This window comes from Phacochoerus africanus, chromosome 7 (assembly GCF_016906955.1).
Source record: "Phacochoerus africanus isolate WHEZ1 chromosome 7, ROS_Pafr_v1, whole genome shotgun sequence".
NCBI classification, from domain to species: Eukaryota; Metazoa; Chordata; class Mammalia; order Artiodactyla; family Suidae; genus Phacochoerus; species Phacochoerus africanus.
Window position 1 is genome coordinate 21891021 of NC_062550.1, and position 138712 is coordinate 22029732.

Consider the following 138712-nt stretch of genomic DNA (forward strand, 5'->3'; position numbering starts at 1 on the left):
TCTAACATAACCAGGGAGACAGAAGATTTCACTGAAGAGTTCCCGTCATGGCTCAGCAGTTAGCGAACCCAACTAGCATCCATGACGATGCGGGTTCAATCCCTGGCCCCGAAGAGTGAGTTAAGGATCCAGCGTTGCCATGAGATGTGATGTGGTGTAGGTCACAGATGCGGCTCAGATCCAGATTTGCTGTGGTTGTGGTGTAGGCCAGCAGCTACAGCTCCAGTTGGACCCCCTAGCCTGGGAACTTCCATATGCCGCAAGTGTGGCCCTGAAAGACAAAAAGACCAAAAAGAAAAAGAAGGTTTCACTGAAATGCATATTGTGCTCTGCTGTGGGGCAGATTTTACCCAGACATGAGTGGGAATGCCCTGAAACTTGGCTGTCCAATCAGATTCTGTCATTCCAATCAAGGTCAGCTCACTCGGTCTTCTGAGACAGCTCTGGCACATCAGAACCCAGGCTGAAAGAGTCTTGTAGAAGTAGACATGAGGCGGAGAACAGAAAAGAAGGCCTGTGGGCCTTCCAGGATTTGGGGTGCTCCTAAGTTCCCAAAAGGTCAGGCTTAACCCTCGGGGGACCTCTCACCGCGGTCTAACCAGCTTCAGCAGCAATCCCAGCCCTATAAATAGGGGACCACCGGGGAAGGTAGGGATCCTCAAATCATCTATGGCCCCAGGCTCTGAAAAGGGGGGTGAGGGTGGTAGCTCTCTCCACACACAATTCAAGTTCATGTGTCCAGCCCAACAGAGCTGTAGGGGAAAGAAACGAACTCGGCAGAACTCGCCGCCACCAACAGGCAGCAAGCTCTGAGGAGTGCTCCGCTTCATCACCCTCCCTTGAGAAGGAAGACACAGGGGAAGGCTATTTCTGGAGAGCGCTTTATATACCGAAGCTCAAACAAGAGATTGGAGACCTGGGAAACTGCATCACGGAAGAGAGATTCCAGCCCTCCCCTCCCTTCCTCACCTCCAGGCAAGCCTCACTGAACACACCTTGGACCTTCCAAATGCCGGGTTGCCCATGGTTGCCCCCTCCTGGTCTGCAGAACTCAGCTCCTTCTGGGCCTCAGAGTTGCAGAGAACCTTTCTCAGACGAGAATGAAGGAAGCCTCCATCACCAGTCCCACCCCTCCGGCCAGCTCAGTCTGTGGCCTCCATCTTGGTCCCCCGAGGCACCAGGAAGATGGCCCCATCAGCAGCCTGTTGCAGCACATATTCTTCAGGGGAGTAGCTGTTGCCTGCTTCATCCCGCAGGTGCTGGAAAATGTCACGGTACAGCTCCGTCAGCTGTTGGCGCATGACCTCCAGGGTCCGGTCGGCCTCCCCTCGGGCCCGCAGAAGCCGCTCCCGCTCACTGCCCAGCCGCTCCAGTTCCCGCTCCAGCTGCACGATGGTCTCCAGCTTTCTCTTGCGACAGTTCTGGGCGGCCACCTTGTTCTTGCCCCGCCTTCGGATGTCCCGGACTAGTGCCAGCTGGGTCTCCGTCAGCGGGTACCTCGCCAACAGCTCGTTGAAGTCATCTACCGGCAAGTTGACGATCTTGTCCGTAGGAAAGGGGATCTTCATGGCCAGGGCCCGCCGCTCATCCCGACTCCCCGCCTCCCCCCGAGCAGTGGGCTTGGCCCGCACAGGGCCCGAGGAGGGCTCTAAGGCTAAGGAGGGCTCAGCAGGTGGCAAGGCATAGTTGGGGTGGGCCAAGGAGTTGGGCATGAGTGAGTAGGGGTACTCCACTGGGTACATTTCTACATACTCGCTGCGACGCCGACCAGCCTCTGTCCCCTCCAGCTCAAGAGACTCAGCGTCGCTATAGTTGAGGGATAATCCTGAGTCGGATTCTGGGTCTTCCTGGGGCTTGGATGGCCCTGCAGACAACCCAATGTCCAGGAGGGCCAAGGGGTCTGGGAGGGGGTCACTGAGCAGGCCTGAGAGGGTCAGTGGCTTGGAGGCTGGTACGGTCATGTTGCCATAGGAGTATGGGGGTTCCGGGACATGAGATGTGGGTGCTGGCAGCTCATAAGGTGGTGGAGGAAGGGGGAAGCCAGCATCCGGGTGGATTGAGCAGGGGCAGTAACTTGGAGGCGGCGGGGGCCCTGGGTACGGGACTGGGGCTGGGGGCTCGAACGATGGCTCACTTGGAGCATTTAGGCCCTGCAAGAAAAGATACCAACAGGGTTGGAGACAGGCTGAGGAAGATGAGACACCAGCTCTCTCTCAGAACCAAGCTGGGTCCTGCCGAAAGACCCAGTGAGCCAAGAGAACCGAAAGCTGCTAAGCATCACTGAAAGTTTCTTGCAAAGTTTCGATACAGCTATTTCATGAAGCAGCTTAACCAGGAAGGGAAGTCACTGAGGTCAGACTTCAGAAGAGACTACCTAAGGCTGCAGCAACTATGGGATCGCCTCCTCTTCAGGAGACGTTCTCCCTGGGTTGAAATGGCTCACTTCCCTTTAGTTCCTTCAGGAAGACAAGATGACCCTCAGAACCCTTTTCCTGCCACCATTATCTAGAGTCAAAGGGGCAAGTGCAGGCCCTTGGCCATGCCCTGGGTGCCCAGCAGAGGGAGCCGCTGTGTGAGAAGAGGGCTCAGGGCAGATCCTGAGGACCGGGGCTTGATGGCTGGGGAGAGAATGGGGTGGGCATAGAGCCAGGTCTGAGGCTAAGAGGTACCTCAGGGAGCCTGCACTAGTTCTGCCCTCTCCCCTTCGGTCTCTCTGTCCCTGCCCAGGTGCAGAGAGGAGGAGAGAACATGCTAGAAACAGGGCCCCCAACCCACATCGGGGAGCCACCTTGCTCCAGCCCGCCTGGGGACAAAGGCATCATTGTTAAACCAACAGACACCCCTTTGTCCAACTAGCAGAAGGAGAGGACCCCGGCATAGCCTGCCCTCCCCCCCCCCCCCCCCCGCTTCCCGAGGCCCCTGAACTACTACTGCTCTGCTACCTGAGGGAAAGGGGCCCAGCCGCTGAGGGGGGAATGAAGGAGGAAGATGGGCAGGATGGGAGGAGTCAGCATAGAAGGTGAGGAAGGAAAGGCGGGGCCTGAGGTGGGGTAGAGAGACGTGAGCAGAGTGGCTGCTGAGAGAGCTTACACCCCCAATCAGATCCTTCCTTCCCCACCACTCCTATCTCCTGCTCATCCACACCCCCTCCCCCTCAAGGCTCCGGTCTGCCATCCAGATCGCCCTCCAGCTCCAGCCCTTCCCTTTACAGTGCCTAAAGCATTGCCATCTTGAGCCCCTGGGCTCTGCTTGCTCCAGCCCCATGCCTCAGACCCAGCCAGACTCCCCGTTTCTCCCTTTTCCCCTCCCCCTACCGCCCCTCCCACCCCCAACTCTCCCACCCCCACTCACCTGCAGCTCAGTGATGGACATGATCTCTTGCCAAGTCAGTTCCATCTCACCCAGCTCCGGAGTGGGCAACTGTGTCACCCTGTTCCTGCTCTGCTGGGGAGGACACGGGGGCATCCTACTGGGCCAGGGCCTGGTCCAAGGTCCCGAAAGCCCAAATGGTCCCAGCAGTCTGTGTCAAAGGAGAAACAGGGGTTAGGAAGTCCCCTGCCATGGGTCGGCAATGTTGTCCTCCTCCATGGAGAGGCTCCTCCAGCCAGGGAAGGAGACACCTCACTGCCCCCCATTCGGGCTGGACTCATCAACCAACTCCCTAAGCTAGAAAGCCCTTTTCTGCCGTGTTATCCCTACCTCACCTGCTCTGGCTGTAGGCAGTTCCTTTGGGAGCACAGTAGGTGTTTGTCTTCTTTTCACAAGATGCCTTCTCCTTCCCCTATTTCTTAGTCCCCAAAACCGTATCACCGGCCAGGACAGAAGTCACATCATTTAAGGGTGTCTTTCCGCCTGTTTCCTGCTGCAACATCAGGGGATCACTTCTGCTCTCCTCCTCTGCCTTCAGTTTTAAGATCTCAGTCTTTTCTTTCCAAGATGAGAGCAAGCGCTTGGGGATGCCCAAGGAGCGCCTTGTGGGGAGAGCCAGCAGACAGCCCCGCCCCTTCTCTGAGATACAGCCCAGGCCTGGTGGCTGATAGCAGCCCTGCCCTCTCCTCCTATCCTGGCCCTGGGCTCCCCTGCCTGGGCCAGATAAGAGGTTTATCAGCTGCAGGCAGCAGAGGAGGAATGGTCTCTGGAGACACTGGACCTCTGCCCTGTGTCCTGCAGGGTCATCTTGGCTATTCCCCACCCCAGACAACCAGGGGTCTTTCCTCTCCGAAGGTCATGCAACAACCATAGCAGAGACTTATTCAGCATCTGTCAAGAACTGCGCTGGTGTTTCAGAAGCATTCGCTTATGAGATTGATTTTCACGTACATCCTACAAGATCCATTGAGAAATTGAGATTCAAGCTCATAAAGAGCAGGGTCAGGTCTGTCTGGAACCCACCCTCGCTCACTGTACGAGTCTACGCTGCCTTCCAGGCCCCTTCCCAATCCCGCTCCCCTGTCCACATGCCCAGACTCTCCTGGCGGTCGCCACTGGTCAGCCCTTTCTGTGGAATCTCAGTCTGTCTTCTCTTCCACAGAATCGCTTTTTAGAGGCTTGAATACACACTTCCCTCTGTCCCCTTGTCTTTGGATCTGGGTTCTAGCTGCAGCTCTGCCACAAAGCAATGGCGCGATGTTGGGCAAGTCATCACATTTCTCTGAGCCTCTGTTTCCTCATTTGTAAAACCAGGGAGTTAGACAAGTTGAACTTGGAGGTCCCTGTCTGCTCGGGCAGCTGAATGTTTTCAGCAACCCCTCACACCTGTCTTCATCTTCTCCCTTCTGCCAGCCTCTCTCCTCATCCAACCGCCCTAGTCCCTGAAAGCTGTCTCACTATGCATCTGTTCACCCCGCCTTCAGCAAGAGATTCCAAGTAAATTTGGCACGGGCCTCCTGATCTCTTAGGGCCTGACCCTGCACCCTACCTTGGCCGCAGAAGTAAAGGCAGGCAGGCAGGCAGGCAGGTTGCAGTGGGGACGGATTTAGAGAAAGATAGAGCCTAGGATGGGATGACCTCAGTCACCACAAGGATGGCCTGTCACAGCTATTCAGTATGGAATCCACTGTTTGATTCAGCCCGAAATTAGTGGGAAGTGCAAACGACCCTTGCGAAGGAGGATCTCCCCTGGCCCCTGCCTCCACCCCCTTCCTACCCTGCCATCCCCAGGACTGGGAGTTGGTGCAGGCACAGGCCTTGGCCAGTGGGCAGAGGGTGGGGTGTTTATGTCTGTCCAGGATGCCATTTCAACACCGGAACCCCACCTTCCTCCACCCAGGTTCTGGCGGAAATTGCCCAAAGGCAAAGTGAATGGAGAAGGGGTTTTAGGGGGCAGGGACAATGATTCTTGCCTCATAGTCCTTCACACACACACACACACACACACACACACACACACACATCCCATTTTGTCCCTCCTCAGAGTTTCCCAGATCTGACTCATGTGCAGTACAAAGATTCTGCCCTAGGAGGCAGGAGACCAGGTTCTCTGGCCTTCCAGATACATGGTCTTGGGCAAATGGCCTCCTATTCAGTCTCCCTCGTTAAACGGAGACAGACCTGGAGGACCCCCTTAGAGTAGATTGCATCTGGCTCGGGCAGTCACTAACGTTAATATGAGCTGTATTCACCTGGGATGCTTGTAAAAAGACAGAATTTGGAACCCCGCCCCCAGACCTATGGAATTGAATTCAAACGTGCAGGCACCCAGCGATCAGCATTTTAAACAGTGGCCTGGTGTTTCTGATGCCAGAGGCCCACCTTACTTCGAAAACTGCTAAACTAGTTCAACCATAGGGATTTACATCCAAAGCCAGAAAAGACGCCTGGCAAGTAATCTCAAGCTTTCTAGCTTCACACCCTTGATCCAGGCAAGGTTGGCTTCTAGGCTGCCCAGCTCCCTGAGACCAGCTAATTGGCCCCTTCTCATAAGGACCAGGAATTCAACCTTCCCCTCACCCTGGGATGAGGAGATGAGAATCCAGAGGGGTTGCTGGGGGACGCAGGAGGTTAGGGAAGAGGGAGTTAAAGAGAACCTCAGGATCGACTTCAACCAACTCTCAGGTACAGGGGCAAGTTCACATGAGGCCAAAAAGGATGCTTTTCCCTAGACACTCAGGGACGGGCAGTGGTCTCTATACCAGGCATAGGCTCCTCTGGGTCTTAGGACCCTACCTTCCTGAGGACGGGCCAGGGGACTGGCCACCAGTGGAATAGCTCAGGGAGGAAGGGATGGTCAGAATTGGATCAAATAGGACATCACAGAGGGCACAGAAGCTGGAGAGATCATGGGAGTGAGGAGAGGGCCTCCCTGTGTCCCTTTCCTTTTGCAACAATCAATCCCCACTTTCTAGTTGAGCCCACACTTTGAGATCCCCCAGCCATCTTACTCCCCAACACTGCATATCAGGTAGGATGGGTGCTGTCTCCTGGGACTCGAATCTACCCTCTTTATTCTCATCCTGCTGGGCCTTCCCTGAAGGATCTTGTCACAATCCCTAAGGACACACGGAATGACATGAAGCCTCATGTCTAAGGATACAGAATGATGGCCATTTAGGCAGGGATGCTGGGGCCAGGAAGGTATTGGCTTCATCTGCTGCCCCAGGGCTCTAGTGCCTTGACAAGGGGGAGATACAGAAATAGAGCATGCCTCTGGGACCCTGTTCTGTGGCTTACAGGACCCCACCTCTCCAGATGTCAACAGAGGCAGTGAAAGGATGGGGAGGGATCAGCAAAACCTGGAGTATGGAGTGGCAGGTGAGCAGTTTATTTAGAAAGATTAGAAGGAATCTCCAAAGAGAGGGAGGCACCCAGAGGCGAGAGAAAGAAACAGAATAGAAGCTTTAAAAAGGGGGTGGGGGGAAAGATGGGGGGAGGAGAGTGAGTGGGGTGGGGAAAAGATTTCTTCACAGTAAAATTCCAGTCTCTTGGGGGCATACACGACTCATACCGGTGCATGGGAACAAGGGAGAGAGAAACAAGTTTCTGCCATCCTGTCACTTGGTTACTAGACCCCAAACTCCAGTCCTTTCAGGGGCCAATGACTAGAGAATCTCAGCCCCAGCGGTTCTGGTACCCTACCTCTTCTCTTCCACTGCTTCCCAGCCCTTCGCTTCCCAAGCTGCCAAGATTTCCAGCCAGAGGGAACTATCCTGGGGTGTGTGGGATGCCTTCCTCTCCCTTCCAGTTCCAGCTGATCCCTACTGCCCTCTGCCCAGAGCAGAGAAGGGGCCAAGGGAGAAAGAGCTCACGCTCACCCCATCCTGCGGCAACACCTCTGCTCAATGATCCAGGCAGCCACAGTCCCCAATTCCTCACCTTCCCCTAAATTTTCCCAGATGGCTGGATGGGGCAGCGTGATGGAATGGAGTAGGCGAAAGGGTGGTACCTTATACCTGAGAGTCTGTCCGCTGCCACAGTGCAGCCAGCCTGCTGAAGGGTTACTCAGGGTCACTCCCCAGTCCCTCAGGCACGCATCTGGGGACCACTGTCTGGTCCCCATCCACAGCCTTTCACCCCAAGAATCCCAGGGTGCTCCAGAAGCCATCTAGGTCTTCTCCCAGAGACATTCCCAAAGATGTCAAATTCCTAAACCAAGGGCAGCCTGGGAAAATCTGAGATCGCCCAGGAATTCGAGGCAAGTTGGTTATTTTCTCCCTCTGGCTCCTCCACTGCCCCAGCCTGCCCCTGGATCCCACTGGAATCCCCCTCCCACCTTGCCCCTCAGGCACCTGTGGCGGGTCCAAGCAGGGTTGAGGAGAGAGATGAGGCTCCGGCTGCTGTCTCTGGGGAGGCTGGGCCTGGGCTGATACCTCCAGGGGGGTGAGGATCCCCGCTACCTCTGAGAACCGGGGAGGGCCATGCCCCGCCCCCGGGCCATCGCTGAGAACCCAGTGTGGAGGCTCGGCTGAGTGTGGGGAGCTCCGGGGCAGGCAGACAGGCGCACCAGCCTCCTCTCTGAAGCTCTCGGCCTGAGTTCTTCGGCCTGAGTTCTCCGTCCTTCCTCCAACCCTCCCCTTTCCCCGTGGCCCTCCTCTCCTCCTGCCCCTTCTGGCCAAGAGAGGAAACTTGAGCCCAGTGTGGTTTCTGCCCACACCCCGCCCCTACCTTGCTCCCGGCCAGGCCAGCGGGGGCACACATGGCTCCAAGCCTCTCCCAGCCCTGCTTTTGAGCCCAGGAGTCCAGCGAGCTCTGTGTTTCTCCCATGCATATGATGAATTCCAACCGGATGATCCGTGGCAAAGTGACCTCTAAACTTTATACAAGTTGTAACCTCCTTCTTTTTGCCCCCCCTGACTCTCTCAGGGACAGGGAAACTGAGTCACGGCAAGATGGAGGGCTGCCGAAGAAAAGAACCAAATGTCTAGCAACCCAGCTCTTAGGCAGGTGGGCATTCGGGGCACTGCTTTTATAGAAGGAAAGCCTGGGATCTGGGAAAGGGGTAGGGGAGCTTTTGGGGGGAGGAGGGCCGGCTGCTTTTGATGTGTCCTTTCACCTGTAGCCTTCTCCCCTCCCCCTGCAGCTTCAGATGTCCGAGGACAAAGGCCTCTTTCTTGGCCAGGTTTGTTGTCAGTGTGTGAGGGGAGTTGAAGGGGGAGGCGGCCAGTAGAAACATTATTCACCTCCCTTAAAGGGGACCCTGGGTGCCCTCTGTCCTTTCTTCCCAGGCAAAGCACTCTAGCCACATGGCAGCCACATGCTCTGGACAGACCAGGACCTGTGTGTAGGGGACCAGGTCCATACCCCAACACCCACAGTCGCTCTGGAGCAGGCCAACAAGTACCCCCAGAAGTTGCTTGTTCATCCCTTTGCCTTCAACACACAACCCAAGTCCCAGAGCAAATAGACCGCTCTCTCTCTCGAGACTAGGAGAAAAGTCTTGCTTCCTCCTAGATTTTAGTGGCTTTCAGCTCTAAGGAAAGTCCTTTCTATATCTAGCTTCAGTCCTTACAGCTGCAGCTTACACTTTTTTTTTCCTTCTATTGTTCTTCTTATGATGTTCAAGTAAAATTGGAAACAAAGACTGGAGAGGCGAGCAGTTGCCACCCTAAGGCAGGGCTGGCATTCAGCCAACCATCTCTGTTGGGGTTGTGTTTGCTACTAAAATAATGAAAATGTCCTCTCCCAGTTGGTAAAGAAGAGCTTCTGGGAGTCTTTCAAGTGTTCACCATTTCATCCTCCCCAGTCCTCTCTCAGGACAGCCTGCACACAGAACACAACCCAGGAACACAAGGGGCGCAAGGTGATACCTGCCTCTTTGCATCCTCCTTGCAGTCTGTGTGTGTGGGTTTGATCAAAACTCATGCCAAAGCCATGGTTCAATGTTTTCAATTCTTTTTTTTTTTTTTTTTAATTCTAGGGCCGCACCCACGGCATATGGAGGTTCCCAGGCTAGGGGTCCAATCAGACCTACAGCTGCCAGCCTACGCCACAGCCACAGCAACGCGGGATCCGAGCCAGGTCTTCGACCTACACCACAGCTCATGGCAGTGCTGTATCCTTAACCCACTGAGCGAGGCCAGGGATCGAACCCGAATCCTCATGGTTCCTAGTCAGATTCATTTCCGCTGCGCCACAGAGGGAACTCCCATGGTTCAATGTTTCGAATTCTGTCCCCATCCCAGGAAATCATGATTCTACAGGCACGATCTCCGTAGGACAGGCGATGACCCATGGCTTCACTGCCTGTTACATGTGGGTTCAGGGTCTCTTGATGACCTGGGTATGAATCTGGGTCACCTACATGAGCAGTCAATAGCTCTCCCACTTGCATACTTATTTGGGCCCCTTAGAGAGGATGAGGAATGGTGATAGTCATGCTATGGCAGATTAAATAATGATATCAGGTTACAGCTAGTCAACAAACATTTACTGAATGAAAGCTACCAGTGCAGGACACTATTTGTGGCATGGCAGTACAACTATGGATAACATGAGTTATCCAATGAATGAATGGATATTTACTGAGTGTCTACTCATCATTCATTCATTCATTCAACAAATATTTATTGAGTGTCTGCTATGTTTCCCATCCCAGGAACCCAGAGATGAAGAAGACATAGTCTGTGTCTGCATTAACAGTCTAAGCAGGGAATTACATTAATAAAGGTCTACATAAAGTGCTACAGAGCAGAATTGCTGCCTGGTGAAATTCAGATCTGGCTTCACAGAGGCGTAGACAATTAACCTGGGCTGTGGAGAATGACTCGGGGTTCTCCAGGCAGAGAAAGGGAGAAGGGCATTCCAAGTGAAGGTGTGATGGCGTAGAGGCATCAAACACGGAGCACTTTGGGTTTTCTAGGGTGGAGTGTGGGGTCAGAAGTAGTGAAAGATAAGCCAGAGGCGTTCGACTGGGGCTAGATTGGAAAGTCTTGAAAATCACATTGGAGAGGTTGTATTTAATCCTGCATGCGAGCATAGACACGTTTGGAGCAGTGTACTGCTTAAGGCGGCGGGGGCGGGGGGCGGGGGGCGGGCAGACGTGGTTGTGCAGGCTCAGCTAAGTGAACAGACACTCTTCCTTTGGGCGACTGGCCAGGTGGAGGTGCCGCTCCCACCTCACCCGCACTCCCCTCCTGTAGGAAGATGCTGTTACTGCAGTTACCAGCCTGTGTGTCCTGCCTCCAGAACACCCGTTACAGCCCTCAGGGGCGGGGATGTTTCCTTTATCCCCCTCCTCTCAGATTCCTAGAGTCAACCCGGTTCTATCTTAAATCTCCTTGCCTGGATGTATGATTAGCAGGGGATCAGGAGTGTGAATGGGTTGGTTGATACCTACGACTAGGCAAGGCAGAACACCTAAGATTTTCCTATGCTCAAGATTCTCCCGCTTCAGCAAAGGGGACAGAGACAGAACACGGAGAAAAACACGGCTCTCCTGTTATACGCTTCTCCATCCATGCTGCTCACGCACCCCCAAAAGGCTGACTTGTTGTCGCCCCAGGTCAATCCACCCCACCCTCACCCCAGCGCGTGTGCACACCGCCACCAGCATCAGGGCAAGCCACAAGCAATGTTGCCAAACACCCCACTGGGTTATGCAACCAGCTTCCCGAGTAGGGCGGGGTGGGTAGAGGTGGAACCAGGGGAGGGCCACAGGTCCCGGAGGGAGCTGGCTGCCTTGCCTGCTTGCCTGCTGGGCTGACCGCAGTGGCCCCAGGGGGCGGGGGCAGGGCTGGCCCTTTTATCAGTGCCCTGCAGGGTTGCACCCGCCACCCCCTGGCTTCCTCTCTCAACAGACGGAAAGGGGAGGCAGCCACAGGGTGCAAGGGAGGGCTGGGCGTTATCCTAGGCTGCAGAGCCTGGCGGTTGCCCCGGATGGCTGGGGGAGGTGCTGGAGGGGGTCTGGGACCAGGGAATAGTGAGGCCCCTCTTATTAAAGTAAGGCAGGGGAGATAGAAACTAAGGCCCAGATGGTGGAGTCAGATGTCCTAAACCATCCACTGGGTTTTCCTTGTGTTCCAGTTTGGGTGAGCCTAGGATAAAAAAGTCTTTGAGGAGGTTCCTTTCCGCAGATAAGAATTCTTAGAGGATTGACTCAGGAGTTGAGGAGACACTGAGGCCCACTCTCAGGTCGAAAGAGTTTGTGGCTTTCAAGGGCCCAGGGAATTGGGCAGGACTGAGGTTCCCAGAGACGGGCATCTGAGAGCAGTGCCAGCGGAGCCTGGCACTGAAACTGAAATGGATGAAGGCTGATAGTTGAGTCTGGAATAGTCCAGAAGAAATAACCCCTAGAGCTTAATTCTAAAACTAGAGAGAGGAGTAGGTTGCATGATATAGAGTAAAATGAGAGAGGACCAGATCTTGAATCTTAAGACCTGGACTTGAGTCCCTGCATTCACTGGCTCTGAGGCTTTGGACAACTAACCCTTTCTGAGCTTTGTTTCCTCCCTAGAAAAATGGAGTTAATGATGATAATATCTATTTCGTGGAGTTTGGGGGAAGATGAAAGGGAGATCAACCAGAAAGTGAGTCTGTCCGTCTTAGGGGATGGAAGCATAGAAACCTGGAGACGGAGTGCCTCAGTGCTTCAGGGACTGAGAACAGTCTATGTGGGACACACCTGAAGCCAGGAGGCAGACTGGATCCAGGAGAGAAACAGGACTAGGAGGCAGCCGTGTTTGGGGGCCGTGAGTGGTAGACTTCCAGGAACTAGCCCTTGGGCCATGGCTCTCCCACCCCAGCCCTACAGGGCGGGGCCAGTTTTAGCCACACAGTGGGCACAGTGCCAACCTTATGGGCTTCAGTCACCTTCCAGGAACCTCAGCATCCCAACCCCCACCCTACCCTGTTGCAATCCCCTGGAGGGGGCGGGGCTGTCTAGGAAGTCCCACCCTCTGCTCCTTAAGAGGATGGGAGGCTTGATGCCTGGCTATTTATTTCCTCCTTTCCACAGGCATCCTGTTCATTCCGGCCTCCTATTTTTGTTGCTGCTGTTCCCTTGCACCAGAATGCATTCCTTGGCCCTTTCTCCCAACTGGAGGCAGTATGGGGTGGAAGAGAGGTCTGGGTTTGGGTCTCGGCTCAACACTCAGCAGTGTGGACTTTGGGAAAACCGCCTAACCTCCTTGAGCCTTCAGTAAATGGGGACAACAGAGCTTCTTGTGAGGGATCAGATGAGACAATGTGCATACACCGCTTATACAAAAAGTACATTAACGTTGGACCCATTCCTCTGATTCACTTTCCCAGGTCCAGTTCAGTTCAAGTTCTATCTCCATGACACTTTTCTCTGGCTACCTCAACCCTTACGCATATTTCTCTTGTCTAACTCCTTTTGCAATTTTACGTACCAAAGAATAACTTCATTTAAAAAATTTCCTAGGAGTTCCTGTTGTGGCTCAGCGGTTAACAAATCCAACCAGGAACCATGAAGTTCCTGGCCTCGCTCAGTGGGTTAAGGATCCAGCGTTTCTGTGAGCTGTGGTGTAGGCCAGTGGCTGCAGCTCCAATTAGACCCCTGGCCTGGGAACCTCCATATGCCACTGGTGCGGCCCAAGAAAAAGATTAAAAAAAAAAAAAATTCCTGGGGGTTCCCGTCCTGGTGCAGAGGAAACAAATCCGACTAGGAAACATGAGGTTTTGGGTTCAATCCTCACTCAGTGGGTTAAGGATCCGGCATTGCTGTGGCTGTGGCTGTGGCCAGCAGCTGCAGCTCCGATTGGACCCCTAGCCTGGGAAACTCCATATGCCTCAGGTGCACCCCTAAAAAGCAAAAAAAAAAAAATCCGATTGAACCATCTGATTTTGCGTTTTGTTGTATCATCCTGTAATAGTGATGATATAAACGGTATTATACAAAAACTTGTCTCAAGTGTTGTAGTATAGTGGTTAAGAGCACGTTTTATTTTTTTAATTTTATTTATTTATTTATTTTTACAGCCGCACCTGAGGCATATTAAAGTTCCCAGGCTAGGGATCAAAAGGGAACTGCAGCTGCCAGCCTACACCACAGCCACAGCAACACTGGATCTGAGCTGGAACTATGACCCAAGCTGAAGCTTTTAGCAATGCCAGGTCCTTAACCCAAACCCACTGAGTGAGGCCAGGGATTGAACTTGCATCCTCGAGGACACTAAGTTAGGTTCTTAACCTGCTAAGCCACAACGGAAACTCCAAGAGCAAGAGTTTTAGAGTCAGAAATAAATGCCTGTATCCAAACCTTGACTCGCAAGCAAATTATTTCATTTCTGATCTAATTTTACCCATCTGTATGTGGGGATAATAACAATACTTATTTTACAAGTTATTGTGGGAAGTTAAAAACTGGGTCTGTATGTTTAATTTAGTAATTCAGCGCCAAAGATATATATACTAAGAAGTATTAAATGGCACATAAATGGTACATCTAATATTATTATCAAATAAATATTAAATAAATTAAATTATTGTTAACTAATAAACTTCTTCTTGAGGACTGAATCTTATGTTTTGTCTTTTTTTTTTAGGGCCACACCCATGGCATATGGAAGTTCCCAGGCTAGGGGTCGAATTAGACCTGCAGCTGCCAGCCTGCAACACAGCTCACAGCAATGCTGGATCCTTAAGCCACTGAGCAAGGTCAGGGATCGAAACCGAGTCCTCATGGGTACTCCATCATGTTTGTTACTGCTGAGCCACGAAAGGAACTTCTGGGTTTGTTTGTTTGTTTTGCTGCACCTGCAGCTCATGGAAGTTCCGGGCCAGGGATCAAATCCAAGCAGCAGCTGCAACCTACACCGCAGCTGTGGTAATGACAGATTCTTTAACTCACTGCATTAGGCTGGGATTGAACCCAAGCCTTCACAGCAACCCAAGCTCTTGCAATTAGATTCTTAACCCACTGTGCCACAGTGGGAACTCCTGGTTTGTCTTTTTTATATATATCTCAAAGTGTCTAGTTCTGGAGTACAATATACTGTGACTCATTCAATAAATATTTATCTAATATTTAACAGATTATCACATTTGGAGTATACCAAGATAACTAAGGAGCGAGCCTTGCCTTTGGGCAGACATGTATATAAACAGATAAATGGTGATGTGATGTGCAACTGGATAAGCTACATTTGGGGGAAAGACAGAAAAAGGAGCAAGGAGTTCCCTGATGGCTCATTGGGTTAGGGATCTGGTGTGGTCACTGCTGTGGCTTGGGTGTCAGGTGCAGGTTCAATCCCCAGCCTGGGAACTTCTGTGTGCTGTGGGCATGGCAGAAAGAAAGAAGGGAAGAAAAAAAGGAAGGAAGAAAGAAAAAGGAGCAACAAATTTTCTCAAGGAAGGCCTTAGAGAAAAGGTAAACTTTCAACTAATCTTGAAAAACTGAATTTTATAGGGAGAAAAATGGGGGACAGCATTCTGGGCAGGCAGAAGAAAGAATATGTGTGATACACAGTTGTAGGGGGAAAGTCATAGCAGTGTGATCAGTTACAGAGTCTGGGAGTCCTGGGATTGTGAAAGGAAGTTTGGGTGGAAGGGGCGTTTCCTGCAGTTTCCTGGGACAGCAGAGTATGTCATGGTGACCAGGCTCAGGGTCCACTCCCCCCATAGTCTAGCTACCTATCAAAGCTCAAAGATAGTCCTCTCCATCCAGGGACTCTGGGGCAGGTTGGGCTGACCGCCCTTGGGGAAACTCAGAGGGCTTTCCTGAGGGGCTTCTGGTCTCTCAGAGTGACCATTTTGGCCTAAAGTGACAAGAATGGGGCACCCTGGGTTCTCTTCACCGTGGTGAGCCTGGGTCCTTTTGAATCTCAAGTATGGCACTGGAAACCCAGGATGAGGGTTGTCCCATTTGCTCAGTGCCTCTGGGCCCCTTCCCACACTCTCTTGTGTTGAAAGCTCTTTCCATGAAGGTGCCTCCATATTCTCTGGTTCTCGTCTGTAATTGTTCCGCCCGGTTGCAGCTGAAATCACACTCACAGCCTGGTTGCTGCTGTCCCTGGCTTTGTTTTCCCCAAAGAGGTCACTTGCTAGAGACAGAGACACCCACAGGGGGGAAGGTCAAGGGCTCCTGGCCTCACCAGCCCCTCAGCTTCCCTTTTCCAGAATGGAGAGACTGAAAAAGAGAGACAGAGCCATCTGTGGACTGGTGGAGATCCAGGCTCTCAGTGGTCCAGACAGGAAATGAAAAGCGGACTTCATTGCTTCTCTCTCTCTGGTGGGAGGAGAGGTGGGAAGAAGAAATAAGGGAAAACTCAGGGTTGGAAAAGAAGAGAAATTGAGAACAATTCAATCCAGATAAAATCCTCGGAAACTGAAAGCATCTCAACCTCTGTTTACCATCTTCTGCTTTTCCCTCTGGTATCCTAACAGCCCTCCTGCACCCTAACACCCTCCTGTCTCAAGGACCTCTAGTACTATTTATTTTATTTATTTATTTATTTTGCTTTTTAGGGCTGCACCCGAGGTTCCCAGGCTAGAGGTTGAATAGCAGCTGTAGCCTCTGGTCCACACCACAGCTACAGCAATGCAGGATCCGAGCCGTGTCTGTGACCTACACCACAGCTCAGGGCAATGCAGGATCCTTAACTCACTGAGTGAGGCCAGAGATTGAACCCACAACCTCATGGTTCCTAGTCGGGCTCATTAAGCACTGAGCCATGAAGGGAACTCTCTATTTATTTTATTTTATCCTCAGGGATACTAGTCGGGTTCGTTAACCACTGAGCCACAAAGGGAACTCCTGGACATCTACCTATTGAGGGAGGAAATCTCAGAGTCCTGTTGACTAGTATACTTCAGATTTATGCTCCCTAAACTCAGCATTGTCAAATAGTTCTATATTTCCCTGGCAAAGTCTCTTTTCTACACGGCTCAATTATTTCGCATCTTCTCTCTTTGAAAAATCTCCAGCGGCCCTTCCACTTCTCTCTCAGCAGATGACTTTGCCTCAAAATTCATCGATAAGATAGATGCAATTAGATGAAACGGCCCTATTTTTTTTTCAATATCGAAGCTACCAGCTTATTTGCTTCTACATGCTTGATCTTCTACCTTATTTATTTATTTTTTAGGGCCATACCCAAGGCATATGGAAATTCCCAGGCTAGGGGTCGAATCAGAGCTACAGCTGCTGACCTACACCACAGCCACAGCGATGCAGGATCTGAGCCCTGTCTGCGACCTACTCCACAGCTCTCAGCAACGCCGGATCCTTAGCCCACTGAGTGAGACCAGGGATGGAACCTGCATCCTTATGGATACTAGTCAGGTTCATTACCGCTGAGCCACAATGGGAACTCCTTAACCTTCTACCTTACCTTACTAAAATGAAAGAAGCAGGAGTTCCCTGGTGGCTCAGTGGGTTAAATATCTGGCGTTGTCACTGCTGCAGCTTGAGTTACTGATGTGGCCACTGTTCCATTTCTGACCCAGGGAACTTCCGCATGCCGCAGGCACACCAAAAAGAAAATAAATTAAATAAAATCGAAGAAGTATCCCGGAGTTCCCGTTGTGGCTCAGTGGTTAGCGAATCTGACTAGGAACCATGAGATTGTGGGTTCGATCCCTGGCCTCGCTCACTGGGTTAAGGATCCGGTGTTGCCGTGAGCTGTGGTGTAGGTTGCATTCTCGGCTCCGATCCCGAGTTGTTGTGGCTGTGGTGTAGGCTGACAGCTACAGCTCCAATTAGACCCCTAGCCTGGGAACCTCCACATGCTGTGGGTGCGGCCCTGGAAAAGACAAAAAAAAAAAAAAAAAGAAGTATCCCTGTTCCTAAGTAAGGCCATCTCCTCTCAGCTCTGTGAAGCGATGAGAAAATTCGTTTCCCTGAGTGCATGGCTAACATTCAATTCTGCACCGAAGCAAGGTGCAGCTGACTGCATGGATTCAGTCATGAGGAAGAGTGAGAAAAATAATTCAGAGGTTCACAAGGTGGCATTCTTAAGAGTTCATCCAGGAGATCCGGTCACAGCTCAGTCGAAATGAATCTGACTAGAATCCATGAGGATGCAGGTTCAATCCCTGGCCTTGCTCAGTAGGTTAAGGCTCTGGCATTGCCATGAGCTGTAGTGTAGGTCACAGACATGCCTCGGATCCTGCACTGCTGTGGTGTGGTGTAGGTTCGCAGCTACAGCTCCAATTCTACCCCTAGCCTGGGAACCTCCATATGCTGAGGGTGGGGCCCTAAAAAGACCAAAAAAAAAAAAAAAAAGAGTTCATCCGGGTCGAATTCCCTACCTATTGCCTTGGATGGAAGCAGCAGCTATATAACCCCAGGAGGCTTCCTCTTTGTGGTCTTAAGTTTCACCATAGCCGTATGTTGGGGAGACACTTCCTATAACTCAGAGACAAAGCCAGACTGCTGTTAGTTCAGAAAGATGCTACCTTTTCTGTTGTCGCCTCAAGATCTGCTTCGCTGTCAGGGAGTGTCCCACTGAGACCTGAGGGAGGTGTCCTTCTCAGTCATCCTGCAGGTGCCCTCACCTCCAGATCAACAGCTGTGGCCGCCAACCCTGCTGTCTGTGACTACCGCTGTCTGTGCCGTTGTCCGCTCTGCAGTGGCTGGGGTAGAGGCAGTGTATGATTGCCTGAGGGAGAGGCAGAGCATGCCTTGGTCTAGGAGTTGAGAGGGCTCAGCTCTCTTAACTGCATCCATTGCTTTTGCAAATATATAAGACGTTCACTTGTCTTGGCCAAACAGAGAATCTTTTTTCCTAAATGTCACTGGAGAAATACTGACAACTTTTGTTGTTGTTGTTGTCGAAAAGGGGAAACTCTATGTACACTCTCTCCCCCTTCTATGAAGTCCTAGTACAGTTCAACTGGGTTTCAGCTTCAGCCAGTCTAGGTGAACTGTGTGTGGCCCTAGGCAATTCGAATCACTTTTTTGAGTCTCTGGTTCCACTCTAAAATGGAAAAGCAAAACAACAAAAAACTCCTCTCACTCTGTTCCCAAGTACATGAGATAAAGTTCCTTCCATACCTGGGTTGAAGTTCGAGTGACAAGAAATAAAAGCATTTGTTGGGAATTCCCGTTGTGGCTCAGCGGAAACGAATCCGACTAATATCCATGAGGATTCGGGTTTGATCCCTGGCCTCGCTCAGTGGATCACAGCGTTGCTGTGGCTGTGGTGTAGGCTGGCAGGTGTAGTTTGGATTTGACCCCTAGCCTGGGAACTTCCATATGCCATGAGTGCAGCCCTAAAAACAAAACAATAACATTGTTGATTTGTCTCTTTAAGAGGATTCTAGAAGATCCTGTTGTGGAGCAGCAAAAACAAATCCGACTAGTATCCATGAGGGTGAGGGTTTGATCTCCGCCCTCGCTCCCTGGGTCGGGGATCCAGCATTGCCAAGAGCTGTTGTTGGTGTAGGCTGACAGCTGTAGCTCCGATTCACCCCTTGGCCTGGGAACTTTCTTTCTTTTTTTTTTTTTTTGTCTTTTTGCCATTTCCTGGGCCGCTCCCGCGGCATATGGAGGTTCCCAGGCTAGGGGTTGAATCGGAGCTGTAGCCACTGGCCTACGCCACAGCCACAGCAACGGGGGATCCGAGCCGCGTCTGCAACCTACACCACAGCTCACGGCAACGCTGGATCGTTAACCCACTGAGCAAGGCCAGGGACCGAACCTGCAACCTCATGGTTCCTAGTCGGATTCGTTAACCACTGCGCCACGACAGGAACTCCTTTTTTTTTTTTTTTTTGTCTGGCCTGGGAACTTTCATATGCTATGGGGGTGGCCCTAAACAGCAAAAATAAATAAATAATCAAGTAATTAAATAAATAAATAAGCCTAAAAAAGAAAGAGGATTCTAACCTCAGGTCAAAAGCCCAGAAGTTGATTTTGGTCAATTGATTAATCTTGGGACAACTGACTTATGCTAACTAAACTTAAAAGAACGTTCCCTAGTAGCCTACCACGTTAAGGATCCGGCATTGTTACTGTTGTGGCTCAGGTTCAGTCTCTGGCCTGAGAATTTCTGCATGCCTTGAGCATAGGAAAAACAAAAACAAAAACATGATATATAAGCCATATGGTTGACTTACACAGCCTGGGCAATCTTAATGACTGATCAAAATAGTCAACAATTTTGGAAGCCAAATATTATAATTAGAAGGCTGTTTAGTGAACAATGATTTAAATTAGATAATTTTAATGGCTAATAGAACCTCATCCCTCTCCTTTGTAAAAAGATAAAATGATCACTTGCTTGGACAAATAGGGAAATGTTCTTCTGGAGAAATAGTGATTTTTTTTTTTTTTGGTTGGAGAGGGGTAATTCTATGCAGACTATCTCTCCCTTCTATGAAGACAAGGTACAATTCAGCTGACTGGGTTTCAGCTCTAGCAGAGTTAATATAATTGATTCTGTTTATGTTCACTTCAGCCATTTTATTATAATTGATTGGGTTAGAGCTTGATTGTGTTAGGGTTTCAGCCATTTTACTTTAAGTGATTAGGCTGCTAGAACTTTAGATATATTGATAGAATTATGCTTTCCTGGAGTTCCCATTGTGGCACAGAGGAAAAAAATCCAGCTAGGAACCATGAGGTTGCGGGTTCAATCCCTGGCCTTGCTCAGTGGGTTAAGGATCCGGCGTTGCTGTGAGCTGTGGTGTAGGTTGCAGATGCGGTTCGGATCTGATGTTGCTGTTGCTGTGGCTGTGGTGTAGATCAGCAGCTGTAGCGCCGATTACACCCCTAGCATGGGAACCTCCATGTGCTGTGGATGAGGACCTAAAAAAAAAAAGCAAAAAAAAAAAAAAAAGAATTACGCTTTCCTGAAACTACATCAGGTTATTTGCTACTTCTATATATGGCTGATCGCATCCATTGCACATTGACTTTTCCTAATTTCACTTGTGGGACAATCTTTTGGGGGCATTTTCCTATGGTTGTTCACTGCAACTTGAATAAATGCAATGGCTTTCTAGGGTCTTTCTGCCTCTCATCTCTCCTCCAATCATTCCTACACACACAATCGTCAAATTATAATCATCTTAAAATTTCATCCATATGACCTACAAAATAGGAGAAAATACTTGCCGTTCATATATCTGGTAGGGTGTAATATCTGGAATATATAAAGAATTCTTAGAGCTTACCAACAAAAAGACAAACAACCCATTTTAAAATATATATATAACTGGGAGTTCCCTGGTGGTCTAGTGGTTACGACTCAGAGCTTTCACTTCTGTGGCCCGGGTTCAATCCCTGGTCTGGGAAGTGAGATCCCACATCAAGTGACTGCATGCCACAGCCAAAAAATACATAAATACATTTTTAAAAAAATGTCTTGGGGAGTTCCGTGAGCTGTGGTGTAGGTTGCAGATGCGGCTCGGATCCCGCGTTGCTGTGGCTCTGGCGTAGGCCGGTGGCTGCAGCTCCAATTAGACCCCTAGCCTGGGAACCTCCACATGCCGCGGGAGTGGCCCAAGAAATAGCAACAACAACAACAACAACAAAGAATATCCAGCAGCCAAACAAGCATGTGAAAAGATGCTCAAATCATTAGTCATTAGGGAAATGCAAATCAAAACCACAATGAAACACCATTTTATACCAACTAGAATGGCCATTTAAAAAAAAAGTGAGGGCACTTCTCTGCAACCTGAATGGTATCACTTCAAATTGTGCTATGTGGTAGGATTGCCCCCTAGCCTCCTTTTCAGTTTTATTTTCTCCATAACACTATCACCACCTAACCTCTTATAGTTTACTTATTTCTTTCGTTACTCTGTGCTCCTGCTCCCCAACTAAAATGCAAGTTCCATGAGGGCAGGCATAATTGCTTGTTTTGTTCTCTGCTATGTACCCATTGCCTAGCACGAATGGCCGGCCCACTGAAGGCATTCGATAAATATTTGTTGAGGAGTTCCTGCTGTAGCTCAACAGGATCAGCGGTGTCTCTGCAGTGCCAGAACACAGGTTCAATCCCTGGCCCAGCACAGTGGGTTAAAGGATCTGGTGCTGGTGCAGCTGTGGTGTAGGTCCAAACTGTGGCTCAGATCTGATCCCTGGCCTGGGAACTCCATATGCCACAGGTGGACAAAAAATTAAAAAAAAAAGTTGTTGAATGAGTGAATGAATGAATAGAATAGAGTAGAAGCATTTACTAACATAGCTATTCATGATGAGGCTCTTACTATTTATTTTTGTTTTTAATTTTTTTTGTCCGCACCCACAGCATATGGAAATACCCAGGCTGGGGATCAAATCCCAGCCACACAGTTGTGGCAACAGCAGATCCTTAACCTGCTGTGTCACAGCAGGAACTCCAAATCTTACTTTTAAAAATTAATAAAATGGAATCACACCACATAAATTCCTCTGCAACTTAATTTTTTAAACTAATTTCAGTGGGTACCCTTATTTCATTATTTTTAAAATTTTACTTTATGGCCACACTACAGCATATGAAAGTTTCCAGGCCAAGGATTGAATCCAAGCCACAGCTTCAACCTATGTCACAGCTACAGCAGTGCTATATCCTTTAACCCACTACGCCATGACAGGAACTCCCTCTGCAACTTATTTTTGTCATTTAACATACCATTCCCATTTCTCCAAGTAAATGCATATAACTCTAACATACTTTTTTAAAAAACTGCATATTATTTCACAGTCTGGGTGTACAATTATTTATTTACTTTTTAGGGCTGCACCTGAGGCATATGGAGGCTCCCAGGTCCAATCAGAGTTACAGCTGCCAGCCTACACCACAGCCACAGCAATGGGGGATCTGAGCCTCATCTGCGACCTACACCACAGCTCACAACAACGCCAGATCCTTAACCCACTGAGCGAGGCCAGGGATCGAACCTGCATCCTCATGGATGCTAGGCAGATTCATTAACCACTGAGCCATGACAAGAATGCTGGGTGTACAAGCTATTCCCCTACTGATAAACACTAAATTTTTTTTTACCCTGGCAAACAATATTGCAATAAACATTCTTATGTATGTGTCATTATGCACCTGCCGTGTTTTTAATTCTCTAGGAGAAGAAGATGTGTCCACCTTTAACTTTACAGGATATTGCCATAATATTTCCCCAAAAAGTGTAACAGTACCAACTCCCACAATCATGTGGTCCCACTAAGGCAGCTACCTAGGTTTGCATTCAAGGTATTTCACAATCTGGCCACAACGTATCTTTCCAGTTTCGTTTCCATCGTCTTTGCAATTTCTTTATTTAAATCCTCTGTCCCATGAAATCACTCCCTCAAAGATTTACACAACCGTGAAGACATTACATTAAGTGAAATAAGCCAGACACAAAAGGACAAAATTATATGATTTCACTTATATAAAGTACTAGAATGGTCAAATTCACAGAGACAGAAAGTTGAATAGTGCTTACCAAAGGCTGGGGGAGGGGAGAATGGGGAGTCTTTGTTTAATGGGTACGGAGTTTCAGTTTTGATAAAGTACAGTTTGTGGAGATGAACAGTGATGATGGTTGTGTAACAGTATGAATATACTTAATGCCACTGAATTTTACGCTTTAAAAATGGGAGTTCCCCTTGTGACTCAGTGGGTTAAGAACCTGACATAGTGTCCATGAAGACGTGGCTTCAATCCCTGGCCTCGCTCCGTGGGTTGAGGATCCGCTGTTGCCGTGAGCTGTGGCATAGGTCGAAGATGCGACTCGGATCTGGCATTGCTGTGGCTGTGGTGTAGGCTGGCAGCTGTAGCTCCAATTCGACCCCTAGTCTGGGAACTTCCATATGCTACGAGTGCAGCCCTAAAAAGCAAAAAAAAGAAAAAAGAAAAAAAGTGAGGAGAGGAGTTCTGTGGCACAGTGGGTTAAGGACCTGGTGCTATTGCAGCAGTTTGGGTCACTGCTGTGGCCACAGGTTCAGATTCTGTCCTGGGAACTTCCACATGCTCTGTGCACTGCCAAAAAAAAAAAAAAAAAAGGCTCCCATACATTTTAGGACAGCTGAAAAATATGGGAACGTTGAAAAATGTCCTAGCATTTCAAAATAACTACTGGTTACACCTTCGCATATTTCCTTCCAATCTTTTTCTTCCACATATTTTTAATAAATTGTTTGTAACCTTTTCTACCTGATTTTATATCATGAGTATATAGAGAGAGACTGGGGGGGGGGGGCAACATGCATTATCCATTTGATTGGTTCCTAAAGGTTTTCCAGGTAAAAAGGAGACAAAAGCAAGAACAGCAATGACCATAGGACTTAAACACTAGGTAGGACCTAGAAAGCTCTGGTCTGAGGTTTCCCATTTTCAAAAATGTGGAAGCTCTAGTCCAGAGAGGGTACAAAATTTGCCACAACACTTCCACTGCTTTTTTGTTGTTTGTTTGTTTTTTATGGCTGCGCATGTGCCATGTGGAAGTTCCCAGGGGAGGGATGGAATCTGATCTGCAGCTGGGACTTTTGCCACAGCTGCGGCAACTCCAGACCCGATGTGTCACAGCAGGAACTCCTCTCCCTCTTATTAAGGAAAAGTCACAACAAGAACTAAAGTCTCCCATCCAGCCAGTTGTCTTCTCCCACAGCACAGTTACTTAATAGGCAGAAGAGCTTAAAACCAGCCATCTTCTGGAACAATGGCTGACTGTGAAAAATTTTCAATTACTTGGAGGTCCCATTGTGGCTCAACTGGTTAAGAACCTGACCAGTATTCATGAAGATGCAGGTTTGATTCCTGGCCTTGCCCAGTGGGTTAAAGGATCCAGCATTGCTGCCAGCTGCTGCACAGGTCACGGATGTGGCTTGGATCTGGCATTGCTGTTGCTGTGGCATAGGCCTGTGGCCACGGCTCTGATTTGACCTCTGGCCTGGGAATCTCCATATGCCATGGTTGTGGCTCTAAAAAGACGAAGAAAAAAAAATTGTCAGTTACTCCATAAAGAAAGAGGTGCCAACCCCCTCCCACAACCCAAGCACATCACATAGTCTTCCTCCTCAGGATCCCTACAGAACATCTAGAATTGTAAAGTGGACTTCAGGCAGGACTGGGATACAAGAGAAGCCACAAGTCAGAGTAGTGGATCATGGGTAAGAATGTGTTTTTATTTTTTTTTTAATTTATAATAATAATAATAATAATTATTTTCTTTTTAAGGCCACACCTGCAGGATATGGGAGTTCTTTGGCTAGGGGTTGAATCAAAGCTGCAGCAGCTGACCTACACCACAGCCATAGCGACACCAGATCTGAGCCAAATCCACAAACTACGCAGCAGCACAAGGCAATGCCAGGTCCTTAATCCACTGAGCAAGGCCAGAGATCAAACTTGCAGTCTCATGGATGGATATTAGTCAGATTCTTAAACTGCTGAGCCACAATGGGAACTCCAAGACTGTGTTTTTATTATTTATTTATTTATTTGTTTTGTCTTTTCAGGGCCACACTCAAGACATATGGAGGTTCCCAGGCCAGGGTTTGAATCGGAGCTGTAGCTGTGGCCTACACCACAGCCACAGCAATGTGGGATCCGAGCCATGTCTGCAACCTACACCACAGCTCATGGCAATGCTGGATCCTTAACCCACTGAGCGAGGCCAGGGATCGAACTTGTGTCCTCATGGATACTAGCAGGGTGTTAACCACTGAGCCACGACGGGAACTCCAAGAATGTGTTTTTAAAACCAGACCATCTATGCTCAAATGCATAGTTATCAATGAACAGTTGTATTGCCTTAAGTAAATTCTTTAACTGTTCTGGACTCCATTTCTGTCATCTTTAAAATGAGAGTAATGACCACTTACTTCATAACACTTTTAAAAATACATTAGGAAGTTCCTGTTTTCGTGCAGTGGAAATGAATCCTACTAGGAACCATGAGGATTCAGGTTCGATCCCTGGCCTCACTCAGTGGGTTGGGGATCCAGCATTGTCATGAGCTATGGGGTAGGTCACAGATTCAGCTTGGATCCTGAGTTGCTGCAGCTGTGGCATAGGCCAGCAGCTATAACTCCAATTTGATCCCTAGCCTGGGAACTTCCATATGCCTAAGGTGAGGCCCTAAAAAAAAGCAAAAAAAAAAAAAAATATATATATATAATAATGTGTTCAAAGATTTATCATGTGCCTGGCACATCATAAATGATCACTAAATGTTTCTTTTTTCTCTCTAGGGCTGCAGCTGCCAGCCTATGCCACAACCACGGTAACACCAGATCAAATCTGCATCTGTGACCTATGCTTGAGCTTGCTGCAACACCAGCTCCTTAAGCCACTGAGCAAGGGCAGGGATCAAACCTGCCATCTCAAGGATGCTAGTTGCATTCTTAACCCACGGAGCCATAAGGGGAACTCCCAAGTAAATTTTAGCATTATCATTAAACTGCCAAGCCAAGGACTACCTTGTGATGCCAGGCAGGATGCTAAATGTTTGAATAATTCCCCATAGGAACAGATAAAAGCTAAAGCCCTGTTTCTTCCAGATTTGATGCTTGTCCCCTGGGACTTTAACAGAAAATCATATGCCTTCCTTCATAGCATATGTACTAACATAGCTCTGTAGTTTGTTTTGTATTGTTCTATACTTTTTTCTTAGGACATCTTACTCTACTCTGAAATTATTGGAAAAACTCCTAGGTTTGGATGTTCTTCTTGGAGAGTTTCTAAAGACATAATTGTTAGAGATGAGTGTGTGTGTGTGTGTGTGTGGTGGTGGCGGGGGTAGGAACACCCACAAAAACCTCTGGAGAATTTTATAAGGCAGCAGAAGGTGTCCCTGACCTAAGCAGGGGTCAGGGACCAAGGAACTGGGGAGTAAGGGAAAGCTAAACTTCATCAAAATCCTTCCCTATTGTGAAATCCATGCATTCAGTAAACTTCTCTTTTCTCATTTTGCAATGGGCTTGTCCCTACTGGAAAACCGCAGACCCTGCTCGCTCTACCCAACCTCATCCAGGATCCTTTATTCCTTTGTCCCTCCTACTCTTTCCTTGCTGGTCTCCAAAGCTCTAACATCCTGTTTCATGTCCGGCTAAAGAAAATGTGCTCTTAGGAGTTCCCTTGGTGGCTCAGTGGTTAACAAACCCGACTAGTATCCATGAGGATGCATGTTCCATCCCTGACCTTGCTCAGTGGGTTAAGGATCTGGTGTTGCCGTCAGCTGTGGTGTAGGTCGCAGACGAGGCTCGGATCCTGCGTTGCTGTGGCTGTGGCGTAAGCCAGCAGCTACAGCTCGGATTTGACCCCTACCTTGGGAATCTCCATATGAAGGATTTAGGGTGCGGCCCTAAAAAACAAAACAAAACAAGAAAAAAAGAAAATCCTCTTTTAGAAACTTCCTGGCTTCTTGTCCTTCCCTGGGTCTAGCAAAGCCTGGGACTCCACCTTAGGCAGATCGTTACTGCTGGCAATCAACTTCCAGCGGCCTTGGTGTTTATCTAGTTAACACCCTGGGCATCTTGTGGCTTTACTCTATGGCTGTGCAGACTTTCTGTGAGTATGCTGAAGAGATCTGAGTCTAATGAACAGCTAGTACTAGTACGGTTTGCCAAAGCAACCGTGGACATCAAGGACCTAATGGAGGCTCTGGAATGGGAAGCAGGGTAGGATTCCAAGAGCTGCCAGTGTTAAGGGCTAAAGAGACACAGCGCCCCCTAAAGGAAGTGCGAATTAAAGCTCCTAAATCCGGCCAACGATATCACGTGCCCTCCGCCCAGCCAATTGGAAATTAACAATCGCTTCCTCTGTTCCCCATGGAAACAACCCTGCCCCACTGACCTTCCCGCCCCATTCAGTCGTGAGGTTTTGTCGTTTTATTGAGTGTTTAAACTGACAATCAAATATCTGCGCCTTCTGGCTGGGCACTTTGCTTCCGCTAAGCAAGCTAGTAAACTGATTGGTCAGTAAAGCAAGAGCTGACACCTGGAAGTCCAATAGCCCGCAGGGTGGGCGGGGTCTAATAAGGACATAAGGCCAATCAGCGGCGGCGTTGTCTTGGCGGCTCCACGTCGGCACCAGCTGCGGGGCAAGATGGAGGCGCTGATTTTGGTAGGAACCAGAGGGGCAGCCGAGAGGCTATGATGTCCCGAGGGGCCGGGAATCGGGATTCGACCTGAGTGGGAGGGGGTAGAAAGGGGAGTTCGGGTAATCCTCGGGGACCGAACGTTCTTGCCTGCCCCTGGAATAAATATGTGGCCTAGTGCAGTCGTTAAAGCCTCGGTTTAAAGTAGGAAGCTGTGCCGGGGAGAGGGCAGAGTCGGTGGAAAGTTGAAGGGAGCAAGCCCTTGGAGTCTTTAAGACTCATAGGATCATAAGCGTACTGGATTGGGGTCCTTCAGGTTCTCCCTGATTCTGAGCGTTGTAGATAATACCCTGATTTGAATTTCTCCAAATCTCCAGATTCGCCTGAAATTATAAGAATAAAGTGCAGGTGTTTGTCATCACACGCTCCTCTTGATAACTGATACAGTTTGACTCTCTCTTGATAATTCCCTGTCACATTCCTTCAGGAAAAACTATTTTCTTCTTCGGTTTCCTTTTAATTCCTATTATATGGATTTGTCATGATAAAGAATCAGTATTCCATTAAAGTTCTGGAATACCTAGTAAAGTCAGCATGGATTATGGAATATTTTCCCAAACTCCTTATTCTGTTTTTCTTTTCCCTCCTTATTTAAACTTTGGGGATTCTTATTGTAGGATCTGGGATGCCAGTTATTCCTCTGGTTATATGAAAATTTGATGGCTGAAGGGTTGTGTTAGTTCCCTTGTCCATGAGATCCTTTTTATTTGCTCAAAAACAAATGAAAAACTGGGAGTTCCCTTCGTGGCTTAGTGGTTAACCAACCTGACTAGCATCCATGAGGGCCTGGCCTTGCTCAGTGGGTTAAGGATCTGGCGTTGCTGTGGCTGTGGTGTAGGCTGGCAGCTGTGGCTCCAATTCGACCCCTAGCCTAGGAACTTCCATATGCCGAGGGTGCGGCCTTAAAAAGAAAAAAAAAAAAATACTGTTATCCCTTCTTTAGAACTAAATCAGAGCATTTCTCTCAAAATAATGCATGCCTCCCCCCTTAATTCTGCATTTTGAGAATGTTAACATATATGTGTGTGTAGGTATTTAGCTCCTAGCTCCTTCCTTAATTGAGTCAAACTCTAGGTCTCTTTTTTGCCTTTTTTGTTTGTTGTTTTCTCCTTCAGCTCTCTTTAATCCAGATCTTCTTCAGGTAAAAGAGAATAACAAGTTGCATTTTCCTGCTTTCAAAATGCAAAGATATGATAATTCCTTCCGATCATATGGGTTGGTTAAGTGTAGGTAGGAAGCTTTAAAATCTGATCAGTTTTTAGTAAGATATTTTCTTTACTAAGCCGTCAACCACTTAACAGACTGGGATAAATTCTAGGGAATTGGTGTCTTTGGAAGTTTTGAGAAATTTTTGGGAGTTCCCTGGTGGCCCAGCAGGACCTGGAGTTGTTACTGCTGTGGCATGGGTTTAGTCCTTGGCCTGGGAACTTATGCATACCGCAGGCACAGCCAAAAAAAAAGAAATGTTTCTTTTGGCCACCTTGTGGCGTAAGGAGTTCCAGGGCCAGTGCTCAGATCCGAGCTGCAGGTGCAAACTAAGCCACTGTTGTGGCAACGGTGGATCCTTAACCCACTGTGCTGGGCCAGGGATCGAACATGCATTCCAGGGCTCCCAAGAATCCTATTGCATCAAAAGAAAATTTTTAGATTGCAAAAAGAAATTTTTAGATTGCCCCCTAGATCTGTTTAGAAGTCTGCTTAGAGGTAAAGGAGTGAGGGAAATGATACTTGAGAAGCCCTTTTGACAAGGGATCTCTTAACAAGTGGTGAATTGAGGGCATTATATGTGAAAGTTTCTGTCAGGTTTTCTCTTACCTCAGTCCTTGTCTCTCCTTCCTCTTTGTTTCCATATTCTTTATATATTTTTTTAATTAAAAAAATTTTTTTTGGCCACCCCTGGGGGATGCAGAAGTTCCCAGGCCAGGGCTCAAACCCCCTTTATATCCATTTTAATCTATACCTAAGATGCCACCTTCATAGATCCTTGCTAACCTGGTCAGGTGCCCCTGAAGTTTGCTTTAGAAACCTTACTGATTCTTTGTCATGAGGAACGTGTGTAACGTGGGGTTAGGGGAAATGGAGGTTTAGGAAAAAAGGCTTCCTCAATGAAGCACAATGTCAAAACTAGGATTTTATTTTGATTCCCAATCCTCCCCGACCATGTCTCTCTGATGTTATCTCATCGTGGGCTTTCCCCCTCTTCAGTATGCCAAAGTGTACTTTCAACTATCAGTCATATAAAGCTTTGTCTGGGGACAAAGTACCACCAGGTATTAGTTCTTGTGCTGATCTCCATAGTTCTCAGGATATTAAACTAGTATTTTCCTTTCTCTGCGTCAGCAATTCTCAACATTGTTTTTTTCCTCTTTACTATTTCAGTATATTTTGGACCCCCAATTAAGAATTTATATACCTTTCTCACCATTCTAGCCCTTCTCAAGTGGAGTTCCAGGGGAGAATGAAGCCCTAATGTCCTAAGGCGTTATCGTATGTAATGAATCAGTTCCTCTGTATCCACAATGGTACTGGTTTGGTACTATCCTTGGGAGAAGTGAGAACAGTATTTAAAAAATCTTCAGTGTTCAGTGGTTCAGATGAGGAATCTGAGAATCAGGTGATATTTCCTAAATTTTAATTTTTCTTCTCTCCACACTCACATACTGGTCCACAGAATTTACCTCCATCTGGTTCAGAATCACCCTTCCTCCCTGTTCCTTTTAATCTCATCCCCTCCTCTGTCTACTCAGCAGCATCCCCTGATTCTTAGGTCACCATCTTCATGAAAAGTATGAAGAATTCACTGGAACTTAACCTTAGCGCCCTACTGAGCTAAAGAGTTTACTGTACCCAGACAGTATTTAACAAGCCACTCCCTAGAGAAGGCAGACAGCTTCTAGAGTTCCTTTAGGCTTCCTCCTCCCACATTTGTTTCCTGGTTCGCCTGGACCTTTGGGGAAATCTGTTCAAAGCAAATTCTTCTGTCCTCACCTCTGCAAGACATATAGCCATAGGATATTGAGAAGAAGGGAAGAGTGAGCTAGATGGGGTCAAGAAGAATCATCATTCAAAATTTGACCTGAATATGGGAATTTCTAACTACCAGTAGGCTCCCTTCATTTAGGTACTTTACAGTGAGTCACATTTCTTTCTGGAATTAAGTAATCCAATCCTAGTTTTCAAGCAGATTTGTCCAGTCTTTCTCAGGTCTCTAGGGAAAGACCCTTTCATCTTCCATTGCCAGTGCTTGGTAATCATGCTCCCAGCCTGCATCTTTGAACTCAGCTTCCTCTTTCCTGCTGTTTTCTGCTGGTTCTGTCTTAGTTGTGAATGGAGAGGAATCTGTGCAGGTCACCAGTCTCCATTAATAGCTGTGGAATCTTAAAAGATAATGACTTAGCCTCTTCTTCCCTTTCCCCTTTACCTTTTTTTCCCCTCCCCTAGAAGTCTGGATCCTTCAATCTTTCCTCATAGGTTTCATTTTTTCCTAATCCTCTCTGGATTCACTTTCTGAGTGCTTTTCCATGCTTTACAGACTAGACTTCTTAATTCTCTTCTTTCTCTCCCCTTAATTAATTTTTATCCTACAACAGTGACCAGATCCTGAATCCTAAGCCTCGTTCAAAAGTCAGGGCATCCAAAGTGCACAAGAGTACTTGTGTATATGGAAGAAGAAACTATGCAGAATACATCAGTGACTCTTAAAGGTTGATATTGCTCTGTGGCCTTCGCTTCCTGAATCATTTTAATGGGGCTTTTGTTAAATTCTTTTGGCACTAACTGTAGAGGTACTTGGCCTAAATGCCCCCTCCCCCTGCTCTGGGCAAAGGTATCAATTACATTAAGCCCCCAAAGCACTCCCATCTCATTCCTGGCAGTCCCCTGTGCCCCTCTCCCAGCTGCGTCCTTGCTGGTGCCTGGCCTGTCCATTTCGTTAGGAGAAGCAATCTCCTCATTCCTGCACTGTGGAGATATATTTCTCAGCTAGGGCGCGAGCGGTGCCAGCACTGCCCCCGGTGAGGTCCCTGGCAGCCATAAAAATTTTTATTGTGATTATGTTGGTGTCGGGGTGTCCATCTGGGTTATTGCACACCTAGTTTAATTGATTGAAGTTTAATTTATTGACACTTCAAATTAAATGATCAGAATAAACTGTGCTGTTACTCTGGCCGGCTTGTTTTAATGGTTGATTGCTGGAAGCAGACCTCAGCTTGAACTAAAACCCCCAAAGAGCAATTGACGCTGCTTCTAACTCTCCCCATGTCTTGCCCTCCAAGAAGACCTCGTTATAGATTTCCGACGTATTTATATATATTTTTTCCCTCTCCTTCACAGTGGTGGGAAAGAGTTGGTCCCCGGCAAGGTATAAATTACATCAGAGGTCTAGGGGAGCTGTCACACGATCAGAAGAGGAGGAGGGGGCCGCCATGTGAAGAAAGCCAGACCCTTGAGAAGCCAGGTCTTCCCTGGGAGGCAGAGGATGAATGCAATTATCCAGATATTTGAAGGAGCCTATTGGCAGATGTAGGGTCTTTTTCATCTAGGTATTTGCTACTGTTTTTACTTTACTTCATCAATATGACTTGGTTAGAGTCAAGATAATTGACAAGACTGGTTATGGAAAGGGGAACTAGAGAAGCAAAGAAAGGAAAGGATAGGAATAAAGAATCAGTGCCTACCTTACCCACTTATGCTAGAGTAATTAGGAAGATGGAAGGCAGAGTGCCCATGGGCAGCTGATGAAGATGGATTGGGAGGTCGAGTCCACGCACATCATGAGATACCCCTATTGGCAGGGGCCCTCTCACCCTCTACCTCTGCTGATTCTGCACAGAAGAGGCTTTCTCACAGATTAGTAGAGTTCTCCTGTCCTTGGATTCCCTAGCTGGTGTCACCTCTTCTGGTGTTTGACCATCTCACCTCTTAAGGAAGTTTTTTCAGTTGTTTAACCTAAGTCTTAGATGCTGCAGATGAAGCCTAGGTCTCCTTATTTGGCTTTTTTTTTTTTTTAATTTTTTTTTTATTAATGTCTGTACCTGTGACATATGGAAGTTCCCGGGCCAGGGATTGAACCTGAACTGCAGCTGCAACCTACACAATGGCAATGCCAGATCCTTTAACCCACTGCACTGGGCCGGGGATTGAGCCCATGCCTCCACAGTGACCTGAGCTGCTGCAGTTGGATTCTTAACCCACTGTCACCACAGGTGGGAACTCCCTTATTTGGCTTTTTAATTTTCCTGCCATTAAGACAGATATCCCCATCCCATAGCCAGTTGGCTTGGATAGCCCTGTCTGCTGATTTTCTCGAATTCCTTTTCTATTTATGTGGTTTTTAGGAGGGAGACTGAAAGTAGGGGTGAGGATGCAGATCTACCTCAGGGGTCAATTTGGGGGAGCAAACAGACTAAAAGATGAACTCAGAGACTTCGAGTCCACTCCTTCAGATTAGCTTTTTGTTTCCAGGAGCGGATGGAGGGTGGGGTGGGGAATAAATTATACAAATCATGGACAGGGTCTCATCAGAAGCAGATCTAGCCCTGCTTGACTTTCTTCCCCTTGCTGCATGATATTTAAATGAGGGCCCTTAGATTATCAAACTGGGCAGGAAGGAAGTTCTCATGTCGCTCTCAGGCCTTGGGTATGGCCTACTCTGATTTCTGCTTGTTCGACTCATCTCTTCCCTGCAGTGTTCCTTGCTTTGTCCCCCATTTTTATGATTCTTTCATTTCCAGAATAGTTGAAGAATTAGGGACTGTGTGACAAGATTTTCTAGCAGGTGGCTTTCTGAATTTTAAGTAAAGACCTGAGACTTTGCATTCCTGAAGAGCTTGGGGCTGGTTTATCTTTGTCCTGCATCTCTTAGAGCCACCAAATTTAGTCACTGAAAGCTGGAGGGGGTGTGGTGGTGACCTTAGCTCCCCCTGCTGGCTGTGCTAGTTTTCTCAATCATTTATTAATTTATGAAGGCCACACGCATATTTGTTGAAGTCACTCTTTGGTGCCTGGCAGAGGAGAGGGGGTGATTTACAGAAGTATCACTCATCCTCCCCTTTTTTCCTCCTCTCCCCACACCATCATTTTGTTTTCAGAGAGAATCTCATTTAATTCTGAACCTAGGTTTATGAAGTCCTTGAAATCATAAAAAGTTGTGAATTTTTCTGATAACAAGGACCTTAGATTTTGTCAGCTTATCACAGGGGTCTTCTGTAACTCAAAAAAAGTTGTTGACCTTACCTTAGCTAGCTCAGGCCTCTCATTTCTCCAGTGAGAAAGCTGAGTCCTAGAGAAAGGTAGAACTTGGGTTAGCAGCTGAGGCAGACTACAATAAAGGATTTTAGGAGTTTAGAGACATTTTTTTTTTTCCCTGTAGTGGCAGACTTCCAGTGCCTGTGCTTTCATGTTTTGTATCCATATCAGATAGGAAGCCTCTTCCATCAGCTAGGTGTCTCTTCCTGCTATCAGTTCTTCCTAAGACTTGTGTTCAGTGTCCTCTTAGTAACCAATATTTGGTCCCACATCAGCAGGGGAATGTTTGGTACCTGTGGCTCCCAGTCTTTCCTGAGCTGTGCTGCTTGAATCTAAGCAAACCCTCGGGTAGATGTGAAAACTGCGCTTCTCTGTCAGAGCCTTTAGCTAATTCGTCTTGTTTTATCTGAAGTCCCTCGGCTTGTGGCTGGCAAATTGGGGCCCGCAATCCCAGAGGAGCTCTTCATTTTAAAGAAAATCAGCACAGAGTCAGGGAGCAAAATACCTGGTTGGCCATGTGGAACTGGGAGCAGCATCTAGAAATTTCTCATAGTTTTTACTGTCTTGGTTTTACATAAAGACAGGTTGAGGGAGGAGCATCTTGTTTCTAGTTGATCAAGACTGATTGCCAGAGTTCCCATTGTGGCGCAGCAGAAATGAATCTGACTAGGAACCATGAGGTTGCAGGTTCAATCCCTGGCCTCATTCAGTGGGTTAAGGATCCGGTGTTGCCGTGAGCTGTGGTGCAGGTCACAGACATGGCTTGGATCTGGCATTGCTGTGGCTGTAACATAGGCCAGTGGCTGTAGCTCTGATTCGACCCCTAGCCTGGGAACCTCCATATGCCGTGGGTATGGCCCTAAAAAAAAAAAAAAAAACCTTATTGACAACCCAGAGTACTACTTTTTGGCATGGCCATAAAGATTTCTTTCTTTTTTTTTCTTTTTTGGCCGCCTCAAGGCATTTGGAGTTCCCAGGCCAGGGATCGGATCCGAGCTGCAGCTGCGGCAGTGGCAATAGTGGATCCTTTAACCCAGGCCATATCCAGCTGCTTGCCAGGCCAGGTATCAAACCTGCATTCTGGGAGTTCCCATCGTGGGACAGTGGTTAACAAATCCGACTAAGAACCATGAGGTTGCGGGTTCGATCCCTGGCCTTGTTCAGTGGATTAACGATCCGGCGTGGCCATGAGCTGTGGTGTAGGTCACAGACGGCGGCTCGGATCCCGAGTTGCTGTGGCTCTGGCGTAGGCCGGTGGCTCCAGCTCCAATTCAACCCCTAGCCTGGGAACCTCCATATGCCGTGGGAGTGGCCCAAGAAATAGCAAAAAGACAAAAAAAAAACCCAACAAAAAAACCTGCATCCTGGTATTGCAGATACTGTTGCACCTTGGAACTCCCAAGATTTCTTTACAAGTAGGGAATTAAGACATTTTTAGGAAACTCAACCATATTCTTACTTGTGTCCTTTCAGCTTTATGGATAGCATCCTCCAGCTCCTCTAAGGCTTCTTGGCTCCCTCCTTCCCACTCCTCCCTCTCCCTGGCATCCTCCTCCCTCAACAAAGAATCAAATAGTCATGGCCCCAGATATCTCCCTGCTCCAAACACTAGTCTAATTCTCTTCTGGTAGCATATCATGATCTTAACTCAGTGCTTTTGCAGAGCCCATATCTCCGAGTTTGACATCCAGGATACAAATAGGGAGCGCTTTTCTCCAGAGCTGTCTTTTTCTTTTTGCTAGTCTTGAGGAAGCTGCAGGTCATCCAGAAGCCCACAGGGGGCAGCACTAGGAATGACTCTTTCCCTCTAGTCCTCTGTGTGCTGGGGTAGGGGTACTGGGAGATGTTGATGTTTTTCATTAGGCTTCAGAAGCCTCTAATTGAGATCAGAGGCTCCTTTGCAGCAGGCTCGTTGCTTGTTCGGTGTTGTTCAGCTCTCCTGAGGAGTCTAGTTTGGTTTTCTTGATAATAAAAACAGACATGAAAATCTGAGCCACCCAACCGCCCACAAGCCAGTCTGCCCACACATCATTTCCAGGCACCATTAGCATTTGAGGTGAAGTTCTGTTATACACTCAGGCTGTGGCTCTCTGAAAGTCAGTGCATCACAGAACTTTGTCTCGAAAGCTTTCTAGCAGCTACCCATTTGGGAGTGGGAGGGAAGAATAGACCTTTTCAATCCTTTGAACATAGCCCTAAGCTTACAGGGTCTTTCTCAGTAATCGGCATTTAATGTGTTACAAGGTCAAGCCTAGTCCATTGCCCAGGAAACCCATTTCTCAGTAGCTGGGAGTTATTTATAAACTTGCCCTTTGCAAAAAACCTGAAAATGAAATTACATGATCAGTAATGGCTTCTAGGGCCTTTAAACTGGCTGGTTTTATGATATGAGAGGAACTCCAGGCCCTCCCCACTCCTGAGAGGTAAAGGCCCCAGGCCGAAGTGGAACCAGCTGCAGTCAGGAGGTGGCAGGAGAAGTAAAGGAGTAGCTGCCGGCTCTGGCCGTGGCAAGAGTAGAGAAGTAAAGCAGCATTTCAGCTGTTGCCCAAGTTCTCAGCTTTATTTAGTGTGGTTATTCCTTTGGACGTTTGAAATGACCAGCCTTTTCTCTGTGTCTTCTTACCCCTTTCAGACCTGTAGTGAGTCACAGCTGGTCTTCTCCTTGCCTTCCTTTGCCTGTCTTTTATGCTCCCCAGGAAGAACCCTGTTTTTACTTTGCGGGTTTCCTTGATAGTATCTTCCAGGAAGCCAGTGAGAAGAGCTGGGAGCAGAACCCAGCAGTCTTTGTCTCTCTTTGCCAGCTGTTTTAGACATTTTCTTACCCCATTGGCCACAGAAGACACTGTCTGACGCTCCTAGTTGGCTGGTGGCCATAAGGTTTTTTTGTTTTTTGTTTGGTTTTGCTTTGGGATCCCATTCTTTCTATGAATGCCAGACTCTGGCTGCAAGTGTCAGTTACCTGTGCCAGGTCAATGCCTGGTTTAAACCACTGAGAAGCTCTCTAAGGTTGCTGTGAATTAAGATAGAGGAACAGGTTCAAAGATTTCCAGGGGGAGGGTTGTGGGAAAAACTATTTCTTCTAAAGTTCCTTCCTTATGGACTTCCTTTCCTCTGTTAAAGAAACTCATTTCCCTAAGTGTCACTCCTTTTTGGTGAATTGAGGAACCAGGTTGCTATAGAATCGAGACTGCTTTATGGAAAGCTCTTTCTCTAGGGAATTAGGAGTTAAGAAATCTGCTCTATTTGTGACCTTTTAGATGAGACTCTAGAGGACTTCCTTCTTCTAGACACAGTCCCTTAGTTTGACAGAGTATTTCAGAGAGAAATGTGTATAGTGAGGGCATTTCTAAGGAGCGTCTATCAGAGGAGGATGACTTGGTGGTAATATCACCCCAAATGACCACACCAGAAAATCCACCTACATGTGAAGTCTGATTATAAGAGGGTCCCCTAGATGCTGACTGCATCAATAAATTTTACTTCACTCTCAAATTTCATTTATTCTCATAACCATTCACTACGCATTGAGAGTTTAATATGTCAGGTCTTGTTCCGGACACTTGTAATAAATCGGCGAGCAAAACAGATTTCTGTCCTGTGGGGCGGCAGATCCTTGGCAGTGATTCTTTCCTCCTCACTCTTGGGTCTTTGTTAACCATATGCTTGGTGAACATGTTTGGCCCCTGTGAGGACTTTGTGTTTCCTAAGTAAGGCCAGCAAAGGGAGTTAGCAAAGCAACAGCTTTGTCTCATAGCACAGGAGAAGGATGTCCATGGTAAGAAATGCTGATTAGAAAGTCAGGGAATGTGAGCCTGCAAACACCTCGTCCCTAGTACCACCACCTCCCCTCCCTTCCTCCTCTTCTTTTCCTGGTTAGCTGGTTCCCTAGAAGTTTCAGGAGTAGAGGCGCTTTTGCAGAGTCATATGCTTTGAGTTTGAATGTAACCGTGAAGGCTGGGGCTCTGATTCCTTTATGAGAGCCAGCCAGTTTCCTCAAGTTCTGATTCTTGGTCTTGAAAGAACACTCCTCTCCTGCTCGTTATCGCCAGGCTCCACAGTGTTTTTTTGTTTTTTTTGTTTTTTTTGTCTTTTTGCCATTTCTTGGGCCACTCTCACAGCATATGGAGGTTCCCAGGCTAGGGGTCTAATCGGAGCTGTAGCCACCAGCCTACACCAGAGCCACAGCAACGCGGGATCCGAGCCGCATCTGCGACCTACACCACAGTTCACGGCAACGCCGGATCTTTAACCCACTGAGCAAGGGCAGGGATCGAACCCGCAACCTCATGGTTCCTAGTCGGATTCGTTAACCACTGCGCCACCACGGGAACTCCTCCACAGTGTTTCTTAGATGGCTCTTCTCCTTACTGCTTCTTAACTCCCCGGAAATTCAGACTGGTTTTTGTCTTGGCAAGTTAAGTGGTAGTGGTCAGGGTATATAGTAGAAGAGTTGGGATCCCAGGGGAGGTCTTGGGAGATGGATGTCTCCCTGGGCTGCATCCAGGACTGGTGTGTCTGTGTGTGCACGCATGCGTGCTCCTTTCCCTCTGCTCAATGTGTGGGTGGTTTAGAGAAGCCGTGCTTTATGCCTCTGCATTGCTGCTGCATTGGGACTGCAGAAACTTCCAAGTACACTAGGGCATTTAGCCCCATTTGCAGATAGCCTCGTGCAGTGCCTACGAATTAATCTGGTCACATTCCATACCCACCTGTGCATGAGAGACTGGGGAGGGAGAGTAATTTGGAAAATAACTGTAGCATAATATTTGAAAACACAGCATGACCTACCTTGATTAAGCCCTCTGTGAGTCTGGCTCACATAAACGGTTTCTTTGGTGCTGCTTTGGAGTCCTTTGTGGAAATGCCCCTTTCTCCAGTTCAGGTCATTTACCCCTTGGTCATTCTCAGTGGGAAGTGTCCAGGTTGGGACAGGGGACATGCAGAGGCACCTCTCTATCCCCTTGCAGTCTCAGTGGGACCAAGGGAAGGGTTTTGGTTTGCTCGTGGTGGCCAGAGCCTTCAGGACTGAAGGTATGTTCATATCTCTTCAGGAACCCTCCCTGTATACTGTCAAAGCCATCCTGATTCTGGACAATGATGGAGATCGACTTTTTGCCAAGGTGAGATTCCCTTTCAGATTAGTTTAGGAGCAAGAGACTTATTTGAGCTTTGGATCTTGGGACCAGCCTTATTAACGCATCTTCATCGATACTATAATTTTGAGAATTCTTCCATCTACCTGTGACTACTCCAGATGAAACCTAACCTGCTTCTGTCTCTTAGCTGCCCTGCTTCCCTCCTTGCCATCCTCAGACTTTGTCATCAGCACAGAACAGGGAAAAGCTCTGAAACCTTGGTTTCTGAACAAAGCAGCTTCTAGATGTGAGAAGCAGCCTGCCCGTGTCCATCACTCCTGTCCCTTTTCCTTCTACCTTGTCACCTTGCCTGGCTTTTTCCAGGGGATTCTTTCGCAGGTCCAGGGTTCCAGCCCTAGGTCTGCAGTCACCAGCAAGCACATTAGCTCCTGACTTACCCAGCATGATGTTTCTAACTTTGGATCTATTGAAAGAGAGGAGAACGGACACCCCTCTCCTCTCCCTCCATATTCCCCCCCTCCTGGAGAAATTTTTTCTGTCCCTGGTGTATTAACTCCGGGCGAGCATGGCATAAATCAATCAGCAGGTAGAGATTAGTTTAGAATTCACCAGCTGTTCTTCCCTGTAATTGGATGTAACTATGCAGGACACCTTTTGAAACAGTTATCCAGTTACTAAATGCCAGACCTGTCATAGGTCTTCAGCTGACTGCGACGGATTAGCCCCTAAAGAGCAGAGCGATTTAGCAGCCTGCATCTCCACCCCCATGCCAGGGAGAGGTTGGGAGTGGGCTCTGCCATGGGCTAGCTGCCCTCCCACTCTTTTCAGTTTGCTGGAAAGAAAGCTACAGTCCAAGAGAGCAGAGGGCATCGGGCAGGGCTTGCCCTTCTTTCGCAGAGGTGTTTGCAGCCCTTCCCGTTCCTCAGCTTCACACAGTGGTTGAGGGTCTGGTGCCTTTTGTGTTCTCTCGCAGTGCCCCCTGACCTTGGGTGGCGCCTAGGAATGGCCTCAGGATTGCTGTCCCTGAATGCCCACAGGGCAGAGCTGCCTCACAGGGCTTGTAGGCCTCTTGCTTTACAGTCTTAGAAATGTGGGGATGGGTGGCTTACAGCAGGGTCCTTAAAAAATGTGTTTTGTGTCAGATTACACATTGCCCATTCCCTGCCTCTAGAGTTCTTCCTTCTTTGTGCCCATATTTCTCCCTCTCCCATGCCTCAAAGGAAAGAAATCCAAGATCCAGGGCAGTCACTAATCATTCGAGGCTCCCAGCTCTAATGACCCAACCCGTCTCCTTTCCCTCTGACCAGTACTATGACGACACCTACCCCAGTGTCAAGGAGCAAAAGGCCTTTGAGAAGAACATTTTCAACAAGACCCATCGGACTGACAGTAGGTCGTTTTCCCTTCACTATTCCCGGTGGCGGGGGAGCCACGGCGGGAAGGGGGTGGCGGCAGGACTGCGGGAGAAAGGATAAAATGACTCTGCCTCCTTTTTCTCTTTTTTCCTCCTCCCCTCATATAATAAACTCTTCAGAAATGTAATGGGGAGGTGAGTGTACCTCACGCGGGAATACCGTGCTAGAAGGTTGGCTGTTAGCTACCTGTCTAGTCCCTGGATTTATGAGCCTCACTTGACAAATTTAACTGCAGCTCTGCTTATTGTACCGCATCCATTAGGGCAGGTAAATGGAAGTCTGTAAAGGTGACCGCTCTGCATTTTCACCTCCGAAGGATCGACTAGTATCCTGTCTCATGTACAAGGAGGGAAATCAGGGTGGTGGGCAGGGGGTGGTACGGTTAGAGGAGACGATGCATTTAGACGCCCCCAAGTTCATACTTGCCACCTTCTGCTCCCACCCAAAAAGAAAAAGCGGGTTAACTTCGGTCTTTGGGGGTCATTAGGACCTCCCTCACCTCAGCCCCACACAGCTGGAAACCAGGAGTTGCTGGTAACTCCCTCTGTCCTACTTCCTCGTCCCCGCCTTCCTCAGGCCACCCGCTCTTTCCCCCCCAGGTGAGATCGCCCTCCTGGAAGGCCTGACGGTGGTATACAAAAGCAGTATCGATCTCTATTTCTATGTGATCGGCAGCTCCTATGAAAACGAGGTGAGAATCCCCACCCCTCTTTGCCAGCTCTGCTCCCACCTCCTGAACCATAGGCAGGATCTCATGACTGCCACATCCCTCCGGCTTCGGACGGGCTAATGAAGTTGTCGGAGATCCCTGTCAGCCTCACAGACATGGCTGAGCAGCTGAATCAACCTAGAGTGGAAGTGTTCCCAGGTTTCTCTCTTATCTCCATGTAGGGCACACCACCTATGTTTTCCTACATACTAACCTATAATATCAATGACTTTCCCTGAATAGTGTTTTGGGCCGCACCCACAACATGCGAAAGTTCCCAGGCCAGGGATTGAGCCTGCCACATAGCAGTGCCCCAAGCCGTTGCAGTGACAACTCCAGATCTTGAACGCACTGCACCGCAAGAGAACTCCTGAGTAGCGTTCTTTAAGATGGATTTCTGAGGTGTGGTCAAGCTTCAGGGGATGCTTCTCCTGTATGAAGGGTCCACACCTGACTGAGTTTGGGTCAGTTAGGCAACATTTTGGGACACATTGAAGCCGTACAACATGGCTCACTTGAGAAGACCGACGATATAGTCCTAACCTGCTTCCTGTATGCAGGAAACTTCTAGGAGAGTAGATAAGTAAAAATAGGCCCCCACACAGTTTGGGGCAAAATAAAAATGTGAGTGAACCGGAGTTCCCATCATGGCACAGTGGTTAACGAATCCAACTAGGAACCATGAGGTTGCGGGTTCGGTCCCTGCCCTTGTTCAGTGGGTTAACGATCCGGCGTGGCCGTGAGCTGTGGTGTAGGTTGCAGACGCGGCTTGGATCCCGCGTTGCTGTGGCTGTGGCGTAGGCCAGTGGCTACAGCTCTGATTAGACCCCTAGCCTGGGAACCTCCGTATGCCGCGGGAGCGGCCCAAGAAATAGCAAAAAAAAAAAAAAAAAGACAAAAGACATAGAGTGACAGACTGGACCAAAAAAAAAAAAAATTTGAGTGAACCAACTCTTACCGAGCTCTTATTGGTATAAGTGCTCTGTAGAATACATTGTTATTTAAACCTCCTAGCACTTCTATGAGTTTTGGGCATTAGTGCGCTTGTTTTATAGATGAGGAAACTAAAGCTTGCAAAACCATATGGAATTACTTGTATTTGACCACTGTTGAACTACAAAAGTGGCAGTTTCATGTGGTTCAGCCTGATAACTTTCCCAGGGTCACACATCTAGAAATGGCTCAGTTGGGATTTAAGCCCAGGTCTGTCTAATTCCACAGTCCCTGCTCATTCCACAGCTGTCTGACCTCAGCTATTGCTTGGTTAATGATTCTCTACATAAGACTTAGGGTAACACATATACAGTTGGTAAAGACACAAAGAGGACCATGACAGAAAGTTCTGTTTGAACAGTCTGGTCAGAGAACTCAGATTGTGGGATCATGTAGCAGAATTTATTTCTGTGAGAAACCACAGGTCCTCTTCCTATTTTGCTCTCACTTCCACCGTATGCTATTGGTCCTTTATGAAAGCCTGTGTCTTTTTTCTTTTTCTTTTTTTTTTTGTCTTTTCTAAGGCCTTACCCACAGCATATGGAGGTTCCCAGGCTAGAGATCTAATCGGAGCTGTAGCCGCCGGCCTACACCACAGCCACAGCAACGCCAGATCCAAGCCGCATCTGCGACCCACACCACAGCTCACGGCAACGCCAGGTCCTTAACCCACTGAACAAGGGCAGGGACTGAACCCTCAACCTCATGGTTCCTAGTTGGATTCATTAAGCACCGAGCCACAACAGGAACTCTGAAAGCCTGTGTCTTTTGATGCTTAATGAATTAGCGGGTTTTATTTTCAGGTAGCAGCAACCTTATCTTTCTGCTTCTCTGTCTCCAAACAGCTGATGCTCATGGCTGTTCTGAACTGCCTCTTCGACTCATTGAGCCAGATGCTGAGGTGAGCAGGCCATCCTTGACATCTGTTTGCGAGAGAAAGTCACTCTTCTTCAGGCCAGGGATTTGTGGAGGATCAGTAGAAGCTCTAGGGATTGACTTACCTTGAGAAGTTGAGCTTATTATTTCAGAGTAATTTGCGCTGATGGGGAAGACGGGATGGGAGAGTCTGTTACTCCTGTGGAATAATTCTCCTGAGAAAAGAGATTGGCAGGGAGCAGAGTCTTCACCTGTGTGTCTACTCTTTCTTGCATCCCCCAGTGGCTCTCTCACAGTTCCGAGCACCCTCACGGTGCTTTCCTGGGCCTCATTCTTTACTTTTGAGGTAGAGAAAGGGCAAGTGTAGGGAAATGTCCCAGACATCAGCACCTTGAGAATGGGGGCAGCAATTTTTCACATCCAGCCCTTAGTTTTTCCCTCCTTGGAACAGGAAGAATATGCCTTTTACCCTCTCCCCGCCTCCACCTCTGCAGCAGCCCTCTGTTCCCCACAAAGCTGGGCAGTGGAAGAGATATGATACTTTTCCTGGAGACATGCAGGGCTCCCAAGTGAACCCAGTACAGACAGCCGTCCGGACCAGACCAGCAGGCACTCTCAGCCGCACCAAATCAGCAGGGTGAATGGCTCAGATTTCTTCAGGAAGGGGATGATTTATTCCTTAGCCAGGTGAATGAATAGACCTCATTTCAGTGATCTAGTGAAAGAGTCAAACGGACGGATGTGACTGGCCATATATACCCACCACCGGATCTGGGGTGGATGCCGGCCAGTCCCAGGCCCCTAGTCAGGCTTCTTTTCAAGGCCTGAGCAGAGCTGTGGAGAGAGGGGGAGGGGGAGCAGAGAGAGCTTAGAAGGTTTGTCAGAGCTTGAGTGCAAAGAGAGTCTGTACTCAGCCCCTCCTCACCTCCCGCCACCTCCACATTGAGTTTTCTTCGCTCTGTATCTTTCCTTTTCCCACCCACTGACGTCAGTGTTCACGAGCAATGTTGCCGGCAGCATCATGGCAGGTAAGAAAGAAACAATAGCTCTGGAAATCAGCCCTCGAATAGTCAGAAATCGACTGTATGTGTATTTAAAATCTCTTTCCTGGCATTCCTGATCCTTAGTCAGCAAGTTCGAGTAGGCAGGGGGTTAGAGTGCGTTAGCCAGAAAGTTCTTATTTACTTTGCGTGGTTGGTGGAGACCTTTATTGGTCTAGTTTAGGCTCACCACCTCAGACAGTGTCCTAGCATGCCTTTCAAACCCAGGTCTTTCTTGTCCTTTCTCTTGGGGACTCAGGAAAAACGTAGAAAAGCGAGCTCTGCTGGAGAACATGGAGGGGCTCTTCTTGGCTGTGGATGAAATCGTAGATGGAGGGTGAGTTCTCTGACCTCCCTGGATCTGGGGTGAGGGGGTGGGGCCGCTGCCCCTTCCTAAGGCAAGCGGGCTGAACCACCAGAGGATCCCCACAGAAAACTGATCCTTCAGGACAGAGTCAACAGTAGCCTCTGCTTTGTCTTTTCAGGGTGATCCTGGAGAGCGATCCCCAGCAAGTGGTACACCGGGTAGCGTTAAGGGTAAGTGAGACTATGCCCTGCTGCCTCCCTCTCCTGCTCACCCTCCAGCACTCCGGGGCACCTGCTCAGGGCACCCATGGGTCGGGGCTTGTGGAATACCTGTAACCATCTCTTTCCCTTTCAAATTCTCATTGTTGCAAAGAAGGGAAGCAGAAGGACTGTATTTCTGCCCCTAACTTGGTACCTAGCATCTCATAATAGTCTTTGCACAGAGTGGACATTTAACACATCCTTCTCAAATCATAAATGAAATTAAGGGAACTTTCATATCGATGGTTGTAAAACAATAAACGGATTTGATGTTGGCTTATTCTGCCCATGGGGACGGATCCCAATCATCTGAGGCAGAGAAATGTCTTGCTCGTCTTTTCAAGTCTTATGTAACCGAGACCACCACCTCTCCCTCAAGACCTCCTTATTTGCTGGGACCTCTGTCCTCTTTGGCGCTAGTGATAGCAGAAGGAGGCCTCTGAATTGACCATAGAAAGCTCCAAGCCTGCTGGGTGCCCACCAGCAAATTGTAGGGGTGCCGAGCTGCCTGAGCAAAGCCACTCTCCCCGTTCACAGAATGTCCCAGCTCTGACCTCCACAGAGTGAGGGCTGGCGGTGCCGGGTAATGGGAAATCTTCTCCCTTAACTGCCGTGGGCTCCATTTGCATAGTTTAATCTTCTCCTCTAACATATGTCTCTATGTGGCAAGAGAGAAGGTCCCCCCCTCCTCACCAACTCCCTCCTTCCCCTTCTCAGGCTGCTGTTGCAGCAGTTTATTTCTTCAAATTAACATGCTGTCGTTACCCATCAGGCCTTGCGGGATCCATTAAACTACCCTGGCTCCCCCTCATCCTTTCCCTAGCGATATTGATATTCAGGGAAGGTCTTCTCTGACTAGGGAATCAGGTCTCCCACCCCCAAGTTGAGGATCAGATAACCTGATTACTTGGAATGGAATAAATCTTTTAGGAAGTGCTCCTGCCTTAAAACAAGATGGATGAAATGACCCTTTTTTTACTCACAGTCCCTTTGGCCAAGTAAAATTGCTGCTGTCCTAACTAATCCCTAGGAGGGACTGAGAAGTTCAGGGCCTCTGCCCTTTGCTTCAGTTTAAAGGACCACCTCTTCCTTCAGTGCTCAACCTCAGTCAGGTCCTCCTCCAGCTTTCTCCCATGCTGAGTGCTTCTCTCTCTGTGTGTAGGGAGAAGACGTTCCCCTGACGGAGCAGACCGTGTCTCAGGTATGCCTTTCTTCCTTCTCCCTCTCCAGATGGACTGGGTCACTAAAGAGGGCTAGCGTAGCATTGTACCAAGTCCCACCCAGCCTGAAGGAGGCTAGAGACTGAAGACACATCCGGAGAACTGGGACTCATAGAGCCCACTGCTCCCTACCCCACCCCAACTCCTGTCCCAGTTTCCTCTGAGCGGTGGCTGTCAGCCTTGCACTGTACCCTTCAAACCCTCCCTGCCTGATGCCTCACTCAGTGATTTATTCCCCAGCAGAGGCTTGCCTTAAGCAGATGGTCTGTGTGCCTGCACACACACATTCTCTCTCTTTCTCTTATTATTCAAATGAGGGCTAAGCTGGAAATGCATATTCTAGAATATGCAGGTTTTGCAGATCCATTCTGCTACTTTGCAAATAGCTTGTCTCTACCTGATGGTGGGGGGTGGGAGGGTGGGAGGTGGGGGCACACCAGGGAGGGATTCTGTTTTCTGCCCACTTGGAATTCTCACCAAGAGGTCCATCTGGATGTGGTAACCCCTCCCCGCTTAACATATGTCCAGTAACCCCCAGTTTTTTTCTTTTCTCCCAGGTATACCTCTTCTCTCTTCATCCCCCCAGTGGACTTGAATTTTTTTGGAATTTCCCAAACTGACAGTCCTCTAGGGCCTTAGAGAGCTTCTTCCCATCCCTCTACCCTTGGGGATTTTCTATTTGCCATTCTTCTAAGGACAGGGAAGGCAAGTGAGGGGAAGGAGAGCCCCAGTCCCCACCCCTGCCCTTCCCCCCAGCAAAGCCCCTCAATGCCGCCCTTGTCCCTGCAGGTGCTGCAGTCAGCCAAGGAACAGATCAAGTGGTCACTCCTCCGGTGAAGACCCCACTATGCCTGGCTCCTCACTCCCTCAAAAAATCCACATGTCTGCTGTGACTTCTCATCCAGTCCCCCAACTGACACTCTCAGGGTCATCTCGGGGATCACAGGGATCCTTAACTCTCCATCCTGTCTGTGGTTGCCCCCCAAACCCGTATACGCTTCTTGTTCCTTCTCGGTCTTTTCTGCGGTTCTGGGAGTAAAGCTCTCAGCAGGTTTGGACACAGGGCTGGGAAGGCACCCTCTTCCTTTCTCCGCTGGATTATGCTCCCATGCTCTCCTATCCCCCATATTTTCTCCTCAATTTCTGTACCCTTCAGATCAAAGCAGGAGAAAGAATGTGCTGAGCGTTTTCCTCCCTTTTCCTTTACGCGGCCTTCGTCTCAGCAGCCCATATGTCCAACGAGGGGAGGGAGAGAGAATTCTTTTCCATAGAATGAGTGGGGGTGGGGAGAGGCACATCGGGTCCCTCTTACTGCCCAGTCCTCCAGCCTTGGAAGAAAGATTGGGAACAGCTCACAGGCAAAAGACAGAGGGGAAGAAGCGGTGATTTAAGTTTTATTGGAGAGGGCTTATAAAATTGTTTTTCAGACACAGCTGCATTTTTTTACCCTGATCCTGGCTTATAGCTTCAAACTGCTGTGGTTTGTGAGTGCTCCTTGTGGGAGTGTCCATCTCTTGGTCCGAATAGCTTAACTCACTACCTTCACCACCCGTGGGATTTTTGCCTGGCTCGTTCTCTCTGTGCCCTGGAGCAAGGCCAGTCCCTGAATCAAAACTCCATTCTGGTCTTGGGAAGAAGAGTATCTGCTCAGAACTGGGGGACAGAGTGGAATTTATGACTTGGGCCTCTGGGTTCTCTCAGTCCCCTTCTCCCCCTCACAATGCAATTCCCTCCGTCTGTCTTGGGGCTGCGATCTCTGCCGCTTAACCCTGTCCTCTCTCTGCCTCAGTCTTACATCCAGGCAGTAGGTCTGGGCGCTTCCCCAGCCTTGGTCGCTGAGAGAGGTACCTTTCCTTAGAAAACCTTTGGGATTTGGATTTTCCCAGGAAGATGGAGGATGGAACACCACTGTTGGGTCTCAAAACTTCCCACAAAAATGTCTCAAAAAACCTTCCTGAGACTTAGCATTCTGCCCCACCCACTCACTGCCAGTTCTCCAAGACTGAAGTGGGGGCAGATAACTGGGCATCCTTGAGGGGGGCGTTTTTGTGTAAGAGATGTATGGAGTCAGGATGATGGCCACCTTCAGGTACTGCTCTGTGCAAAAAGGAATAAAACATTTTTTTTTTCCAAACTGCCTTTGTGTGATGTTTCTGTTCCTCTTCCTCTCTTTTTGGCAGCTGCTCTATTCCTCTAGCTCCCCCCCCCCATCTTATAATATTTCTTCCCTCCTACCTCAGAGACTCCCCAGCATCTCCCCCCGCCCCCCCGCCCCCCCATCCCTAATTTACAAGGCTGTTTGCCTCCTTGGCATCTCTCCGTCCACTCGCCTGGAAATTGGCGCCAGGGGTGGGGTGGGGATGGTATTTTCTCAGTGGGAGTCCCAGGGAACTGAGTTCTCCCCCACCACCCCCAAAGCCAGCTGCCTGCTCCCGCCTCAGCCATTAGTAACCCGGAGACGCGCACCTGCGTGGGGGCTCGCCTGCAGCCCCGGCTCCCTTCCTGCACCTCCCACTCCCGCTCTGAAACGGCGCTGAGCGGGTTATTTATCGGAGCCAGCGCTGCTCCAGAAGGTCAGGACGGTGGTGTAAATAACCTCTCCTCGCCATTTCCCCGTCCCTCCAGAGCCTGCTCCCCTCCCCCTCCTCCACCTTTATTCGCACAAATGAATGTGGCTGGGCTGGCGCAGAGCCTGGCCCTGCATCTTAATGGGGCGGTGAGCTCACAAGATGGATTTAGCTGGGGGTTTTTATGGTTGCCTCGGCGACAGGAGAATGCTTTGGTTTTCTTTCCCCCTTCCTCTGCAGGATTTTAAGGAGGGGGGCAGTGTGGGGAGCCCTTCTCTGCACTGCCGTTTGAAGGGTCTCCGCCGTCACCTCTACTGCCCAGGAGATGGGCCTGTAATTCCAGGGTTAGGCAAGAGAGACTGCATTAGCACCGGGGATAGGAAAGGACGAGGGAAGGAAGGTAACCGCAGGAGGAAGAATGTCTCTAGCATCAAGACTTGAAACCTAGAGTTGCCCAGTCTTGCCTGTTCTTTGAGCCTAGCAATTCAGCTCAGCAGCTCTGGGGCACCTGGGCCCAGGGTTCCCCTTAGCAGATAGTAAAAAAGAAAAATGCTTGGATATAGCACCCTGCAGTCCTGCACTGAAAGTTGGGGTACAGGGGGCTGGATGAGGGCTAGGTATTTTTGTGCTTGCCCAGCTGACCCAGGGGAAAAGCATTGTCCAGTCATTAAGATTACCGCCCTGGGAGTTCCCATCGTGGCTAAGTGGTTAACGAATCCAACTAGGAACCATGAGGTTGTGGGTTCGATCCCTGACCTTGCTCAGTGGGTTGAAGATCCGGGGTTGCTGTGAGCTGTGGTGTAGGTTGCAGATGCGGCTCGTATCTGGTGTTGCTGTGGCTGTGGCTGTGGCCGGCAGCAACAGCTCCAATTAGACCCCTAGCCTGGGAACCTCCATATGCTGTGGGTGCGGCCCTAGGAAAGACAAAAAGACAAAAAAAAAAAAAAAGATTACCATCCTAATCTTCCTACTCATCACCCAGCATGGACCCTGGTGTGTGTGTGTGGAGGGGATGGGGGTGAGTCCCTATCAGTGTGAGATTCGAGGGCTGCTTGCTTGATCAGTGATGATGTGGAGAACGGCCTTCCGTCCGGTTCTCAAACTTGGGATTCTCTGAGCTTGTTTCCTCAACCTGGCCTGGTTTGAACTTTTCCTGCCTCCTCTATTTCCCATTAGGTGCCCTGGCCTATCCAGGAAACCCATCCCCAGCACTGAGTGAAAAAGGAGGCTGGGGACCAGGGGCTGATTGTCTCCTTCCCCTGGTCTCTTTCTGTCTGATTCTGGGCCAGGCCTCTGTCTCTGTGAGCCTTTCCCTCTTCCCCCAGGGACCCTGGGAAGCCCCTCCTTCCCTCTCCCCCTTCTTCCCCTTTGGCTGGGAAAGTGACTACAGTCTGAATAGTGCCAGACACCTGCCTGCCAGATGTGGCGATTCCCCATTCTTCTCTCCCCCTCTCCAAATGTCTATCCTTTCCCCACCCCACTGAGCTCAGGCACAGGGAGCCCCCCCACAGGGTGATTTAGTGCTGCAGCCCCTCTTCCTCAGTGGCCCCCTCCAGTTCCTCTCCCTCCCCCTGGTGTCAATGCCCTTCCCGTTTTTTTTTTTTTTTTTTCCACCATGTCCTGCAGAGGCCTTCCTGGTACAGCCTCCTCCCACTCCCACCCCAGGGTGCTGGCTGGTGTGAGCCCCAGCTCCCGGACTGGAGGACTGGAGAATGAATGGGGCAGAGGTGACTGGCCTCTGTTTCACGAATGGGAGAGTACATCAGCAGGGCTGAGCACGGTGGCAGCCAGCGCTGATGTCATTCTCACTGGTGGGGTGGGGAGGGGGTGGGGAGGAGGAGGGGAGTGGGGAGGGAATTGTCTGCAGAGGAGAAAGAGGTCTCAGAGCTCTTCCCAGGTAGGCAAGAGAGCTCAGAATTGTGGCTGCCTGGTGGATGATCGCACCCTCGTTTCTCTGACTGGGACTCCAGATCTCGTCTCTGGATCTGTGTCTCAACTGCACTCAGTACATGCCCCTCGGATTTGCCTTCAGACTGACCCAAACCACACACCTAAAGGGAAGCCTAGGAAGTTCTCACTGTGGCTCAGTGGTAACAAACCCGACTAGTATCCATGAGGTTGTGGGTTCGATCTCTGGCCCAGCTCAGTGGGTTAAGAATCCAGGAGTTCCCGTCGTGGTGCAGTGGTTAACAAATCCGACTAGGAACCATGAGGTTGCAGGTTCGGTCCCTGCCCTTGCTCAGTGGGTTAACTATCCGGCGTTGCCGTGAGCTGTGGTGTAGGTTGCAGACGCGGCTCGGATCCCGCGTTGCTGTGGCTCTGGCATAGGCCAGTGGCTACAGCTCCGATTCAACCCCTAGCCTGGGAACCTCCATATGCCGCGGGAGTGGCCCAAGAAATAGCAACAACAACAAAAAAAGACAAAAGACAAAAAAAAAAAAGAATCCAGCATTGCCATGAGCTGAGGTGTAGGTCACAGACTTGGCGTGGATCCCTGCGTTGCTGTGGCTGTGGCTAGGTCAGCGGCTAAAGCTCTGATTCGACCCCTAACCTGGGAACTTCCATATGCCACAGGTGTGGCCCTAAAAAGAATGAATGAATAAAATAAAGGGAAGCCTAAGTCCTTATCCTTCTTTCTTTAGTGCTTTTGCCCTTTTGTGTCTTTTCTCTATCAATCTCTCTTCCCTCCCATGCACCCCTCCTCCCTTAGTTGAACATCCTGGTTACCTACTGCCCCCCTCCTTCCATCCTATATCATAACACAGTGAGTCCTCCCATCAAAGCAGAGACTCATTCATTGTCATTCATCTCTCCTTTCCACCCCTCTCTGCAATCTGACAGTCCCAGGCCAGACAGAGGGCTCTAGGGTGTCTGTGGAGTAGAGAGATGGCTGGTCCAAAGAGCAGCAGAGGCAGAACAGGACAGATGGAGAGTCCATGGAAGTAGGAGAGGTGGGAGGTGTGGGACAGGAAGATGGAAAGACAGAAAAAGTGACTGAGAGGCAAAAGAGGGCAGAGACAGAGTTAGCAGAAAGCCAGCCTAGCAAACTGGGGAAGCAAGAGACACCCACAGGAAGAGAGCAGCAAGGCTGGGAGCAGAGAGGAAGAATGGAACGATGGAGACAGGAAAGTCACAGCAAGAGAAGGCAGCTGGAGAGGGGCCAGGCCAGGAGCAGGCTGGCCCTCCTGGGCTGCCTCACACGGCTGGGCCTTAAATCTTGTGTGTATGAATGTGTATGTGTCTGTCCATCTATGCGCATGCATGCAGGGCACATGCATGGAGGAGTTTGTGGTGGGGACAGAGATGATCCCCCAATATTCTCATTCTCCCATTTCTTTCGGCAGCCTCCTTCCCTGAGGCACCCCGTACCAGCCCCACCCCCACCCCCAGTATCCCTGATGCTCCAGGGGCCATTCCCAAGGTAATTCCAGGATTTCAAGGAATCCTGGCTTTTTCACTTGGAATGCAGGCCTGCTGGAATGTGCAGTCAGGATCTGAGGCATCGAGAGGCCCCATCCCCTCACTGCCCACCCCCCATGCCTGCTCACCAGCTGCTCCTGTCCATCTTCTCCTCCCACTCTCCTTGTAGGACTCCCTCCTCTGCACTGACCCCTCCCCCAGCCTCTGACCCCCCAGCCGCCTGGGGCCTGGGTTGGAGGGGAGACAAAGACAGGATTTATCACCAGGATAGAGAAGCAGCCCCAAGACCAGGGCTGAGGGCAATGGCTGACCTCCCTGGATGGGAGGGAATGCTTGGCCAGATGCTGGGAGGCAGGAAGCCTGGGTTGCAAAGGCTCCTGCTCACAACCCCGCTCCTCCTCTTTTCCCACTCTAACTTCGCTCTCTCATTTGTCCCTGAAGACTGAGGAAACAGGATGGCCTCAAGGTGATTTTAGGCCTCTGAAGGAAAATCTGGGAGGAAGGAAGAGATGAGAGTCTTAGGGTCATTTTCTTACGAATACTGGGGAGGATTTGGAAACCAGGCAGCAATCAGGTGCCAATTGTTTCCAAGACTAGAAAAGAGTTCAGGTTTAGCACTGCAACAGCTGGGATGGAGAGGAACTTCCTCTGATCTAGAGGGACTTCTCCAGAACAGACCCTCGTTGCCCCCAATAAAGACGGAGATAAGGGTGATGATGAGCCCTGAAAGATGGGAGATACCAAAGATGGGAAATACTGTCTCACTTGGAAGCAAAAGAAGAAATGGAATGCCACAGGGGTTACTAGCCCCAGTCCCTCTGAGGAGGCCTTCCTCCCCGAGGTCCCCAGCTGTCTCCCAAGAGGTATGAGGAGCAGCAGGACCCTGGCTTGAGAGTAAATAGACTATTCGCCCGAAATTGTCTCTACTCAGCAGGCAGGGTGTGTGCTCACAGAGAGGGAACAGTATGATCCAGGAGTTTCCGAGAAACCAGACCATATATCTTTCAGTGGACAGCTCCCGCAGCTTCCCTAGCGGCCCTCAGAGGCCCACCAGCCCCTCCAGAATCTCCATGAGTCAGAGGCCTCCCCAACCTAACTCTGAAGCTGCACCCTTCCCAGCTCCTGGCACCCAACATCCTGCTTCCTGCCAAAGGACGAAGGAAAGAGAGACCGAGGCCACGGGGAGCTTCCCATCTACCAGTCTCTCACCATGATCCCACCAACCCATTCCCACCCAGGGGGCTGGTGAGGGAGACCTTCTTTGGTTTCTTTTTAAACTCCTCTGCAAGCTGAAACCCTTCCCTCAATTCCAGATGGAAAGCCAGAAATTAGAAATTTCAGAGGGAAGTATTCATGGGTTGTTGAGAGGAGACACTGGAGTGGACAAAAGAATTGGGGGGGGGGAGGTTTGCACAGAGTAAGGGAAAAAAAACAGGAAAAGGGAGTAGTGAGCATCTCGTTTTTCCTCACTCCCCCTTCCCCCAATTGAGAAGGCAGATTTACAGCCCTGGTTTGGGGAGGGGGCTGAGCATAAGGAAGACAGATCTGCAGTTCTGCCCTCTGAGTGTCTGGGTACTTAGCTTTAACTCCCCCATTAGCATCAATCCCCATCTTGCTGCCCATCCGTCTTCTGACATCAGCTCCTTCCCCTCTCTGTAGCCCAGGCTTTCTGACCCTAAGTGGCTCTTAAAGGGCCAGTCTAGACCTTTCTGTCCCTCCCTTCTCCCACTCCAGGCAGCACAATCACAATCGGGTGTGTGTGTACATGCGTGTTCACATGCAAACACGGTGGCCATCCTTGCTGAAGCCACAGTGGATGGGAGGCACAATGTGTGTATGGGGAAGGAGCGATGGCTTTTCCTCAACTCTCTCTGTTCTCTTTAGGTTCCCCTATATGGACCGCACACCCCTTTTTGTTCACTACCTCCCCAAGCTCAGAGCAAGCCCTCTGGCTGGGCTGGGTGTCACAGACTCAAGATCCTGGAGCTGAGGGCTGGAGAAGTCTTGTGGATCCACAGAACAGATCCTTTCTCCCTCCCTCATTTCCTGGAGGCCCAGGGCAAGGGATATCTTGAACTACTGGCTGCTTTTAATTCTCAGCTGGCAGTGGGGGTGGACAGGTTGGAGGCTGAGACTTCTAGGAGATGCCCTGAGCCCCACATTCCTAGCCTCCTTTCCCAGGGACCCAGCTGTGGTCCGTGGTGGTGGTTGTGAGGTTTCAAATCTTCCTCTGCCTGTGAGGGTGGTGACAAGTCAGAGAAACCTGTCTCTGAATTTCCTGGCTCCTCTCCCTTATTCCTCAGCAACCGAGTTTAGGGGGGCAGAGGGGAAACTGGCTTCTCCCCATGTCTCTCCATCTTCTGCAGAAATGCTGTGACGGCACTCCAGAGGCTATAAGAATGCCAGGATGACTGGAAAGTTCCTCCCCCATCTGCCTTTAATCCTTTCTGCTGCAAAGCTCTCTGCAGTCCTCTGAGGGGCTCTCCAGAATAGTCGAACCCCCTTCCTGATATCTGAAACCCATTTCCCACCTCCCTCAGTTCTCTCTTCTCTGGCTCAGGATGAGAGGGAACTGGTGGGTGGGGGCTTTGGGAAAGTGGCCACACTAAAACTAGGAGCCCCCAGCTGCACCCCCCTCAATGGCCCCTTATTTATCACCTTCCAAACCTCACTCTCAAAGAAGCATAAATATTCCTAATTCCTGAAGGCCAGCCCTGAACTCATAAATTTAACTGGGGAGGTGGGCAAGGGAGAGGAGTGAGGTGTTGGGAAGGGGAGCCTACTGCAGCCTCGAGGAAGTAGAACATCTCCTGGGGGTGGCGTCTGACTTGCCTCCAGGCAGACGCCTCTGGGTCTTCTTGGAGAGGAGGAGGAGTTGTGGGCTCTCAATAGTTCTTCTGGGGATTAGTCTTTTCTCACCAACCCCCTCCAATAAAAACCAACCCTAGTTTTGTCTTCTCCCTTAGTTCTCCATCCTTCTCCCTCCTTCCTTTCTTGCTATTACCTTCCCGTTCTTTCCTGCGCCCCTCTCCCCTCTCTGTTGCCCTTTTCTTTGCGTCTTTACTCCTCCAAGTCTCCCATTTCAGAGCCATTGTCTGAAGAGGAAATTTCTGTTTTTCATTCAGTCTGGATAATGAGGTCTGAAAAGTCTCTCTCAGGGCCCGGATCTCCCGGCTTCTGCCTACCTGCCCCCTCAAAAGCGCGCTTTCTTTTCAGTTTCTCCCCGTCTTCTCCTCAGACTTCCCTTTGTCTCCCTCAGCCTTCCTTTTCTCCTCAGCCTTCCTTTTTCTGTCACCCCCTTCGCGCCCGTTTCCCCTTCTCTCTTCAGTTCAGGACACTTCCCTTTCCAGTCTCTTTTTCTCTCCCTATCCCACCCCAGCTCTCAGATTTCTCCGCTCTTATTTACCCCTTCGGACCCCTTCGTCTGCTTCAGTTCCCACACTACCACACCCCTATTTTCCCCTCTCCTTGGAGGAAAAAGGAGAGGGCTTGAGGAACAGGTAGAGGGACTGCAGCTCCTTGAGGGGAGGGGGAGCAAGGGGAGAAAAAACAGGGGAGAGGGAGACGGAAGCGGTGCAGAGGGGAGGGGCATCCTCGCTCCCCAGCGGCGCCCTCCCCCTCCTCGCCGCCGCCGAGCCATAAATCAGGACCCAGGCGGTTTGGCCAATGGCAGAGTGACTCGTAAATCGGCCTGTCAAGTTCAGCCAATGAGAGGCGGCGTTAAATCAAGTCCTGTCAGCGCTTAACCAATGAAAGGCCCTGGGCTGACCATAAATCTGCCCGTAAGAGACAGCGTTGGAGAGAGAGTGTGCGGACGAGCTAGAGCTGCCTGGGCGGGGGACCAGGGAGGGGGCGCGGGGAGAGCGGGCCGGGGGCGGGCGGGAGAGAAGTAGCTCGGGAGAAAAAAGGCGATAACCGAGGTACAAGCGATGAAGACAGCCTACAGGAGAGACGGACAGATGGAGAGAGACAAAGAGAAGCCTTGAGAGATAGCGTCAGAAAGTCCGCGATAGAGCAGGAGCTCGTGCTGGAGACTGACAGAGATAAAGAGAAAAGAGAGACAGACACTGACACACTCAGGAAGGCCCCCGTGATATACTTCCCCAAGACAAATGCGTACACTTCCCCAAGACACGCGTGAGCTCCGCATCCTGAGGGACCTCGTGCGTGGACACACAGGCGCCATACACAGCTGCAGGAGAGAGAAAGACTGAGATAATCTTCCTCTTCTTTTCCCTCATTCAGCGCCTTCCGAGATCAGGGATGGGGATGGGTGTGTGAGCTGTGGAAGGGGGAGGAGGGGGTTGCTTTCCTGCTAAGATCTGTCCTCTCTGGTCTCAGACTCTAGGGTTTCCTCCTGTGTCCCCTGAGTCATTCTTTTTCCAGCGACTGATAATTGGGAAGTCCCTCCTGAGGTCTAACCTCAGTCCCTATTGCTGCTCCTTTCTACGTGCCAAAGCTTTTTCTTTTTCTTTCTTTCTCTCTCTCTCTTTTTTTCTTCATTTTTGGCTGCCTCTCCTCATATGGAGCTCGCATAGGGAACAGATCTGAACTGCAGTCTGCGCAATGGTGCATCCTTAACCCACTGTGCAGGGCCAGGGCCGGGGATTGAACTCGAGTCCCCGCGCTCCCAAGACTCCACCAATTCTCTTGTGCCACAGCGGAGCTCCTTGCCAAAGTTTTTGAATCACCTTCAAGGAATATGAAAAGTGAAACCTTTTACAACCCTTCAGAGAACTCTCAACTTTCAGAATCTTAGAAGGTCTGAGCAGGCAGGATTTTTAGGGATCATCTGGTGATTTGATTCTAGTTATAAAAAGGCTTCTGTCCTATAGTGGCTAGACATGGGGGCTGGTACTATAGTCAGACTCTCGACCCTCAAATCATGATCATACTACTGACACGCCCTTGGACTTAGGACAAATTGCTTACCCTATTTGTGCTTCACTCTTTTCATTTGTAAGCAAGAGATTATAATAGATACCTTATGGTAAATTTTGTGAGGATTACACAAAATATTTACAGGATTTAGGACAGCATGAGGCATCTGATAAAGGTGCACCCCACCCCCACCATTGCACAGATGATAAAACCTGAGGTCCAGAATAACGCAAGATCCTGCTCAAGTTCATAGAGCTAATTATCAGAGAGCCTTGATTGGAGCTCTGTGCTCCCAGGCTGATGTTATTTATCAGTTCTATTCACCCCACCTGCCTCGACCTCTGCCTCAGGTACCTGAACTTGACTCAGTATAGGCTTCTGTGATTTTTGTGGGAGGAAGACACTCGAAAGCATATGTTCTCCATTAGGAGGCAGGATTCCTGGACTCCGGAAATGTGTTGAATAAGAGGGTACCAATCTGGCACACCCCGACTTTGTTTCTGCCCTCGTCTTAATCTCTGTGGACTTCACTTTGTTCTCTCAAACCCTGGACTTGAGGGCAGGGAGGGGACAGCACGAAACCAGAGCAGCATCACCAACATGATTCTCACATTCAAGCCCTGGTACCCACCCTGTTTCTCCCACCCCAACCAAATAGACAATAAATATCTCTTGAATAGTGTCTAATTCTTCACTTTTCTTCCTAAGCTTTGGGGAAAAGTGAGGCGTGCAGATCCCTGGGTCTCCACCCCTGCTGGCCAGCATGGGGCGTTTATCTCTGGACTCCCAGTCTTACTGACACCTTCTGTCCTCAACAGGGAAGCCAGAAAGGAAACACAGAGAACCAGCGTCACCTGGTGGCCACAGGTGCTTTAAATTCGAGAGCGAGCGTGCACGCACACACACACACAGACACACAGACACACACACACACACACACACTGGTGACAGGAAGTCGGTCGCACTGGAGGAAGGAATGGTATGATCTCCCTCAGGCTGGCCCCTGAACCTTCTTAACTAGAGTCTCAGTTCTGCTTTCATAACCTAGGATGATGAGAGACCAGGACCCGGATGAATTAACTACAACCAGCGTGACCCCACTAAGGCAGCTAGCACACCCATCTGCCATGGACTGGGAAGCTCAGTTCCATTTCACAGAGCACAGAGTGCTCTCCCATGACCCCTTCTCTTTGTCTTTTATTTTTTTCAGGGCCGCACCCACAGCATATGGAGGTTCCCAGGCTAGGGGTCAAATCAGAGCTGTAGCCACTAGCCTACGTCACAGCCACAGCAACTCCAGATCTGAGCCTCGTCTGTGACCTACACCACAGCTCATGGCAACACTGGATCCTTAACCCACTGAGCGAGGCCAGAGATCAAACCTGCGTCCTCCTGGAGGCTAGTCAGATTCATTTCTGCTGAGCCACGACGGGAGCTCCATGACCCATTCTCTTTGGAGAGGGCAAGGGCCGGGGGATGAACTCATTGGAGTGGCTAGCAAAACCAGATTTCAGGAGTTCTCCTGTGGTGCAGTGTGTTAAGGATCCGGTGTTGTCACCACAGGGCTGAGGTCACTGCTGTGGTGCAGGTTCAGTCCCTGGCCCAGGAACTTCTGCTTGCCATGGCCTCAGCCAAAAACAAAACAAAATTGGATTTCAAAACTTTTTTGGAGTTGAAAAAAAACTTTATAGGAATGGAAGATCCTGGCAGTGGCAATTAGAGAAGAAACCATTTCTGGGAATTTAAAAAGGCAGGCTAATCTTTTTAAACCAACTTACATGTTTTATACCTGGAAAGCCCTCAGCTGAAAGCTATGTCCTTATCCCCTGCTCTGACCTAGGACCCCCAAAACTTCAACTTTTAGGTGCCAGTGGCAAATCAACCCTGGCCTATTTCTTTCTTCCCCATAGATCACACCTGAGAATGAAAAGGATGGAATTCATTTATTAATAATAATAATAATAATAATTTTTATTAATAATTATTGATGCACCTTGGGCATCCTAAGGCTGGAATGTTGAGCAAGGAATGGAGAGGCCTGGTTTAGGGGTTTGGGGGAGGTTTCTGTGAAAATGCCCACAGGGCTCACTTTCATCTACTCCCATAATGGCTGCCCACTTTAGTTCTGGAGGAGATACCAGATTCTGGTGACTGGGGGTACGGTTCTAATAGAACCTACGGAAACTCTGGGGCCCTTGTTTTAGGAGGGAGCTGTAGGCTTGGCGGAACTGGCGGTTCATGGCTGCATAGAGCACAGGGTTGATGCAACCATTGAGCCAGGTGAGGTTGGCAGCAAGCATGTGGACAACCCGGGGAGCCTGGACCTTGGCATCCAGGATGTTGAGCAGCAGGAAGGGGATGTAGCTCAGGGCAAAACAGAGGAACACAGCAAAACACATCCGAGTCACCTTCCCAAACTCTGATGGAGAATTCTGAGTTTTCAGGGCTACTTTAGTTGGCCTGGCATTGGCAGGCACTCCTGGAGGGCTTGTCTCTACCATCTGCTTAGCGGCCTTGCTGTTGCTCTGGTCCCCCACTTCTGATGAGTCCCCTTCCAGGGTGTGGGTGGTGGTAGTACTGACTGGCTCAGATGAAATCTTCTCGCTGGGCCCTCCCGATGCCAGCCCGCTGTCCAACTCCTGAAAACGACCAGGCATGGCTTCATCTGTCCCGGCCACATGGTTGGAGCGGATGCTTGCTTGGCGCAGCTTGTACTGATCCAGAGCCTGCGCTGCCTGCTTTACCTGGCGGTGGATGAGGCAGTAGAAGATGCCGACACTGCTGAGCCCAACCACAAAGTAGATGCCCATGAGGATGGTGGTGTAGGGTCGACCTCGAATGCGGTCAAAGCTGCAGGTGCAGACTACAGGCACCAAGATATAGATCTGCCAGAGGGGAGCAAAGCTGCCCACACCCACCACCCAGGTGCTCACCAGGGCCAGCACTATGCCCTTGGCACTGAAAACTTGGGGAAAGAGCTTTGGGTGGGCAATGAGGAGGTAGCGTCCCAGGGCGATGAGGCAGAGGGTGAGGATGGAGACAGAGTTGGACGCAAAAAGGAGGAGTCCAAAGACCCTGCAGAAGGTGGCACCCGTGCGCCAGTGCAGGTGGAGGTAGGTGTCTACAGAGAAGGGCTGGAGAAGGGTGCAGTAGAGCAGATCGGCCACTGTGAGGTTGGCGATGAGCAGGTTGAAGCGGGTACGGAGCTTGGGCTGGATGGCCAAGGCCAGCAGGGTGAGCACGTTGCCCACGGTGCCCGTCACAGCCACCACCACCCCCCAGATAACTGCTACATAACGATAGCCTATCACAGACTCATGGTAGCAGGAGAAGTTGGCATCAGAGGTGTTCCACATGATGGAGACTGAAAGGGGTGGGAAGGGGAAGAGGAAGAAGGAGTCAGAACCTGATTTTGAACTTAGATCTTTTGAACAGCTTTGGGCCCCAGACACCTGAACCACTCCAGGATCTCACAAGCCCCTGGAGCCATTCCCAGGCCTCTTTATCCCAAGACCCCCCAACCCCCTCCTTTCAAAGATTGTCCCAAATTTGTACTTCATTCTTAGTTTCTGTCCACTCCAAAATCTAGGCCTTTTAAGTATCCATCCAGATACTCTCAGTAACCCCAGCACCCTCCAACCTTTCTAATTCTTTCCCTGTCCCTCAAGACCACCCAGGAGTCCCCTTTCCTCTGTAGTCAGGATGCTACTCTCTGCCCTACACACAGACCAGCCTCAGTTTCTTCTGTTTTTACTGCCCGGGAAAAGAGTCCGAGAACGTAAAAATATACCCACTAGAAAACTACTCACCTGAGTCTCCCAGTCTTTAAATTTCTCTCAAGAAAGAGAGTTGAAAAAAGTCCAGCTCACTCAAAGAGCAGTTCTTACTTGTGAGCAGACAGGCTTCAAACCGGAGGTGCTCTGCTCTCATGTCTCCTATTATACCAGACTGAAAGAGTAAGAAACTCCCCAGTTACCCAACCTTAGCCACTTCCTCTCTTGCCTCCGGTCCCACTCACTTTGCTTTAGCTAGTGAAATCTGGACTTCTCTGTTGAAATTTCCCTGCTACTTACCCCAAAGCCATCTTACTCTTTCCTTTCTCCTTGAAACCCAAGTTCTGTTTCCTTCCTCTCTTTGCATGACAAGACACCTATAAGGTAACTGCCAAGAACTGACTCCGGGGATGGTACATGGACTTGCGTATAGTCTAGGAGACAGATACGTAAATATATAAATGCCTAATTGGGACTTCCTTGGTGGCTCAGTGAGTTAAGGATCCAGTGTTTTCACTGCTGTGGTTTGATTCCTAACCCAGGAAAACTGCATGCCATGGGCATGGCCGAAAAAAAGAGGGAGCTCCCATTGTGGCTCAGTGGAAATGAATCTGACTAGCATCCATGAGGACGCAGGTTTGATCCCTGGCCTTGCTCAGTGGGTTAAAGATCTGGAGTTGCTATGGCTGTGATGTAGGCCCGCGACTACAGTTCTGATTCCACCTCTAGGCTGGGAACCACCATATGCCATGGATGTGGCCCTAAAAAGACCAAAAAAAAAAAAAAAAGCCTAATTGATTTTCTAAAGCAAGGGGTTGGCAAATTTTGCCTCTGGACCAAATCTGGCACACTATATATTTTTGCAAGGGCCTTGAGCCAAGAATGTTTTTTTCCACTTTAAGGTGGTTTCTTAGGAGTTCCCATCATGGTGCAGCCGAAATGAATCTGAATAGGAGCCATGAGGTTGAGGGTTCGATCCCTGGCCTCGCTCAGTGGGATAAGGATCCGGTGTTGCCATGAGCTGTGGTGTAGGTCACAGACTCGACTCAGATCTGATGTGGCTGTGGCATAGGCTGGAAGCTATAGCTCCAATTCGACCACTAGCCTGGGAACCTCCATGTGCCCAGGTACGGCCTTAGAAAAGACAAAAAAAGACAAAAAAAATTAAAAAAATTTTAAAAAGAAGCAAAATTGAGGGTATTATGTATTTAAGGAAGTAACCATTTAGTTGGTGTTTTCCTTTTTTTTTTTTTTGCTTTTTAGGGTCATACCCACGGAATATGGAGGTTCCCAGGCTAGGGGTCGAATCAGATCTGTAGCCACTGGCCTATGCCACAGCCAACAGCAACGCAGGATCTGAGCTGAGTCTGTGACCTACACCACAGCTCGCCACAATGCCGGATCCTTAACCCACAGGGCGAGGCCGGGGATCGAACCTGCAAATTTGTGGTTCCTAGTCAGATTCGTTAACCACTGAGCCATGACGAGAACTCCGCCTCAATTTTGCTTCTTGTCCGGTACAACCTAAAATGTTTACTATCTGGTCCTTTAAGAAAACATTTGCTGATCCTTGCTGTAAAGTATATCAGGGGCTTAGAGAAAAGGAGCAAGCTGCCAAAGAAGGGGTTAGGAAAGTGTTTAAAGAGAGATACCTGGGCTGGATTTTGAACGATGAACAGGAGTTTTTGGGGGAGGATCAGTAGAAAGACATTCAGGATAAAGGGAACAGGACACAGAGAGTCACAGAGGTTTAGGTAGAGGTGAACAAAGCCTGTGAGGGAGGAAACAATAGAGAAGATCCCAGAGAGGTGAGTGGAGCTGGGGTTTTACCCTGAAGGCTACAGGGAGATTTACACTCAGAGATCTGTGAGTAAGGAGTGAAAGTGCGCAGGCCAGAAGGGAAAGAGACCAGTAAAAAGACACCAATTCAGACAGTGGGTGGGCAGGGCCTGCGTTAGGGCCAGGGCCAGCTTTGTTGGCATGATTCCTGTGTGCGTACTCACACAGGACCTTGTACTGAAAAGGGTTAGGGATTTGGTTTATGGCTCTACAGTCAGCCTGAGGATCTTTTTTTTTTTTTTTTTTTTTTTTTAATGGCTATACCTATGGCATGTGGAAGTTCACAGGCTAGGGGTCGAATCAGAGCTGCAGATGTGGTCTACATCGCAGCCTCGGCAACCCTGGCTCCAAGCCACATCTGTGACCTATGCCACAGGTTACAGCAATGCCACAGCTTTAACCCACTGAGCAAGGCCAGGGATTGAACCCACATCCTTACAGAAACAATGTAAGGTCCTTAACCCACTGAGTCACAATGAGAACTCCATGGAGATCCTTTTTTTTTTTTTTTTGTCTTTTTAGGCCCAAACCCGTGGCATATGGAAGATCCCAGGCTAGGGCTCGAATCAGAGCTGCAGCTACTCACCTACACCACAGCCACAGCAACTCGGGCCCAAGCCAAGTCTGTGACTTACACAGCAGCTCACCACAATGCTGGATCCTTAACCCACTGAGCGAAGCCAGGGATCGAACCTACATCCTCATGGATATTAGTTGGGTTCATTACTGCTGAGCCACGACGGGAATGCCTGTAGAGATCATTTTTGAACAAAGGGGTTCTTCTTTTTCATTTTGCACTGGGCCCCCCAAGTGATGTAGCCAGTCCTGGTTAGGGCAGTGGTTTGGGGAATGGAGAACAAGGATCATGAAGTTCCCTGTTGGCTCAGGATTGGGCCTGTTGGTTAAGGATCGGATATTGTCACTACTGTGGTGTGGGTTTGATCCCTAGCTGGGAAATTTTGTATGCAGCAAGTGCAGTCAAAAAAAAAAAAGAGTCCTCGTCGTGGTGCAGTGGTTAACGAATCTGACTAGGAACCATGAGGTTGCAGGTCCAATCTCTGGCCTTGCTCATTGGGTTAAGGATCCAGCGTTGCTGTGAGCTGTGGTGTAGGAGGCGGATGTGACTCGGATCCTGCGTTGCTGTGGCCCTGGCATAGGCCGGGGGCTATAGCTCCGATTCGATCCCTAGCCTGGGAACCTCCATATGCTGCGGGAGCAGGCCTAGAAAAGGCAAAAAAAGATTAAAAAAAAAAAGAGAGGGAGAGGAAGAGAACAGTAATCAGGATCATAGGTCATTAAGATGTCAAATACGACTCATTTAATAACTCATTGGATGAAGTAGGAGGAGGGAATCTGACTAGAATTAGGACTCCCAGTTTTCCACGTGGATGGTGGTTCTCTTAATCAATGAGATAGGGGATATGGGGAGCAGAGCAAGCTTAGGGAAAGGTAAGTTAATCGTGAATTTAGTTTCTTTCTTTCTTTCTTTTTTTTTCCCCTTCTCTTTTTAGGGCTGTATCTGTGGCATGTGGAAGTTCCCAGGAGAGAGGTCGAGTCAGAGCTGCAGCTGCCGGCCTACACCACAGTCACAGCAACACAGGATCCGAGCCACATCTACAATCTAGGCTGCCGCTTGCAGCAGGGCCGGGTCCTTAACCCATGGAGCAAGGCCAGGGATTGAACCCGCATCCTCATGGATACTAGTCGGTTTCTTAACCCACTGAGCCACGATGGAAACTCTATGAGCTTAGTTTTACATCAGATTTGATGTACCTGGGGGACATGCTAATATCTCAGCCCCTCTAATTCCAATTTCATCCAGCCCCTCTCTCTCCTGCTAAGTTGTGGTCCAGTTTGTGCTTTTCTCCACACATCTCCTTCCTATTTGGCTACTCTTGCCCCTCAGACTTCTAGATCTCCAGTCTGTTTTTTTTTTGTCTTTTTGCCTTTTCTAGGGCCACTCCTGCGGCATATGGAGGTTCCCAGGCTAGGGATCGAATCAGAGCTGTAGCCACCGGCCTACTCCAGAGCCACAGCAACGCGGGATCCGAGCTGTGTCTGCAACCTACATCACGCTCACAGCAATGCCGGATCCTTAACCCACCGAGCAAGGCCAGGGATCGAACCCACAACCTCATGGTTCCTAGTCAGATTCGTTAACCACTGCTCCACGACGGGAACTCCCAGTCTGTTTTTTTTGACCTAGATCGACCTGAAACAAAACAAACAAAAACCACAGACAATCCCTCACCCCCAAACTCTTTGTTGGGTTCCACTTCTGAACCTAAACAAACTCCCACCCCCATCTTCATAACTGATTAACCCAGGCCAGGCGACTCCTATTTCCCGCTCCTTCTTCTTTTAACAGTTATCATCCTACCTTCACTCCCGCCCCCCTTTCTTCTGTAAGACGGGGAAGTGGGTAGAGGAGTGGAAGTGAGTAAAGAAGATGCAACTCAGGAAGACTTCACACATGTCATCAAGGCTGGATTCTCGTCTGGACTTTTTTGGGGGGGTGGGCGGGACTGCGCCTATGGCCTTTGGAAGTTCCCAGGCGGGGGGTCAAACTCACACCATGGCAGTGACCCAAGCCACAGCAGTGACAACACTGGCTCCTTAACCACTGTGCCACCAGGGAAATCCTAGTCTGGCCTTTTTTGTTTGATTACCCATTAGGGCTAGAGGAAAGGGGGTCACATTAATCATTGCCTGCTCTTAGGAGTGTGTGGTCAAACTGAATTCTGGAGATAAAGAGGGGACCCCTTCCCCCCACATCATGTGAGAGGCAGCAAGCAGAGTGGGCTCTCCTGTCCCACACAATAAGGCATTCTAGCATATTTATAAATGGTACAAACCCAGCTCTTTAGCCGTGGATCCATGAAGCCTCAACGAACTGTTATTTTTTTTTTTGTCTTTTAGGGCCGAACCGGCAGCATATGGAGGTTCCCAGGCTAGGGGTCGAATCGGAGCTGTAGCCACCGGCCTATGCCAGAGCCACAGCAACGCAGGATCCCAGCGGCATCTGCAACCTACGCCACAGCTCAAGGTAAGGCCAGAGTCTTAACTCTAAACGAAGCCAGGGATCAAACCCTCGTCCTCATGGATGCTAGTCGGGTTCGCTAACCACTGAGCCACGACAGGAGCTCCTCAGTGAGCTTTTAAGATACCCGAACCTACGCATTTTGCAGATGGGGAAGCTAAGGTCCCCAGCAGGGACTAACCCAAGGTCACTATTTATACAAAGCAGGGCAGAGTTTAAAGCTCAGGTTCCCAAGCCCCTGCCCACACTTCTTCCCATGCCTGAGTGTCACCGGCATGGTTTTCCCACCAGAGGCACAAAAGTATGGATTCTTTCCTTTGTCTGAGATCCGGTCAAGACCTAACTCCCTAGAATCTCAAGACACGCACTGGCACGTCTTAGCCAAGAGGGACATCTTCTTTTCCATGTCGTTGGCGCCGCCTGGTGGAGTTGCGGCGAATTCTCAACAGCCGTGGCTGTAGTCCTAAGACCTGGACGCTAACAGATTCCCTAGCGCCAAGTTGACACACTCGAGCTAGGCCAGAGTCGGGGTGAATAGGGTGGGGAGCTCTGCTCGCTCCATGCAAGCCCCAGATATTGCCTCCTCCCACCCGTGTTTTCCCGTCTCCTTCCTTCTTCTGGCCCTTTTAGCTCTGTGCTGGCCCCCCACCATACAGATAGAGATGGCCTTGATGGAATTGCTCCCCAAACAGCGGGCAAAGATTGAGTCTGAGTCTGGGGGACGGAGGGCAACGAATCCAGACTTTATTGTCAGGGCGAGGGAAAGGGGAAAGGCGTGGATGGGGGGCCGGGGTTGCTACATCGTCAAGCAGAAAGAGTTGATGGGGAGGGGAAGGCCAGTAGGGGCCATCCCCGTCCCAGGTCGGTACTGGAAGGGCTGACGATACGAAACCACAGGGGGGTGGGGGGAGGTCACGACCCCGCCCGATTTGTGCAGTGGAGGTGTCTGGGGGGAGGGGACAGCCATGAGGTCTAGGAGCTGGGATGGGGGAGGCTACAGACTCTGCGAATCCTGCGGAAAGGGGCGGGGCGGGGGCGAGGCTTCTATTGCTTTTTGCTCACAGTTTTGCGGAAGGCGAGGCGGGGGTGGACTTGGACTGGACACCCCTTGCCCCCCCTTGGTACCCCTTGGGCGATGGGTGCTGGTGAAAAGAATGGAATCCGGACCGGGGAGGAAGAAGGTGAGGAAAAGGTCTCTAGGGGCATCTACTTGGTCCCACCCAAGTGCCAGAGATGCCCCCAAGTGCTGCCCATGGGCCCGGCTAGACCTGGGCTGGGGCATGATGCGGGGCGGGCACAGTGAGGTTGCAGGCGGTAAAACCAAAGTGCTTATGAGGGACCCAGGATCCCGCCTGCTCCCCTCCCCCTGCGGAGGACGGGGGTGTTCACGGAAGCGCTTCAGTTTGGGGGTAGGGGGCCGGAGTCCCAGAGTCCGCTTATTGCCAAGAAAATCCATTTCTGCCCCCTGGACCCCGACCATGGCTTGTGAACCCCGTTTTGTGCTAGGTTTGGGGGGGAAGGGCTGGATGGACATGGCTTTTGGGGGGGTGTCTCCAAGGGGGCTCGGGGGTGAGACGGCCCCCCTTTTCGAGGGAGAGGGAAGGGCAGGGGGCGGGGTTCCCTGAGATCTGGGGTGTTCCCCCCCTTCTGAAGCCCCCCTCCCCCGCTACCCCTCCCCTTTCCTGGAACCCCGTATCTCGGGGTGGGGGGGAAGGAGATAGATCATTCAGGGAGTGCCAGGAGGAGGGGCGGGCTGGGAGCCCGGAGGCCTGGGTCCCGGCTGGAGGTGGGGGGGGGGGGTTGAATGGGAGGGGATTCAGGGTTCGGGTCAGTAGGGGGAGAAAAGGATGGGTCCGTGCGCAGTTCGGATGGGCCCGGGGGCCGGGTGGAGCAGGGGGTGGGTGATCGGCGGTCCCTGGAGAAGAGGTGCGGCTGGAGCCGGGCGCAGAGACAGCGGGGAGCCTGCTGCCGCTGCCATCACCGCAGCCACCGCCAGGGGGCTGGGGAGCAGGCCGCCGGCCAGGGACTTGGGCAGCTCCTTGGAGAAAGTCAGAGTGCCCTGCGGGCAGGGAGAGAGAGAAGTCATTCTGCGGTCCTGCAAACTCCACCTCTCCCAGGGCCGGCCCGCGCCCCCTCTCCCCCGCGGTCCGGTCCCCCCCACCCCCTACCCCATGGCCAAATTCTCCAGCGCCCAGGTCTCACCGCCAGCTCCCCGGCGCCCCTAGGCTTCTTGTGACGGCTCAGTAGCGGGTTGGGCTTCCCGGCCACGCCATCTCGGTGCCGCCGGCTGGAAATGTGCTGCAGGGACCGGTGGGTAGGGGACTGTGAGCCACGGGGAAAGGGGCAACGGCCAGGAGGCAGCGTAATCGCAGCCCAGCATCTGGCCCCGCCCCTTCTGTGGCACGAATGGCCGACCCTGAAGAAGGGCCCTCTGTTCTTCCTCCCCCCTTTGCGAGTGGACTCCCCAGAATTTCTGGGAAGGGCCTTGGACCCACCTGTTTCAGTTGGACCTCCGAGTTGACCTTGACATTGCAGATCTCACAGTGGAAGGTTCGGTCCTGGGCAGGAGCCTCTGGTTCCCCGGGAGTGGGAGGCCCCAGCCGAGGGTAAGCTTTGATGGGGCCCAGCCCACTTCGGGCCTCCAGAATTGTCTTGTGCTTAGTACCTGGAGCCCACAGAGGGCAGGAGGTAAGGGGTGGAGAAAAGTTCTCCAGGCCTACTAGGCCTCAAAGACCCACATTTCCAATTACAATAGGGGGCCAGTGTGTCAAGTGTGGGTTGTTTTTTTTTTTCAAGCCCCTTGGGACCCTTCCAAACACAGGTGGATGAGGTCATGGAGAGTCACAGTTACAAAAAATTAAGTGGTGGGGGGTGGGGAGGGGACTGAGGAGATAAGGGGCTAAGGAATGAGGGAGATGATTAGGGAGGGAGATAGGCTGGTAGGTCTTAGAGAGTCCAGGATATCGGAAGTCAGAGGAGTTAGGATGTAGGGAGCAGGAGTGGGCTGCAGCCGGGAGAGTGAGGGTGGGGGAGGGGAGGCCATACCTTTGTTATGGGCCTCAAGCTGGGACAGGGAGTTCACTGCCACCTTGCACAGAGCACAGTAGAGCAGCCGCTTGGCCTTCTCTTCCTCTTCCTTGCTACCTCCAGGCAAGGAGGCTGGGGCTGGAGTAGTCCCCACTTCACCCTTGGTCGCACCCTGACCAGTCTCCGGAACGCTGGGAGGAGATGGGGAGCCAGGCTGTTTCTCTGGGGATCCTGGGGCTGGACCCAATCCATTCTCCATGGAAACTGTTGTTGGGGGAGAAACATAGGGGTCACCCCAGATGGCTTTTGGAGAAGATTCTTTATGTGGAGGAGACCTACCCCCATTTCCTGGAGGGCGAGGGCCCAGGAGTCCCCACCCTGTGACAACATGCATGCTCTCATGCTCTGGGCCAGAGCCAGATGTGGTCCAGCTGCCGCAGGCTGGGTGTGAGACTCCCATGCCTGGCTCATTCTCCTTAAGTTGGGAATGGCTGAGAGGTCCAGCCCCACCAGCTTCCCCTTCAGCCAGGGTGAAGCTGGCAGCCAGCCTATGGGGGGAGAGAGGCACGGAACAAGGATTCACCCCTCGAAGGCCTGCCAGCCAGCCTGGGCTTCCTGCCTGGCCAGCCCCCTCCCAGGGGCCTGCCCAGTCCCCAGGGAGGCATGCCAAAGAACTCTAGGAAGGGGCAGAAGTGAGGTGAGGAGAGGTTTGGAGAGACAGACACAGACATGGGCGAAGGGAAACAGAAACAGCAGAACCGGAGAGGGAAGAAACAGGGATGTGGGCTGCTCTATAATTCATGGCTCGATTAAAGATGCACAGGCCCCAGGCCTCAGCGCTGGGTTCTGGCCTCTGCACAGGGGAAACTCTAGCGCTCCCATTCTCGCTCCAGCAGCCGATCCAGTTTCCGGGTCGGGGGGAGGGGGGCTGGGGGTGGGTGGGAGCTGGTGGGAGGGGACTTCCTGACCCCTGTACATGTCCATTTGCTTGCCCACCCTGTGATCTCTCCCTTTTTTTTCTCCTCCTCATTTCTGACACCTTTACCTTCACCCCCAATCCAAATAGCACACTCACATCTCAGTCTGGACAGGAACTCATGGCTTGCAAAAGCAGGGTTACCTCCTTAGATACTATAGGAATGAAGTGAGATAATATGCATCACGCACCTAGAACAGTGCTAGACAAGAAATGTTAGCTACACCACCACCGTCATCATGCCCACTTTACAGAGACCCTACCAAGTTCACCCAAGATGTTCAGGCTAAGAAGCAGCCAGAGCACAATTAGAACTTAGCTCGGAGTTCCCATTGTGGCTCAGCGGGTTAAGAACCCGACTAGTATCCATAAGGACGCCTTTTCGATCACCGGCCTCACTCAGGGGGTTAGGGATCCAGTATTGCCGCAAGCCATGGTGTGGCTCCGATCTGCTGTTGCTGCGGCTGTGGTGTAGGCCAGCAGCTGCAGCTCTGATTTGACCCCTAGCCTGGAAACTTCCATTTGCCATGGGTACAGTCGTAAAAAGAAAGAAAGGGGGAAAACAAACAAACAAACAAACAAAAAACCTCAGCTCACCTACCCGTCCTATTTGTGCATCCCTGAGGATCAGTGTGTGTGGGCGTGGGTGCATGGGTGTGCCTGTGTATCTGTGTATGTGTGTGGTGAGAGTGGGGGCCTGCTTCCCAAGCTGGTGGTACAGTTGTTTGTTTCTCATTCTACCTAGGGTGGGGCAGGAAGGACAGGCAAGGACAAGGAGGATGTGGAGATGTTGGGTCTCTGGAGCTGGCCGTGACCAACATCTGATGGTGGTAATCCCAGGATGCAGGTGGCTCAGATCCTTCTGTCTTGATAGTCCTTCTTTCCAGTTTCTTGGCTGGAGTGTGGTTGAGGATGGCCACCAGCCATGAGGGAGAAAGGATCTCAGAACTGCTTTTTGTAAACCCAGAAAAGACCTCAAAGATCTTCAAGTCTCACTCTCTTATCTCCTGGGGGGAAAAACTCTGGCCTGGAGAGGTCAGAAGGTTCACCCGAGATCACCCCGGGAGTTGCCCGGGTTTCTGGGACAGGCCCTCAGATAGGCTGACATTCTCTTCTGCCTCTCTCCTCAAGATAAAGGGGCCTCTCACTGGATTTGATGGGTCCTTTTTTCTTAAAGTTTGCCAGGTTGGCCTCACCCTAGCCCCTCTCTGAGTCACTGGGCGGTGGGGAGGACAGACAGTGGGGACTCTGTTGAGAGGAGCTGGGGCGGGAGTGGGGGTGACAGGATGGAAATTTTGCATCACTGCATTTGGCTCCAGGACTCACCTTGGGTGGGGGCTGAGGAAGAGAGAGATGAAGGCAGAGGAGAGCTGCGGGAAGCGGGGACAGAATGCAGGAGATGAGATCAGCTGAAGAATGTGGGGGGAATCAGACCTACCTGGACGGGGGGCTACACCATCTCCATTTGGGGGGGTGCTGCCTGGAGGAGCTGGGTCTCCAGATTCCCGGACGCCAGGCTCCCTGCCACGGGTCTTGGCAGCCTCGATGCCTTTGACTCTTCGGGCATGGCGGTTACCCTTGTAGTGTGCCTCCGCCTGGCTCTTTAGGGATGGAGGGAGAAAATGGAATCTGAGATCACCTTTCATCTGACCATCTTGCCCATGGAGCTCCTTTGGGTTCTGAGGTGGCCTCAGCGGGCTCTGGTTCATCTCTCGCTACACCAGGGTGATGTAAAGCCCCACGCTGAGGAGCCTTGGTTATTCCTGTGTCTCAGTTGCTGGGAACCTGGATCCCCACCTAGCCCAGGCTCCACCCCACCAGCCCACCTGGGGCCTGGCTGCTGACCCAGGCTTCCTGCCTAGTCCTGAGCGGAGGGAAGGGGACCTCACAGCTCAAGTTGAATCTGCCACAACTAGGGGCCTAGCAATCTGGCTAGTCTGCACCCTCTTCAACCCCGGGCCTTTATGTGCCTTGGCCCCATGATCCAGCCTTTGCTGCTTCCATGCTCAAGCTGGGAGTCCCAGGAGCTCTGGGCCCTCGGCTCTACCCTGACCACTCCCCCCTGGGTCTCATTTTCCCTGAAGCCTCTGTGGACACCCTGGAGGACCCTGGCCTCAAGCCCAGCTCTGGAGACAGAGACAGCAGCAGAGACAGCTGTGAAAACAGAGCCACTTGGTGGGGGAGGGAAGGGGAGGGCCAAAAGAGGGGAGGGCTGCCTACCATTGGCCCCCTGCCCTCCAGTCTTCCACCCTCCACCAGTGAGTGGAGACAGGGTTGGGAGAGGGGATGCTTGGGGTCGAGGTTAAAGGGGAGGCTAAATCTGGGTTGGTTCTGGCTCCGCCCTGGCACCATGTGCACCCTCTGCTAAGAACGTGCAATCCTGGAACCACAAGGTCACCCAGCCAGGGGAAAGTAGAAATAAAAAGTGTGGATAGGCAGGAAAGGATTGAGAGCCCAGAGGCAGAGCAGCAGTGTGCAGAGCCTGGCAGCACGTGGCATGCGGACCAGGTAGAGAAACAGAACGTGCTTTCTTTCCCCTACTCAGCAGAATGAGGCTCTGCTGTTTTTCTCCCAAAGCTCTCCGAATCGGCACCCCACAAGGCCCCCTCTAGACCCATACAGAAGTCCCAAGGGAGCCTCAGAGAGAGAACATCTGGGAGGCCAGACACCCAGGTTCTGAGTTTGGGGTGGCTGCTCCCATGGAAGAGAGACTTTCCCACGGGAGAGCAGTGGGGACCAGGACTTGTGTGTGATTTGGAGGGAGGATGGTAGCCGGGGGAAGGCAAGAGGTTGGAGGGAAGAGGGTGGGCCAGGGGTGGAGTTTAGCAGAGGCCAAAGAGGGCACAGGCTCCTCCACTCTAGGGAAAGACCATCGACCAAGCCAAGCTTCTGGTCCTGCAGGGGAGCCGATGACTCAATAACTCAGCCCTGCACCCAAGACCAGTGGGCCAGAGGCCACACTCCCACCAGACACTGATGGCCACCTATGTTCCAAGAAGTTCTGAGCCAGGGATGTCTCAGTCCCCAAGGGACTGTCAAAGAGACAGCCATCTCTTGTCCCTCCCAAGGGCCCCTCCTGCAGTAGCCCCATTCCCTGCTCTTCCCCCAGACCCCCTTAATCCCTGGCCCTCATCCAGCGCTCCCAGCCTCTGCCTTCCCCACCCCAGATCCCCTGGCTGCCCCTGCCCCCCTCAGGTGGGTGAGCAGCTGGGTTTCTTACCTGAGAATTGAAACGGATCTGACAGACATTACAGGAAATGATGGGCCGCTTGGTCTTGAGCAAGGGTCCCCCAAAAGTGTGGGAGAGTACAGCCTTCTGCACAGGGTCCATCTGTGGAGGCAGGCTGGGGTGAGCCAGGAACCCCAGCACAAGCTCATGTCCATCACAACCCCACCGGCAGCAGCTGGGTTGAACCAAAATCCCCAGAGCCCCCAGGGTGCCAGAGGGCTCTGTGCCTTGGCGCCCTGATCCCTTCCCAGCCCAACCTTCATAGCACTGGGAAGGACCTGAGGGATCCACTGGCCCAGTGCTCCCATTTGACAGAAGGTAGAAGTGGTCTGCCCAAGGTCACGGCATGAGTTAAGAGCAGAGCTGAGACTTGAACCTGGACTCCTGTCTCCCTCTGTCATACCATGAAGATCCAACATGAAGATCCAACTCTGCTACCTTGACCTTTCTCCTGGGCTGGTCCACCAGAGGGGCCCACTGACAGGAAGTCTCAAAGCACACCAGATCCAGGGCCTTCAGCTGAAGCCTTTTTTGGCCTCCACTCTAGGGAAAGACCATCGACCAAGCCAAGCTTCTGGTCCTGGGAGACAGATGTTCCTAGCTTCCCATCTCTGGGCCCCAGGTCGCCCTACCACACTCACTCCCTGGACCCTTAAAGGAGCAGCTTCCAGAGGGAGTAAAAGGACTCAGGAGAGAGTAGGTGGCTCCAGTGAAAGGCTGTTAAGCGGGGGAATCTAAGAAGATGGGCTGGCCTGAGGCAGCCCTGGGATCTTTCTCTCTCTGATCACAGGGCTTCTGGGGCAGGGCTGTGGGGCTGGGCGGGGTCAGGAACAGCCTCTGCCCCCACCCTGGGTCAGCAGATGTCTTTGCAGTCTTCTGCCAAGAGTTCATATGAGGAGGGAAGGGGATGGGAGTTTCTCTCTGAGGCCTCTGCTATCAGGGGATGAAGCCAGGGGCCTAGAGGCATAAAAATTGTCTCCCTGCTCTGTCCTCCTCCTCTCTGGCCCCCAGGCGGCCAGGGAGAGGCGAGCCTGGAATGCAGCTGAGGCTGAGCAGGACTGGGTGATGCCTGCGATCTCTCATAAGCCTGCAACCAAATTAGAGCCGAAACCTTATCTTCGAGGTGGAAGGATCAAGTAAAAAATAGTTGCTGGAGACTTGGGGGTCCTTGGCTCCTCAGCTGAGGCTCTCCCTGTGTCCAGGTCGTCACGATTGCCAGGGAGGCACTGGTGAGAGATAGGCACACGGAGCCGGGGAAAGAAGGTGATCTGGAAAGTCCACACATCCTGGCTGCTCTCTGCTTCCTGGAGTTGTCTCACTGGCTGGTTGGGGTTAATGCCCGGCTTTGGCATCCCATCTGGCAGTGGCAGAGGCAGGGGCCACGACCACGTTCAGATAACCAGTCTGAGGGACAAGTGTCATCCTCCTGGTCATCCCTTGGCCAAAAGCAGCCCTTCTCAGTGGCTTGCTCTTCACCTCCTGGAAGCCCGGGTCCTTTTCAGGGAAAAGCCAAACAGGGGAAGATTGGGTGTGTCTGTGTGTGTCTAGGCAGGCTGCGATCAGTCTGTGCAGGGGTGGAGTGTGAAGGCGTGTCATGCGCTGTGTGTGTACATCATTTATGGATCAACATTTCTGTGTCAGGGGCTCTGCCGAAGCCATGAATGGTCGGGTTGTGCAATCTTCAGCTGCGTGTTTATCGGTGTGAATGTATGATGTGTTTGGCAGAAAGACAGACAGACCAAGTTGGAGACAGGCTTTAATCAGAAAGGGGAGACAGATGACTGCTCTCAGCTCCCAGTCTCCAGGAGACAGCCCTCCCTAATCAGGGACCCCCCAGATTTGCCCCAGGGCTCTCCCTCAGCCCCTAGACATCCTCCCTTGTGGGGAATGGAGTTCGGCCCAAACAGAAACCCAATCTGGGCCGGGAAACCTAAGTCGATGAAAACAGTAGGGAGAGATGAGTGGGATGGAGAGGGGAGACCAGAGGCCCCTGGTTCTGTCTCTGCCCCAGCCCAGGACCCCAGCTTGCTCCCCAGAGTGGCTGAGGACCTAGTTCCCTGAGGAGGACCTGTGAGCTGACCTGTCCCAACATCCATCTCCTGCGAATGGTCCCTGCTCCACTTGGGTCCTTCCTCCAGGGTGAGAGAGAGCCTTTTCTTTTGTACAACCCCCTCCTCGGGTTTAAGTCCACAGACACCAACTAGGGGTGGGAGTGGGCAGGGAGAAGGGCCAGTCAGGTGGGTGCTTTTCACCCTCTCCTCTGGGAACGGAGGAGACACCGGGCTGAAGGTGAGGGCTCCTGGGCCCAATCCCTGCGCAGGTGGAATGTGAGCCACTGAAGTGCTGCTCCAGGCCAAGGTCAAGAGGCCCTGGTGACCTAGATGAGGGCTCTCTGGGGAGGGATGGAGGTTAGCATCTCCCAGAGCCCATCCCATTCCAGAGCCCCTTCTCTAGGATTTTGGCCTAGACATCGTCTGGAAAGGTCTACAAAACAGTCCCCTCCCACCTGCCCTCCAACAGCAGACATGAAAGGGAATCGCTCCCGAAGCTGGGGCAAAATGAATCAGGAAGGGCAAGGGGGAGGGAAGGGGGAAACCAGATCAGGAACAGGAAGGGGGGGGGGCTATGATTATATTTCCTTCCATTGCCCTTTATCTGATGGCACTGCTGCCCCTGTTTGACGACCCCACTTCCCCATCCCCCCCCCCATTATGGCAAAAAGGGAAGGGGATGGAATCTCAGGGATGGGAAGACCTGAGGGACAGGAGGATTGAAATAGGAAAGAGGGGGAGCTAGAGGGTGTCTCAGGAGCAGGTGGAAACTGGTGGGGGAGGGATGCTAGGAAGGGGACTAGGGCTGAGATGGGGTCAGGGCTGGATAAGGGATCTGAGCCGGTGTGGCAATCTGAGGGTAGGTGTAGGACCTGATGGGAAGTCTGAAGATTTGGGGGACTCCAAGGAGCTGAGAAACAGAGGCCGGGGTATCCAGTATGGTGGCAGCAGTCTGGGGGCGCCAGATGGGATCCAGAGATTGGTTGGAGCCGCGCCGCTCGTGGGGGATGGGTCGATTATCCCGACGACGGGGCGAAGGGAGCGGTGGGGGAGTCGGGCAGGGGAGGGCGGGGATGGGGTGGGGGGGCGCTGCGGCAGCGGCGGGAGCCAGGGAGAGAGGAGGGGCCGGGTGGCTTACCCTGCGGGACCCCGGGGGACGCGGCTCCATGGCCCGGGATGGCGGACCCGGGCGGGGGGGGGCCGAGCCTGGCCGGGCCGGGCAGGCCGGGGACGCGGCGCTCGTTGCCCGGGTGGCTCGGGGCTGTGCGGCCGGGCCGGCCGGGAGAAGGGGAGGTGGCGCCGGCCGGGACAGGAGCCCGCCCCAGAGGCGGGGCCGAAGGAGGGCCGAGGACGGGGGGCGGGGAAAGGGAGCTCCGGAGGGAGGAAGGGGCGCTAGAGCGACGAGAGGAGAGAGGGGGTGTCTATGTCCAGACACTCGTTCCAGGAACACTTGGTCCTTGCGACAGGTCCCTTGGCCCGGCGACAGGGCATTGACCAGAGGACCTCAGTTTCCTCCACTGGGGACCCTTGCTGGGTCTAGCATCCCCACCAAGCCTATGGCCCACCCTGTTTTTTCTAGCTCGGATCGTTCTCCTCCCACCCTCGCTCCTCTGCTGACATCTTCTCTTTTGAGTCCCCAGACGACCCTTCCCCTGCTCCCTCTGCACGTGACCCCTGGTCCCCTTTTACATGTCACTTCCCCTATCAGGGATGGGAAACCGAGCCCAGGTACCCAGGTGGTAGGCACTGCTCTCTCAGTGACTCCTCTGAATGGGGGAGCTGGGGGCGCCCAGGGCAGAAGGACCTCAGATTGGGGACCTCATCCCAACCTCTTCCCCCCTCCTCCCCCTCGCCCGCCACCTGCTGGAGAACCAGGTTCCCGAAGAGCTTGTGCTCCGTGCATTTGCTGCCCTCTGGCGGTGAAGTGGGCACAATACTGGGGGACGAGACAGGAGGGCAGAAGAGCCCACTCCCGCAAACACCACCTTATCCTCTCCGGATAGGTTCTAGAATTCCCGCGCTCTTTCTCATCTCCGGATCTCACCCCCTCGATACCACCTAGGACCAAGGGATGAGTGAAGCAGGGACCAGGATGTAGAGAGAGAGAGGCTGTCTTTGGGAGTCGGTGAGGGACATCCAAGGGCAGAGGGACACATAATGCTGGGAAGGGTCTGAGGGGTAGGATCTGCCCGAGGAGGAGAGAGATCTGGGAAGTATTAGCGCAGGGAAAGAGAGACTTTTTCATGGATAATATTGCCATCACCACCACCACCTAATGTCTATTGAGCCCTAGGAATGTGCCAGCCTCTGTACTGAGCTCTTTGCATGGATTATCTAATTTAATCTTCACAACCACTATTCGAAGTAAGTGCTATTATTATCTTCATTTTATAGATGAGGGAACTGAGGTTTAGAGAGGCTAAATAATTTGCCCAAGGTCATAAGCTAGTAAGTGGCTGAACTGGGATTTGAATTTAAACCTGGGCAGCCTGACTCCAAAGCCCTGTACTTAACTGCTGCACAGCACTGCCAAGGCCTGTCTGCAGCTTTTCTGCGGTGCTCGCTACCCTGCAGAATTTGACACTATTGATGCAGACTGCCACACTCTCTCCCTTGGCTTCTCCAACTCTACAAGAACTGGTTCTGTCCCCACCCCCTCCAGTGGCTCCTCCATTTCCTTTGCTGGAGCCTCCTCCTGTTCCCACTGCCTAATTCTGCAAATTCCCCAAGGATCGGGCCTTGGTTAAACTACCTTTCTCTCTCTGATCCTCTCTTAAATTTAAAAAAAAAAAAGTAGCATAATCATCATAGCAACCAAAACTGATTGAAAATTTACTTTGTGTCAGCCATTACAGTTATGTAATACAATTCTCACACCAGGCTTGCAAGTTGGTACTATTACTGTCTTATTTTGCAGCTAATAAAATAGAGGTTCAGAGTGGTTGAGTAATTTGCCTTAAATCACACAGCCAATACTTTTGGAACGTCAATTCAAATCCTGCCAGTCGCCAGTCGGATGCCAAAGTTGGTGCCACTCAACACCCAGATGCACTCTCCAAGCTTATCCAGGCTCCTGGCTTTAAATAGCTCACCCCTACTAGAGGCAGTGGAGCCATGAACCCTGGAGGAGTAGAAACTCCGGATTATCCACATGAATTCACTAAGTAGCTTTGTGACCTTGGACAAGTCGCTTAACCTCTCTGGGTCTGTATTTCCTCATCCATAAAATAGGGACAGTTCTGGGGAAGCAGAGGCTAATATAAACCAGATATATAGATGGGGGGATTATTCCCAGCACCCTCTGCTCCAGTCACAGCCAGTCAATTACACTTTCTCAAATGCTCTTTTCTAGCCCTCGTTTCAGTCTAGAATGTTCTCTGAGGCTCCTTTTAAAATCCTACTAATAATTCTTCAAAGCCTAAATCATAACGTCGCCTGCTCCGGCTTCAATCCCTTTTTCCTTCATTCTTTTCTCCCTGTGCTCAGCTCCGGTGCTCAGCTCTGGTTCGTCTGTTGTCACATCCAGCAAGTCTTTCCTGACACTCCCTTGGGCTCGCCTACCAGCTCCATGCCTCTGACATAGCTCTTCTCACACTCTAGGGTAACTGCTCCCTTGTTATCTTTCCTCCTAAGCCGGGAGCTCTCCAGGCAAGGAGTCCTGTGTCCCTGACTCCAGGCACAGTGCCCGGCACATTGTGGGTGCTCAAAAATGTTTCTGTTCAGTTGAATTTTTGTGTGTCTCGGTCACAATATTTATAACCCTTCTCCTGTTTCGGATTGTAGATCGCTGCTTATGTGCTTCCACTCCTTGCCTGAATATAAGCACCTTCCGGACTGAAGCGCAAGACATTTTCCCTCATGTCTCCATCGTATCTAGGACAGATCCTTGCTTATAGTCAGTACTCAGTCTGTAAAATGAGGATAAACGAGAGCTACCCCGCAGGGTTGCTATAAAGATTGAAAGATGAGAAACGCTTTGTAAACTTCAAAGGGCAATGCAGGAGTTCCCGTCATGGTGCAGCGGAAATGAATCCGACTAAGAACCATGAGGTTATAGGTTCAATCCCTGGCCTCACTCAGTGGGTTAAGGATCTAGCATTGCCGTGAGCTGTGGTGTAGGCTGGCAGCTGTAGCTCCAATTAGCCCCCTAGCCTGGGAACCTCCATATGTCTCGGGTGTGGCCCTAAAAAGCAAAACAAAAAAACCCTGCAATTCGAATGTTGGCTTGCATTCTCTGGGAGGAGTTTGCAGGAAGCATCTGTGGTGATAAAGAGAATGCTATTTGGCGCCAGATGCTCTAGGTTCAAATCATTCCTTAGGCATGTACTGTGTCAATTTAAGTCAATTCCAAAACCTTTCTGGGCCTTGGTTTCTGTCTTCCCATATGTCAGTCTGGAATAATAATGTCTACCTTGGAGTTCCCATTGTTGCTCAGCAGGTTAAGAACCTGACTGGTATGCATGAGGATGCGGGTGCTATCTCTGGCATTGCTCAGTGGGTTAAGAATTTGGCATTGGTGCGAGCAGGGGTGAAGGTCACAGTTGTGGCTTGGATCTGGCATTGCTGTGACTGTGGCTGGCAGCTGCAGCTCTGATTCAATGTCTAGCCTGAGAACTTCCATATGCCTCAGGTGTGGTCCTAAAAAGACCAAAAAAAAAAAAAAAAAAAAACACAAAACTACCTTGTTGTGGCAAGGAGTTTTTTTTTTTTTATGGTCAACACCAGCAGCATATAGAAGTTCCTGGGCCAGGGATTGAATCTGAGCTGCAGGTACCACCTATACCTGGGCTATGACAACGCTGGATCCTTTAATCCACTGCACAGGGCCAGGGATTGAACCCACACCTCTGTAGTGACTTGAGTTGCTGCGGTCAGGTTCTTAACCCACCTGGCCGCAGCGGGAACTCCTATGGTGAAGATGAAAAGAGATCACGTATAGAAACATCTATTGCAGTGCCTGGTGCATAGTCTTTGCTCAATATGTGTTTGTGGCTGAATAATTTGATGGTGGGTTACTTGCATTGAATAAAGCTGACCTCCCCAAAACCTCTAGCTCCAGCCCACTCTCCTGGCCCCAAATTCCAGCTGTCTGTTGGACAGTTTTGACTCAATGCCCCACTGGTACACCAACTCACCCTGACCTAAAGTGAGCTTGGTAGCCTCCCCGAAGGCCAACCCCCTCCGCTGGGAGAAAGGTGACTTCTTTCTCCCAGTCATGGAGGCCTGAACCCTGGAGTCATCCTTGACTCATCCTCTCTCTCTTCTTACCCACCCCCAAACCCCAGTTGGTCACCATGGCCTGTCAATATTTCCTTGGAAACACCTCGCCCATCCCCCTTCCTTCACTTACTCTGTCACTGCCACATTGCCTCGGGCCCAGTCTGGCTCTCCAGCCTCCCTTGAAGGCCCATAACGCTGGCACAGCCTCCTAACTGGCTGCCCTCCTTCAGCCTCTGCTCCCTTCCATCCTGCTGCCCCAGTCACCTGCCTCAACCCTAACCCTAAACCTAACCCTAACCTCAACCCTGCTCCTTCCAAACTATTCTCCTGCCCGAGAATGGATAATGGTTCTTGTATCACACTGTGTTACACCTGGACAGCCTTTTTTTTTTGGTCTTTTTGCCTTTTCTCGGGCCGCTTCCGCATGGCTTATGGAGGTTCCCAGGCTGGGGGTCGAATCGGACCTGCAGCCGCCAGCCTATGCCAGAGCCACAGCAACGTGGGATCCGAGCCGCATCTGCAACCTACACCACAGCTCATGGCAACGCCAGATCCTTAACCCACTGAGCAAGGGCAGGAATCAAACCCTCAACCTCATGGTTCCTAGTCGGACTCGTTAACCACTGAGCCACGGTGGGAACTCCACACCTAGACAGCTTTTAAAATTTTTTTACTTTTTTTTTTTGTCTTGTTGTTGTTGCTATTTCTTGGGCCGCTCCCGCGGCATATGGAGGTTCCCAGGCTAGGGGTTGAATCGGAGCTGTAGCCACCGGCCTATGCCAGAGCCACAGCAACGCGGGATCCGAGCTGCATCTGCAACCTACGCCACAGCTCACGGCAACGCCGGATCGTTAACCCACTGAGCAAGGGCAGGGACCGAACCCGCAACCTCATGGTTCCTAGTCGGATTCGTTAACCACTGCGCCACGACGGGAACTCCTAAAATTTTTTTTGTTTAAGTTTGATTAATTAATTTTTTGTTTTTTTGCCTTTTTTTTTTGGTCTTTTTGCCATTTCTTGGGCCACTCCCTCGGCATATGGAGGTTCCCAGGCTAGGGGTCTAATTGGAGCTGTAGCTGCCAGCCTATGCCAGAGCCACAGCAACGCGGGATCCAAGCCGCATCTGCAACCTACGCCACAGCTCACGGCAACGCCGGATGGTTAACCCACTGAGAAAGGGCAGGGATCGAACCTGCAACCTCATGGTTCCTAGTTGGATTCGTTAACCACTGCGCCATGATGGCAACTCCTCTTTTTGCCTTTTTAAATTTTTTTTTTTAAATTTTTTGCTTTTTAGGGCCGCTCCAGAGGCATATGGAGGTTCCCTGGCTAGGGGTGGAATCAGAGCTGGAGCCGCCGGCCTATGCCAGAGCCACAGCAAGGTGGGATCTGAGCCACGTCTTTGACTTACAGCACAGCTCAGGGCAACAATGGCTCCTTAACCCACTGAGTAAGGCCAGGGATCGAATCCGCATCCCCATGGATCCTAGTCGGGTTTGTGAACCGCTGAGCCACAAAGGGAACTCTCTACATCTAGACAATTTTGCCAGCCCGCCAAGCCCTACTGCACTGATCCTACCCACCCAACGGTGGGCTCCAGAGAGCTGGAAATTACCAGCAGGCTGCCTATGCCTTGCATAGTCCCTCTTCCACCTCCCTGTCGTCACAGCCACCAATCTAGGTCTCATGACTTTTCTCGATGGTGGACTGATTGAGATGATTCATATAAAACCGCCAGCACAGTGTCTGGCCCACAGCCGGACCTCAGCAAATGTTAGCTATTATTGTTATTGTCGTTAATAGAATACCAGATAGTCAACGGCGCTTGTAACTGACTAGGAGTAAGGGGGATGGAGCCCTAGGAAGAGATAAGGAATTAGATTCTCGAGGAGAAGAGGACAGGAATGGGGCAGAGGGAGAGAAGCCAGGGTCTCGGGGGGGTAGGAAAGGTACTCCGGCCTGCTACTCACAGTGCTGTAGTTGCTGAAGAGGCCCAGGGTGGGTGCCGGCTCCAGTGGGAAGGGCAGGATCTGCTTGAGGTCCAGTGGGGGCTGCATGATGGGGGGCTGCCGTAGCAGAGGGAGGGGCCCTGCCCGGCTCAAGCTGCCTAAAGGGCAGAGAAAACATTATGTGGGGCAGGAAGATTGCAGGTTGGGAGCCCCACCCAAGCCTGGAAGTCCCACTCCCCAGATGGGGCCCCCCACACTCAGAAGCGTAACCCCCACCACGCACACTTCCCCCACCAGCAGGCTCCGGAGCAATGGAGCACGGTGCCCTGTGGGCCTGGGGGAGGGTTCAGACCCGTGGTTCTTCCCTTCTGGGTGATTTTCACTTCCCCCTTCTCCAGCCTCCCTCCCCCAAGAGCTTCAGGCATTTTACAGACCCAGGAAGAGCAGAGGCCTTCTCTGCAGGCTGCCTGCTGGACCCGCAGGACTCCCATGCCCCTGGCCGCTCCCTTCTTCTGGTTTTGCTCTCCCTCAGGGAATCCTAAAGGCTAAATCTCACCCCAGGGAGAAGTCAGGTGCATGATTCATCCCACTGTTCAAATAGGGGAATATTGAGCCTAAATTTGGAGGAGGGCTGCTAAATCTTCGGGTTTCCCAAAGAGTTATGATGTTGTCCCAGTCATCACTCTTAATTAGCTGTCCACACTTCAGTAAGTGGCATTCACTCTGGGAGGTGGGACTGCCTGGGGCCATTCTCAGAGCCCCTTCTCCCGACCTTCCTGTGTTGCTCAGGCCCCTCTGTCAGCCTTGGGAATGTTCGACTCCGGCTTTGCAGGAGGAACTGCGACCTGGCCTCTGGGAGGGGAATGCCTGGGTCTGAACCCAAAGGGAAATGAAAGTCCAGGCCAGCCACTCCACTCACTACTCTCTCCGAAACCTTCTCCTCCTCCCCCAGGGCCATGGGAGGAGCCCTGCCAGGCTCCACAGGGGCAGCTTGGAGGCCCTCAGGACCCCTCTGGGCTTCTGCTGGCCCAGCTCCCTTCTGCGACCTTGCTATCAACCAGTCAGGGAACTCTGGCTGCCCTTCACTGCTCTAGCAACCCCCTGCCAGCAATGGGGGTTCCCATGAACAAAGGCGAACCCAGGAGGCTGCAAGCTTAGCCCCGTCCTCCCTCGACCTTCCTGGGGCAGAAGGTCCCCCGGGATCCTTTCCGGCCCCCTTCAGAGCTGGCCCCTTTTCATACCTTCAGTGTCTGGTGCCCGCTGCCCCCAGGCAGTGGCCCGGCCCTGGCCCCCCAGGGGCCTGGGCCTGACAGCGTCCCCTTCCCTTGGTTCTGCCCCCCTGCCCCCTCCCTTGTCAGCCCCCCCCCAGTCCAGTCAGTAGAATCAGCCAATCAGAGTCCTGGAAAAGTGGGGCAGAGGGGAGGGCGGGGGAGCAGGGATTAGGGGAATTGGAGGCGGGAGGGAGGGGGGTGGAGAGGGCTCAGGCACAGCTGGGGGCAGGGAGCTGGTCCAGGAAGGTCTGGAGGGGTCTGTCCTTTCCACCCTCTGCTAGCACTGAGCAGCCTGAGACAGAGAGGGGTCAAGGCTGCTGGGAGCTTGGGCTGCAGACATCTAAGGGTTGAAGGAGAAGGGCAGGATGCTTGGCTTTGGCCCTTGGGCAGCTGGGGGTCTGTATGCCATATCTGTTCTGTCCTCTGCCCCCTCCGGGTTGGGATGGGATAGGGCCAGAGGAGAGAGAGACACAGATAGACAGACAGACAAAAGTGAGTAAGAGAGAAAGGGAAAGACTGACAGACGCCGGAACAGGCGACTGAGAAAGCGGATTTAGACAATGAGAGAGAAGAGGGTATAGGCCAATGGAGAGATGAAGAGAGTGAAATGAGAGAGCAACGGAGACACCCTGAGAAGCTGGACACAGCAAGAGACGAGGGCAGAAAGACCAGAGGACAGAGAGAAGCGGACAGGGAGCAAGGAGAGAGAGGGGCTGATGGACTGATGGAGCGGGGCCACCATCTCCCCTTCCGGCCTGTCCCCCCATGGCCTCTCCCCTCTGTGCCTGCCCCCTCCTGCCTGGCACACGAGGCCAGGGCAGCCTTAACGAGCCCCGGGCAGCATCAGGAATGGTGAGAGAAACCTGAGCACTCCCAGAGTCCCCGGCACCCAGCACCCACCCGGAGCAGCTGGTTCAGGGCTGGCACTTGCTCGGGGCCCCAGAGAGCTCCAGTCCCAGAGAGGGTGGCACCTCCACTCCTTGACCCTTCCCCCAGCCTTAGATTCTCCAGGCCTCACCCCTCAATAGGCACCTCAGAGGGGAGAGGTGAGATTCCCCAAAAGGCAACAGAAAAAAAAAATGTAGTCAGAAGCCACTTTGTGCCAGGTAATGAGTTCTGAGTATTAGCACGTTTAATCTGTGGTAACTATGCTATGAGTTAGCTGATACTAGGTTTTCCATTTGACATATGAAGAAACTGAGGCTCAGAGAAGTTAAAAATATATATATATTCAGCTGATATTACAAAATCTGTAAGTATCAGAGCTGGGATTTAAATCCAGATCTGTCACCCTCTGCAGCAAATTCTTTCTCAGCTACATAACCTCAAAGGGCTCCAGTCTAACGCTGAGGCAGAGATCTGAGCAAAGCTTCCATCTTAACCAAGGAGAGGAAGTGGGGGACAAGTTCCAGGCACTTCCTGGGGCTGGAGGAAAACAGGTAGCAGCCACCCAGGTCCCTCTGGCCAGCAGCTCATTTTTTCCACTGACATGCACCCTGGGGTGGGGAGAGGGAAGGGGAAGCGGGAGGAAGGAGGGAAGGATGGAGCGAGGCAAGGAAGCCAAGTGGGCACCTGGAGATTCATTTGTCTCTTTCCCAGATTCCTGGGTCCACTCCTCTGAGATCTGAGGCAGGGACGGGGCAGATGGCAGTTTATGGGGTCAGGCAGCCCAAGCCCCAGTCCCCTCCCCTCTTTCCTGAGAATAATAGCAATTGCCACTGTTTTCTCTCTTCTGTGGTCTTTTTAGGGCCGCACCCACTGCATATGGAGGTTCCCAGGCTAGGGTCAAATTGGAGTTGCAGCTGCCTGCCTGTGCCACAGCCACAGCAATGCCAGATGTGAGCAGTGTCTGTGACCTACACCACAGCTCACAGCAATGCTGGATCCTTAACCCACTGAGCGAGGCCAGGGATGGAACCCGCATCCTCATGGATACTAGCTGGGTTCGGGTTCCTTACTACTGCTGAGCCCTAACAGGAACTCCCAATTGCCACTCTTTTTTTGTTGTTGTTGTTTTGTCTTTTTAGGGCCACACCCAAGGCATATGGAGGGTCCCTGGCTAGGGACTGAATTGGAGCTCCAGCTGCTGGCCTATGCCATGGCCACAGCAATGCCAGATTTGAGCCACATTTTTGGCCTTCCCCACAGCTCCTGGCAATGCTGGATCCTTAACCCACTGAGCAAGGCCAGGGATCAAACCTGCATCCTCATGGATGCCAGTCGGGTTCGTTACTGCTGAGCCACAAGAGGAACTCCCCAACTGCCACTTTTTGAGGGCTGACTGTGTGCCAGGCACTTTACATATACCCCCTGAGGATGACTCCGCTGCTCACTAGCTGAGGGACTAGCACCTTTCTCAGACTCTAATCCATTTCTCCTTTGTCGGGGGAGTTCCCATCGTGGCTCAGTTGTTAGCGAACCGGACTGGCATCCATGAAGACTCAGGCTCGATCCCCGGCCTTGCTCAGTAGGTTAAGGATCCGGCGTTGCCATGAGCTGTGGTGTAGGTCGCAGACGTGGCTCGGATCCCGTGTTGCTGTGGCTCTGGCGTAGGCCTGCAGCTGTAGCTCCTATTCGACCCCTAGCCTGGGACCCTCCAAGTGCAGTAGGCGAGGCCCTAAAAAGAAAGAAAGAAACCATTTCTCCTTTGTCAAATGAGAGTTATGGTACCTGCCTCATGGAGCTGTTGAGAGGACTGAACAAATCCACATAAGGTGCTGGCCTGCCACAAAGATAGTTCAACAAATGTTTGCTAAATAAATGAATCCTCCTCTTACAGATGACGACAATCAGCTCAGAGAAGGGGAGTTACTTGACCAAGGTCACACAGCTAGTGAGGCATTTGAATCTGTTCGTCTGGATCCAGTCAGGGCTTTCACACTATTCTAGGGATGGAGGCAGAAATCGGCAGGAATAAAATTCAGGCTGAGAAGCCGGAAATGAGGTAGGAAATCCAGGGCTTCTGATGGCTGGTGAGGTGAGGGCTTCAGGTGTGTTTGGAGGAGGGGTGTATGAGCAAGGGGTGTGTGCATGCATGTGTGTGCGTGTACGCGCATGTGTGAGGGTGTGTACACGCATGTCAGGCAGCACGGGGAGGGTTGGGGCCTGGCTGGGACAGGCCACTCCGGAGAGAAGCTCATTAGAGTAATTACCTCCAGCAAGTAGAGCCCCACCCAACTCTGTGGGGAGCTGCCAAACACTTTATTAAAGACAGTTCCCAAAGCACTTTAGCGGGGTGAACTCTCAGTCCCTTGGATGAATGTCCATCTGTCCATTTCTGCACCCTACCTAGCCCGAGGCATTTTGATCCTGCTCATGTTTCCCCCTCCAACACCAAGCCATAACCAGGCCACATCCAACTTCTTCCATCCCACCGGGGGCTGGTCTTTTCCTTCCTCTCTTCCCCAGAAATTCTGGTCCGGATGGGAGTCCTGGCCCCTCTGCTATGGCTGTCACAGGTTGGGCCTGGGGCCTGAAGCCCCTGTGGCAAAGAATGGGAGTGTCTCCCGTGAGCTGGCACAGGGAGTGGCAGCGTCTGGGTAGGAACAGGAACCACGAAGGGTGTTAGGGTAGGGCTGTGGGTTAGTGTTGGTCTGGAGATTGGGCTGGGATGAGACACAGATCAGACAGAGGTACTGGGGTTAGGGTGGCATGTGGTGTTAGGGCCCAAGGTGGTGAGAAGTACAGGGTCAGCACTGGGTTAAAATGGGAATTATGCTCTTGGGGCCGAAGGAGGAATGGGATTGGCATCTGGACTGGAATCTCATCTCTAATCCATCTCTTTTTCTCTTCAGGCCGTTTGGCCTCGTCTAAGCCCAGAAATGCCTAAAATTAGGGGATTGAGCGCAGAGCTTTGAACCCCCCCGGTTCTTGGCTTCCTGACCAGGTCCCAGGTATCTGTCCCTTTCTGCTTCGATTTCCCCCATCTTGGCAGGAGGCAGGCTGAGTGCTAGAAAGGCTTTGAAGTCAGAGATGAAAGCAACTAGGGGATGATTATGAACAACTACTCAAAACATCATCCCTAATAGCCCTGGGGTGGATGTGGGCGGGGGCAGGGCCTAAAGGGAGGAGATGGCCAGAAGCAGGAAGACCCCTGGGAAATTCTCCCCTGCCTGATGGGAAAGGTCTCCTTCAATACTCTCCCCCCCCCCACCCCCCCTCGCCCCCTTGCAATACCACGCCGGGGGGCCCAGGTGGAGACGGGGGTAAGAAAGTTTCCAGAAAGGTAGAACCTGAGCCCAGGGCCACCACCCTAAACCTGGGCCCACAGTCTAGCACTAGAGGAGGCAGACTGGGCCTCACCTGCTGGGCAGGGCACCTCAGAACCTGAAAACTTTAGACTGGGCCTCGAGGGTGGGGCCTGAGCCCTCTCTCCTTCCTTGGTCAAAGAGGGCTAAGGGGTGCAGCCCGCCAGGCTTTCCGCCCCTCTGTGGGCTGGGCCCAGGAGGGGGTTAATTACAGTGTCCTCAGGGAGATGCGGTGGGGGTCCAGTTGGTGGCCCCTGGCATTCTTCCTGTGATGAGGCCTTGGTCAGATTCCGTCCTTTCCAAGGCCTACTGATCAGGGGAGTCACAGCTCAAACTGGCCTGTCCTGGGCAAGCATGATGCTACCTCTGGGGCCCGTGCCCAGGGTGGGGCCAGGGTGCAGGGTTGCACAGGTTGGAGGAATGTAGAGCCTGTGCTCTGGGCACCCGAGTCCAAGGGTGTTGTGGGGTCATGCTAGGGTAGGGACAGTCTTCACAGACGGGTGGGGTCTCTTCCCCACCAGAGATACTCTTGGGAAGGGGGCAGGCAACCAGTCATTCGTGCCTCCGTTAGCTCATTCATCTAATAGATTTGACGGAGTGCCAGGTGGAGGGGGGCAGACGGAAAGCGGTGAGAGAGTGAGGAGATACAGGAGAGGAGACAGAAGGAGATGGAGGAAGGAGGGCAGAAGGGGAGAGAGACCCCTAGTGGGAGTCCATAGGGGTCAAGGGAAAGAAGAGAAGCAAAAGAGCTAAGGAGGCACCAGCAGAGGGCTGAGGCCAAGCCAGGCTACCTCTGGGGCACCAGCCTGGAGCCAGGTGTCGCCAGTGGGGGGCGGGGAGACCACAGGTGTCTGGGCCTGGTGGGGGGTCTCCCACCACAAACAGGGCCCAGGAACCTGCCCAGCCAGGGCAGAGGTCAGAGGTCAGGGGACGGAGCAGGCGGGTAGACGATTGTGGAGGCAGGGGCCCGGGAGCCGGGCTGATGAGGAGTCCTGTGTGCAGCCGAGTCCCTCTCCTCCCCCACCCGGGGCTCCCTTCCGATGTAGGTCATGAGGCTGGGGTGGCTGTGGCTGAAGGATGTCGGAGCCCCACGGGAGTCTCCCTGCTGCATCCTTGCTTTCTGTTGCCCCTTCCTCTCCTGGCGCCCCCAGCCCCAGACGGGGGTGGAGGTGGGGTGAGGGAGGAAGGAAGGAGAAGGAAGCCGGGAAGGAAGGGCCCAGGCAGCCAGAGCAGGGAGAGAGAGGGGCAGGTCCCGGCGTGTTGGGGCAGGATGGCTGCGGAGACAGGATCCGAGCCGCAGGGGCCCCGGGATGGACAGTTTCCCACCCCTTCTTCTCCCCAAGCCCCTTATCTTCAACCCTCAGGTTCCCACCGCCCACCGCACACACACCTCGAGGCTACACCCACCATCTTCTCTCCCCCCCCCCGCCCCCCACTTCCTCCTTTCCCTCTTATCCTGGGCCCAGAAGGATGTCGGAGTGTTTGAGCTAAGGGTGGGGGAAGGCGCTGGGGGTGACGGGGGGACGAGTCAGAACCTTGCCCTCAACTCCCCCAGGCTAGGACCAGCCCCCTCCCCCAGCCTCTCGTGGACTATCATATAATATTCATGAGCCTCATGAATACGCAATGTTCTCCTTATGGGGCGGGGGTCTCACTCGGCTCTGCCTCCCCCTTTACCACTCTCTGGGTTTCCGGGAGAAGAGGCGGCAGTTTGGGGACGCGGGGAAGAGGGGGCCCCAGATGTGGAGCCAGATGAAGGGGGAGGGGGAATGGGTCGCTGACGGGCGGCCGCAGTCACCGCGGTGCCGGGAGGTTGGGGCGGCGGGGGGTGGGGGGGGGTGACCTACTGAGAGGGACCCAGGAGCCTGGAGCCTAGAGCCGCAGAACCCACTCACCGAGGATCATGCTGGGGACACAAGCGCCCGGGGTTCCGCGTCGCTCTGTCCCGGGGGCCGTTCTGGCCGGGCTGGGGGTACGAGGGGTGGAGTCAGGGGAGGAGCAGAGGCCGACTGAGGCGGAGCGGGGGCGGAGCCCGCAGCAGGTGAAGACGGGAGGAGGGGGGACCCGGGCACCCAGGGGTCCAGGAGGGGGCGTCCTGGCGGCTCCTCGCCCCCCTCCCCCGCCCCTCCCGCTTTCTCTTCTACTTGCTGCCCTTGAGCCTCTTGGCTTTACCGTGTCACCGCAGCCAGGGCTGGGGACCAAGACATCTAGAAGACGGTGTGTGCTGATAGAGGAAGCTGGAAACAGATGCCTGGGCTCCTGGGAGGGGCTGAGTCTGAGGGCGAGAAGTCTGGTCCTGGGCAGATATTGGTGGAGGATGCCTAAGTACTCTGGGGAGGGATAGGGGCTGGGTTGGATGGGACACCTGAGTCCTCTCCAGTGATGGGCTGGGCGGGGTGGGGGTGGGGTCGAGAATGTTTGGGTCCTAGTTTGCTTCTCTGGCTTTGGAAGAGGATGTCTGGGAGCTGGGTCTCAGAGGCGAAATGTGAGGTTGAAGATGGACCCCAGGTTGACCTCTGGCTAAGGTCAAGAATACCTAAGTCCTTAGGGGAAGACCTGAGGGAAGAAATTGCAGTCAATGGACCCAAAGAAGTGAAAGAGAAGCTTGCAACTGAGAATAGGGCAACCAGAAGATGACAGAAGATCCAGAACTGAGGCCCTGCTTTGTAGAGATGACCTGGATTGGTGTGCGGATAGGAGCATCTATCCAGGGCACTCCCCACTAAGGTGAGCTTGGACTGAAGAGGCCTGGAGGGGGGTCTTTGATGAGGTGGAGGGGAGGATGGAGGATAGGACAGAATGTAGGGGCTGGGGAGAACACGGGGGGTGGGGAGGCCGAGTTCGGGATACGGGATGTATTCTAAGGACCAACAGGCGGTATTCCAAGGCCAGCCACTGGGAACGCAGCACAAGGCTGGAGTCTGGGAGTCTGCGAGGTGTCTGGGGAAGATGCAGCTGCTGCAGCCTGGACCTGTCTGTACCTGCCCCAAGAGGGAGGGCAGCGGAAGGATTTCCCAGAATGCCAAGCAGCCTGCTTCAGGCCAGCCCCAGCCAGAGGGAAAGGAGGTGTGACTAGAAACTAGAAGCCTTGGGATTAGGGAGGGTGGAGGCAGGGAACAAGAGGTTCGGTGGAAGGGTGATGGGACTGGAATCTCTCGACAGTCTAGGAGAGAGGAAGGGGATTGGCAGTCCTGGGTTCTGCAGGGAATTTAGGACTCAGTGGCTAATTAAGGTACAGGAGGTTCAAGTTCCTGTTCCTGGGCCTCAGCAGTCACTTGTCCTCACTCCACTGATCTCGTTTGAAGAAAGGATCTGTTTCTGTATGCCAAGATGTTCTAGCTCAAGGGCAAGAGAATCATGGGGGTGCCAATGCCTTGGTTTTGTTCCGACCCAGAGGATCAGAGATCGCAGGGGGCTTTGGGGGTGGGGGGGGGGGTAGGTTGTGCCTCCAAGCTCATCGGAAGTGATCCTCTTGCTCCAGATCCAGCCACCACCATGCTGTTCGGCCCTGGTATCACAAAGCTTGCTTCTCCTAGACCCTGTTATTCACCCCACACACATACACTCCTCCTTGCCTCTCCCTGTTCTTCCTCCTCCTGGGTGGACTCTGAGAACAAACCAGAGTCAGCATCAGGCCTAGTGGAGCGGTGATAGAGACCCCTTGGCCCTCAGCCTCGTCTACCCTCCCACTCTGCCCCAGGGGACTCCGAGTTAGGGAGGTCTCAGAAGAGGGGTTGCTTAGCTCACCAAGGGGAGGCAGCTGGCTGGAGGGCGGGGTGACCTTGCAGGCAGCTGGAGGGGGGCAGTGTGCAGGGTGAATTCATTATTGATGAGCCCTGCACCCCGGGCTACTAATGAGCCCAGGCCGGCTGCTCTAATTGATGTCAAGAAACTTGAGACCCCCAGATCAGCTTCCCGCCTGCCAGCTGCCTCTCCTGAGCCCCCTCCCCCTCCTGTGCCCCCAGCTGCTCCGTCCCCTTCCTGGGGCCTCCTTTCCATCTCCACTGACAGACAGGGCCTTACCCCTACCCTCAAGCCCCCTACCCTCCTGTCCCCATGCATCCTTCAAATCTCAGAATGGGAGGCAGACATGCTCTGGAGGGGTTGGGAGGTTTGGAAGGGGAAACAGACCAGAGCCTGAGAATTACAGTTCAGGGACAGAGGCTGGTGCTAGATTACATCTGCAGCATTTCTGAGCCCAAGGAATTCCCACTTTGTGCATCCTTGAGAGAGACCTTGTCACCCTTAGACTCAAAGGTACAGGCACCACCCAGACATGCCTATGATACCAGCCCAGTACTCAAAGCCCACTTCCCCTCATTTCTTCCCCAGGAGGGTAAGGAATCTCAGTCTTGGCCCCTGGAGTTTGGCTGATGCCATTCCCACCCATCCCCCAAGAGGGCGAGTGTGGGATTTCCTTCCTGGAGAATTCCCAGTGCCCTGCTATGCCACAGCTGTCATCCTTGGAGATACTAGGTGGCTCTTTGCCTCACTGGGTCTCTCCATCCCCATCAGTCCCTCTTCATTTATGGGTCCTGGGAAGATATTCCTGAGGTACAGGATTATCAAGAAGTCACAGATGGCAGTGTGCAGCAGGCTTGGCCTCCCAGGAGAGATCTTTTGAGACCATGTGGGCACTGCTAGGCAGGAGCTGAACTTAATAAGAATAGCTCTGGCCATGGGGGAAGAGTATGGAGGACCTCACAGCCTCCCGGCCCCAAATTCCCATAAATTTGTGGCTATGCTGCCCTCTGGTGGCTGAACTCTGGTCTAGCAGGACATGGACATCTTTGCGTCTAACAATCCTATTAGAATTTCTGCACCCCTCCCTCTCTGTCCTTTTTTTTTTTTTTTTTTTTTTGGTCTATTTAGGGCTGCACCCGGGGCACATGGAGGTTCCCAGGCTAGGGGTCCGATCGGAGCTGTTGCTTCCGGCCTACGTCAGAGCCACAGCAACGCAGGATCCGAGCCACGTCTGTGACCTACACCACAGTCCACCACAACACGGGATCCCCAACCCACTGAGCAAGGCCAGGGATCGAACCCTCAACCTTATGGTTCCTAGTCGGATTCGTTAACCACTGCACCACGACGGGAACTCCCCTCTCTGTCCTCTTGCTGGACATTAGGACAGGCCTTGAAGTGACAGAGGAGCCTGAAGCATCCCCTTACTTTGATTCTCTTCAAAAACCTGATCCTGGAGTTGCCGTTGTGGCGTAGTGGTTAACGAATCCAAGTAGGAACTAGGAGGTTGCGGGTTCGGTCCCCGGCCTTGCTCAGTGGGTTAGGGATCCGGCGTTGCCGTGAGCTGTAGTGTAGGTCTCAGACACGGCTCGGATCCTGCATTGCTGTGGCTCTGGCGTAGACCGGTGGCTACAGCTCCGATTAGACCCCTAGCCTGGGAACCTCCATGTGCCGAGGGAGCCGCCCTAGAAAAGGCAAAAAGACAAACACAACAACAACAACACAACAAAAAACCTGACCCTAAGCCATGTTGGTTAAGATGAGGGCTGACACAAGCAAGGCAATGAATTTGACTGTGTGACCTTGGGCAAGTTACATAACTTCTCTGGACCTCAATTTCCCCTTGTGTAAAGGGGAATCAATCACAGGATTATTGACAGAAATTGAGATCATGTACATAAACTATTTAACACTCCCTCGACCCACCAGTATAAAATGGGCAATGAAAACAAAACAAAAACCTAATTGGCTTTCTTCTCATTTAGTTCTGTGGCTTTTTCTTACAGCCTATTTCATTATTCTGATTGAGGGAAGCCTGGGTGAGTCTTCCAGACCATCTTCCCCCACCTTCAACTTGGATCTCCCCCCTTGCGTTCTTCCCTAATCCTCAAACCCAAAGAGTAGGGATTCCTTTTCCCTTCTTGGAGGTGTTGGGACCAGATCCGGTGGGGCTGGGGTGATGGGCAGAGGAGTCAAGCCCTTCTTCCACCCCTTCCATCATCTCTTTCATTTAAGGGAGCCCCCCCAGACTAATTCCACAGTTGCTGGGGATCAGACTCCTAGCTCCCAGTGGAAAGATGCTGCAAGAAACCCAGGCACTTCCCACCCACCAAGCGGTCTGGTTCCAGGAAGCGTCTGGAAAAGAGTGGGGCTAGGAGAAATTCCAGCCGTGGTCAGTGGGGGCACCGGGCCGGGTTTATTGCACTTGCAACAGAGTTTAAATAAGTCCCCGGTGTCCGGAGCCGAGGTGAGGGGAGGGTTGGGCAGGGAGAGGAGGGGCAGCGTCAGTGCAGCTGGCGGGCAGAACCCAAATCCTGCAGGCCTGGGACGGCGGGCTCCCCCTTTCTCCGGGAGACTGGGAGGGCCTGCCTCTGGCCAGGGTTAAGGTTCCAGATCTGTTGCCATCACAGCCCCTTCAGGGTCCTGGGCAATTGCTGACTTCTCCTGAGTCAGAAGTGGATTGGGCCTCCAGGCCCAGGTGTGGAGCAGGCTCAGATGTAGTCCTGGTTCTGCCTACTTAGGTTACCAATGTCTGAGTCTGGGGCCCAGATCAACCCCAGGTTCGATCTGGCCCTTTTAGAGTCCCCCTTGGAGTGGTTCTGGGCCAGCGTCGAATCTGCTGTGGGATCTGTCCTGAGCTGGGCCTGGGGCACCATCCACGGTTAGTGTTCCTTGTTGGCCCACCAGGGTGGGGGCTGTCCAGAGCTGCCATGTCTCGCTCCCCAGGTCCCAGGTTCTTAGCTGGGGGCATCCTGCGGACCTCTGGCAAGACTGAGGACAGATCTTTGCAGGCTGGAGCTGGACGGGAAGTCCTGGTGGCACATGTGGGCCAGAGAACTGGGGTTGGATCTCCCAGTTCTGGTTCCAAGTTGTTTTCTGGAAACTCTCCAAAATGCAAAGGCTGCAGGGAGGCTGGGGCCTCTGTCCCTGGATCTGAGTCCCCCATCCATGAGGAGGGCATGTGTAAACGAGGGTCCTTCACAGTGCATGGGGAGAGGGGATCCCCAGCTCCTCACCTCCCGGCTCTGGCCCTTCAAGTATGTCTCCGGGCTGGGGAGAGGAGCTTCTCCCTGGCCCTCAGCACCTTCAGGAAGCGCCCAGCCCCCTCCCTGTCAGTAGACTGAGGGTGGGGGGACTGGGCCTTCAGGATCGGGAGTCTGGGATCGGGAGGACTCAGGCATCAGAGGTGGCTGGAGGCTTGAGCTGAGCTTTTTCCATGGCGGTGCCGTATGGGAGGGAGCGTTTGAAGAATCCAAGCTAAGGAGGGGAAAAGGAGGGGGAGTTGAGATACTCTGCTTCCCACTTCTCCCCAGATTTTATCCCAAGAGGGGATGGAGATGACTTCAGTGCTGCCAAGCTCTCCATCTTATAAAAGGGGCCCAAATTCAGCCTGCTAAAACTGCCTCTCCAACAGGTGGAATAGGCCAGGAGGGCTAAAGTTGGGGGTGCTTTGGTGCCGTAAAAATGCCCCAGCTAAGCCAGGGATGGCAAACAGGCTTGCAGTCAAGTTTTAAGTCTCACTGCCTATTGGTGAAAAGGATTCTGAGGCTACTTCTAGGGCATGATCATGGGGTTCTGGAAGAAGTGACAGCACAAATGCCATAGGCTGGCCACCTGTGAGTAACACTGAGTTTGAAAGTATAGGCAAACTTAGCAGCTTGAGTCAAGAGAACTCTTTCTAAGCCAGGGGCCGTAGAATGAAGGAAAACCCTAAAGGCAGTGTCAGGATGGGATGTGCATGGCCAGGGACAGGTGGGGGCATGTGGCTGGAGAACCGATCTGGAGGCAGATGTTTGGGACTGGGCTGGGCTGGGTCAGGAGCAGAACCTGGTGAGAGAGGGGCCAAGTCGGGTGGGATGTAGCTGACCTTGTAGAGGATATAGATGAGCAGACCCAGGAGCAGGAGGCCCACGAGGATGGCTAGGATAATGATCCACAGCGGGACGCCGTGGCTGCCTTCTGCCTTGATCCACTGCACGGCTGTGGCCACCTGGGGAGCAAGCCAGGAGAGGTCACTGAAAAGCCATTAGTTCTTCCTGCCCTACTTGCCAGTGGACCTAGACCCACCTCTCCCCTGCCATCTTGGGCGAACAGAATTCTGAACTTCAAAATTCAAATTCCTAAAATGTCCCTTACTTTGGGGCCTCCACCCCTGCTAATCCCCTCTCCCCAGAGAACCTTCCTTTCCTGACTGGTTAGCCTGGTAGATCCTATTTATTCTTCAGGTCTCGTTTCAACATCTCTTCCTCCAGGAAGCCTTTCCCGACTCTACACACTTGTGTTCAAGCGTCCCTATGATGTATTCCCATAAACACGTGGGCACTGGTCACACTAGGTTCTCCCTGCCCTGTCTATCTTGCTGATCATTGTACCCCAGGACCTAGCATGTGCCTGGCACATAGTAGAAGCTCAATAAATATTCATGACCATAATTAGGCCGGTCCCTGTCACATCCCAGGCCTAGCACTCAACCTCCCTGGGCCCAGACTTCTGGCCCCAGACTCACCTGAAGTTCCTTTTGGGGAAGCTGCCGAGGCAGGATTCTGTAGGGCATCTTCAGGGCTTGGTACACAGCTTCACACTGCAGGCTAAATGGCTGGTGCTCCCGCTGTGGGTGGGAGAAAGTGTTATGGGCAGCCCCTCTTGCCATCCAGAGGATATAGGGCTCCCCATGGTCTGGCCCAGGTTATGATTTTTCCCTATTCTGGACTCATTCGCTCCTGAATCTCTCTCTATGCTTCTTATATGAGATGATAAATGTGTGACCGAATAGTTATAACTGAATAATTTATAATAACAGTATGCTCAATAAAAAAAAATTTTTTTTTGAATCATTCATGTGGGTTAAGCACTCAGGACAATGCCTGGCCCAAAGGGTGCCCTTAATAAATGACTGCTCTTTACTGTTCCTACATCTGCTTGCCTCTCCACGACGGATTCATCTTCCCCCTCGGTTTTTCTATCATTCTCTGCCCCCTGGTGTTGGTCTTCAACCCTCCCTACTCTGAATGGGCCAGGAAAGGGAAGCGGTCGGTCCCAGTATGGCCACTAGGTGGCGCCGAGAACACACAGTTCGGTCCAAACAAGGGTGAGGGAGGGGAAGGGGACCGCCTGGGTCCCGGGTCAATAAAGGGAGTGTCCAGGGCGGTGGGGAAAGGGAAGGTCATTCCAGACAAGCCCGAAGGTCGGGGGTCAGGACTGAGGTGAGGCTCCCTCACCTGCAGGAAAGTCTTGGCCCAGACGCGGAAATGCAGTTGCAGGCTTCGGCTCTCTTGCCGATGGAGAGGCCCCAGCTCACAGCGCAGCCTGAAACATTCTGCCTCCGGGCATTTCTGGAAGAAAGCGCAGGCCTGAACCCGATGCTCTGCCCTTCTGTGAGGATCCACACAGGTACTGAACTCTCGGGCCCAGGCCACATGCCCAGGACGACTTACCAGGATCTGAGGGCCCGAGGAGGCAGGGCTCCTGCTAGCAGCATCCCGTCTCTGCAGCCGGTGGTGCTGGGGACTCTCGGGATCCAGCTGGAAGAGGAAAGAGATGTTAGCAGCCTCTCCCACCTCATTACAGCATCTAAGTCAGGCTGCAGCTGGGGGCCAGAGCAGTTTTGACCTGATCTTCCATCCGTGCAACTGACCACCTGCCATGGTGAGGCACCAAACTCAGCATTCAAACTGTGGAAACAAGTAGGACTGAGTCCCTGGAGCTTACAAGGAGGTGTCAAATAATTAGCGGCCCATCCCTGCCTTGGGGCCTTTGCCCTGGCTGTTCCCTCTGTCTGGAATGCTCTTCACAAACTGGTTCATCCTGGTCTTTCATGCTTCAATTCACCTGTTCCCTCAAGAGATTTTCCCTGAAGACTCAACTTAGGCTCCTGGCTCCACCCCACCCCGGCAGGTTAGCCCTGTGCTTCTCAAAATTTGTTCCTCTCTCTTTTTAATTTTTTTTTTCATCTTTTAAGGTCCACACCTGCGGCATATGGAGGTTCCCAGGCTAGGGGTCAGATTGGAGCTGCAGCTGCTGGCTTACGCCACAGCCACAGAAATGCCAGGTCCAAACCGCACCTGCAACCTACACCACAGCTCACGGCAATGCCGGATCCTTAACCCACTGAGCGAGGCCAGGATTCGAACCTGGGACTTCATGGATACCAGTCAGACTCATTTCCATTGAGCCGCAAATGGGAACTCCTCGCTCTCTTTTTAACTTTTATTGTCTAAGACCCTACACTAAAACATCAACTCTATGACAGTGGAGACCTTGTGAGTTTTGCTTGGTGCAATATTTCCTATGCCTACAACACTCATTTAATTTAAACGTCGTTGATGAGTAAATGAACATTACAACGGGCCCTGGGGCCCTGGGGCCCTGGGGGGGGCGGGATCTGAAGGCTTTCTAGAGGAGGTGCCACTGAGCTGGGCCCTAGGAGTGTGCCAGGGCAAGAAGTAAGGGAAGGATACTTCGGGCAGAAAGACAGGGGTGCAGTGCATAAGTCTTTTTCCTTCCCAGGGCCTTAAGATACCGCGGGCCTTCTGAACCCTTTCCAGGGGCCCAAGTCCTAGCTCCAGGCACATCCTTATTGGCTCTTCCAGACCCGGAGCAACCTTCCCCAACCAACCCCCTCAGCCTTGGTCCCCTGACCCCCAGGCAGGTCTCCAGGCCCCTCACCTCCAGGCCCTGTGGGTTGAGGGGGTGACTCGTGGTGCAGTTGCTGAGTCCTGTGACCCTGGTCACGTAGAGGAGCTGTTGACCTTCCAGAGCCTGGGGACAGCTGAGCTCCAGCACGCCCCGGCTAATGGAGCTGGGGCCCAGGTTGATGAGCTGAGGAGAGGCGGGCACAGTCATCGCGGGAAAGGAGGGCGTGATTCTGCCCTGCTGAGCCCCGGGTCCCATGGCCCACCCTTCCCGGCCTCGTGTTGCCATCTCAGGAGTGAGGGAGGAACTCACCGTGCAGGGATCCTCTCCAGCCAGCGCTCCGGGAGGCGGCTCCATCCTTCCCTTCTAAGCCCCTCGACTGGCCCGTCCCTCACACTGACCCTGCCCGGGCCTTTACCTCTCATTTCCCGCTGCTTCCCCTCTCTCCCTCGCGGTCGGAGGCCATCTGTCCCTCATACTAGCTCCTCCCTCCCGTCACTCATTCTGGCCCCGCCCCCCACTCCCGTTGGCGCCCTGGCCCTGGCGCTTCCCGCCTCTGTCCTTCCTCACCTCGTAGACGTGGTGGACAGCAGGACCCACATCCTCCTCCTCCTGCGGCGGGTCTCGCGGATGCCAGTCGCTCACGGGGAATATCACTGCTTCGGGCTTGGAGACCCTGAAGAGGAAGAGGGTTTAGAGGACAGAGCATCCCATAGGCACCCTTTTCTAGAAATCTGCCTCCCCGCCCAGAGACGCCCCATTTTGCCTGGGCACTGACCCGTTTAGGGACACCTGGGCCTGAGCCTCCACCGAGAGCCGGAAGGAAACCACTTCGCTCTGCGAGTTGTTGAGATTCTTGCTGTGGGATGGAGGGGAGACTGAAGGGCCTTTGGGGCCCAGCCAGGAAGGAACCCGCTTGCACCAGACTCCTCCCCCACCCCACCCCTGCCACGCAGCCGCAGCCTGGCCCCACCACGCACTCCCTACCTGAGGATTTGGAAGTCAAACTGGATGGTTTTCTTCGTGTCCCTAAGGTGAGGGACTGTGAACCGAAGGCCACTCCAGAGCTGTGGGACAGGGAGGGAGGACAAGGGGGCCGTTAGTCTGGGCATATACCACCTCCCAATTGCAACCCTCCTTCCCGATGCCACAGCTCTGCTCTGGATGAGGCCGTCACTGTCCCGTCAGGTCCCCCCTCCTGTCCCAGACTTACACTGGCCCCCGCCTTCATGGGGTTGCCCAGGTCACACACCAGCAGGCGGCTCTGGTTCACAGCAAAGTAGTCACAGCTCAGGCTGGAGAAATTCTGGAGGTGAGGTGGTGCAGGTAAGGCTTTGGTGTCCCGCTGGCAGGGTCTCCTCCCAAGCCCCGCCTGAGAGTCCCCTCTCACCCCTGGGTGTCTGACGAGTCCGGAGTACTCAGCCTCTGGAGGGGCCGTGACCCGAAGCTCTGCCTCGTAGGCGCCACCCTCACCCACATTCTGGGCATGGAAAGTGAGGTTCAGGGAGTTCTTGTCGCCCAGGTACACGTGGTTCTGATCCCTGGAGGGGACACACAAGGTCAGGGTCCTTGCGGGAATGAATCCCTTAACCAGGACGATGGGCCATGAGCATCATAATATAGTAACACTAGATACCATTCACTGAGTCCCGACTCTATGGCAGGCACTGTGCTTGATGCTTTTTTTCACTTTTTAAGGCTACACCCACGGCATATGGAGGCTCCCAGGGTAGGGGTCGAATCAGAACTGCAACCGCCAGCCTACACCATAGCCACAACCATACCAGATCCTTAACCCCCTGAGTGAGGCCAGGGATCGAACCCGCATCCTTGCGGATCCTAGTCAGGTTCATATCCCGCTGAGCCACAAGGAAAACTCCTTGATGCTTTATATAGATCATTTCATTTCATCTTCCAAAAAGCCAGAGGCATAGATGCTGTCCTTCCCACTATCTGGATGAAGAAGCTGACGCTCAGCGAAGCTGAGTCATTTCCCAAGGTCAGGAGGTGAGCGAATACGTCCCTATTCTACTTTTTCATGTGCCAGGTGCCTCCAAGCTCCACGTGTCCTGTTACGAGACTTTGGCATCTGGAATCCTGCAGCTGGACGTCAGCCTTCACTTACCCAAACACTTCCAGCTGCAGGTCTGGCACACAGATATTGTCTTCTCCGCAGTCCAGCAGGATCTGAGCCTGGGGAGCAGGGCAGCCTTGAGAGGGGGGTTGTGACCCCCTCCTGAGCTGTCGCCTCCCCCCTCCAGGGCCCCGCCCCCAGGAGCCCAGGGCCCTCTCCCCTGAGCCGGCGTCCCCACCCTATCCTCACCTTGTCCTCTATGCGGCTCTTGCTCTGGTAATGTAGGACAGGCCGGAGGCCGTGGCTGTCCACAGGGGCTTGGGGGTCCAGGGAGAAGTTGAGAGCGATGTGAATTGGAGACAGTTTGTCTCGGAACTCTGACTCGTTCTGGGGCCAGGAGAGAGGGTTCAGAGTCAAGGGACACTGGGGATGTGGTGGCTCTGTTCCTCACCCTCTCACATCTCCCTTCGTCCCCCCAGGGCCCTCCAGAATTCAGGTAGCCAAACTCCACCTGAATGCTCCTTGCTTCAGAGGCAGCCTGGTTCCCAGGGCCTCTGATGGAAAGGTCCCCTTCCCCTGCCAAGTCCCAAGCCCTTCACTGGAATCTCCCAGTCTCTTTCCCTTCAGGAGGGACCCCTGGTTCTATGCGGCCACCCTGCCCTCGGGGCCATACCCTGAGGTAGATCTTCATCTCTCTGCAGTCCTCCCGAGCCCCGTTCTGGATGAGCAGGGTCTGGGTCAGGGTGGCCTGTCGGGAGGCCAGGAACAGCACCCGCCGCACTCCTCCCTTCTGCTTCTGCCAGTCCAGCTGGAGCTCCACCGTGAAGCCTGCAGCCAGGTGCACATGTTAAGGAGGAGCTGCCTCTCCCTCCCAATCTACCCAGAGAGAAAAGAGGTCCCCGGGCGCCCCGCCCTGCCATCGCCTGTCCCAAGGCCCCGAGAGGGTCACGCAATCTCCCTCACCGATGGAGTCAGGAACGTGTTTTCCAGAAGCGTTGAGGCAGAAGCTGAGGTTGATGCTGGAGGAAGACCCAAAGGAAAGCTGGTGGGTCCAGCTGGAACAGGTACCCTGGCCTCCACCTGCCTCCCGGATAGACTCAGACTAGGACAGCCCCACTTGTCCCCTTCCATGGACCCGGTCTCCCTGCCCACTCCGGGCACAGATGAGGTACCCCAGATACCATCCCGCCATCGCCTGCCCTGCTCACCAAGCCACAGGGTTCCCCTCCAGGTTGCAGCTGCGCTCCTCTGGGTTGAACATGGCGGGAAAAATGCTGAGGGAGGCACTGGCAGACACGATGGGGCGACCTCTGCCAAGAGCGGACATGGGGTCAAAGAACTAAGACTCCCTGGAAACCTGAGCACAGGAAGCTGATGCCCAAGCCCCTGGATCCCGGTTTGTACACATCCCCAAACTCGGCCCTCTTGAGAAATCCTCCAGTTCCCACTTCTCCCGGGCGGCCCCCTGCCCTTCATACCTGTACACCACAGCCTTGTCCACACCAAAGGACCCCACAATCAGATCTGCAAGAAGTCAAGAAACTACCCCTTACAGCAAGTCCCAAATCAGGATCCTCCCCTCCCAACCCCTTCTAGTTTCATTGTTCAAGGAAGCTGGCGTGAGAGGACCGCGCCACCTGGTGGCAACACCCTAGAAGTGCACCCAGGAGCTTAAGAACGTGCATTAGAGGGGAAAGGGGTCCGTGACCAGGGAATTCTAAGGTGAAAGGGGGCTCTGGCACAACTCACCAGGGTATCCGTTGCCATCCAGGTCTCGGCCTCCTCGAAGGGCCGAGCCAAAGAAGTCTGGCGTGTGGCCAGCTGCCCACAAGGGCTGCAGAACCTGGGAAGGCTTAGAGGCCAAGCCCTCTGGGCCCCCAGGAAATATAAACACTGCTCCCTGCCGGTTCTCCCCACCAAAGGTAGCCCCGATGGCTACATCTGCAAGACACATGGCACACACCAGTCAGTGGACGAGGAACCCGGGAGTCCAGATCTCTACCACCAGACCCCAGGACCTGGGATCCTATTTTCCCCATCTGTCATTCCCAGGATTCTCATCTCTTTATTAAAGTCCCCAAATCTAGACACTGGAATTAACATTGACACACCTGGAGAAATCACTGGGAGTCTTGGGTATCTGTCTTTATTATTTTTTTTCTTTTTAGAGTTGCAGCTATGGCATAGGGAGGTTCCCAGGCTAGGGGTCAAATTGGAGCAGTAACTGCTGCCCTACACTACAGTCATAGCAAAGCGGGATCTTGAGCCACATCTGCAACCTACACAGCTCACCACAATGCTGGATCCCCAACCCACTGAGCAAGGCCAGGGATGGAACTCGCATCCTCATGGTTACTAGTCGGATTCGTTTCCTCTGCGCCACAATGGGAACTCCCGTGGGTTTCTATCTTATCTGTCACGGCTCTCCCATCCCTTCTGACTCAGGCCCCAACTCCCCCTCGTCACCTTGTGCCCCTGGTGCTTACCATTGTAGCCATCCTGGTCCAGGTCCCCCAGGGGTGTCAGGGAGCTGCCGAATCGGCCAAACTCATCGTGGCCAGTGAGGGTCCGGGCAGGTGCAGGCTCCATGCCCGCCGGGCTCTGCAGGTAGATGTAGACCCTGCCCACCTCCTGCGGCCGCCCATCGGCTGTCCGCTCCATGAGCAGGGGCGCCCCCACCAGCAAGTCATCCAGCCTGGGGGTACAGGAAACCCAGGCATCCTGAGACATTGCTTGCCGCCTACCCAGAGCCACTCAATCCCAGATCCAGGAGACCCCAGGCTTCCTGGATCCCGGGCTCCCTGCCACCCAAGGGAGAGAGCTGAGGTTTCTGGTCTTTGGCTCTCAGCGCTCTCCTTGCCCCGAGCAGAGGGAATTCAGGCAGGGGAATCCAGAGAAAAATTCTCCTGCATTTTCTCTGTCTCTCCTACCCCTTGGATCTGGGGAGGGCACCGGGCTGTGCCCCTTTTCCATTACTCACCCGTCTCCATTGATGTCTGTGGCAGCCACTGCATAGCCAAAATAGGAGGCCATCTGGGGGGAAGAAGGGGTGCCAGTAGGTCAGAACTAGGGGGTCCATGGATGGGGTCATGTGGGGGGTGGGGTCAGGGACTCCAGGGAGCCCAGCTTATTGGCTCTGGGCCAGGGCTTGGTTGGCAGAGGACCAAGCTGGGTTGTTGTGGGGGTAGGGGTGGGTGGCCTCACCTGTTCCCCTGAGAAGTTGTAGAGGGACCGGATGTCTGAGCCATTAAGGATGGTGACCTGGAGACGAGGAGATACACCTATTGGTCCCGGCTTCCCAGACCATCCCATAGGTGGAGGACAAATGGGTACAGGATACCCAGGGACAGGCGTTCCTTGGAGACACAGACAACTTGTCCCCTAATTCCCTCCTTTGCTTTGCCTCATATTCCCATGTCTACCCTGGGGAGTGCCATCCCAGGGCTGCTACAGAATTTTCCTCCATGTGGCCCATCGACTACCCTGACAGATTTCATACTCATCTGCCTGCTGTCCATGTCTGCCCCCTAGAACGTCAGATCAGTGAGGGCAGGAGCTTGGGTTTACTCTTTGCTTTCTCCCTAGAGCCTAAAGTAGTGCTTCGTGAGCAGAAGACAATAATTATTAGTGGAATGACTGAGGCCTCACTCCCCAGCCCTCTCAAACCACAGACAGGCCTGTCTCCCCCACGTCCCTCTTTAGTGATGAACCACCAGTCCCCCTGAAAAAATTTTTTTTTGGTCTTTTTGTCTTTTTTAGGGCCGCACCCACGGCATATAGAGGTATCCAGTTAGGGGTCCAATCGGAGCTATAGCTGCCAGCCTACACCACAGCCACAGCAATGCCAGATCCTTAACTCACTGAGCAGGGCCAGGGATCGAACCCCTGTCCTCATGGATGCTAGTCGGGTTCCTTAACCACTGAGCCACAAGGGGAACTCTCCCTGCCCCGAGAGAATCTTGATTCCTTGCTCTCCTCTCCACCCTGGCTGATGTCCCTTTGATGTGAGCCACACCCCCAGGACTGCTGGAGAGTCCCCTGGCTTCCCCCTGCTTTGGCCTCTCCCTTCCCCGACTGCAGCGGGACCCACTACCCTAAAGCCAGTCTGTGAGGGCATCTCTGGCTTGGAAACACCATAGTGGTTCCCTGCAGCCATTGCCCTGTCTCAGCTTCTTGGCTGGTCCTCTGAAGCCCTGGAGAATCTGGCCCCAACCTGTCTGTTTTTGCCCAACCTATCCTTATTCTCATCATCCATCAGCCCATAAGTTGGCTAAACTGGCCTGAATTATTTTCCTTTCCCTCCGTGCCTTTTTTCTTTCTTTTTTTTTGTCTTTTTGTCTTTTCTAGGGCCGCTCCCTCGGCATATGGAGGTTCTCAGGCTAGGGGTCTAATCAGAGCCGTAGCCACCGGCCTATGCCAGCATCACAGCAATGCAGGATCTGAGCCTGTCTGTGACCTACACCACAGCTCATGGCAACACCGGATCCTTAACCCACTGAGCAAGGCCAGGGATCGAACCCACAACCTCATGGTTCCTAGTCGGATTCGTTAACCAGTGAGCCACGATGAGAACTCCCCATGCCTTTTTTCATGCTCCCGCCTAGGATGGTGCCTCTCTTCATCTCTACTGATCCTTCATAGAACATTTTCTGATCCATCCATACCCTAGAAAGGGAGTTATTCCTTCTTCTAAACTACTATATCATCGTAGCCACTTTTCTGACATTTATCCTAGTGGAGAAAGGATGCCGACTTTGGAATAGGACAGACCTGGGGGTTTTTTTGGTCTTGCCCCCAGCATGTGGAAGTCTCCAGGCCAGGGACCGAACCTGTGCCACAGTAGTGACCTGAGCTGCCACTGCAGTGACAACGCTGAATCCTTAACCCACTGAGTGAGGCCAGGGATCGAACTTACATCCTCATGGAAAATGGTTGGGTTGTTGGGTTCATAACCCGCTAAGCCACAACAGGAACTTCTATTTTGTTTTGTTTTTTCGCAATTAAAAGAAATTTTTTTTTCAAATGGCCGCAGGGGGAGTTCCTGTTGTGGCTCAGTGGTTAACAAATCCGACTAGGATCCATGAGGTTGCAGATTTGATCGCTGGCCTTGCTCAGTGGGTTAAGGATCCAGCATTGCTGTGAGCTGTGGTGTAGCTCACAGATGCAGCTTGGATCCCACGTTGCTGTGGCTCTGGCATAGGCTGGCAGCTGCAGCTCCAATTAGACCCCTACCCTGGGAACCTCCATATGCCCCCAGGTGCAGCCCTAGAAAAGACAAAAAACAAAAACAAAAGCAAAAACAAATGGCCGCAGGGGCAGCATGCAGAAGTTCCCAAGACAGGGGTCAAACCCACAGCCCCAGACAATGCCGGATCCTTAACCTGCTAAGCCGCCAGGGAACTCCCAGGTCTGGTTTTAAATCTCTATCCAGCCACTTACTAACTGGGTGATCTTAATTTACTTGGTCTCTTAGAGCCATAGCTTTGTCATGTGTAAAATGTGAACGGTAATATCTATCGATAAGCTTGTTGTGAGGAACAGAAATCATGAGTGGACAGGACCCGATGTGCTGAGGGGCTCGTGAATAGGGGCTGCATGTTAGATTACAATCGCATGGATGTCTTATCTTCCACGCTTGATTAGAAGCACCTTATGAGACAGGGTATGATGTCTTATTCATTTTCTTATCTCTTACCTTGCCTTAATAAATGTTGGTAATTGAATGACATTCTTATCTATGTCCTTTTGAAAGCACTTGTCATGGTCTAATTATAACAGCTACAGTTGTACACTGCCTAACAGTTCATGAAGTACCTTCACGTGCTTTATCTCACTTCATCCTTACAAGAGCCTTGTGAGGTCAGAACTATTATTATCCCATTATATAGAGACGGATGAGGCTCAGAGAGGTTATGCAGACTCCAGGTTCTTATGGGATGTAGGGGGGTAGGAATGAATAACAGACTGATTCATCCAGAGTAAATGTCAGAACTTGAACACTGGTCTGACCCAAGAGCCGGTGTTCTGACCCACTTGTGTTTTGTTTGTTTGTTTGTTTGTTTGTTTGCTTTGTAAGGCTGCCCCCTCGCCATATGGAGGTTCCCAGGGTAGGGATTGAATTGGAGCTACAGCTGCCGGCCTACGCCACAGCCACAGCTACGCCAGATCCGAGCTGTGTCTGTGACCTGCACCACAGCTCACAGCAATGCCAGATCCTTAACCCACTAAGCGAGGCCAGAGATCGAACCCACAGCCTCATGGTTCCTAGTCAGATTTGTTTCCGCTGCGCTGCGATGGGAACTCCTATGAGCCACTTTTTTTTTTGCCACACCTGAGCCACAGTAGTGACAAAGCTGAGGCCACCAAGGAACTCCCTGATCTTGTACACCCCCTGCAACTGTCATGCATGGTTTCGTGTGATCAGCCTGGGGAAAGGAACGGAGGGGAGGCGGAAGGGTTGGGCTGGGCCTTACATAACCGTAGGTGAGGTTCCCTTTGGGCACGCCAGCAACGAAGTCTGCAAAGGGAAGAGAAAGTTATAGACTAAGGGCAGGGAAGGGGAGCTTGCTAAACACAGTTTCAGTTCCCATGGCCCTCGGTCCCAGGTCTCCAACCAGCCTTGGCCCCAGCCTGAGGACACACTCACCTTCTGTGTCATCGCCACTGAATTCACCCACAGCCACAGAGTATCCTAGGGGACAGGGTGGGCAGATATTAGTATTCCTGTTTTGGGGACCCGTCTTCCCTGGACCATCCTCAATCCCTTCCCCACCCCTACTGGGCCTTCATTGGCATAGAGGGCAGGGGGCGGTAGGAGAAGGGAAGCGAGTGGCGAGCGATGACAGGGGCCCCAGAAGTTCTCCCCCTATAGCTCCCAAGCCCAGGTAGCTCACCCAGGTAGCTGTCATCGTAAATGGAACTAGCCTGGCGAGTCTGCAGCTGCCCCTGAACCGGGTTGATCAGGTACTCGGGGTAATAGGATTCTGAAATCTGCTCCTGGGTGGCCGACAGGATCTGGCCTGGGGAAGGGGATGAGGAGGGGATGGCCGGAGGAAGAGGTAGCAGGAAGGGGGACCCTGGGGGCTGACTGGGTAGGACTTCAGAAGTCTGGTTCAAGGAAGGAAGCTCGTGGAGGATGGTGGGAGAGGATGGGTTAGTCTCAGGAAAGGGACAGAAGAGCTGGGGCGGGGCCGGAGGAGGGAGGGACGGTGACCTCTAGCTGGGAGAGGGATGAGAGGCCGGGCAAGGAGGACAAAAGGATAGTGATGGGCAGTCTCACCTTGCCAGAAATAGCTCCCCGGTCCACCCAGGACCACACGCCCGGTCTGTGGGGGGGAAGGTGAGTCCACATCTGGCCCTGATTCCCCACGTGTCCACCACCCACAGCCCCTTTCCTCCCAGATCACCCTCTCACCTTGGTGAACTCGGCACTGAAGCCCCCTTGGCAGTAGCCCTGTCCTGCTGCCGAGCTGAAATCTGCGAGGGGAGAAGGTGGTGGAAGGAGCTCAGATGGGTCAGGCAGCAAAGGACAGGGAGCTTGGGGAGGAGGTGGGAGAGGGGACCAAAAAAGGACCTCCCTGGACCAGACAGTGAGCATCAAGGCTAATGGGGGCAGAGCTGTGGGGACTCACAGAGGAGACAGGCGAGGGGCACCGGCCCCCTCTTGTCCTACCTGAGCGGCAGGGTGCATACTCCAGAATCCGGGTGAAGTTGTCTGTGGAGAGGTAGCAGGTGCCCACGGGATCATTCAGCGGCTCCTTCTCGGTGCGCCAACTGTAGAGGGGAGCACAGGCCTGGGAGGGCACAGGAGGAGGGGGCTCCAGGTTTAGTTCAACTGGGCCTCTCCTCCCCCCGCCCCATGCTCCCCTATCATCAACCACTGTCCCTCTGAGCCCACTACGCCCCTGAGCCCGCCGGGCCCTCACCAAGATGGAGGAGCCGTGGGCTCGAACCGTTGCTCCAAACCACTGCAAGGACTTGTATTCCACGGGCTCATCTCCCTCTAGGCTGGATGGCGAGGACTCCAGGATCCGAGAGCCTTGGGGGGAGTGAGAATGGGAGTCACGCCAGCCATGGGCAGCGGAGCCCTGGAGAAGCCCCTGCCCTCAGCCCAGGATGCCCAAGAACTTGCAAGCCCTGAACCCATGACTCATGGGAGGGAAGGGTCTTTAAGTGCTGGCTTGGTGTAGCCTGACTCACCCTCGCCTGCACACATGCATACATGCCCATGTGCCTATATGCACATGCACACATGCACGCAGAACCTGGGGTTTCTAGAGTTGCTTTCCCCTGGTATGCCTCCCTCCTCACCTGGCTGGCACAAGGATGGGCACAAAGATGCTGGTGGTGAGGTGGGGAAGAATGGCTATTTCCCCAGAGGGCAACCCTCCGGCTGTACTTCCCTGTTTGTACCTGGGCCTGTCTCTTTAGCAGCACCTGTTCTATATCCTTGACCCTTCTCCTGTCTCTGGATCTCTGCCTCCCATGTCTCTCTCTCTCTGTGCATCTGTCTGTCTGGCTGTCTTTCTCCTCCCAAGCCCTCTCTAGGACAGCCTTTTCTATTCCTCTGCTTCTCATCTGCCTTTCAGGTTTTTTAAAAAATTCAGTCCCTGGAACAAGCTGACACTGCCCCCCCCACACCCTCCATGGTCTCCATCTTTTGAGGCTCACTTTTTTTGGTGCTCTCACCCTAGTTTATCTCTGGAGCCAGTCTGCTCAAGTTCATGTCCTCGTTCCACCATTTACTAGGTGTGAGATCTTAGACACACTACTTAACCTCTGTTTCTTCACCTATACAATGGGGATAATAATAGCTCATGCCTCTGTTGAAAGGATGAAGTGCCTTAATGTATGCAAAGTGCTTACAGCGTTACCCAGGACATAGCAAGTGCTCTTGAAGTGTTAGCTATTATTACTGTTTATTTCTCGCCCATCTTCCTCCCATCCATCTCTGCATCTACTCCAGACCTTAAGCTCCTTGAGGGCGGTGGCTTCATCATGTTTCAATCCCCTGCAGCACCAGCACAGCCTGGCATGCATTATCACTTAGTCAGGGCTTCGTTAAATGAATAGAAGAGTCTCTGAGACTCTCCTTGTCTTTGTGTTGCTGCCCTGGCTTCCCTGCGTTGTGGGTGATTCAGGGAAAATGAGAGCCACATGTTTCTGAATCATGCCCGCCCTCCTTGGGCTGGGCTGGACTGGGAAGCGGGTGTGAGTGCCACGGGGAGCCGCTGCACCGCTGCTCCTGCTCGCTCGGAGCTAGAGTCCCAGAGTCCCGGAGCGCGAGGCCCTGGAACCGCTTGGGCTCCGCCTCTCGCTCCAAACCCTGCCCGGGCCCCGCCCTCCGCCGCAGTCCCACCCCTTCGTCCCGCCCTGAACCTCCCCGATGTGCGGAGGGGGTTACCTTTGCTGTCGAACTCAATGGGGGTGCATGGTGCTGGGCTGGTGGCCCAGGGACAGAGGTAGACCGCACCGCCCTGCAGCACTCCCGGCTGGCTAGTGTTAGCCTTGGGCGCTCCCACCAGCACGCTGACCCTGCGGAGGGGAACGGAGAGGCGGTTCACTGGGGGGGGGCTCCTAGCTTTCCTCATTTTCCCAGGCAGGAAGGACCCAGGCCCCTGGGCCAGGGGCTGGCTGGGGGGTGGGGTAGATGCCCCCCGGGTTGTATTTATATCTCAGAAGATGCCACACATGCCAGAGGCACAGGCTGGAGTCAGGCGGTCCCCATGTGCCGCTGTCACTAACATAGCCCCTCCCCTCTTCCCCTACTCTCGCCTCTCCCACCTTCCCTGTTATGAGAAGGAGGAACCAGAATCAGTTCTGGGAAAAGGTGGGGACCAGAGGGCCTAGACCCCAGCCTCTCCATTTCCCTTAGGGACCTGCCAAGAGTGGAGGCACAGCTTCTAGAAACCCAGGGTCCTCTTACCTAGTCTGGACCCTCTCCTCCCAAGCCAAAGCCCTTCGCTGGGCAAGACTCTGGCGTCCAGCTGCCCAGCTGCCCAGCCCTGGGGTGTGTAGGAGGAAAATGTGAGTCTTGGAAATCAAGCAGGAGAAGTGGAGACAGAAGCTGGAGGATGGTGAAAACAGATTGTTCCTCTGGGCCTGGGCCTGCCCTCATCCGGGGCTCTGGTGGGACCTCCCCATCCTGGCTGGGTCTCTGTCTCAGCCTCTGAACGCCTTTCCCATCCACCATCCCAAGGAGTCTGAACTGGGGTCTTAGTTCTGGACACTGTGCCTTTGTTCCTCCTGAGATAATCAGGAGAAGGTTGCCTTTGCTGGGGTGGGGTGGGGGCGATGTAATGGGGTGGTCCGAGCTAAGGTCCTGGGCGATTTCCCTGCCTTTGGCTCTGCTTCCATCACTCTTGGGTCCCCAGCTCTCTGCGCAGCTGTCAACCCTCCGACTTTCTCCTCCAGAGTCTCCCATGAGGACTGCATCTGGCAGCCAGGCAACTGGACCAGTGTCCCTGCCAGCCTTGGCCTCCGCTCTCCTCCATGTCTACCTCTGGCACTGCTTCTCCCTCTGTCCCTCTGCTCCTATGACTGCTTGCTCTCTTGGTTTTGGTTTCAAGGGCCTCTCTGTTGAGCTTAGATCTTGGGCATCTCTATCTCTGTTGGCTTCTGGCCCTTTTCAGATTTCAGTGCTCCTGGCACTTACCCCTTCCCCGATCCGTGGGTCCCTTCATCAGCCAACCAGGAGTGCCCAAGTTGGGGTGACGGTAGAGGTCACAAAAGCGAGTGTGCGTGTGACAGGGGGACAGGACAGGAGACAGGATGGGTGACAACAACAGATGCACTGGGTAGGAGAGGGGTGAGAGGCGTGAGAGGGGTGGTGCTTGAGAGCCCTGGGAATGGGAGCACCAGAGGAAGCATCTCCAAGGGACTGAAGCCGGGAGTGAGGGCGGTCTAGCAGGGCCAGAGGATGAGGATGGAGAGAGAAGGCAGGCTCCAGAGGAGCAGGAGAGGCGGCTGGAGTGAGAGCTCCTGGAGTGATGGGGGTTGGGGTGCCAGCCTTGGTTACCCTGGGGACAGGAAATGTTTACTGCCTGTGGCTTCCTGGCTATTTCCAACCTCTCACTTCACCATTTGTCTCCCACCCGCCCGCTGGGCCCCACCCCTCTCACTCAGGCAGTATATTCAGCTGGGGGATGGGAGCTAGTTACTCAAGGCACAGTGACCTGGTCAGCTGCCAGGCCTAGTAGGTGAGGTTGGTGGTGGGGAGAGATTGCATTTGTCCAGGGTTAGGGCAGGAGAGAGGGGTGCAACCCAGTGGTAGCAGGGTCTGCCCCAGAAAACAGTTATGGTACAGGAATTCTGGGTCAGGGAGTTCCCTGGTGGCTCAGGGGGTTAAGGACCTGGCATTATCATTGCTGTGGTGAGGGTTCAGTCCCTGGCCTGGGAACTTCTGTATGCTAAAGGTGCGGCCAAAAGTAAAATTCAAAATTAAAAATAAAAAGAGAAGGAATTCTAGCTTAGGTCTTAGCTCAGTGTGGACTTGGGAATACTGTTTCGCTCTTCATCTAGGTAAAGAGGTTGAACAGGTTATCTCAAAGTCTTCCAGAGCCCCGATATTCTTCCAGGAGAGCATAGGCTGCCAAGAGCTCCTGCTCCCACCCCCAATTTTCACACCACTCCCTGCTCTTGGGGAGCAGCTGAGCCTGAGTGCTCCCAGGGTGGCCTGAGGGAGAAGCTTGGAGCTCCATAGGGCGGGAAGTTGAGAGAGGGGCCTTACAAGGCTTATAAAGCCCACAAGCTCGTGGGCTGGGGGCACATGCTGGGGCTGTGGGAAGGTTCAGGGGATCTGGCGCGCAGATGAGGAACACAGATCCAGACCCAGACCTGCCCTGCGCCACCCATGGCTTGTTCATGAGGGTGCAGTGGCCCTTCCTTCCCAGCTCCCCCACGTCAGTCCAATAAATACTACCCTCCCTCACATGCCAAACAAGGAGCCCGGTGTCGGGGAAGACACATCTCCCAGCTTATCCTTCTTCTCCCCCTCCTAGTTCCTGCTTCCCAGATGCTGTAGCAGCTGGGCCCTACTAGGGATCCAAGACGGTAACAATGGAGCGTGCTTGAACTATTCTCAATATTTCGGAAAGCCTAACGGAAAGCATGCATATACCTGATAAGGCAGCCCAGGCTAATTAAAACTTCCAGTGTATTTGCTTTGGGCTGGAATTAGATCAACTCCTATTGGGAACCTGGTTATCTCATATTGGTCAGAAGCTCTGATTGGCAGCTATAGACGTCTTCTTGTTCTAATTTCTAGTTGATTAAAAAAAAAAACCAGAAAGAAAACAGGAAAAAGGAATTAATTATTCCTTCCTAAAGGCAGTTTTGCAGATAAAGGCTTCCAAAAGATAGAAACCAAGGGAAGAAATAATTGCCATAATTTGTTCTGAAGCCTCAGAACCCTGAAATTCTAGAGGTGGTTCTTGGAGACCCAGGCTGCCTCAGCTGGAAGGTACCATGGAGTTCACCCACTGGTTGGAAGGCTTTCTTGTCGATGCCTCAGGGCTGCCATAAGGAGAAACAGGAGGCCGGTTGGGTCCTGACACTCCTCCCCATCTTCTTTTAGAACAAGCTCTTTTCTCTGTTTTACATAGAACGCCCTGGCAAGACAGCATTTGCATTTTGAAAGGTAAATAAATAAATATGCCATGAGCTGTGGTGTAGGTCGCAGATGGCTGGGATCCCGAGTTTCGGAGGCTGTGGTGTAGGCTGGCAGCTACAGCTCCGATTCCACCCCTAGCCTGGAAACTTCCATATGCCGCTGGTGTGGCCCTGAAAAGCAGGAAAAAAAAAAAAAAAAACCCACTACAGCAGATATTGACACAACATTGTAAATTAACTATAATAAAAAAATAAAAAAATAAAAATACTGCTGACCTAATCCCACGTCCTCGTTATCCAGATGGGGAAACTAAATCCCAGAGAAGTTAAGTAACATGGCCAGGGTCACTCAGAAGCCTTTCCAACATAAGCACCAGAAGCCAGGAATCCTGATACCTGGGCCAGTGTTCTGGGTCTGCCCTGTTGCCAATTTGTCCCTTCGTCTCCCCTCTGCTATCTCCTCAGCCAGGCTTCTGATTAACCAAGTTCCTGTTCAATACATGGTTACTGTTTGACTCTGTTGGCCTGACAAGCTGGGGGGGGGTGGAGAGTAGCAAGTGGGTGGGACTCAGCTCCTACAGGTCCTACAGCTGCCAGGGGCCAGGCCATAGGAGACGCTGCTCTCTAGGGAAATGCCCGGCTGGCCGGAAAGGAAGCGTTGCCTCCACTTGTGGCAGTACCACAAGGTACCAAGGAGCTGGGCTAAGGCTGGGGCACCTTTCAAGCTCATGTCTTGGGCAAAGCAATACGCTCTGTCTGCCTAACGTAAGGAGTTTGGTCATGATCCCACAGAAAAAAGTGCTAGGAAAGTGCTAAGGAATGGGAGGGACTCTTACTACTGTCATTGCTATAAGCACATTTTATAAGCAAACAAGAAATGGGGAAAAACTTAGACAAAGAACTAGGTGGTGGAGTTCTCCTGTGGTGGGTGTGGCAGGTTAAGGAGCCAGCACTGTCACTCCAGCAACCTGGGTCGCTGCTGTGGCACGGGTTCGATTTCTGGCCCCGGGAACTTCCACATGCCGTGGACGTGGCCAAACCAAACCAAACCCTAGGTGGTGTCCGAGGAGGGGAGAACCAGAAAGGAAAAGAGCGACCTTATAAAAATCATGCCTCCCACGTACTGATCACTTTCTAGGGACCAGGCACCTTTTATACACATATTTCATTTCGTTCTCAGACCAGTGTCTGATTCTTCTGAGAAGTCCAGGCGCCAAGATTTAAGTGCTGAGGAGCTCACCCCAGGTCACACAAAGAATAAGGGAATGGTGGGTGCACACCCAGCTCTGCCTGACTGCAAACCTGGCCCTTTCTTACTGTGAAACCTCTCGTGTGCTTATCCTGCCTCTGAGGCTGTTTCGGTTTCCACCTTGAGAGGTGAAGCAGGGGGCCCTGACCACCGAGGCCTCCCCTCTCTAGCCGTGGCCCCAGGTGTGTGGCTATGTTTGTCCCCTGCAGGGAGGAGGGGGTTGAAAGCCCAGCTGTGGTGGAAGGGAGGTCACTGGGGAGGTGGAATGTTCCGAGCCCTACTCTAAGAGTGCATTGTAAAGAGAAAATGAGAGGGGGAGGTGTGCACGCTGGACACCTGGGTTCTCTTGGGACAGAGAGATAAGCAGGGGGGGAGGGGGAGGGGATGAGAATGCTGGGCCCTGTTTTAGAAAAGGGCTTTGGGGACCCTAGGATCAGGCCAGGGGCCAGATAGACACCTAGGGAACCGGGCGTGTGTGGAAGTCCAGATGTTTTTGAAGAGTGTTTGAAAAGGGAGATGACACTCGTGTTAGGTGGGGGTAGGGGTGGGGTAAGAGGAAGTTTAAGAGCCAGATAACTGGATACCCTGATGTGGGGGAAGATACCGTCCCCTCCCTCAGGTCTTCTCGTCTCCATTAGGGTTGTGGTAAGCAGTTTGAGGGGGCCTGGGGGAGGCCAGGCCTGGCAGAGGCTCCAGGACAGGGTGATGCAATGGGGTTTGGGCAAGAGGCCAGAGGGGGTGGGGTGGGGGTTGGGTGGGGACCTTGACTAGCCCAGAACCAACAGCTGGGACCTAACTATCTTTCTTTTTTCCCATCCTTAAGTCCTCCAGACAAAGGAGAAATTCGCCCCCCCTTCCCCAATTGAATTACCTAGATTAACCCCTTTTCTCCAAAAATGAAAGGAAGTGAGTGGAGACCTGGCAGCTTTATCATGTGTAAAAACAGCTCCCCTCAGAGAGCGGTCCTATCAAATCCGGTACGAGAGGTTGGGGGGGGGTGGGGACCAGTGGGCAAGCTCAGAGCCCAGAGAGGAGGGGGAAGAGCCTCCAGTTATGGGTCCTGCATCAGGCACCTGGGAGTCCTGATCCCAGCCCAGGGGCAGCTTCCTTTCCCTCTTACTCCCCCTCCCCATATTTAAAAAACACCCTTGTTCTCCGGTTGCCTGGCTCATTTCCCCAAGTCTGTGGGCTCCCCATTTTCCTGGCACTCGGGGTCCGGTCTGCTTGTCACCCTGCTGAGCTGGGAATGAGGATTCTCCTTCGAGACCCCCGGGGCTCTGACGTCCTGTATTCTGATTCTCTTAGGCCCTACGAACTTGCGTCTCCCCAGCTTCCGACCCCAGCCCCAGAAGTCCCGGTCTCAGTTCAGCTCCAGCCGACAGGATACAGGAAATCAGCTTTTCCCTTCCTTCCAAGAGCTAGAGGGAAACCACCCACCCCCCTCCACGCGCGCACACACACCCCTCCCGACACATCCGAGCACCCGCCCTTGGCTGAGCCAGCCCCCAGCCCCCCCAGTACCAGGGTCCCGGGACTCTCCCCAGCTTCCCAGATCCTCTCGTCTGAATGGAGATGGGGGGTGGAGGGCGGAGTAGGAGACCGAGGAGAAAGTGGAGGGAGCCGCCGTCCCCCTCCCGGGTCTTTCCCGGTCAGAGTTGAAGGGGGGAGGGGAGGATGGGCCAGCCCCCATTTAACCTCCGGACCCCCCCCCCCCCGAGTCTCCGACTCCCTTCTTCCAATAAATACACAGCCCATTCTACTTCGATCCGTTCGCTCCCCGTTCCTCCTGGGCTTCCCCAGCGCTTCAAAAAGCCCTTCTTGGCCTCCGCGCCCCCTCTCCGTCCCCATCCACCTCCGGTCCCCGTCAGCTCAGGGATCTCAGCCAGAGACCCTCTGCTCTCCATTCACGCGCCCTCTTCTCTCTTGGCCCCAGACCCGTGCCTAGACTTCTCCAGCTTCCAGCTTCGTGTCCTCTCCCCACCCTACACGTGTCTCCCCGCTAATCGCTCTCAAACTCCTGGCTCCCCTCCATGCCGGCCACTGTCCCTTCCCTACTCCAGCGCGGGCCCCCAACTCCAGCGCGGGCCCCCAACTCCAGCTCTAGTCCTTCCAAACTCCGCCTCCCAAACTCTAGCCTCGGTCCCCTCCAGACTCCAGCCGCGCCCCCAGTCTCCAGGCGCCCCCCCACCTCCGGCCCCCGCCATCCTGCCGCCAACCCTCTTCAACTCACCCGTCTGTCCCCGGCCGGTAAAACTCCACCGAGAAGCCGAAGAAGGAGCCCGGGGGCCCAGAGAGCACTGCTGGGGCCTCCGCGTCTAAGTTGAAGCCCCCGACCCTGAGTGGCGGCGGCAGCAGCAGCAGCAGCAGCAGCGGCGGCGGCAGCAGCGGCAGCAGACGCGATCGGCGCCGGGGGCCCCAGCGCAGCTGCACAGCCTGGAGAGGGGACCCTGGCGTCCGGCTCCCCATAGCGCCCGCTCTTCCCTGTCCTGGGGCCACCGACCCGGAGCCGCTTCCTAAACCTCCCAGAGGCGAATGACTCAACGCGGGGAGGAGTTTGCCAAACTCCCGGCTGAGCCCTTCCCCCGCCTGCCGGGAGGGCGAGAGGGAGAGAATTCCCGTGGTCCCTGGAACGCTGAGCCCGCGCCCCCCACCCCGAAGGGGCGTGGGGGGGCCGCACCTCTCCACTTCCCTCGCCCCAGCCCCAGCTGGAGGCCGGTTGTCTGCACTGGGTCAGACTGGGCGGGTTTGGGCTCTTCCCCCTCCTTCTCCCCGCTCCCCCCCTCCTTCCTCCCGCCTCCTTTCCAGATGTACAACGTAAACGCTCGGAAAAGGAGTCGGAAAAAGGGAGCGGAGAATTTCCTAATGAGGAAAGGAATCACCTCTGGAGGGCGGAGGGAGTGTGTACATATGTGTGGGGTCTCCCTCACTAATTCAGGGAGGAGACTTCGGTGTCTAAAGAGACAGACACTTCTGGCATCTGGCCAACTGGGATTCCCCCTTGCCTTCCGGGGCCACGGGGTGCCTGGGTTCCAGCCAGCTGGGTTTCGGACTAAGAGTTGAGGTGCAGAGTGCTCCCAGTCAGCCTGGGCTGATGCGGGACCTACCTTGGTGCCCCGAGTTCCACTCCCCACTCCCCTCTCCCCCAGCTGTTAGAATTGAAAACCCAGGAGTTTGGGGTTACTCACCAGGAGGATGCTGGTCCAGGCCTCCCCCTTTTTGGTTGTAGGATATGGAACTTCTGCCGAGTCCTTATCTAGAATCTGGAGTTGACCAGATCGGGTCAATCTTGGAGCTGACCAAGAACCTCGTAATGGCAGGCAGGGGGTTGCTTTGGCCTCTCAGTGTCTGTCTTCTTGATCAAACTGGCCTGATTCCTACAAAGCTGGAGAATTGTGGCAAGGGGTGGAGTGGGATGGCGTGGTGTCTTGCAGAAGGGCCCAACTTTTAGTTTCTATTGTCTTTAGGCTCTGGGAGCTGGAACCCAGGACCCCATTCCCCCTCGATTCCCTGTGGAGGTAGAGGAAGGGATTCTAGCAAGAGAAGGCAGTGACCCCTGCCCAGCCCTTCCCCCAGCTCTGGCTCTGCGTGATGAGATCACCTTTCAGGATTCTGGTCTTTATCTTAGTCTGGGGGAGGGGGACCAAGGGGCCTAGATTCTCTCCTAACCTCTGCTCCTTTCCAGCCCTCTTCCTGCCTCCTTCCTCCAGGACTCCTCCCCTTCCAGAATAACAATCCCTGCCCCTTCTCTTTCCCAGTCCCCAGTCCCACTCTGGCTGGGGGAACTCAAAGTATCCAGAATCCATGCTTTTTCCTTCACCACGAGTCTCCTCATTCTGCTATTCTACTTCCTGTCCCGAATCACCCAGCTGTTTTTTTAAAAGCCCCTCTCCAGAGCCAGCTGCAGCCCCAGAGAGAGGCCAGCTAGTCAGATTGTGGGGTGATGCTGGCTCCCATCCCACTCTCACATCTGCAGGTCCTGACCTTCACTTAGGCGAGGAGCTCAAAGAATCTCTGGGTCAGGATCTTAAGTACGGCCCTGCCAGTCAAGGTGACTTCTAGGTGAAAACTACTCAAGCCAAGGGCTGAGACCCCCTCTGCGAGGAGAGAGGCTGGAGCTTGACTTCTTTATAACCTAGGAGAGCATGTGTATGTGAACCCAACTCTCCTTTTTCAGCCCAGGCGTAGGCTCTTTAGATTTTCCCAGGACTTGGGAGCTTGGGGTGGGGGCGGGGAGGGGTACTGGGAGGGAGGTGTGACTCAGCTCCTCCCAGGAGCCTTGGTGAGGGACAGGGGACATAGCGTCCTGCCCCAGTCCTCCTCCCCACTCCACCCCCCCATCCCAGCCTTGGCCAAGCCAAACAGGCCCCCTCCCTGTCCATTCCCTGCTCCTGTTTACACCGGGAGCCCCTTAGTCATTCTCTGGCTGGCTTCTCTACTCTCCCCAATATCCCTCCTCTCTTGGCTCTCTCTGCCCTTATAAGTCCTCTCCCAGTGGCCCCAACACCTCCTGCCTTCCCTCACTCTATGCCTGCCTTTGCCTGGCCCGCCCTTCCTCTGCTCTGGGTCAGGCCTGCACTTGGGGTTCCTTCCTGGCACAGCTCTTCTGGTCTGGAAGCTGGCTTAGAAAGATCAGCCAGGATGGGGTTCCTAGGGGTCATCAGTCCAGGCCTCCCCTTCAGAAGAGGAAATGGGTGTAGAGAGAGGAAGACACTTGTCCAAGGTCATGTGGCTGGCCAGTTCGTGATGAGCTAGAACCTAAACCCAGCGCCCTCTCCTCTTGGCCCACTGCCCTCTAAAGGCTCTGTCTCTTGTCAGCTTTTTCTCTGTGTGTCTCTCAGCCGCTTTCGGGCCAGCTTGTGTGACTCCAAGTGTCTCTGCTTTCTCTCTCAGATCTGACCTCTCAGGTAGCCTCTGTCCCTTCATTGTCCAGTACGAATGATTTGCTGTGATGACTGATTGTGATTAATTATGGCCTGCTTGACCGAGGGGCATTAGGGGTGAAGGGCAAGGGCAGGACACTCACCAGACTCCTGCTGTCACCAGCCTGCCTGCCCTGAAGGCTGGAGCTTAGAAGCAGGAGACTGAATTTCTGCAGAGGAGTTCAGGGTAGAGGTGCAAGTTTTCAAACCAGGAGCCAGGCTGAGTTTCAATAGGGTGGAGGAGGGGGAGGAAGAGTAATAAGAGTTCATTTAGCCTATGCTATGTGCCTGGCCCTGGGCTTGCCCTTTATCTTGCCTTTATCTCATTTCATCTTCCAAAACTATCCAGCACTGGAGGAATTATGATCCTCATTTTATTATTAGGAAACTGAGGCCCAGAGAGGGAAGTGACTAAGCCAAGGTCAACAGAAAGAAAGGGGCAGAGAGGTAGAATCTAGATTTCATCCTGACTGATCCCAAAGTCCTTGCTTTTCCCATTGCACTATTAGTGTAGTCCCCTAAATGGGGGAAGATTCTAGATGAATTTTTTTTTTTTTTTTAATTTGGTGTGCCTGCTGCATGCTCCTGGGCCAGGGATTGAACCATGCCACAGCAGGGACAGCACTAGATACTTAACCCACTGAGTCACCAGGGAACTCCTGGAGCAGGGATCTTTAATATAGGACCATTTTTCCTAGAGTGGGTTGGGGAAGATTGGATACACAATTCATTAATCCTCTGGAACTGGATGGAAGTTTTCCTGTGTGTGTCTGTGTGTGTGCACATGCCATATGCGATTTCTCTGAGGAGAGCAAGACTCAGTTGCTTCTTCTAGAGTCTCAAATGCCTGGAAATTCTGAGAGCACTGAGGCTGGATGTCTTGATTTCTGTCTTGATTTTGGGGATAGATCAGAGCTTTGTGGCTGGGCAGCATAGGCTGAGTGGGGTCTTCCTGAAAGAAAACCTCCCGATGGGTGTGTGATAGTGCACACAGAAGGGCTGAAGATGTGCTGAGACGGGTATCAACCCCTCGAAGCCTGGAAAGACCTGGGACTGCCAGAGATTCCAGGCTGGTGGCTTCTGGCCAGAGCGACTTCTCTCACTTACTCTGGGAGGGTACAAATATCATGTTCTCAATGTGATGTGATGTCAAAAAAATTGAGACCAGTTCACTGGCTAAAGGGATCAGAGGAGCTTGTTGGCTTGTGGCTCCTGGGGGCCCCCCGCTTCCCTGTGGTGGGGTGATGAGTGGGAGTTGGGTCTCCCAGAGGGAAGGAAGGGGGGACAGGTATACAGATTATGGAACTGCGGGGGTGTGGGGGGTGTCTGTGGACATCACGCAGGAGGCTGGCTATCCCAGGGGTCTAGGTCTGGAGCCTGCTAACACTGGAGCCGTGACCTGTGAGTGTCTGAGAGAGGAGTCGGAAAGTACAGGGAATGGCCATAGGAAACCTTGGGCTCTGTCACCATCCTGACTCAGGTCTCTGCTTAGGGGAACTGATGGCTCCATCATCTCTGAGTCACCGCCCACCACCCCCACTCCCTGTCTGACCCAGGGAGAAACCCCTCCCCTGTGTCCCAACCTAAAATAAACCCAGACTCCCCTCCCCTTTCCACCCCCACTTTGCTCAGCCCACAGGAGGGGTGGATGAAGGATGTTTGCTAGACATCCTGGGGACAAGACCAGTCCTGGGAGATGGAGATGCTTGTGTTCTCTGATGCTCCAGGGCTATGAACCTAGGGCTTGACACTGGACTCAAATGTCTGTAGGGACCAAACTGGGAGTTTCTCCAGGCTGGACTAGGTTTGGGAGGGACAGGGATTAGGGGAAAGGCACTACGGGTGAAGGGTAGGGATAAGGGAACACTGGGGTTAAAAAAAAAAAAAAAAAAAAAGACCCAGGCATCCAGAGCAAGCAGATTAATGGAAAGCAATTTCCCCCATCCAAGGTAGTGTCTTCTTTCCCAAAACCTCTTTAGTTTTTCTATTCCATTTTCCAGCGTTTTGGGGAGAGAGCAGAATTCGATAGCAAAAAGTAACAATCTCAGCTAGGAAGTGAGGGAAATAAGATCCTCTGGGGTGTCCTAAACACTGACCTCATTTTATTTGCTCACCCACCTTCCACCCATTACCTTCCAACCCTTTTCTCTCCTTTGCTGCCGTGTGTACCTACCTCTGGGGAGGAAAGGAGTGCCTGAGGCTTCTGGGCTCAAGGGCCTAGAAGCTGGAGGAGAGATGCATCCGGGGTGGGAGCTGTGGGCGGGAGCTGTGTCAGTTTCCTGGGATGGCCTTCCCAGATGTACGCACATCTGGAGCCCATCAGGGAGGGACCTGGAGCACCAGGATTCCCACTGCACACCCGCCTGGGGCTGTGAGAGGTTGAGGATGAGCCAGGCGATCCCTCCCACCCCCACGATTTGCCTGTCATTCCTGGCTCTCCCTTGGGAAGAATTACCAATCCCAGACAGGAAGTTAGGGCACTGGCAGGGGTTGGGAGGAGGGCAAGAGGGCCAGAGATTGCACCCAAAATGCAAACATACCGTTTCATAAGCTTCAGCTCTTTCTGGCTCAATAGAGATGACTGCATTTCTGATCAGTTAGAAATCAGGGTGTGTGTGTGTGTGTGTTTGTACACAGCATAAATAAGCCATTTGTCTTAACACAACAATAAATTTGCTGTGGTGTCAGGTTGGGGCTGAGGACCAGCAAGTCCCCCTTCTTGCTTCTCCTCCCAAAGAGTGTGAGTGCGCCGGACCTCTGGCACGTCTCACCCCTCCACCCCCCAAACAAACAGGCACACTCCTTCCTTGGCTGCAAATTCCTCTCTGTCCATCGTCACCTCATAATGAGCACATTTGTTTTCCAGGGATCATGTACCGGGCTAAGAATAGGTCCATCCCCTTGCCCTTTCCTTCAGGGAGATGTAACCTGTTGGGGTGCTGAATTAGGGGGTCACTGCGGTGTACAGTGAACCCTGCAAGGGATCCAGGTGTTCCCAGCAGCCAGCCCTAAGGGTAAAGATGAGGTGTCTCTGGGCCTGAGATTCAGGAGACTGGTGGTGAGGAATGCTCCAGGGGAGCGCCGCCCCCTCCCCATCTTCTACACTTATAGCTTGAGGGGGAACCAAGCCTTAAAAGGTTTATTTTATTTTATATTTTTTTGGTCTTTTTAGGCTGCCCCTGCAGCCTATGGAAGTTCCCAGGCTAGGAGTCGAATCAGAGCTGCAGCTGCTGCCCTACACCACAGCCACAGCAACGTGGGATCCGAGCCGTATCTGTAAACTACACCGCAGCACCCAGCGATGCCAGATCCTTTTTTTTTTTTTTTGCTTTTTAGGGCTGTACCTCCATGGGCGGCATATGGAGGTTCCCTGGCTAGGGGTCTAATAGGAGCTGTAACTGCCGGCCTACACCACAGCCACAGCAGTGCAGGATCTGAGTGGAATCTGCAAATTACACCACAGCTCACAGGAATGCAGGATCCTTAACCCACTGATCAAGGCCAGGGATCGAACCCATGTCCTCATGGATATTAGCCGTGTTCGTTACCACTGAGCCACAATAGGAACTCAGCCTTAAAAGATTTTTAAACAACCTCTGGACTCCAAGGTTGTGGCTTACGAAGCTGAGATATTAATATAATATAATATAATATAACCAGTTTACAAGTGGTTTATGTTTGGGTCTAATGTATACAAGTATGTTGGACTTCCTATTTTACCTGCAGCTAGGCTGAAATGAGCTATGTCCTTTGAGCCTCCACCCCGTCTCACCTCTGGCTCCAACCCTAGATTGGACTTCAAATCCCTCGGGGAGAAGCCAAGGGGAGGAGCTCCCTGACCTTTTGGCTTAGATCCCTTCCTATAGCTGTCCAGCAGCTCAGGGCCTGGGCACCAGACACCTCTCTGCCAGGCTCTGATCTGGCTTTGGCTAGAGGGTCCCAGATGACAGAATTGTGGGGTCAGGGCCTTCAGGTCTTAAGGACAGAGGAGGGAGGTATGGTAGAAATGGACAGGGGAAGAAGAGAAGTTGGGGGTTTGGGTAGAGGGCTGAGTGCCTGGGGGAGGGGAAGGTGGGATGGAGCTCTAAGCTCTCACCTCCTGGAGACCAGCCCTTCCTTGAGGCCACACCCTCACACCCCGCCTGCCCAGCTGGCCACACCCCCACAGCTGGCTGGGAAGCGCTCTCAACCCTACCCCCCCCCAAGCCCGATTGCTTACAGATGTTCTAGGGAAAGGGGGGGGGGGGTTGAAAGGAGAGAGGGTGGAAAGGGGGTGCAGAGAAGGAAAACTGAAGGAAGGAGGGGAGATTCAAGGAAGGGAGAGAGGGAGATGTTGTGGTCAGGCGCGGAAGCCTGTGAAGATGGGGAGACAACTGGAGAGAGAGAAAAGACATAAAAACGGGTCTCATCCTCTGCTGCGACTCACCCCACTCACTGCAGGCAAATTAATTTTCTTCTTTTTTGGGGGGGGCTGCACTCACAGCATGTTGGAATTCCGAAGACAGGGATTGAACCATCGCCACAGCAGTGATCCAAGACACTGTAGTAACAACCCTGAATCTTTAACTGCTGTGCCACAAGGTAACTCTCTTCTTAGACCAAGGCTCTGAGGATGCTGCTTCTCAGCTCAAAACCTTCCCTGGCTTCAACCTGTTAATCAATAAGGATCTGTCTACTCTAAAGTGCCTAGAACTGGGGAGTTCCCATGGTGGCTCAGCGGGTTATGAACCTGACTAGTATCCATGAGGATGTGGGTCCAATCCCTGGCCTTGCTCAGTGGGTTTAAGGATCTGACATTGCCGTGAGCTCTGGTGTAGGTCACAGATGTGGCTTGGATCTGGTGTTGCTGTGGCTGTGGTGTAGGCCGGTGACTGCAACTCTGATTGAACGCCTAGCCTGGGAACTTCTGTACGCTGCAGGTGCGGCCGTAAAAAGCAAAATGAATGAATGAATGAATGAATGAAAATAAATAAAATAAAATAAAATAAAATAAAAATAAGTGCCTAGAACTGTGCAAGGCACATAGTAGGTGCCAGGATCCAGTTCAGCATACATTTTGAGGTGCTAACTATGTACAAAGCTCACTGGGCTGAGCTAGGGGACATAAAGAGGGAGAAGGAGGAGGGGGCTGGAGGAATGGGGCTGGGGTGGAGACACAGATAAGAGTAAAGAGAAGCAGAGTGACTGAGGCAAGAGAGCCAGCAGTGAGGAGTGGAGAGTGAAAGGGAGGGGGTGGAGGACGTAGGAAGGAGGCCCCCCCAAAGACAGTTGGAGGGAGGGAAGGGGTGAGGAAAGGAGAAGGAAGGCAGAGGGAGGGGATGGAGGGAGAGGACCATGGAGGGAGGAGGCAGGATGTGGAGTCGTGGAGAGTGGGAGATGGATGAGTGAGAAAGGAGAACCCAACCCTGGCCTATGGTGGGCGGTTTGAATGGGCAGAAAGCCTGCGAGGCCACCTGTCTGCTCTCCGCCTTCTCATTTAGGACCCAGCTATCTATGTCCTTTGTCATTTTGAGGTCCTAGAATTGGCCCTTCCTCCTTGGGTTCCCTGCCCTGCCCACCTTCACCTTCTGGGTACAGATTTCTATTTATTTATTTATTTTTGTCTTCTGTCCTTTTAGGGCAGCACCCGTGGCATATGGAGGTTCCCAGGCTAGGGGTCGAATCGGAGCTGTAGCCACCGGCCTACGCCAGAGCCACAGCAACTCGGGATCAGAGCCGCGACTGCGACCTACACCATAGCTCAGGGCAGCGCCGGATCCTTAACCCACTGAGTAAGGCCAGGGATCGAGCCTGCCATCCTCATGGATGCGTTTCAGGTTTGTTAACCACTGAGCCACGGTGGGAACTCCCTGGGCACAGATTTCTGAAGTCAGCTTCCCACTCGTCATGCTGCAGGCCAGTTCCCCGTGGTCTCTTCTCTAGGTTTTGTTTCTTGAATGGTGGGCTGGGATGAAACAGAGGTGCTTCCAGGTCTGGTCTGCTCTGTACTCAACGTCCCCCCTCCTTCTCCGAACCTGTGCAGGCCTGAGAGTGTGCGTTAGAAGTCCCTCTGGCCCCTTTCCGGCCCCTGAGTCCCTGGGGTGGTGTTTGGGGGTGGGGGGAGGGGAAAGGTCTGAGCTGGAAAGTCTGACGCTGAGTCCAGGCCCCCAGCCCCACTCAGACTGGCTGAGCTCATCTCTCCAAGCAACCACAGCTGGACATTTTCCATGTAATCACCTCGGGGAGGGGGGCCGGGTTCCAGAAACCCAGACAGCCCTGACTGAGGCTCACAGACTGGAAGGCTTGGGGATGGATCGCCCTCAGGTGCTCCGCTCCACCTCCGCTGGGGGAGGAGTAAGGGCGCAGAAGAAACAGGCCTGGAGAGGAGCCAAGGCTGGAAGAGATTTGGGGTCCAAGTTGATCAAGGTTTCTTTTCTTTCTTTTTTTTTTCTTTCTTTTTGTCTTTTTAGGGCCGCACCTGTGGCATATGGAGGTTCCCAGGCTAGGGGTCGAATCGGAGCTGTAGCCCCCGGCCTACGCCACAGTCACAGCAACGCGGGATCCGAGCCGCGTCTGCGACCCACACCACAGCTCAGGGCAACGCAGGATCCTTAACCCACTGAGTGAGGCCAGGGATCGAACCCTCAAACCTCAAGGTTCCTAGTTGGATTCGTTAACCACTGAGCCATGACGGGAACTCCCTGGTCCAGGTTTCTTTATCCCTACATGTGAAGGTTGATCATTTGCGCTGGCTGGGTTGGGAAAAGATGCTGTGTGAAAACCTGTGTGTGTGTGTGTGTGTGTGCGTGCGTGGTGTGACTACTTGAACCTGCTGGGTCGGTGTGTACATATGCATGGGTGGGGACATCGGTGTCATGGGTGGTCAAATAGGCCGAAGTTGCGGCATGTGGCTATCGCCCTGCTTCCTTCCCAGTGCAGCGGGAGGTGAGACAGCTGCCTGTTCCCCTCGTCACCCCATCCTCTAACCCACAGCCTTCTCTTTCAACCACAGATAATGGGAGGGGAAGAGAAAGCAAAATCCATGTGAGAGAGAGAGAGAGAGGGAGAGAGAGAGAGAGAGAGGGATGGGTCACTTTCCTCCCCAGTGGAAGAAACTGGGCAAGGGGCTTTGGAGCTGGTGTTGGCAGGGCGTGGGTGGGTCGGGGGGATCCCGGAACAGTGGATGCAGGTGCCTCTGTGTGAGAGCCCCTTTGTCCCCTGCCATGCAGGCTGCTGAGCTGGAAGCTTTACAGGGTGTCTGGTGTGGGTCTCTGCACGCCGTTCTCCCTCTCCCCAGCTCCAAGATGCTGGGACAGGCTGGAGGAGATTGGTGGGGCCTGCGAGGTGGGGAGGCAGAGCTGGGGGTGGGCAGGAAGCCCTTGGCTGTTTGTTCCCTCTCTTTCCTGACTTCTTTGTGGCGGCAGACTGGCTTCCTTCCTCCCCACGGCACCTTGGCTCCCAGCTCATTTCCGCTCTTATGCCCTCAGCACAGCTCTCAGCTGGCCTGGCACAGTGGAGCTTTTCCAAGCTGGGTTTCTGGGTATGGGGACCCCAAGAGGAGTGGGGATAGGGGCTGAGGAATGCAAATAAGATGCCAGTGTGCCCCTCCCTAACCCATTCTAGGTCGGTAGCGCCTAGAATGAGTGTGGGAGGGGCTCCTTGGCCAGCGGATGGGGCCAGCGTCCTGGTGCTAACAAAGCAGGGACCCAGGTGTTGGGTTACCTGGGGCCTGCCTCTCCTTCAGCCAGGGACATGGAGCCAGCTGGGCTGGAGAGACACCCCACCCCCAGCCCAGCCTGGCTTCCCAATCTGTGTCCCTACTTGGCTGTCCTTGCCTCAGTCTGCCCCTGCCCCACCTCCCACCTCCATCCACTGCCCTACAAGTCCAGGAATGTAAGTCTCCTCTCTCACTCTCTCATTGATTAGTCATGGGCACCCCGATCCCCACGGGAACCGTTACTCACCCTTGGGCCCCCCCTCACCGGCAGCCGTCTCCCCAGAACTGGCTGAATTCCTGTGGGAGGAGCTCACAGTGTTGAGCTTGAGGGGAGGTAGCAGGGTTGTGGGTGGTGGGCAGTGTCCTAGAGACAGCCAAAGCAGGAGCCCTCCCTGTCCCCGACTCACAGACACATGGGGAGCTGGGACTCCTGATTCCAGCCTCTATAACAGCTGTAGAGGTTCAGGCAGAAAGGGTGGCATTGGGGTAGGGGACTCTGCCGTGACTGAGGGAAGGACCCAAAGCAACAGAGCATCTAGTCCATTCACCAGTGTTGCCTTTGGGGGCCAGGATGAGGGCCTGGGGCCCGCTCTTTGGACTTGGCTGAGTGCCCAGGCCTGGCCTCTGTCTCACGGAATCAGACAGGGGCCTTTCCCAATAAGGAGCCTCAAACTCTGGGTCCACTCCCTGCTGCCCCCACTCCCTCTCCCCTCTAACAGCTCCTCTGCCCTAAAATGGCCACGTTTTCCCTCCTTTCCTCCTTCCCTTCCCAACACCCAGGTTTGAGCCCCAGGGGAGAGAAGGGGGCTGGGTAAGGATAAGGCGGCACAGGGGCCAGATGCTGGTTTGGAGAAGGGTCATAGGATCCCAGGATGAGAGGGGAATTGGGCCACAAGACCCAGGTATATAGGGGGGCGGGGGTGGAGGCACAGCTTCCTGCAGTTATTGTCTTTCCTGCAATAATAATCATAGCCCAAGCTATTATCATAATACTATATAATATATATATACTGTTATAAATATCATTATACACATTAGAACACATTCTATGTATTCTAAGAGCCTTACATGTATTAACTCATTTAATTGGCACTGCCACTCTGTGAGGGGGATACTGTGGACCTATCTGGTGAGATGAGGAGACTGAGGCATAGAGAGGTTAAATAAATTGCCCAGGGTAAGTGGAAGAGCTGGGATTCAAACCCAATCAATCAGCCTTCTCTTTAGGAGAAAACAACCCATTTGCTTTATCCATGGAACACTTGAGACTCACTGGTGAAGGCATAAAGAATGCCTAGGGTGGCGATGCTCACGGGAGCTGCTGGCCACATGTGGCCCTCTATGGATCCTCAGGCATATGCGTGGATTCAGAGTATAAACTCCCAGAGAGCCACTGGTCCATTAAAAACAAAACCAAGGAGTTCTCATTGTGGCTCAGTGGAAACGAATCTGACTATGAACCATGAGGTTGAGGGTTCGATCCCTGGCCTCACTCCGTGGGTTAAGGATCTGGCGTTGCTGTGAACTGTGGCAGAGGTCACAGACATGGCTTGGACCTGACATTGCTGTGGCTGTGGTGTAGGCTGGCAGCTGTAGCCCCGATTGGACCCCTAGCCTGGGAACCTCCACATGCCGAAGGTGCGGCCCTAAAAAGACAAAAGACGCCCCCCCCAAAAACCCCCCCAAGCTCCCCAAAGTTATGACCAAAATCTGTAGTTGAATGACAGGCAAACGACATGCAGGTTCTAAATAAGTGTGAAGCTAAATAAGTGTGACTGGGGGTGGGAGGGGATGGGGGCGGGGATGAAAGAAGGGACAAGAAATAAGAATGAGGGAAGAGCTGAAAGGATGACGAAGAAACCACAGGGTGTGTGAGGAGGGGCTTCCCTGAGCCCTTCCCCAGCCTTTGCTAACGTTCCAGGCAGTTAAGAATAGTGATTTATTCTCCACACCGAGGAAGAGCGAGGAAGAAAGGGATGAGAATTCTTCCAGCCCTGACAGCAGCCTGGAAGCCCCTGGGATGGATCCAGGTATTTGACTTGGAAGTACCAGCTTGAGAGCAAGAGCCTCCCCGTTTCTGGCTCTCAGTATCGTCCCTCCCAAGCCAAAGGGGTTGAACTCGATGCTCCCCGAGCTTCCACATCCAACACATTCAGATTCCTATATGGGAACTCAGTGGGGAAAACCAGCGTGGGGGCCGGCGTCCTTGTGTGGGGCCGGGACTAAACAAACACTTGGTAACTAGGATGAGCTCAGGGCTCTGGGGAAAATGCTCTGCAGGGGGTGATGGGAAGGAAGCCAGGCCAGGCCAGGCCAGACCCCAGAACAGTGAATGCAGGATGGACTCATTGATTCACTCGGCTGTTACCTTCAGAAATGAAAACCTAGAAAGCTGAGCTTCCCATCCAAGGAGACTCTAAGGAGAGTACGAACCCCAGATGTCTAGGAAGGGCAAACTCTTGGGTCTCTCCCCAGTGTTTGAGGTATTATGGGAAAAATTAGCTAAGAGTTACCAAGTACCAGGTACAGATCTAACATTTTACATGTATTGCCTCATTTAACCTCAAAAAATCCTATGAGGCAGCGTTTTATATCTTTCAAGTTGATGTCCCTACTTCATCTTCCTAACAACCCTCTGAAGTTAACAAGACTGTTTGGTTGATGAGGAATCTGAAAAAGCCGGAAAAGGGAAATGAGATTTCCAGTAGGACTTTCTCACTGGTAAAGGTGGGAGACCCTGGAAGGAGGGGACTGTCACTTCCCAGGAAGATCTTTTCTGCCTCTGGAGTTCTGGATTGGGTTAGCTGGAGGGAGGGTGGGGTGTGCCTTCCAGCCCTTGACAACAGGGAGATGAAGATTCGTGCCAATGTCACAAGACAAGGTCCTGATTAGGAGGGAGAAAACGACACTCTGGTATCTCGGAGAATGCTTCTTAAAAGTCTTCAGAAACATCCTAGGGTTGGGAATTACCTTAAATCTGCAAAAGGACCAGATCGAGGGGCCAGAGGGAGAATTCTGAGCGAGCTAGCTGCCCTTTGTCTCCACCAACTACTGGCCCAACAGCAGGAGTGAAGGCAATTAGATCTATAGAGGGACTTCCCTATTGTTTGGGGCTGATAGGGGAACCTTGCTTCCTGCGGTGATTGTGAAGTCAATGCATTCTTCCATTACCAGTCTGCAGGAGGTGGAGGGGTGACTGGAACTGGTGGGGGAGGGGGGGATAGTAATGGACACGGGGTGGTTTGCCTGCATGACCTCTGACCAGCTAGAAGAGCCTGAGATTTTGGAGGAGGAGGAGGAGGCGGAGGAGGAGCGGGAGGAGGGGGAAATTGCCAAAAGGGCACTCAAGGGGAGGGTCCATATGTTTGGGCTCCAGCCTGGGGTGAAGTCAGAAATATAAATCACACCTCCCAACTGCCCGTTTCCGTTTTGAGCTCAGTTCCCAGCCAAGGGCCCAGCTATCCTGCCAGAGGAGTGAGTGTGGCGATGGGGGAGGGACCAAGGAGATGGAAGCGGGTGGTAGGGAACGGGAATCAGCCGGGAATCAGCCAGGGAACGTGAATCCGGTCGCAGGGTCTCAGGGTCAGGACTGGTAAGATCTCCGGGAGGCCAGAGATCTTAACTGAGTAATGATGAGAAATGCCTACGAGGGCTGTCATCCTACTCGGGACACACCCCCGTCACACCCAGTTTGCCAAATTCTCTCCCACAAATAAAACCACTGTGACGTGCCTAAAGGCACAGATACCTACGTAGATACAATGCCCCCCCCCCCCCCACATCCAGCTGTGGCTCATTTTTACCAGAAAACCCCAGATCTTTCTGTGAGCTGCTCTAGAAGAAAGGAGTGGGTGTTGGAAGAGATAAGATGTTGTGGTTTTTTTTTTTTTTTTTTTTTTTTTTTGAATTTTAGGGCCACACCCGTGGCATATGGAGGTTCCCAGGCTAGGGATCCTATCAGAGCTGTAGCCGCCAGCCTACATCACAGCTACAGCAATGCAGGATCCAGCTGAGTCTGTGACCTGCACCACAGCTCATGGCAATGCTGGATCCTTAACCCACTGAGTGAGGACAGGGATCAAACCTGCGTCCTCATGGATGCTAGTCATTAACTGATGAGCCACGTTGGGAACTCTGAGATAAGATCTTTAAGATCTGGAAACATCTACCTCTCATGATCTCCAAGGCCTGTAATGTGTCATCACTTTTGCCCCCTCACCCCCACAGGGGACAGGTCTGCATGATGCTCCCTCTGACTTCAGGAGAAACTTAGTGGTCTGTGCTCCTCTTGGTGTGCAGGAGCACGGAACCAGAGTGATGGAGGAGGTGGACCAGGAGGCCTGAGATGGAGTGTGCTTGCTGGGCGGGGTAGGTGTTTGAGGGCAGGAAGTTGAGAAAGCAACTCAGACAATGGTGTTTTCCGTTGGCTTGGGTCCAGGCTACTGGGTCCTGTCTGACGCTAATAGCACCTCCTACCTCTTCTTTGGTCAATTCCCCCACTCAATGCCCATTTAAGGGGGAGAGATGGGAGAGGCAGGGTTCCTCTGGAGGAAAGGTACTCCTTCAGTCAGCCCTTTTCCATGCGACTGTACGGGATTAACCACAGGGATTCGGGGCATAAGTAACCTCATCCAGCCTGGAACCATCCTACCCATGCCTAGAATTCTCTTCCAGGTAGAGGAGTTTGGTATGGCCCAACCATGGAGTAGTCATAAACACCCTGATTTCTTTTCTTTTTTTTTTACTCTTTTGAGGGCCATACCCACGGCACATGAAGGTTCCCAGGCTAGGGGTCTAATGGGAGCTACAGCATCCGGCCTACACCACAGCCACAGCAACGCAGGATCCGAGCTGTGTCTATAACCTACACCACAAGTCACGGGAAGGCTGGATCCTTAACCCACTAAGCGAGGCCAGGGATCCAACCTGCAACCTCATGGTCCCTAGTCAGATTCATTTCTGCTGTGCCATGACGGGAACTCCATGACACTTTTATTTTGGACTAATTTTACCCCATTCTGTTTTCTGAACTGTCTGTTCGTTGCCTGATTAGATTGGAAACGTTAATGGAACAAAGATTGTGTGGTTTGTCAGTATAGGCCCCAGACTAGCATTAGGAATATAAATAATAATAATATACATTTCTCAATACACAAAGTGACAATATGATAATACTGGAGTGGGGGAGATCATGGGAATTCTGGAATATATTTTTTCCTAGAAAAGAGGAGGGGTTAGGGCCACAGCTACCAGGACCACTTAAGTGGGGGGAAACTGACATGGAGGTCCCCCGCCCCCCACCTGTAAGGACCAAAAAAGCTTCTTTCCAATACAACCTCTATTCCTGTCACTTGAATCTCCGTATTGCCATATTGTCTCACTAATGTGCCCAGTTTATCTTCAGTTTTGCTCCTGTGATGTCCGCATCTGGACTGGACTGTCCTCTGTATCATTCATCAAGACCCATAGCCCTGCATGGCTTCCCCAGCTCATCCCAATTCTCAGTAATGTCCCACTCTTCTGAATTCCTGCACTCATAGTCTGGACTACACAGTCCAGCACTTAATTACACAGTTAATATAATTAATAATATAGCACTTAATTATCAATTTACTGTTTATTTTTTTTTTATTTTTTGGTCTTTTTGCTATTTCTTTGGGCCGATCCCGTGGCATATGGAGGTTCCCAGGCTAGGGGTCGAATCGGAGCTGCAGCCACTGGCCTACGCCAGAGCCACAGCCACGCAGGATCCGAGCCTCGTCTGCAGCCTACACCACAGCTCATGGCAATGCCGGATAGTTAACCCACTGAGCACGGGCAGGGACCAAACCCGCAACCTCATGGTTCCTAGTCGGATTCGTTAACCACTGCGCCACGACGGGAACTCCCAATTTACTGTTTATAAAGTCCTTGTGCAATTTAGAAATGGATACATTTGCATGCACATATGATAGAAGCAACTATAACTATTTTATGAAAGCATATTCCATAGAATTTTTAATGCTAACGTTTGCTTTTTGTTGTATACTTTAAATTTGCGAAGGAAGGAAGACCTGGGTTTGAATGTCAACTGTCTTACTTAATAGGTATGCGACCTCGGGAAGTTACTTGATCTCCCTGGGTCTCAGTATCTTCCTCTGTAAAATGGAGATAACACCTTCCTCACAGACTCATTGGGAGAATTAAACTAATACATGTACAGTAGGTAAAATTACCTACTGCAGTGTATGCACATATGAAAGCCTCATTCAGTTTGTCTGATGCATTTGAAATCTGTTCAAAGTCCAATGTGCTCTCTGAAAGGAATGGAATGGAATGGATTTTATAGGTCAGTTCTCAGCACAGACATTACTTCTTTAACTCCCCACACCCCGCTCAGTATCCCGGATTTCACTAGTCATAGCTCTTTCCCCGCCATTGTGCTTTCATTTATTTTTATTTTATTTTTTAAAAAATTATTTATGTATTTATTTTTTATGGCCACACCAGCAGCATATGGAAGTTCCTGGCCCAGGGATCAACCCCTCACCTCCACAGGGACCGGAGCCCTACAGCTGAATTCTTAACCCACTGTGCCACAGTCGGAACTCCTATTTTTAAAAATAAATTTATTTATTTATTTTGCTTTTTAGGGCCACACCTGCTGCATATGGAAATTCCCTGGCTAGGGGTTGAATCAGAGCTGCAGCATCCGGCCTCTGCTACAGGCACAGCAACGCCAGTTCCAAGCCGCATCTGTGACCTGTGCTGGCAGCTTGCGGCATCACTGAATCCTTAACCCACTGAGCGGGGCCAGGGATTGAATCCCATATCCTCATGGATACTAGTCAGGTTCTGAACTTGCTGAGACAAAATGGAAACTTCAATTGTGCTTTTAATGTACATCCAACTCTTGACTTGCCCCAAAGGACTATATTTTGTAGAAGAAAGAACAGTCTCCTGGAATCCAGTCTTCTCTTCCTTTTAGTAATATGACCTCCCCCCCCATTCTGCCACCCACACACTGAGTTTTAGCAGGGTACATGGCTCCCAGCTAGGGTACTCTGCCCAGACTCTCTCTCTCTTTTTTTTTTTTTTCAGGGCCGCACCTGGGGCATATGGAGGTTCCCAGGCTAGGAGTTGAACTGGAGCTGTAGCCGCTGGCCTACACCACAGCCACAGCAACGCCAGATCCGAGCTGCTTCCACAGTTCAAGGCAACACTGGATCCTTAGCCCACTGACTGAGGCCAGGGGTTGAACCCACGTCCTCATGGATGCTAGTCAGATCCGTTTCTGCTGAGTCATGATGGGAACTCCCCTGCCCTGACTCTTGAACAGTAGAACACAACTAAGTTCTGGTCAGTGGAATGTGAGTAAATCAATGCTTCTAACTTCTTGGTCATGTTCTTTAAAAGGAAAGCTGATGGCCTTCTGCTTGCTGGGCGCCGGGGACAAACTAGGCAGCCACCTTGGACCAGAGATGCAAGCCTTCTTCCCCAGTCAAAGACTATCTACCCCATCTACCTCTGGACTATTTCTTTATCTGAACCCCTCTATTTGCAGGTCTCTTTGTTACAGCAGCTTGGCCTACATTTTTGAATAAAGATTAAGATCACAATGCAATCATGAAATCTCTTAGCCTACTCTGAAGAATGTTCTCGAGGAGTTCAAAGGTAAAACTGAACCAGGTTTCAAGGACAGCAAATCTGAATTGGTTTATTTAATGGCATTTTTTGAAAAACTACTCAAATTTCTTTCAGGTTTATACATTATCTCCCTCTTTTCTTTAGCATAATGTATTATCTATTACTTTGAAATCCCAGATGGTTTATATGGTAGCCAGACTCCAACCAAGATGGCCCAAGGATCCTCATCTCTTTTTATTCATGCCTTTCTGTGTTTCCTCCCCACACTGAATCCTGGCTGGCCCGTGGGATCAACACAATACTGCAGAAATGATTTGTGTAACTTCCAAGGCTAAGTCATAAAAGACATCGCAGTTTCCACCTAGGTCTCTCTCTTGGATCACTTGCTCTGAGCGAAGTCAGCCGCCATGTCAGGGGACACTCAAGCCATCCTCTGGAGAGTCCTGATGGAGAGGAATTGAGGCCTTCCACCAAAAACCAGCCACCAATGTGCCAGAACTTGGGGTCACTCATGTGAGTGAGTTACCTTTCAGTACAACGTGGCCAACTTGGTTAAGCTTTCAAATAACTGCAGCCCCAGCTGACATGTTGACTGCAACCTCATGAGAGACATCAAGCCAGAGCCATCTAGCCAGTCTGCTTCTGAGATCCTGACCCACAGAAACTGTGTGAGAGAAGAAATGCTTCTTGTCACTACATTTGGAGGGAAATTTATTTATTTATTTATTGTCTTTTGTCTTTTTAGGGCCGCACCCAAGGCATATGGAGGTTCCCAGGCTAGGGGTCCAATCAGAGCTGTAGCCACTGGCCTACACCACAGCCTCAGCAACGCAGGATCCGAGCTGCATCTGTGACCTACACCACAGCTCATGGCAATGCCAGATTCTTTTTTTTTTTTGGGCCGCTCCCGTGGCATATGGAGGTTCCCAGGCTAGGGGTCGAATCGGAGCTGCAGCCACTGGCCTACGCCAGAGCCACAGCCACGCGGGATCCGAGACGCGTCTGCAACCTACACCACAGCTCACGGCAATGCCAGATCCTTAACCCACTGAGCAAGGGCAGGGATCGAACCCATGTCCTCAAGGATGCTTGTCGGGTTCGTTAACCACTGAGCCACGACAGGAACTCCAACAACGCCAGATTCTTAACCCACTAAGCAAGGCCAGGGATCGAACCCATGTCCTCATGGATGCTCGTTGGGTTCGTTAATCACTGAGCCACAATGGGAACGCTAGGGAATTTATTATGTATCAGTAGATAACTAATATAGGTTATAAATTCCTTGAAAATTGGATTCATGTTTTACACTTTTTTTTTTGACCACACCTGTGTAAGTTCCCAGGCCAAGGGTCAAACCCAAGCTATGGGAGTAACCAGAGCTACAGCAGTGAAAATGCTGGCTCCTTAATCTACTGAGCCACCAGGGAACTCCATCTTTTATATTTATTTTTTATTGCATTTCTCCTCCCCACCCCTGCTTCCACCTCACCCCAGAGATGAGAGCGTATGTGGTGGAGTATGAGCAGTGAAATGACATTCCCTTTGAAATTTAGCACAAGGCAACTAGATGAGGGAAAATGTAATGTTAAACAGTCCAACTATTCTGACCATGTTTTTCTTCCCTGAGGGTATTTAAGATTTCCCAGGGAGGAGGGGGAGGACAAGGCAGGAGAACTCAGGTCTCAGGTGAGTATTGCTATTTGTCAGTTTAGAATCTCCCCAAACTCTCTGTTCTCAATTCTTTATTTTTTTGATTCCTCTTTTTTTTTTTTTTTTTTTTTTTCCTTTTTAGGGTCGTATCTGCGGCCTATGGAAGTTCCCAGGCTAAGGGTTGAATTGGAGCTGCAGCTGCTGGCCTACACCACAGCTTATGGTAACTCCAGATCCTTAACCCACTGAGCAGGGCCAGGGATCAAACCCATGTCCTCGTGGATATTAGTCGGGTTTGTTACCACTGAGTCACAACAGGAACTCCCTGTTCTCAATTCTTAAGTGGAATACTTTCTTAAGCCTGGGTATATAGGTACGCCTTGGTAAATGAGGAGTTTCCAATATTATTCTATGGAAACCCTCCTGGGCAAAGGAAGTGAGACAGGGCCTGGAAGGAAAATAAAGGGATACCTCTTTTCGCAGGATAAATTCAGCCACAGTTCTTTTTCCGAGGACCAGGTGAACACTGCATAGGCAGCCAGAACCAACAGTCAACCCACTGTAAATGTGAATGGGCAGGAAGGGACCTGAGTGAGGCAGGGCAGCTCTGGGGGCAGGGGAGCAGAGATCGGAGATAGATCTGCATTAGACTCAAACTCAGTATATAGAAATACAGTGGAGTTGCCCTGATGAGCCTCCACTTTTTTTTTTGGCACACCCATGGCACGTGTGGAAGTTCCTGGGCCAGGGATTGAACCCGTGCCACCGTTGTAGAAATGCTGGTTTTTTGTTTTTTGGCTGAACCTGTGGCATATGGAAGTTTCTAGGCTAGGGGACTAATTGGAGCTAGAGCTTCTGGCCACAGCCACAGCCACAGCCACAGTAATGCCAGATCTGAGCTGCGTCTGTGATGTACACCACAGCTCATGGCAACACCAGATCCTCAACCCACTGAGTGGTGCCACGGATTGAACCCACATCCCCATGGACACTGGTAGGGTTCGTTATTGCTAAGCCACAGCAGGAACTCCCCAGAAGGGAGTTTCTAAGCTTCACTTTTCTTTTGACACAGTAGTTTTAGATTCTCTTAGTTACAAGGTTGATAAGAGTTTACAAGAGGCTCTGGCCTTCTCAGTATACAGAAGATTAGGAGGTCTGGACCTTTGATCTTTGAATCTCTGTGGGGGTGAGAAATCCCTGTGGCCTGGTTCAGAAACAGAGATAGTGAGTGGGTCAGGAGGGACGTTGGGAACCCAGAACTTTCACTTCCCTCAGCTTAGACATAGCTATGTCTGGTCACATGAGGGTCTGTGGGCGCTAGACTGGTCACCCTCAAAAAGGGAAAGCCATTCACTTCTCAAAATTGAAAGCACATGTCAGAGGAGGAAGACATTCTAGATACCATGCAGCCCAACTCCTCATTTTACAGATCAAGAAACTGAAGCCCAGAGAGAGGAAATGATTTTCCCAAGGTCATGCAGCTAAGGTGGGACAGAATCCAGATGTCTTTATCCCAAGTTAGCTCCTCCCACCATGCCTCATTGGCTTTCACTTATCTTCCATCATACACTCTGCTTCATCCTTCTCACTTTTTTTTTTTTTTTTGCTTTTTAGGGTCACATCCATGGCAATATGGAAATATGGAAGTTCCCAGGGTAGGGGTTGAATCGGAGCTACAGCTGCCAGCCTACACCACAGCCACAGCAATGCCAGATCCAACCCATGTCTGCGACCTACACCACAGTTCATGGGAATGCCAGATCCCTAACCCACTGAGCAAGGCCTGGGATCGAATCTGCAATCTCATGGTTTCTAGTTGGATTTGTTTCCACTGTGCCACATCGGGAACTCCATCCTTCTAACGTTCTAACTTCACGTTCTGGGTCGTATAGGAAAGGCCCATTTCCAGACTCTTCTTTTCCAATGGAAGTGTGAAGAGCCTCTGCTACTGCTTTTTGGTAAAGTGGACTGTTACCCCCTTTCCCTGCCTCTTTTTCTCCTGTTGCTCTCAGCAAGGACCTGAGTCTATGGAGGAGGGCTCTCAGAAGTTCTGAGCTCCATTCAGTTTGTGGCATGTCCTTCACCTTGGCAGGCTGATTGTAACCAACTGGTGGTCATGGCCTAGAGCCCATTGGCAGGGAGGGTGCCAACCCAGGCATTAACTTCATGTCTGGCATCCATAGATGCCAGACGGTTGGATACTTATGCTGCATCTTGCCTGGTTGGCTGGTCCTGGTTTGTGTCACTGAGCTCTGTATATATGTGGGAGTTTTGGGAGGTGGTACCTCCGTGGATTTAAGATTCAGAGTTTCCAGACTGGCAGGACCAACACCTCACTGCCAACACAGAATCTGTGCTAAATAGCACAGATCCTGGACTTTAGGAAAGTTCTTTAAATGTCTCTATAGTCCCCCTCTTCCCATCTCTCCTCCACCCTAGAGTTCTTTGTATCACCACTTTCTAGCCTGATACCAGATGCTGACAAGTTAGTCTCAGGCCAAAGTTTCTGTGAAAGGGAAGGAAGAGAAATGGGGTGTATCTGGGTTAGGATGAGTGGGTAAGCAGCAAAGTTATCTTGCTCACTCTCTCGGCCTCACGCTTCACAAGACTCTGGAAGCTACCTATTATCTAGTGATTTCCACTGCAGCCCCGGGCAGCCTTAGACTGTGTCTCCACCTGCTGGACATCAAAGGGATTGACAACCCTGCTGCAGCTCTCACAATTACTCCACCTTTATTCCAAGGTTAAATTCTTCCTTCTCTGGATCTGTTGAGGTTCCAGTTTTCTTTCTTGGAAGGCTGACTGCTTTTTTAGGAGGTTGGATTCTAGGGAGACCTGGGTACAGTTTCTGCCATATGCTGTCCTTTCTCTATCAAAAAATCTCTCAGAGGCTGAATAGAGAGCCTGATTTCTTTGCTTCAGTGGCCTGAGGTGTAGGGAGGTTGAAAACTATGTCCTTCCTCATGCTGGTTAGCTATGCCCACAGACAGAGCAGGGGCAGGTGGGCTTATGCTTGAGTATAGACCACAGGGTCATTGTTAGCCTTAGAGACAGGGAGAAGGAATTCCTAAAGAACTGTTCTTATTTGCCTAACCCCTGCCTGATTTAGATATGGGAGAAACTGGGGCAGTCCTCTATTGTTCTCTTTATACTCACTGGCCTTTCTCCTCTTCTTAGCAAAGACAATGTCACTAGAACCCATTAGCAATCAT

The 138712-nt window shown here is 52.2% G+C and overlaps 5 protein-coding genes across 10 annotated transcripts; 1 reads left to right on the plus strand and 4 right to left on the minus strand.

Moving 5' to 3' along the window:
- Positions 1–867: 867 nt before the first annotated feature.
- On the minus strand, positions 868–8044 carry NFE2 (nuclear factor, erythroid 2). 2 transcript variants are annotated; one of them, XM_047786818.1, is made up of 3 exons: positions 7725–8044; positions 3352–3520; positions 868–2150 (listed from the first exon to the last, which is right to left on the minus strand). In XM_047786818.1, the coding sequence occupies exons 2-3, from the start codon at positions 3463–3465 to the stop codon at positions 1143–1145; spliced, it is 1122 nt and encodes a 373-aa protein (XP_047642774.1). In that variant the 5' UTR covers positions 3466–3520; positions 7725–8044; the 3' UTR covers positions 868–1142. The 2 variants fall into 2 exon arrangements, with proteins under 2 accessions (XP_047642774.1, XP_047642773.1); XM_047786817.1 differs by lacking the exon at positions 7725–8044 and adding an exon at positions 3705–4407.
- A 19278-nt stretch (positions 8045–27322) lies between these two features.
- Positions 27323–47725, plus strand: COPZ1 (COPI coat complex subunit zeta 1). Of its 2 annotated transcripts, none has more exons than XM_047786821.1 (9): positions 27323–27395; positions 38727–38795; positions 40079–40160; positions 40786–40877; positions 42734–42789; positions 44064–44141; positions 44290–44341; positions 45534–45572; positions 46381–47725. In XM_047786821.1, the coding sequence occupies exons 1-9, from the start codon at positions 27378–27380 to the stop codon at positions 46426–46428; spliced, it is 534 nt and encodes a 177-aa protein (XP_047642777.1). In that variant the 5' UTR covers positions 27323–27377; the 3' UTR covers positions 46429–47725. The 2 variants fall into 2 exon arrangements, with proteins under 2 accessions (XP_047642777.1, XP_047642775.1); XM_047786819.1 differs by lacking the exon at positions 46381–47725 and adding an exon at positions 46149–46295.
- A 10687-nt stretch (positions 47726–58412) lies between these two features.
- GPR84 (G protein-coupled receptor 84) lies at positions 58413–60395 on the minus strand. The gene is made up of 2 exons (XM_047788446.1): positions 60269–60395; positions 58413–59823 (listed from the first exon to the last, which is right to left on the minus strand). The coding sequence occupies exon 2, from the start codon at positions 59813–59815 to the stop codon at positions 58625–58627; it is 1191 nt and encodes a 396-aa protein (XP_047644402.1). The 5' UTR covers positions 59816–59823; positions 60269–60395; the 3' UTR covers positions 58413–58624.
- Positions 60396–65831: 5436 nt separating this feature from the next.
- ZNF385A (zinc finger protein 385A) lies at positions 65832–89086 on the minus strand. Of its 3 annotated transcripts, none has more exons than XM_047786823.1 (8): positions 88977–89086; positions 81585–81721; positions 72335–72445; positions 70553–70715; positions 68157–68402; positions 67607–67776; positions 67314–67409; positions 65832–67170 (listed from the first exon to the last, which is right to left on the minus strand). In XM_047786823.1, exons 1-8 carry the CDS (start codon positions 88984–88986, stop codon positions 66940–66942), a joined length of 1164 nt encoding a protein of 387 aa, XP_047642779.1. In that variant the 5' UTR covers positions 88987–89086; the 3' UTR covers positions 65832–66939. The 3 variants fall into 3 exon arrangements, with proteins under 3 accessions (XP_047642779.1, XP_047642780.1, XP_047642778.1); XM_047786824.1 differs by lacking the exon at positions 88977–89086 and adding an exon at positions 82805–82896; XM_047786822.1 differs by lacking the exon at positions 88977–89086 and adding an exon at positions 81847–81906.
- Positions 89087–93218: 4132 nt separating this feature from the next.
- Positions 93219–116358, minus strand: ITGA5 (integrin subunit alpha 5). Of its 2 annotated transcripts, XM_047786825.1 has the most exons (30): positions 115840–116356; positions 109155–109285; positions 107677–107789; positions 107424–107544; positions 107166–107227; positions 107031–107076; positions 106645–106770; positions 106398–106442; positions 106225–106268; positions 102956–103012; positions 102732–102784; positions 102238–102446; positions 101501–101692; positions 101230–101275; positions 100960–101061; positions 100715–100770; positions 100425–100579; positions 100001–100138; positions 99803–99870; positions 99068–99218; positions 98891–98983; positions 98665–98744; positions 98456–98536; positions 98248–98353; positions 97711–97863; positions 96480–96566; positions 96264–96377; positions 95552–95653; positions 94913–95035; positions 93219–94302 (listed from the first exon to the last, which is right to left on the minus strand). In XM_047786825.1, exons 1-30 carry the CDS (start codon positions 116073–116075, stop codon positions 94219–94221), a joined length of 3174 nt encoding a protein of 1057 aa, XP_047642781.1. In that variant the 5' UTR covers positions 116076–116356; the 3' UTR covers positions 93219–94218. The 2 variants fall into 2 exon arrangements, 1 of the variants encoding a protein (XP_047642781.1); XR_007135829.1 differs by lacking the exons at positions 93219–94302; positions 94913–95035; positions 95552–95653; positions 96264–96377 and having other exon boundaries at positions 98456–98564; positions 115840–116358.
- Between the last annotated feature and the right edge of the window lie 22354 nt (positions 116359–138712).

Bases quoted from the DNA above. Each gene is read 5' to 3' on its own strand.
- NFE2 (XM_047786818.1), bottom strand. From the start codon at position 3,465: ATGCCCCCGTGTCCTCCCCAGCAGAGCAGGAACAGGGTGACACAGTTG. The intron at 2,151-3,351 runs GTGAGTGGGGGT...CTTTTCTTGCAG, and splicing joins TGTCCATCACTGAGCTGCAG to GGCCTAAATGCTCCAAGTGA.
- COPZ1 (XM_047786819.1), top strand. The intron at 40,878-42,733 runs GTGAGAATCCCC...GTCTCCAAACAG, and splicing joins GCAGCTCCTATGAAAACGAG to CTGATGCTCATGGCTGTTCT. The intron at 44,342-45,533 runs GTAAGTGAGACT...CTCTGTGTGTAG, and splicing joins TACACCGGGTAGCGTTAAGG to GGAGAAGACGTTCCCCTGAC.
- GPR84 (XM_047788446.1), bottom strand. From the start codon at position 59,815: ATGTGGAACACCTCTGATGCCAACTTCTCCTGCTACCATGAGTCTGTG.
- ZNF385A (XM_047786823.1), bottom strand. The intron at 67,777-68,156 runs GTATGGCCTCCC...TGTGGGCTCCAG, and splicing joins GCTTGAGGCCCATAACAAAG to GTACTAAGCACAAGACAATT. The intron at 67,410-67,606 runs GTGGGTCCAAGG...CGGTCCCTGCAG, and splicing joins CGGAGGTCCAACTGAAACAG to CACATTTCCAGCCGGCGGCA.
- ITGA5 (XM_047786825.1), bottom strand. From the start codon at position 116,075: ATGGGGAGCCGGACGCCAGGGTCCCCTCTCCAGGCTGTGCAGCTGCGC. The intron at 98,745-98,890 runs GTAAGTCTGGGA...CCTGTCCCACAG, and splicing joins CCATGAAGGCGGGGGCCAGT to CTCTGGAGTGGCCTTCGGTT. The intron at 96,378-96,479 runs GTAAGTCGTCCT...GCTTTCTTCCAG, and splicing joins CCTCGGGCCCTCAGATCCTG to AAATGCCCGGAGGCAGAATG.